The 144,179-nt window shown below is 37.1% G+C and overlaps 4 protein-coding genes across 16 annotated transcripts; 3 read left to right on the top strand and 1 right to left on the bottom strand.

The window, feature by feature from the left end:
• The first annotated feature begins 12,895 nt into the window (after nt 1–12,895).
• LOC148873227 (Proline-rich extensin-like family protein) lies at nt 12,896–14,139 on the top strand. The gene is made up of 2 exons (XM_088964833.1): nt 12,896–14,064; nt 14,107–14,139. The coding sequence occupies exons 1-2, from the start codon at nt 13,075–13,077 to the stop codon at nt 14,137–14,139; spliced, it is 1,023 nt and encodes a 340-aa protein (XP_088820959.1). The 5' UTR covers nt 12,896–13,074.
• Nucleotides 14,140–39,658: 25,519 nt separating this feature from the next.
• LOC148873226 (INO80 complex subunit D-like protein) lies at nt 39,659–65,335 on the top strand. 5 transcript variants are annotated; one of them, XM_088966092.1, is made up of 4 exons: nt 39,683–41,143; nt 51,300–51,579; nt 51,664–51,722; nt 64,921–65,335. In XM_088966092.1, the coding sequence occupies exons 1-2, from the start codon at nt 40,506–40,508 to the stop codon at nt 51,562–51,564; spliced, it is 903 nt and encodes a 300-aa protein (XP_088822218.1). In that variant the 5' UTR covers nt 39,683–40,505; the 3' UTR covers nt 51,565–51,579; nt 51,664–51,722; nt 64,921–65,335. The 5 variants fall into 5 exon arrangements, with proteins under 5 accessions (XP_088822215.1, XP_088822218.1, XP_088822219.1 ...); XM_088966093.1 differs by lacking the exon at nt 64,921–65,335 and adding an exon at nt 55,045–55,156 and having other exon boundaries at nt 40,394–41,143; XM_088966089.1 differs by having other exon boundaries at nt 39,659–41,143; nt 51,300–51,722.
• A 3,228-nt stretch (nt 65,336–68,563) lies between these two features.
• LOC148873225 (cytidine/deoxycytidylate deaminase family protein) lies at nt 68,564–112,430 on the top strand. 7 transcript variants are annotated; one of them, XM_088963554.1, is made up of 11 exons: nt 68,564–69,360; nt 69,992–70,438; nt 71,876–72,010; nt 85,026–85,125; nt 85,326–85,451; nt 85,559–85,872; nt 89,801–89,920; nt 101,546–101,791; nt 101,880–102,005; nt 108,453–108,690; nt 108,795–108,882. In XM_088963554.1, the coding sequence occupies exons 2-11, from the start codon at nt 70,118–70,120 to the stop codon at nt 108,878–108,880; spliced, it is 1,812 nt and encodes a 603-aa protein (XP_088819680.1). In that variant the 5' UTR covers nt 68,564–69,360; nt 69,992–70,117; the 3' UTR covers nt 108,881–108,882. The 7 variants fall into 7 exon arrangements, with proteins under 7 accessions (XP_088819680.1, XP_088819682.1, XP_088819675.1 ...); XM_088963555.1 differs by having other exon boundaries at nt 68,706–68,944; XM_088963552.1 differs by having other exon boundaries at nt 68,706–69,360; nt 85,326–85,457.
• Nucleotides 112,431–113,157: 727 nt separating this feature from the next.
• Nucleotides 113,158–134,030, bottom strand: LOC148873224 (uncharacterized). Of its 3 annotated transcripts, XM_088963559.1 has the most exons (13): nt 133,700–133,986; nt 133,261–133,355; nt 132,979–133,036; nt 131,989–132,104; nt 123,685–123,879; nt 118,766–118,842; nt 115,925–116,007; nt 115,709–115,760; nt 115,329–115,397; nt 114,195–114,281; nt 114,028–114,089; nt 113,548–113,675; nt 113,158–113,424 (listed from the first exon to the last, which is right to left on the bottom strand). In XM_088963559.1, exons 4-13 carry the CDS (start codon nt 132,071–132,073, stop codon nt 113,345–113,347), a joined length of 918 nt encoding a protein of 305 aa, XP_088819685.1. In that variant the 5' UTR covers nt 132,074–132,104; nt 132,979–133,036; nt 133,261–133,355; nt 133,700–133,986; the 3' UTR covers nt 113,158–113,344. The 3 variants fall into 3 exon arrangements, with proteins under 3 accessions (XP_088819685.1, XP_088819683.1, XP_088819684.1); XM_088963557.1 differs by lacking the exon at nt 131,989–132,104 and having other exon boundaries at nt 133,700–134,030; XM_088963558.1 differs by lacking the exon at nt 131,989–132,104 and having other exon boundaries at nt 113,158–113,421; nt 133,700–134,027.
• Between the last annotated feature and the right edge of the window lie 10,149 nt (nt 134,031–144,179).

The following is a 144,179-nucleotide window of genomic DNA, read 5'->3' as shown; positions in this document are numbered from 1 at the left end:
ATGTTACACGTATTTTCAGACAGGTGTCTCGGAAAAAGATATTGAATTCCATTCTAGAGTTGTTCATGGGTTGGGTTGGATTGGTTTAATATATTTTTTCAATCGATTTGATCTGATTGGATTACTTAAAAAGTAAATCAAAAATAACTTACCATTAAGCAAAATGAATCCAAATATGAAGGATCAGTTTGATTGGTTTGGCATTATTTGTGAACAACCCTAAATTTGATGTAAAATTTTCTACTCAAAAAAGAAGAAAACAATCCTAAAGACAAAAGTAATTCTCATTTAGTTAATGTTAAAAATAAGTAACTAATTAAAATGAAGAAATTATGATAGGATTACCTAGTTAGGAAAAGACTACAAAATCATAAACTAACTAACTTGGTTCGGTTCTCATACATGAAAATCGAAATCAAACCGAATTTTCAGTTTATCCCTCTTTTGCAACCCAAAACCGACGGATGGTGAAGTAAAACGGCCAAATTGCTGGGTTGGATTAGGCCGATTTGGTCGGTTTGGCATTATTTATGAACAGCCCTATAGTCCACTCCCAATCTGTTATTCACAAATTGTTCCCACATCTCTATGTAGAGAACAAGAACCTTGTATGCATTGGAAACATCTTAGATACTTGTGGTTGGAAGATGTTTGCAGTAGGTACAATGTTGGGATGTGCTGTATGGTGTTAACGAGAATTCATATTAGGAATATCTCCCCATGAGTGACAAGAGAAACGTTCCTAATACGCAATTGTAATGTCCTATGTATTAGAAATATCTCTGGTTTTCACTTTTAACACGAGATGGAAGGGTTCGCATATGTCCCACAAAACCGGAATACGATGCGTGTCATGACATACGTCGGGTTCCCACTCCGGCGGGTTCAGATCCTTGAATGTTAGAAATGGCATCAGGGGGCCCCCACTCCAGCTAGTTCAGATCTTTGAATGTTAGAAATAAATGAAAAAAAAAAAAGAAAAAAACTTATAGAGTACTTACCTCCTGCCGGTATGGCCGTCGGCATCGGCGGGTGGAAATCAACCGGATTAATCTCCGGTGAGTGGGTCACGAAAGGTATCCGACACTAAGAGTTTCAGTTCGAAGTAGAATGAAGGAGTATCGGAGAAGAAACGCTTTTGGGCAAAAGAGGAATTAATGGAGGTGCATTTCACGGTGTGAAATGGGTTCCACACATGTCTCGCTTAATGCATGTGTGTCGTGACACGCGTCACATTCCGGTTTTGTGAGACGTTTTTGGGGGGCAAGTATGTGTGGGGGGCAGATGCGAACCCGAGATGGAATAGGCTCTCCAAAGAGTGCACCCCACAACGGATACCTTAGGTGAACTAAAAACATTTCCCAATAGTTCTATGCGGAGCCTATTAGATCTTTTAACACATAGATAATATAGTAAATACTTCTGAATTTATTTAAAATTTTCTTTATTCAAAAAGCAGGAATTAATGAGACTCGAGATTAATAAATTATGATTGCCACATGTTTGGTGAATATTGAGCCGAATTTTATTTATTAATTATTAAGTGGAATTGTTGGAGTTTTGGATGAAACACGTGAAGCCGTTCTTATGTCCACTGCATAAGATGAAGATGGCGTAAATTCAAAGGAATGAAGAAACAGATAGGAAGAAAGAAAAAGACATTGTACCAATAACAACGGGGCTGTAGGATTTTACATTTCCTCGTAGGGGGTTGGGCCGTCAGGCTCTATTTTCTTAACAACAGCTAGCATTTCTATGGTGTACATGATTTATAACTATAATTAATTACTTGAAGACGTATAGAAAGGATCAAATTTAAAAACTCCGATTTCCTTTTTCTAGCTAAAAACTGAATTTTGATAGGTCCTGGAATGCCAAAAGCAGCCTAAACACACAATTTTTCGTACAAAAAACAGAGAAGGTTGAGAAAAGAAGCCCCTAAGATCTCGTCTTTCTTGTAAACATTACGATTGAATTTGGTTGCAATACAAATTTATTTATACTAATACAAATGTATGGGAGTGTAAATGTAAAAAATGTACATTCTTATTTAATTTTGTTTCAGATTTTATTTTATTCTGCCTCATGTCTTAATGTACTTCATTTGTACTGCAATCAAACAAAATAAGCTAAAACTTAAAAGAAAAATAGATCAGAATTTACACTCAAATCATTTGCACTGCTATGATTTTGCATCAATGCAAATAAAAATTTGTATTACAACCATACAAAGACTACATTGAAAACCCAAAAACAATCCATTTTAATTTTCTTAATTTACTCAGCCTTGTATAACCTCGAAATAGAGGAGAAGAAAAAAATAAAGGGGATGTTTGGAAGCGTGGCCGTTGTTCTAAAAAATGGTGCTATGTATTCACATAGGTGATTCCACAAACACCCACATACATGATTATTTGGTTCAAGCGTTTTTTTAAAAAATGCTGAAAAACATATATGCCTCATAAATTGGGATCTGACCGTAAATCATAAATTTGGCATTTCTTATTTGATGAACCATTAACCCCAACAGTTGATTGATTGGCAATTACGTGTATCCTATGTGCAACTTATCTGTCGACACGTACATAAAAAATGAGGATGGAAATCAATTTATCAAAACATATATTGTTGCTAACTACCTACATGGCAGAATAGGTAAATTCATGTTAACTTAGAGGGTAATTTGATAACTTCACTGAACAACCTGAGCACAATATGAACAGCTGTCAATAGGTGTCCAGTACACGTGGGCCAAGCTTAATGTAGTACTAATGTCTGCGCACTTATTACAAGCTACTAGGCAACCCTGTTGACTTAATTCAAAACGGCCCATCTGATTGCATATATATATATATACATGTAAGGGCCGTCAAACTCTACGCTACAACTCTAATCATGCTACTCATTTAATTTTCTCTATATAGAATATAGTTGCTTTTTTTGCAAATAAAATAAAAAATTCAAAGGAAAAACTTTGGATGTTTGTAAAATACAGCCTGGGCTCTAGGTGTAAATCGAGCCCTAATGGGTCGTCTTGGCACGGCCCGCTGCACAGGCTATGCCATGCCGGCATGCAGGCCGAGCTAGGTCGTGCTTTCTTTTCTTGGGATAAGTTGGCTTGTTCAGTATAGCCCATAGGCCAAGCCTATATAGGTAGGCCTGCTGTAAATGATATTCAAAAATCTGAATTTAAATTTGAGATTTGGTATAATTGAATCAAATTCGGATAGTTCGAATCGGATATTCGGTCGAATTTGAATATTAATTTCTCATCGATTAAATTATTTGATCAAATTCGGATAGGCATTGAATGTGAAGGAAACATGAAACATTTGAACCTCTGTATCTCTCTCCAGCCTCCATCTCCTTTCAAACCCTAACCCTAACCCTCCCTTCGTCGCCATCGCCACCTGAGCAACCACACTAGCCACATTAGCGACTCGACGGTCGAGTACTAATCACTAGCCATCACCCCTCATCCTCTGCCTCTCCTCAGATCTCTCTCGTCTCTCATCTAATCATCTTCTGCTCTATCTCTTCTCTTTCAAATCTCGATTCAACATTGTAACTACCTGAGCAACCACCATCGCTGACGACAACCATCATCTTCTCCTATATCTCTTCTTCGTTGCACTGCCATCGTCAGTGACAATATTCTCGTCTCTAAGACTACAACCCAAGCTAATATTTGCAAGAGTGCCAATAGTCCAGCATCACCACCTCACTGCCATCACTATCATCAGTCGATTCGAATCGAAATTGAATTCGAACTGAAATATTTGATATCCGTCGGATATCGAATCGAATTCGAATATTAGTTTTCATAATCGATTTCGAATTCGAATCTAGCTTGATTCGATTTGAATTTGATCCGTTTATAGGCCTATGTATAGGCCTGTATTGTGTCGTATCGGGTTGTGGGCCTATGCCGAGTAGGTTCTTTCTTATGGAAGACCAAATGTTTGGCCAAGTGGCTAGTACCACCCTTTCTACTAAAGCTAAAGCTAATCCTACACTTTTGGCAAGTGGCTCTTTTTCCCTTCCCCTCAACCTCCTATATTTTAAATATTTTCCAAATCGGGCTAGTGAACTTACTGTTGGGGAATTGGCTTCAAGAGTAGGAGTCGACCATTTTTGTAATGTAAAAAAAATAAAAATTAATTTAATTGTGCTTACTCGGATGGTCAAACTACCGATTCAGAATGTCAACTTGATTTCAACGATTGAAGCCAGAGCCTTCTAAATGGTTAAATTGCTAAGTGCCTAACTACCTAAGTGTATGATAGTATGACAGTATGAGGCTACATGAGAATTGAGATGAGAGACAGAGAGTACAAGAATTGAGAAGAGAATTGCTGAATTGGTGTGATGAGAATGGTGAACTGGTGTGGATGATAGGGTTATTTATAGGAATTGAAAAAAATTCAATTTCTAAAATACCTTAAAAACTAGCCATTTTTTAGTTGTTGGGAGGGGTATTTTGATCATTGTAAAGTCATTTATCACTTTACCCAAATGCCCTCAAAAAAATAGATATTATATAGGATATAGGCATATAATTGTTGGAAGACCGTTATTGTCTTTTTCTTCCCCCAAAACCAAAATACATAAATACCCCCTATATAGCTATTTATAGGCTTTATATTGTTAATTAAAGGGGGTATTTCTATAAAAACCCATAAAAAAGCTAAAACTTCCCATTTGGGTGGTCCCCCATGGGCCCCAACGACTAATTTTTTTGAGCAGGCTGCAATCGGCCCGTTGCTGGCCCACAGGCCATGCTGTGCCGCGTGGTGGATTGGGCCAACATGCACAGCGCGAGCAACAGAGTACGCATAAACCAACAAGGCCCGCATGATCGTGTCGTGCTTGGCAGAACTTGCATGGCATGCTGGGCCGATCCAAAATCATGCTAGGCCGTGGGCGGTACGACTCGTTTTACATCTCCACTAGTCTATTTTGGAAGGCACCATGAATAACATCTCATAATTAGTGTGGGTAAAGTATTATTTATCAATGTTTTAATAACCAAACCGAAGGCCAAACTATTTTTGCCTCTGGGTCATGGGTCACCAGTTCAACCATCTAGGTCGAACGGTTTAGACACAAGCACATACATGTATTATATATATATATATGTATATATATATGCATTATATGTGTGTATATAAATATATCTAATTTAGCAATAAATCATGTATAAATATGTTTTAGATATGTTATATGTATGATTTTATATTTAATTTATGTTTTTTTAATTTAGTTTTTAATTTTTTAGATATAAAAATATTAAAAATTGCAAATTGAGGCCAAAAAACAGTTTTTTCGCATAAATAGTGGGACAGGCGCCTATGGTCCCTTGGGACGTTGAAAAGTTACCCAAAATAAAAAAAAGTCACACCAATTGGACATTGGAGTACAAAGTTATGGCCTCCGAAAATTTGAATGTGTTGAGTGTGTAACCCACAACCCGACCACGGGGTCGAATGAGTTAATAATCAAACCAACCGGATTGAGCGGTTCTTGACCAAGTAATTGGTTTTTGATCATCTAACGAGTCTTGATTAAGCCAAACCCATAATCCTAATCGAGTGATGGTTCGATCGACTCGGTCAACGACGGACTGAAAACATTTTATTTATACCCAATACTTTTTAGTTGAAAAGACAAATGAGGACCTGAATTTAGCGGCTGTTTGGCATCATCGTCATTTCCTAGAGCAACAGTGCACCATCAGAAAAAAAAAATGGTGCTCTAGGAAGCGAGCATTTGTTTGGAACTGTTTTTTCATAAAAAAACGGTGCTCCAAGCCACACCTCAGTAATAAGGAAGCCATGGCTTGGAGCAATGCCTAATTTGGTGTTTCCCGGAGCTAAAGCTCATTGCTACCAACATGGTAGTGATGTGACACAAGATAATGGGTAATAGTGCTGAAAACACTTTTGGAAGAATGGTACCAAATAGAAAAAATTATTATTACTCCAGAAATTAAGTTACCTGGCGGCAATGATTCCAAACAAAAATAAATAGATCATTTCCTAACAACACATCATCAGTACCGTTTTCTGCTGCATATGCAGCATCGATGCCATACATATAAGGGTTCATCCCAAAACAGACTAAGTCTCTTTTTTATCGAAAGACACACACAGTCTCTTTCTCTCTCTCACACCTCAGCCTCCTAGCCTGACCGTTAGAGTCTTTACGTCTCTACCCTCCAGAGGAGTCAATTGGCTCTCGGATTCTATACTTCTTGCGGGGTGTTTTCAAGCACCTCGTAAGTGTGTTGCATATAATCTCCTAACTTTGTGGTGTGAGGGTGTTTTAAGGGGTAAATTAAGTATAAATTGTTGCCAAGGTGCCAACCAGCTGGTTGGAAAGTTCATCAAATCCAGCTTGCACCTGGGTTATGGGATGACTCTCGTGGTTGTATAACCCTTCAAAAGATATAAAAAATAAATAAATTGTTAGAATTTAATTTAATTTAATTAATATAAATTCAATTGGCATTTATTCAAATTCAAAAAGGTTTGTGATTCATAATTAAAAAATTTTTCAAATTCACTTTTACTATAATATGGTTTTCGTGCGAGATTAAATCCGCGAATCATAATGACATTTGACGTAATGGTATAGCCCCGTTACGATGTCACTTCATCTAATTTTAAATGGGGTCAAGACATTGCACAATAGAGATCAAATCAACTCCCCATAAGAATGTGCCCCACAATGCACTGCAATACATTTCCGCCAGGTATTGAAAACATCTCTCTATGATAGTAACAGAAATGAAACAGAAATGAGAATGTCATGAAAATGTTCCTATTACACAGCAGGAATGTACTGTATGACATTGTGGGACACAGTCTTGTGCGGGCTGATTTGAACTCTGTACATTATGTTTTTAATGTTGTATGAAACTCGATGTATTACTCTGACCCATCACGAGTAAAAGCTTGAATTGGCCTTCAATGTATTGCTATGACCCCGTCAAAATGTCATTTTATAGTGGGACCACAACATTGTACAGTTTGATTTTAGTGCAAGACGAAAACCGTGAATATCATGGCCTTAGTTGTTATGACTTCATCACGAGTAAGACCATGTCATTTCATGCAATTCAAAGTGAGATTACATCAAGTAATTTTGGCTGTTGGCCCTATGTTATTTATGCCCATGTCTTTGATTTTTTGTCAAAATAAATTAGGTGGCAATTATTAATTTATCTACTTGCATGATAGCGTGGCATTCCCAAAAACCCTCTCAACAGTATAGGCTGTTGGTTCCCAATAGCCAAAGTTTTTTCGACTATGATATTAAGCAATATGATTTTAATGCAAAATTGAAATTGTGAATTGTGAATGGTTTAAAGTATTGATATGTCCGATACCAATGAACAGATGTATTAGGTGTTTTGGCCAAATACCAAAACGCCTATAATACAATTAGGTGTGCAAATGGATTGGATCATGGTCCAATCCGAGATCCGATTCTATTTGATCAAATTTGGATCACCTCTGGTCAGCTCTTCAGGTCGGATTTGCATCACCCCTATCCGATTCTAGAAGGTCTAATCCGATGTATTATATATTTATATATTATATGCTATTTATTTATAAATTTATTATATTATTTATTTTTTATAAATAAATATATATATGATGAAAATAATTAAAAAAATATTTGTATTTTTTTGTTTTTTCTTTATTTAAATCAAATCCAATATAATTCAAATATATCCCGATTCGATTCTAATAAGATCCTATCCGTTTTCATCCCTAAATACGACGTACAAGACCTATATCATTGAACATTTGAACCTTCTAAAAAACTCCTTGATGGATTACTATGGACCCATCACGATGTCACTCAAAGTGGGGCCATAGCATTTGATCGAAGGCTTTTTGAATTTGTGATTTTAGCGGTGCCAAAAGCATTATTGTACGTAGCAAAAGTGGTTTTTGGTAGATAAATAAATTTTATTTTTTACTGAAAGAAATTCAAAATGGCAGGTCATTTGCTTTGTTGTTTAAATGGCCAGCTTATTAATGGTGCTCTGCCAGTGGAATTATATGATGTGACCTGGTCACACTTTTCAAATTTCCTCTCATAATCTGTCCTTCAGATCAGCGAGAACCCGATTTTACTTTTCATTCATCTCAAACAAACAAGGCAAAAGTAAATTCTAAGGCTATACAAAAGAAAAATGTAAGATTATTTATTTTTTTAGAGTTTATGTTTCTTTATTTATTTATCTATTGATTTTTTTTTTTTTTTATGGATTAAAGGCTACTGTTGAAACCGGTAAGGCCAAAGCAGCTATTGAAAAGTCAATAAAGGAGGCCATGAGCCCATGATGTACTAAACCAAATTATTGGCACAAGGTCGACAACACACAACACATGGCATTATTCTCAACTGCTCCCTGAAGTCAGTAGTTGTACAATTTAACAATAAAAAATATGAAGGCATCTTTATTCTTCCGATTATCCTTTTACCCTCACTTTGGAACGAGTAAAAATTAAAATATCTACAGTATAAACATATATAATATAAAATTTTGGACTCTTTCTTATTTGCATTTTTACTCCTTCCGAATTTATAATCAATTGTATTATATTTTTACGGGGTTTATGTAAATTATTTTTGAAACGTACAATAACAATAAAAAATAAAGGGGTTAAATTTCATTGTCGTGGTGTAATCATTGGCATCCGTACATAACATGTGGTATTAAGTAAAGTGGTGTCTATTGCTGCCCAAGATTACCCACGGAGAGGAAGTATCTGAGTAAGCGCTTTTTAGTTTCTTATTAATTCTTGTCTATTTTAAGATGAATCTTTCAATTTTTTGAAGAAAATTGGTGTTTGTTTCTTCTTATTTAATATTTTTTAAATATAATGATACAATCTTTTATTTTGAACGATACTTTCAAAAAAATAAACAAAAAATTATATATATATATATATATATATATTAAAATAAATATTTAATAATTTTTATAATTTATAATTTATAATAATATTTTTTATATTCAAAATTCAGAAGAAAGAAAAATTTTTATATATATATATATTAAAATAAATATTTAATAATTTTTATAATTTATAATTTATAATAATATTTTTTATATTCAAAATTCAGAAGAAAGAAAAATTTTTCACTACCAATATATCACATAATATAAAGGTCAGAATTCAGTGCAAATGAAAAACTTTCAATGTATGACGAAATAACAAGTCAGTTACATGGAGAGGATTCCAAGCGCAATATAAGCTGAGATGTGAGGGATAACAACAGTAAACGCAATTTGAGCGCTGATGAATCGGGGATCCGAAATGCATAATTGGTGCATCATATAATAAGGCACCAGATGCAAATCAATAGACATTTCTGCTTGAGTCGATATGCCGCCTGTCAGCACTCTGCAGCTAATTCCCAATGTAACCGACCAGGCGACCATGTAGCGGATATCTGGTTGAGCCCTATAACGCCTAAATTACCCTCACTTAACATTGACGGTTATAGACCCCATTTTGAGTTCCCGACAATGTCTTCGTACCAACTATTTGTTTTGTTCAGTTATTTCGGGATACTAGTTGGGCGCCAAAATTATGTTCTTTTTCTCTTTTGGTATTATATAAGTCCCGCCAAACTTTATATTAGACAATTCTTTTTGATTAGTTTGAAATCAAGTTTTGAGTTTCCCCTTTGGTTTTAAGGTTGATTTTTCTTCTTCTTTTTTTTTTTTTCAATTGGACTTGTTTTAGAGACAACCAGATAAAACTTTCAACTATCTACTTCAGTAAAGGTTGAGGCCATTTGCAAAATTAGGTAGGTGTTTGGCATTGGTGCTTGGTACTAGTGTTGGCAGCAACATTTATAACATGGTCTTATATTATCTAATGTTTAAGATGATGCCACACCATTGCACCACTGGTAGTAATGCATCATTTTTTCAGAAAATATTGAATTTGATGTTGCTCGAGACCAAACTTTCCTGATTTCTAAAGGATAATTTGAAACAATATTTTTTCTTTTTTGAAAAAATGATACCAAATAAGAGTATATTGTTTGAAACACTACTTTTTTTTTTTTTTCTGATGAATCACTTATGCGGTGCCATTTTTTGAGAAAATGACATCAATGCCAGCACTCACTATAGGGTTAGCATTGTTGTCGCTGGCCATCTCTGCGAATTTTTCCTCTTTTAAAGGGCATCGGTCGCACCAGTGCCTGTCTTATGCTTTGTTTGAATACTTGCTAACTGTATTTGAATATTTCAGCCCTTTCACGTTCTGCAGTAGAAAACTAATGTATGTCCCACAAATTACAAAAGTACACTTAAGTGCCAATCACAAATAAAAGTATAATTTTAACCCATGGTAGGATAAATTAAACTTCAGTTGTACATCCTAACTAGGCCTGGCAATTGGGTTGGGTGGATCAGGTTCGAGATGGGTCAAGACACTTTATGTTGATTTCGGGTTAGGTTATCAAATGCTAGGCCCTAACCCTAAATGTTCAAGTTAGGGTTGACCCATGGGTCAATTCGGGTCATCCTAAAAAATAGCTGAAATTTAAAAAAAAATGAAAAATTATATGAGAAATGCCAAAATTAGAAGTGTTAACCTTAAAATTCCAAATATAAAAAAAAAACTTGATCATTTAACAATTTAAAGAGTAAAGATTAAATAGAAAAAATTAAAAAGTGAAAATTTCTAACAATGCATAAATAGTCCCAATTAGACTTGACAATCGGATTAACGGGTTAACCCATGATCCAAACCAACCCAACCCAGCTTTTTCCTGATTGGGTCGGGTCGGGTCAAGTCATTTTTACATTCAAATAACTAGATATAAAACACTAACCCTATTTTTTTTAGATTGGGTTGGGTCAACTTTTTGGCAGGTCTAATCCTAACTAGGACTGTATAACTTGTGTCTTTTACACTAATGAGCCCTAAGAAATTGGTATGAAAGTCACGAAAAGATGATTAAAATTTTGTTTTAACTTTTTGAATGCAATTACAATGCATTTATGAATTTTTGTTGTGTATTAAATTAAGATTTCAATCAATCGCTTTAATGTCACATGGTATGATTACCTTTTATTGCTTCATTTTTTAATGTTTTACAAGGTGCGTTTATCATAAAAAATTTTAACCATGTCAAATGTATTAACTGTGACATATCACATTATTATTATAATCAAATAAGCAAATAATAAAAAAAAAAAAACAGTTTTTTCTTCATGTTTTGATTTATTTTTGCTTGATGAGGATATACCAAGTCTTTTCGCAAGTCAATGCTTTATTAGGTGGCCATAATTTTTTGCCACAATAAATAGTGACAGGAGAAAGCCAACTCTATATCCAACAATTCTAAAGAGGCAAGCTTCACATGCTTAATCACCAATTTTGAATATTGAAATAGAGAAGCCTACCATTCAATCCATATAAAGTTATTAGTGGCCCTAATGGGAATCTTAGAAATAAAATGAAATAAAGCAGAAATATGAGGGTATAAATGGTAACAACCTATTAAAATTACCTTAATTTTGTAAGAAAACTTAATTAACAACAAAGAGTATAAATGGTAATATAAAGAAAAGACAACATAAATAGTCTAATTTTTTTTGGTACATTAATAACTTCTCCTTACCCCTTTTTTCCCAAAGTCTAAATTGATTGTTACTAATCACTACCAATCAATTAAAATTGTTTTCTCTCTCTATATCTCTCTTTCCCTATAGGTTGGGATCTGCTATACATGAATTATTCACACATCTCTCTCCCTCTCTCTCTCTCTCTCTTTTATAAGGGGCATTCCCATGCTTGAGAACCAGAAAAAATGCAATTCTACCGATTTAGGTGGTAGGATTTATGTTTCGTCCAAATACAAACTTAAAATCAAATCCCACTATCATTTAAAAAAATGAGGATGGACAATCCCATTGTGTAGACCATGAAGTAAAAAAATAAAGAAATAAGTAGGTTTGTATTAATTTAAACAAGGTGATGAGTATCTAATGGATGAAAATGTTTATGATAATCCCAGTTGAGGGATGAATAGAACCATATCTGATTAATAATTTAGTGGAGACTCTTTCATAGTCAAAGTTTATGGAAAAAATCTATTTTTAACCAGTAATATTCAATTGAAAAAAGTTAATAAATTTCATGGCCCAAATCGTTTTAACTCGGTTACTTATAAAAAAAAAAGTCGTCTTACTCGGTCTATTTTGCGACTTAACCTCTGTGTCCGTGTTGTCTATTCATCATGGGCACTGAACAACCTGGATTCCACTTTCAATGTCAGATTTTGTCTTGAGGAGAGAAAGAAAGATTAATAAATAACAAATCCGTTTAAAAATTAGTGTAAGATTGGGTCTGGTGGGTCATTCTCCTAACAGTGCCATGTCACTAAAATGAAAATAGACATCATCCCCAAAACTATCTCTTCGTAATCATATAAATCAGACCCAGAAAAAATAACAAGGAAAGGAAAAGAATACTCGATCAAAGAGAAAGTATTACTTTCTTTGCTTACTATTATGATTAGTTTTCACTTTTACTTTTTTGACATATTGAGTAAGTGAGAGAGAAAGCACTTTCCAGCACAACTTGAACCACTGGAAAACGGAAATGAAAAAAATTCAAACAACAAATTATTGTACGTACATGTAGCGGGAAAAAAAAATAGTACGTATGTCCATTAAATATGAATTTGAACCATCTACAGTTGTATGGAGTATGGAGTAGGTGACTAGTGACTCGTTCTTAGCTGAAAGGATGGCGGGATCCAAACGATTCTAAAAAAGCACCAAAAGTCTACGAAAATAAAAGAATATAGTAATTGTAATAATTCATTTTAAAGAGTAGTCCATCAAACGCCGGCAATGACAGCTCGCCCTTAGGAAGGCTTCCTATAAATAGTTGCTCATGCAAGCCCAGATGATCCAATCACAACCACAACCAAAACTCTCCCCTCCTACCGGCCGGCATCTGATCTTTCCGGGGGAAAATAAAAGTCCAACGCATTGGGTGGGGGCAAGAGAATTATCAGAAATCCATGGGGAAACGCAGCGGCGACCCTTCATGGGTTCGCGCATGGCCACCACTTCTTGTGGGCTTGGCGGTTCTCCTTGTATCTTGCAATGTAGGATCGGTTGCCGGTAATCCATATCTGTACGAGTCACCGCCTCCGCCCTCACCATCTCCACCACCACCCTACTACTACAAATCGCCACCTCCACCATCACCTTCTCCTCCTCCACCTTACTATTATAAGTCTCCCCCCCCACCCTCTCCATCTCCCCCACCACCTTATCACTACAAGTCGCCACCACCTCCATCACCATCCCCACCTCCTCCCTATTACTACAAGTCTCCACCACCACCTTCTCCATCTCCACCACCTCCTTACTACTACAAGTCGCCACCACCTCCATCACCATCCCCACCTCCTCCATACTACTATAAGTCTCCACCACCACCTTCTCCTTCCCCACCACCTCCTTACTACTACAAGTCACCACCTCCTCCATCCCCATCCCCACCTCCTCCCTATTACTACAAGTCCCCACCACCACCTTCTCCATCTCCACCACCTCCTTACTATTACAAGTCACCACCACCTCCATCCCCATCCCCACCTCCTCCCTATTACTACAAGTCCCCACCACCACCTTCTCCATCCCCACCCCCTCCCTACTACTACAAGTCCCCACCACCACCATCCCCATCACCACACCCTCCTTATTACTACAAGTCTCCTCCTCCACCTTCTCCATCCCCACCACCTCCTTACTACTATAAGTCTCCACCACCGCCTTCTCCCTCACCTCCCCCACCTTATTATTACAAATCTCCTCCACCACCTGTTAAATCACCTCCACCACCTTATTATTACAAGTCTCCACCTCCACCTCCACCTTCTCCATCTCCACCTCCACCTTACTACTACAAATCTCCACCTCCACCTGTAAAGTCACCACCACCACCTTACTATTACAAGTCTCCCCCACCACCTTCACCCTCCCCACCACCACCATACTACTACCTCCACCAGCTCCCCACCATCCTCCTTACTCCTATAATTCACAAGTCCCCACCCCCACCTTCATTAAATTTCTAATTTGCTAGACTGAATTCTTTATACTTTAAGGGAAGACAGTAATGTTTTTCTATTTCTTCATTGTGTTAAGAAAATTTGAATCTAAATCTCACTGAAGTATGTCTTGAAGGATTTTCTTTTTTAAGTGAAGATTCCAACAACTTTGTTTCTCAGCTCTCAATTATTTACTTCATGTCGGGTGTTCCGTCGAAACTGTTTACGATTTATAAATAATAAATAGACTGTCCTTACGTTATATGAAGGGTGTGATGACTTTTCAATTTTGTCTATTGCAAATTCAAGTCTAAGAATACAACTGTTTTGTATTACATGTATTTAGGCCAAAGAATGCTTCAACAAAATTATTTATTTGGATGGCTATGACTCTTTTCGCTATTCAATTAAACGAAGTCGGATCACCTGCCAATAAAATATGTTTCAACACCTTAACAACGTCATCTGACACCGTACATCTCATACATCACTCCATTTCAATTGCAATGTCTGATCAAATTGGTAGGGTGTTGAAATTGAGATTGGCTTTCGTCAGGGTAAATTTGTGCTTTTATGTTTCAACCACTTTTTGGAATATCTCCCTATAAAATAAAGTATATAAGGAGATTTTCTCCTGTAAAGACAGTAAAGACTGCTTAAACGAAAACTGAACATATATCTCATGCATGACCCGTTCCACTTTTATGATCTGGTTCAGAGTTTCATAATAAGATGTGTGATGTCAAATCAAATTGGTAGGGTGTTGGAACATGTCTTATTGGCAGGAGATCCATCCCAACTCTAATTAAACATATCAGACATGATTGGAAATCTTATTTTATTACATGTATGCGAAGCAGGTGCGGTCGTGGAAGTGACTTGCAAGGCTGGTGACAAGGAAATTGTTGCCTACGGGAAGACCAAGATCAATGGCAAATACAGCATTTCTGTTGAAGGTTTTGATTATGGGAAATATGGAGCCGAGGCTTGCAAGGCCAAACTCCACGTGGCTCCCAAGGGTTCACCCTGCAACATTCCAACTAATTGGCATGATGGAAAGAAAGGCGCTGGTCTCAAGGTCAAGTCCAAGACACATTACGAGGTTGTGCTGAAAGCCAAGCCGTTTGCTTATGCTCCCAAGAAACCCTATAAGGAATGTGAGAAGCCCAAGCCCAAGCCACCTCCTTATTACTACCACTCCCCACCACCACCAACACCCACTTATTACTACAAATCACCACCTCCTCCGCCACCCACTTATTTGTACAAGTCTCCTCCACCACCAGTGTACTATTACAAGTCACCACCTCCTCCACCACCATATTTGTACAAATCACCTCCTCCACCCCCACCAGTCTATTATTACAAATCACCACCTCCACCACCACCTTATTTATACAAATCGCCTCCTCCACCACCACCAGTCTACTATTACAAATCCCCACCTCCACCACCCTATTACTACAAATCCCCGCCACCCCCATCACCATCTCCTCCACCCCCATATTACTACAAATCACCCCCACCACCATCGCCATCTCCTCCCCCTCCATACTATTACAAATCACCCCCACCACCATCACCATCTCCTCCTCCTCCCTACTACTACAAATCCCCACCACCCCCATCACCATCTCCCCCTCCACCATATTACTACAAATCACCCCCACCACCATCCCCATCTCCTCCTCCTCCCTACTACTACAAATCCCCACCACCCCCATCACCATCTCCCCCTCCACCATACTACTACAAATCACCCCCACCACCATCGCCATCTCCTCATCCTCCCTACTACTACAAATCCCCACCACCCCCATCACCATCTCCCCCTCCACCATATTACTACAAGTCACCTCCACCACCATCCCCATCTCCTCCTCCTCCCTACTACTACAAATCCCCGCCACCGCCATCACCATCTCCCCCTCCACCATACTACTACAAATCACCTCCACCACCATCGCCATCTCCTCCTCCTCCCTACTACTACAAATCCCCACCACCCCCATCACCATCTCCCCATCCACCATATTACTACAAGTCACCTCCACCACCATCCCCATCTCCTCCTCCTCCCTACTACTACAAATCCCCACCACCCCCATCACCATCTCCCCCTCCACCATACTACTACAAGTCACCCCCACCACCATCGCCATCTCCTCCTCATCCCTACTACTACAAATCCCCACCACCCCCATCACCCTTTCCCCCTCCACCATACTACTACAAATCACCCCCACCACCATCGCCATCTCCTCCTCCTCCACCACTCAAGCTTCTATCGCTAGTTTACCTAATAAAGGTCTGAAGAATGCTAACAAGGACTATAATTTTTACAATTCAGGCCAAATTGTTGCTTCTACTTTGGTGGCTATTATAAGATTAGGAGTGGCCTTCCCAAGAAGTACCATGAAGAGAGAATGGAGTGGTTTCTAGGTGTTGGTTGTTTGATCTTCATTAGGGTATTTTTCATCACCATTTGTTGTTTGTATAGATCGCAGTTGTATTTGTTTAAGCTCTATATGCATCGGTTTTGAGCTTCTTGTGCTTCATGCACTAAATTATTGGTAATAAAAAGAATTTTCTGTAAACAATTCCATGGGTCTATTTCTTCTTGTGTAGGAGCATGCAAATACTATGATCAATAGATCAATTTCTCACGAATCATCAATGGCTATAGACCAATCTTGCTACCACCCATAACATGGACCCTCAAATGATATAACCGATAGTAGATTCTCTTAGTGTTTGAAATCTAAAACAGACAACATTGTGTTCTATTTTATTGGAGGTCATAAGTCTAATGCAATCATAGGAGCAATAGAGTTGAGCCTTTTCTCAAAGGACCCTAAAATCAATTCCATTCATCAATAAAATCTTGTCACTGAAATCCCTCCTAATGACATTCTTAATGAACGAGGTATGGTATGACCAAGTTACAACTTGAGAATGGAAAATAGCAGGTTGATTGCAATGAGTTGCTTTGTTATAGTTCCATCTACAAAATTGAGCAACTGCTTCATAGAACTCCTACAACTGGAAATTACATTGCAAATACACTAAGGTCAATTAGAAGACCCCACCAACAAGGAATTATAAGATTCTAGGTTAAGGGGTTAGAGTTCCAAAGTATTAGTGCTTTTGAATTCTAAGATTCTAGATTACTAAAGGGGTTGGAGTTTCAAAGTAATAAGGCTTTTGAATTCTAAGATTAGGTTACTAATGTCCTAAAAATCTATACAAAAAGAGTTTTTATGAATTTTTATAGATATTCCTCTTCTTTAGGATGTCACCGGGCGAGTATGTCAAAATTTGACACGAGAAAGTTTCTTATCAAAGAAATATCCTAGTTAGTTATGCTAACTCAACATGGATCATTATTGGAAAAAAGCATGGAAAGGAATTGGTATTAGACTAAGTGTCCTTGTTAGCAGCATATGTTTATCCCACAACCACAACCATTTTATATCTATAACATATGACATTCTTATCAACGTTTAAAGTATCGATACATATCATACTAGGAGATTCCCGATACGTCCCTATAGGGGTGGCATCAGGTCAGACCATGGTTCAGAGGGCAGTTGGGACTTAAATCAAAACATAAAAAAGCACCAACACATGCCGATACACCCTACCGGAAAACTAGAAATATACTCATGCTCAGGCCTAAGCCTAACCAGAAAACTAAAAAAAGATTTTTTTCCTTTTTTATTCAATAGAAAACTATTTTATTTATATTAAAAGACCTCAAAACCTAAAAATAATGAAAAATTATCACTATTACCTAAAAAAAGAGAAGAATAATAAAGAAAAAGTATTATATATATAATATATAAAATATATTTTTGTTATATAATACATTATCAAGTCAAGCTCAATCTTAAGTTGGGATTTTTTGAGATAGCTCGAGCCCAACCCATGGTCAGGCCCGATGTGCTAGGTCCTTGAATTGGTCTGTACACAGCCTCTTGTTTGGGTTTGAGCCACTTGGCACATTTAAAATCTCTCAGGTTTCAGTGTTGGTCTGTTTCGATTTGCTGAATAAACAACCAACAGACCAAGTTAGGTCGGTTGAACAAATTACCAGAAATTGACCCAACCCGACCTATGAGCATCTCTATTAGACACACATTCAATACCAGCCCCATGAGAGATCCTTACCCATTTGTGCTATCAACTCTTTTTCAACCTTTAGTAAAGCTCCCACAAAACTTCCAACAACACTACCTTCTTACCTCCTTCTTCCTAAATCTCTGGTTGTATTGCAAATCATGGAGATGGCACCAACCTCGCCCTTCATTCTTGAAAAATCCATAGAAAATGAAGAGAAATTCCAACCTAACAAAAATGGGACTTGGGAAGGATATGGAAGTGGTAGCAATCTAGAAACCCTATGCCATAAGGTCCACAGTCACATCGACCGTGTTGTCAGAATTGAAAAAAGATGGACATTTGTAAGCCAGCCTCCAGAAGGTAGATTGTATCAATACTCTCAACACCAAAGAGATGCTAATGGAGGCCCTCAACCATCCCCGAACTCCACTTCTTCCATTTCTCCACCATTGACTTAGTTTTCTACCCAGATCCCTCTACCATGGTGCACCAATAAAAGCCAGTGCCACATGGTGTTACAACTTCCTTCTTGGATCTAGCTTATCAAACTCCAATTCCCCATGAACCTCTGTTTGTTAAAGAGCCACCATGTACAACCATCCTACATGGCCGAGAAAGTAGGAGACCCCTCTAAATCTCTAGTTAGACAAGCCAAGATTCATGAGTGCTTTAAAAGCCTTATCAAAGCTAATCAAACCCGAGCCAAGACCTTTGTCCTTCTCTAAAAGCCTTACTCCAACCGTATCTTGAATAAAACCTACCCGGTTAGCTATACCCTTCACCAACAATGGACCCTATACGATGGACAACGTGGCAAGCCCTATGAAAACATCAATAAGTTTGAAGATTCCATGGAGGCTTTTGCTTTAGATGGTGACCTTAAAGTTAGAGAGTTCTTTAAATCATTGATAAGTTTGGCCTACACCTAGTTTGTAAGCCTACCACTATGGGGAATCAATTCCTAGAATGACTTGATAAAGAAATTGGTCACTAATTAGTACATTCTAGGCCAAACAGTGATCCCATCGAGTACAACTATTGAAAACACCTAGCCTAAAGCCATCAAATGCCAAGCAATAGCAAACCTCTTCATAGCCTTCCCAACCGAAGACTCCTTAGAAATTTCAGAGGAGATATCAGGAGAAATCATAGGTCAAGCTAGGTCGGGCACGGACTGAGAGTATATCACTAATGATAAGTGCTTTATTCTAGGTCCAGGCCCAACCCAAACCGCACCCCAGACCTAATTTGCAAGCCAAACCCGAGCCAGGCTTACAGGCTTTCCGGGTCTATTACATCCAATAATAAAAATTCTCATTTAAATTTTAAATTAAATTAAATTACATATAATATATGCAAAAAAATTGGCACAAGCCCAAGGTAAATCGGTCATGGCTAAAATTTGGAATTATTCAGAAAAAAAAAAAAGCATGAGCCTAATTTAACGCTTAGAGTTGGTTTGGCTTGACTTACCTATCCTTTTATAGATGAAGGTAAGGCCTCTATTCTCATTGTTGAGCAATGTGGGACTTGGAATAACACTAAATATTGAGTATTTTTCCAAGTCCCACATTGCTTAGGCAATGAGAATGAAGATCTTTCCTTCATTTATATAAGGCCCATCACCCAACCAACATTGAAATCACACCAAGAATCGCTACATAGATGCCTTAGCCATCTCAATCTCCAAGATTTAACCATGAGAAGAGAAGGCTATGATTTGTGTCCAGATGCAAGGGAAAACATCTATAGAAAAACTATTCCACTAGGTAGAGATACAAGATAGGATTAGGGTAGAGGATTGGAGGTATCCCATAATTTTGAAGCTCAAAAACCTTACCTCCTCACCACAAGACAATAAGGTATTGAGAGAAACTCACAAAGTATGTTGCGGGAATATAACTATGACATTGTTTAGGAAATTATAGCACATGGGATATTACTGACCAAATATGAAAATGGATGCAGTGAAAGTACAAAATGACTGCAGGAAATGTATAGTGGAGATTAACAAATTTGGGTGCTTGGTAGTTAGGGAGGCTGACTGGAGGGGCCCCAACATTGCATACTTAACAACAAGTGCCCTACCAGCAGACAATATTAGCTAGGAAAGGTTTTACATGCAAGACGAATTGCTTTATCGTAGATCCTTTAGGGATAAACGCTTGAGTTGCATAGAAGGGGATCAAATCCACAAATCTTAGAAGTAGCCTACAGTAGGGAGCCAACAACAAACCAAGATCAAAATGCCTTGTACGGCCACATACTACATCTAGGGCTCTACTGGCCAACGGTGTTGGATGACGCAGCCAAACCTGTGAGAAAGTGCCACATCTGTCAATTACATGGACGAAGAATCCATCAACTAGCCCATGAATTCCAACAAGTGATCGCACCTTGGCCTTTACATACTCAGTGAATAGATCTAATTGGCAAAATAAACCCACACTCTAGAGGTTACTGCTTCATTATAGTTGGTATTGACTATTTCACAAAGCGGTCCAAGTGATCTCCCTGAAAAGAACAGCAACATCAAACATAGCCAACTTTTTATTCCATTATATTACCCATAAATTTAGGGTATCCATTAGAGTCCCGAAAGACAATTGACTATCTATCGAAAGCCAAGAAGTTGGGGACATCCCAGGATAGTACGACACATGTATAGGCATCTATCGAATAGTTTTGATAGCATATGAAATGGGAAAGTATTGTGGCAAGGATCAAAAGGATTGTAGTAGACTAGACACCCTAGATGATATAAGGGAGAGGAGCTTATAATGCCAAGTAAAGTATAGAAAGATAACGACCTCCAACTTCAACAAAATGGTGAGACCGCTAATACTTAAGGAGGGAGATAAACTACTCAAGATGGTGTTGCTCGCTCGTAAGACAAGGCGAGTTTACTATGAAGTTTACTCCAAACTGGGTTGGCCTTGTTATAAAGAAAGCACACTCATCAGGCTCTTACGTTTTATGGAACCCTGAAGCGAATGATGATGGCAAGACCATCAACGGCCACTAGCTAAAACAATATTATGAATAGACATTCTACCAAATAGTTTGCTTGTAACAACTATTTCTTATTAATGAAATGTATACTTCTTGTTATCTTCAAATATTTACCATCTTTGTGCAATTACAATATATTACAACACCAACTTCATTATTAAGCGCATTAAATTACTTATGGCAATGCAACCGAGCAATAAAATCTCTAGTCACAAGAATAGCTCATCCACTACATGCTTAGGAAACTAGTCTTGGGCATCGCCTCCGAGCTTACCCCTGGTTGTATGAGCCCTATGCGGTCAGAGGTCACACATGGTACAGAAATCTATAATGACCCAGAGTCACCATAGTAGCAGATCCTATACTTAGAACCCTAATGTGAAGAAATCTATAGAGACCCAGAGACATCATAGAAATAGATCTTATACTATGAGCCCTAAGCTTATTTACAAAACAAGCAAAGATGCAACAAGAACCGAGCCCGCGAGGTCTATCAAGTGTAGTTCACTAATCGCCTCATGAGCTCTTGTTATTTTAACCTTGCGAGGCCACATTAATGTAACCTTGCAAGATAAGTTCACTACGCAAGGCTAAACTTACTATTGCCTCGCAAGGCTATATTAATCCTGCCTCGTGAGAGTGAACTACTTCATCTCATGGAACCACATCAAGCTGGCCCCATGAGGCACTCAAAACCAAGATATATTTATTTTGTTAGGCAAGTTATGTACCGAATGATCAAATGTTATGGGGCTAGAATAGTGGCATGGTGAGAGTCAGAGGGTGTCAAACGTGTGGCTAATACCTCAGAAAAACCATGGTTGCTCGTTCCCTAAAATTAAATTGACACACATCATTCCCTAAGAAGGCTTAAGATTGTGCTCTAAGAACCTTTTGGTCATGTGGGACACAAGTCCCTCACGAGAAATTGACAGGATCTGCAGCCAATAACTATCTAAGCTGTGGAATATTCAAGACTTTTGGCTTCACACAATGTAGTTTGTCTCTCCAGTTCTATAAATAGGGAGACCACACTCTTTAAAGGGGATCATATTTTTAATCCACTGAGAACTAAACCCTATTCCTTTTTTCCCTTCACTGATCCCGCTTCTAAAACTCTAAGTCCATTCTTATCCCTGTTGGCTAACACTATTGAAAGAGTTCATGTATTGGCCCCGTGAGATAAAAGAGAGAAAATCCTTGTACGTCAAGGTAGAAGAAAGCCCCATTTGAGCCTAGAGTGCTTATAGCGTTATCTTGTACTTTGGGTAGTTTTGGTTGTATTTGTTGTATCTACCTATTTGAGAGGTGTTTGATTTGTATCTAAGCTATTATTGTGATATTAGCTGTAAAAGGTGATCAAGAGTGAGAAGTCCTACCAATTTAGGTTGGGTAGGTATCTATAAGTTATGTCAAGTTAAGATAGCACTTAGAATTCTATGTAAGGTCCTATAGGCACTTGAGAAGTGGACCAATTTTGGATTGGATCCCATCTGATCCGAAACTTATTAAATTGGATTTGGATAGTCCGTAATAATTATTGGGTCAGTTCAATCCATAATAAATTGGTCTATATTCAATTGGACCAAAGCCAAACTCCTAATAATCCGATTAAAGATAAGATCGAAACCTTGTTGGCTGGTTTGAAGCTTGAAACCAATGAAAACTAAAGCCAAAACCCTAGAAGTCTTAAAACCCTATTTGTGGAATCAAACCTTGGCTGAAATCCTTGTTTGAATGCTTGAAGCAAAAGCAGGGGTTTCAGGGATGCATTCAGTAAGCTCATGGCATTTCTGTACAACTCTGAATTCTAGAAATTTTGTGTATGCAAAGAGAATCTTCTGTTACTTTCAATAGCCATGCCTCATCATCTTCAATTTAATGATGAAGACATTTGCAAAGAAGGGTAGCTTTAGATAAGTTCTTTTGTTTCAATAGGTTGAGGGAAAGTGATTTATCCCCTGACGATTTCACTTATCCCTTTGTTCTCAATGTAGTTGGGTGTTTGTAGGCAGTTTCTTAAGGGAGAAACGTCCATGGATTTTTTGTGAAATGTGGGTTTGAATTTGATTCTTATGTGAGGAACTCACTTATGGACATGTATGCAAAAATGGGTAATGTAATTTCTAGGACAAGCATGGCTAGCTTCTAGGGTACTTGAATCGTGGTTAGCTAGATGAGGCTACAGAGCTCTTTGATAGGACTCTTGCAAGGGATGTTGTTCTTTGGACGGCTACGATTAATGGCTATGTGTAGTATAACCAATTTGATGGAGCCTTGTCTCTATTTTAGGAGATGTAAACGAAAAGAGTAAAATCGGATAAGTTCAGTCTTGTTGTACTCCTTTCATGTTGTGCTAAGTTGGGAGCTCTAGAGAATGGGAAATGGATCCATGGATACATTGATGAAAATACGATTAGAATGGATGTCATTATTGGTACTTCTCTCATAGCCATGTATGCCAAATGTGCGTGCATAGAAAGTCCATAGATATTTTTAGGATAATTGGGGAAAATGACATGACTTCATGAATTGCTATTGTTTGTGGGTTTGTTATGACTGGCCAAACAACTAAAGCTCTTTTCAAAGATGAACTTGGTTGGTGCTAAGCCAGATGGCATCACTTTCATTGGTGTTTTGAGTGCTTGTAGTAATGGATGATTGGTGGATGAAGGGCGTAGACACTTTGATTCCATGAGAAAGATATAATGCATTGAACCTAAATTAGAACATTGTGGGTATCTTGTAGATTTGCTTGGGTGTGTGTATTCTCTACTACATCAGATATATAGAGCCTAAATTCTCAATTATTGGATTGGATTGCAGCAGATGTTTTTGTATTCTTTTAATATTTCTTTGGGTTTTTTTATGTAACTTTGGTGTTTCATTCACTTTGGATTGGATTGGATTGCAGTAGATGTTTTTGTATTCTTTTTATACCTTTTGGGCTTTTCATGTAACTTTAGTGTTTCATTCACTTTGGATTGGATTGGACCCAATCCAGTCCATTTGCATTTTAATTGGATTAGATTGGATTATAGCATATGTTTTTGTATTTTAATATTTTCAGGGTTTTTTCATTCATTATGGATCGGATTGGACCTGATATAGTCCATTTGAATTTTAATTGGATTGGATTGGATTGCAATAGGTGATGTGTTTTTTTTTATATATATTTTTCTGGATTTCACAATTAATTTTGGAGATTCATTCAATGTGGATTGGATACCCAATCTGGTCCATTTACATTTTAATTGGACCAGATTGGATCCAATCAAATCCATTTGCATTATAATTGGATTGGATTGGATTGGATTGTAGTAGGTCTTGTAGTTTTTTTATATATTTTTTCTGGATTTCTCATGTAATTTTGGTGATTCGTTCACTTTGGATTGGATTGGACCCAATCCAATACATTTACCTTGTAAGTGATCCAATTTGGATCCAATCCGGTCCATTTACATTATAATTAATCCAGTTCGGATCCAATCTAGTCCATTTTCATTTTAATTGGATTGGATTAGATTGCAGTATGTGTTGTAGTTTTTATATATTTTTCTGGATTTCTCATGTAATTTTTGTGAATCATTCACTTTGGAGTGGATTAGACACAATCTGATCCATTTGCATATTAATTGGATTGGATTGGACTGCAATAGGTGTTGTAGTTTTTTATATATTTGTTTTTGGATTTTTCATGTTATTTTGATGTTTGATTCAATTTGGATTGGATTAAAACCAATATGGTCCATTTGCATTTTAATTGAACTAACTTGAATTGTGGGAGGTGTTGTAGTTTTTTATATATTTTTCTAGACTTCTTATGTTATTTTGGAGTTTAATTCAATTTGGATTGGACCCAATCCGATCCATTTGCATTTTAATTGGATTGGACTGGACTTGGTTTGTTTGGGTTTGGACTGGATTAGGTCCAACCCATTTATAAATGGACCAATATCGGATTGGATTGGACCAAATCCAATCCAGTTGACAGCCCTAGCTGGCTCTTGGAAAGTCTACAAGTGTTTAGTGGAATGCTTAGACAGTGCACCTAGGGAGAGGATGTAGGTCGGGTTTGGCCAACCCTCTATAAAAATCTTGTGTTTTTTTTTTTTTCTTCTTTCTTCTTTTTTTTTTTTCTAAGAACCCAAGTCATTTAGTTCTCTACCTCTACACTTCTCTACAACATCAAGTTTGTATCTAATGTTTCAAAATGAGTGAAATTGGCATAGGAACAACATGAGAAGGCAACAACATGAACCCAAGAAAAGGATAGGCTCATAGTCTTGTTGCTCCATTGGTTTAACCACTTGCTTTACTTTCTTGCTTACGCATAATGTTAGGTTGTTAGTTGCTTACCTTTGCAATATTCTAAATAACATGCTCATGCATCACTTAGGTTATTAGTTTGTTTCTTAATTGTTCTCATTACTTGCATTATAACACGATATGTAGTACTGCATTTAGGAATATAGCCTATGGATTTAGTCTTTTTTAGCAACCAGCGAGGAACATGATGCTCTATTTCCTTAGATTAGGATTTTGAGCAATGACTAAGATATCCCTTACTTTATTTCATAAGTTCATAGTTTATAATGGATTTTTATATCTAAAATTGTCATTGTTTTATTTACATGGGAAATTAAAGAACATAGGTAAGTAATTTCTTGAAAAGCAAATAGGGCATTAGGGTATGGATCTCTAGGAGGTACTATTGGGTACTTGTTCTAACAAATTACTTTTTCAATTGGGTAAAGGCCATCCCATTAAAAAAATATTTTCAACATTTCTAACTTTTATATGGCAGAACATACCAATAAGAACATGAAACAATAATGTACTTTATTCATTCACTAATAATTGTTTATGTACATCAATTTAATTGGAACTAAGGGCATACACTATCTATCAACTCCCACTTTTACTTAGGTCTAATCGGGTATTAGCCTTAGTCCCAAACTTTCCATGTATTCTTCGAGCATTTTCTGTGTTAGTAACTTATTTAATGAGTCTGTCACATTTTCCACTGATACTATTTTCTGAATTTACACGTCTCCTCTACTAACAATCTCCCATAGACTGTTATATTTCCTCTTAGTGTTCTTTTAGTCAGAGTGGACTCTTGGCTCTTTGGCTTGAACGATGGCTCTAGTATTGTCACACAACTATGGAATGGGTGATGTGTTGGATGGTATGACTCCTAATTCCTGGATGAATTTTTTTATCCATAATGTTTCCTTGACAACCTTACTTATGACAATATATGTGGCTATAGTAAACTATTGTGGATTCTTATTTGCTACTTCTTCAACTAACTGCATAGGATCACAATATAAAGATGTATCCCAATGTAGGCTTTCTATCATCTAGGTCAAATTGGAAGTCAATATTTGCATAACCAATCATCTATAGTGACTACCATAAAAAACAAGACAATTGTCTTTAGTTCTTTATATGTATTTTAGAATGTTTTCATAGTTGTCTAGTGCTCTTGTCCTGTATTGGATTGATATCTACTCACAACACAAACAACTTGAGCAATGTTAAATCGAGTTCATAACATAGCGCATACATGATGCTCCCTACGATAGAGGCATAGAGAACATTTCTTATATCCTCTATATCTCAGGGGTCTTAGGTGACATTCCTTTGGAGAAAGTGACTCCATGTCAGAAATGAATGAATCCCTTTTTGAAATCTTGTATGCTGAATTTTTTGACAATCTTGTCAATATAAGTGGATTGACGCAGTCCAATTAACCTCTTTGATCTTGCAATCATTGCACTTATCTTGTTTACACTACAAGAAAATAAACCTATAGCTATAGACAAAATCATAGATATAAATAACTTAAAAAACGTAGCTATAGGTCTATAGTTTCAAATTATCTATGATAAAAAATAGTAGTTGTTGCCACGATGGCTATAGGCAATAATTATAGATGATAGAATTCATAGCTAAAATTAACCTATATCTATAGTCTATACCTATAACGAAATCTTGAACTAATAATGATGTGTGCATTTTTAGCTACGGTTTTTAAGTTATTTATAGCTAAAAAAATTGACTTTATAGCTATGATTTGTTTCACAACCATATCTCATTATCACTCTATAGCTACAAAATGGGGATCTATACCTATGTTTTTTATTGCACGTAACTAAAAATATGAATGTATAGCTATGGTTTAATTTCACCATAGCTAAAAAATATAAATCTATAGCTATGAATTTAGGTTATTCGTATCTAAAAATGGAAACATATAACTACAATTTAAGCAATTTATAGAAAAATAGTTTTTAACTATTTGTAACTAAAATTATTAATGTATGGTTGATGGCTAGGTCCTATAATTTTTCATTACTTTTTTGAAGCTTTTTTTCCTATATCAAATATTAGCACAACTTATTTCATTTATAATATAAGATGGAACTTGAACACAAGATTCCAATAAATGATTATATAATGAAAAAATGAATTGCATCTCTAAGTGCTTTAATACACTTATGTGTTTAAAATCTACTACAAACTCAACGCTCTTGAATAAAATAAAAGGAGCAAAAATTCCCAATTAATATGGTCTCCTAACTTTAAAATGTGGCAATTCAATACTCGAACTTTCAAAACATGCCAATCCAATACTTAGTGGTATTTAAAAATGATACAAATACCCTTTAATTTTCATCTAATTTTCTTTATTAACCATCCAAACATTGACAAAAAATGCATAGTCCCAAATCCTTTTCTCTGAAGAAAGTTGGGGTCACGTCTCTATGGGCATTCTAGTGACCCCAACTTTCTTGAATAGAAGAGGCAAGGATTTTGGACTATTCATCTTTTGCCAATGTTTAGATGGTTGATAAAGAAAATTAGATGACATCCGAAGGGAATTTATGTCTCTTTAAGTGCCATTTAACGATTTGTTAACGATAGGTATTAAACTAGCATGTTTTGAAAGTTCAGGTACTAAATTGTTGCATTTTAAAGTTCGGGGATTAAAGTGGCACTAGGTTTAAAGTATATGGCACTAATCGAGAATTTTCCTTAAAATAAACTCAATAAAAAAAGTTGACATGTGAAGTTTGATCAAATATGTCTTCATTTGCAAGTGTAAAGTATCTCCTTTAATAGGTTCAACCTATAAGAAAATAATAAAAAATAAGTTAGAAATTACATTTTCATAAATATAAAGACATGTATAGAAATCTAATTATTAATTGTGCAATATAGACTTGCCTATTTCATTCCATGCCTAATGTTAAACAAATCAAATGTGCAAGGACTAAGATAAAAGAAGTTTAGTATTGTTGATTACAACTATGCATATGTAGCTATCAAACTATAAAAATACCTTGGGGTGAGTGTTCCAAAATAACTTACCCTCCAAACTAAAGTTTGTTAGGATTATCTCAAGAATCTTTGATACTACATTGGAAAAAAAATTCTTATTAATTATTATAGTATTCCATTTCTTCCAATCTCTAAAATCAAGTCACTGACTTCATTAATTCTTAGCTAAGTAAGTTTTAGTCCATAAATTCTACGACCCTTTAAACCTAGAACTCATGGACTTCGCCAAATATCAACTTTTCTTATTGAGCCTATACCCCAACAAAGGAGGCAAGGAGCCCTTTTTAGTGAATGACCCCCATTTTTTCTCTTTATAGGCTTATATAGTGTCATGTGTATAATGCCTTTGTTGATATTTTAGGGATATTTCACTAGCGAATGTATAGTTCAACTACTTGACAATTGAACAAAGTTTATAGTCTAAGGGAATTGTACCACTATTCCCAAAGGCATGACCTAAGTATGAAAAGTGTCTCAATCCCATTCATGTACATCGAGCAAACCTCTAAACATTCATTTACAACATTTATTTCTGCAATACACCATCAGGAAATGTTATATTATGCATGTTCCTTTTGAGTGTAACTAGGTATCTATAACTTTTAAAAAAGCCTTAAGTTAAATAATTTGTTGTCAAATAGTTGATTTTTTATTAAAATTAATGTTAAAATTACTTGCATTTGTATATAAATTCCTTTCAATGGGATGAATCAAAGTATATTGTACTAGTCCTGCTATCCTAGCCTCAATTGCCAAATGGTGTTGTAAATTTCTTATAATATCAAATAATGAAGGAGGAAAAATTGTTTTCAATTGGGACACTATCACAACAATTCTCATTTCTAGATGCAAAAAATCCCCTCATTTATCCCTTTTAGAGTACTAGTAAAAGTGTACGTGCATTGCACGTGGCAATATCAAATGATGATGATGATAATTGTCAGCAACCAAATGAACGTACTAGTTGAACCATTAACCTATTTAACCAAGAAAATGGACTATGATTAAGACATTAATTCATTTTTTTCTTTGTATTTTATCCATTTTTATCTTTACAAACAATAATTCTTATTTTTTCAAATATATTTTTGTTTAATATGAAGAATATATAATATTAATACATATTCAATTTTTTCTATAAAACTTATAAAAATTATATATTTTTATTTATTATTGTTTAATTTATGAGATAATAAAAATTACTAATTACCAAGAGGAAATGCAATTCTAATATATTGTTTGAATATTGGTTTTTAATATTATGGTCAAATCAATTATTTATATATATATATATATATATATATATATATATATATATATATCATTTATATATAATATATATGCTATTTATATTGCATTTTTGTAAACTTCTTATATGATGAAAATAGTTTAAAAAATACTTATATTTTTATTTTTCCTTATTTCAACTATATTTTTTTTTCTTTTAATAATTTATTATTATTTTTAAAATTAAGGCCTTGTTTGAGAACACTTAAAAGAAATACTTCTTTTAACAAGTAGTTCTTTTAAGACATGGGACCACACATTAAGTGGTTTTTAAGTACTTATGGGTGTTTGGTAAAAAAGTGGGGGTACTTCTTTGAAAAAGTGACTTCAAGTTGACTTTTTTTAAGTACTTTTGAAGAAGTACTTCTCCAAAAAAATAGGATGAACCAGTCCCTGATAAATTTTTATAATGCCTAAAATACCCCCGCACCCAAAAAGCATTGTTCATCATCTTCTTCCCCTCGACATCAACACGGCGTTTACTTTCATTCTTCCTCTCTCATTCTCTCTTACCCATCCTAATAATCCCCCTCTCTATCCTAATGAGGTAAAAGGAGATTTTCACCCTTGTTCATCATCTTCTTGACGAGAATAGGGGAGTTGCAGCGGCGACAACCTCCCCCCTCTGATCTATTCTTCCAACGACGAATAAGGGAGTTGTAGAGAAAAGCAGACACCTTTCACGCTTGATGAGAGGCTCCCAAAGGCGGAGCTGACGAGCTCTAATCATTTTCTTCCTATGTCGTTGTTTCTCCCACCAAGAACCCAACCATTGACGCTTTAGAAGAAGAATACACTGCTCATTTCAACTACCAACGCCAAAGAAAATTCTGGTAATACACATTGTTGAATGTGTTGCAGGGTTGTCGGATCCATGTTAACTGTTGGAAGGGAGAAAGCTTTTTGTTTCCTTTTAATTATAATTATAATAATTATTTTTATTATGATGATGATTATTATTATTATAATTATTATTAATTGGATTCACATGGTAGCCCACGTGGGCTCTCAGTTGAAATGTATAGTATAACATGTGAAAAGCATTGTATATATGTATAAGTGAAGTGAGGGTTAAAATTGTCATTTGTGTCAATATAAGTACTTATGGGGAAAGTAGCTTACCAAACATTCCCATCCCAATAAGTGCTTAAAAACATAATAAGTGATTTGAAAAGTGAGTTATCAAACAACCTTATGTGGTTGTTAAAATAAGTACTTTTAAAAAGTACTTGTGAAACAAGTACTTAATCACCAAACAGAGCTTAAATCGAATCATATCAGATTCAGATATCCAACATCTTGATCATATTCAAATTTGAATGTCGAATATACCTTGATTTAAATATGATCCGATCAATTTGCATCGCTACCAAACCACTTGCCTACAGTGACGTGGCTAATTAAATCATTAAACCGTTTGACATGGTTAATGGGGTCATATGTTAAAAATTAGCCATTTGACATGGTTAATGGGGTCATGTGTTAAACATTAATGCTCTTTAGTTTTTAGCCTAAGTTTTATCCCATTTCTATCATTAATGAAAATAATTCTCATTAATCACACTTTTTATATGATGACTATATTATATTATAGAATGTATAAAAAATTATCTACAAATTTCTACATTTTCTAAAATTTTATTATTTAATAATAACACAATGTGTTAATCCATTTGACATGGATAGTTGAACCACTAACCTACCACTTGGATGGAAAAACTATTTTTTATTTTTTGGTTGATTTTAAATCATGCATTACATTTTCATCATCAATAAAAGTAAATATTATTTTTATACGTGACAATATCAGATGATGGTGATGATAATAATTAGTAACCAAAGGACCTTATTGGTTGAACCGTTAACTTATTTAACCATGAAAATGGACTGTTATTAAGACATTAATTCACCTCTTCTTTATATTTTAGTCATTTCTATCTTTACTAATAATAGTTCTCATTTTTTCAAACATATTTTGTTTAATATGAAGACTATATAAGACTAATGTATGTTCAATTTTTTATAAAATTTATATAAAAATTCTATATTTTTATTTTTAGTTATTTAATTTATGAGATAATAAAAATTACTTATTTACCAAGAGGAAATGGAATTCCAATATATAGTTTGAACATTGGTTTTTAATATTGTGGTCAAATCAATTATTTATATATATAGTATATATTATTTATATAATATATATGTTATTTATTATTTATTTATAAATATGTTATTTATATTGCATTTTTTAACTTTTTATATGATGGAAATAGTTGAAAAAATACTTATATTTTTTGTTTTTTTTTTTGTTTCAATTGTTATATTTTTCTGTTTCTTTTAATAATTTATTACTTTTTTTAAATTAAATCGGATCATATCATATTTGAATACTTGACATCTTGATCGGATTTAGATTCAAATCAATATTTATAAGATTCGGTCGAATCTTTGGATCAGATCAAATTTGAATATACCCTAATTCAAATTTGATCTTATATGTTTGCATCCCTTCCAAATCACTTGTTTACGATGGCCTTGTTAATTAAATTATCGAACCGTTTGACATGGTTAGTTGGGTCATGTATTACATTAATGCTCTTTATTTTTTGTCATAATTTTTATCCCATTTCTATCATTAATGAAAATAATTCTCATTAATCACACTTTTTTATATGATGAATATATAATATTATACATGTATCCTAAATTATTGACAAATTTCTACATTTTATACAATTTTATATGATGAATATATAACATCCATTTGACATGGATAGTTTAACCACTAACCCACCACTTGGATTGAAAAGCCATTTTGCTTTTTCAGTTGGTTTTAAATCATGTATTCTATTTTCATCATCGATAAAAGTAATTCCTATTTTCACATTTATTTTTGTTTAATGTGGTGAATATATAACAATAGAATTGTATCAAAACGCTTTATACAAATCTTATATATATATATTTTTGTTGAGTTTACATATGTACGTATGCATGTATGTATGTATGTATGTATGTATGTATTTAATATTAGTTACTTACTTATGACATCATAGATTGACCCATTTGACCCAAAATGTTAGATCATTAACCCACCTACCATCTAGATATGGAAATGGTTTCATTTTCAAAGCGGTTTTAAATTTTGCATTTCATTTATATTATTGATAAAATAATTATTATTTATCATACTTATTTTTGTTTATATTGTTAGTATATAATATTATAAATGTGCTTCAAATTATTTCAATTTTTTTTGTACTATTATATTTTAAAAAATTATTTTTAATTATACATCATAAGTTAACCTATTTGACCTGAAAGGTTGAACCACTAATCCACCCCCTAGATGGGAAGATGTTTTAATTTCCCATCGGTTTTAAGTTGTATAGTTGATGCCCATCATTAATAAAATTATGCCTATTTTATCATAGTTATTTTTTAATATAAAAATATATAATAATAGAAACGTGTCCAATTTTTTCAAATTTTCTTTTCGTTTTTTATATTTCTAAATTTGTATTATTTATTTATGACATCATGAAATTATTCATTTGACCCGAATGGTTGAAGTACTCACCCACGACCTAGATGGAAAATCTGATTTCATTTCTGGGTTTTTTTTTTTTTTTAAATATAAAATTTCATTCTATTAATAGTTAGGGTAAAATACAAAAACTCCCTTGAAGTTTCTAACAATCATAAAATCCTCCCCTATAGTTTCACTTTAGCAAAAACCTCTCCTCTATTTTCGAAAAAATCAACAAATACCTCCCTTCCGTCAATGACCATGACAGAAAACGTTTAACCAATCATCTTTTTTTTTCAAAATACCTATTTTACCCATTTACAAATTGTTGTACACATTTTTTTACTAAAATACCCATGTCTATATTGTATACTCTGTGCCCTCTCTTCTTATCCCCATTTCACCTTTTTCTATTTGAAGAGAACCAAAGATGAATGAACCCAGGAAGAACGACCAACCCAGGAAGAACGAACTTAGTTTCCCCTTCTCCACTACCTCCAAATATCACAAAATTGTTATCATATGACTCTCACAACGGGAAGGTGGGGTTCCTTCACATTTGGGTTGGTCTATTCTTTTATTCTAAGATCCAATATATGAAGGTCATTTAACTTCTTGGAGCCATTGGTACTCCTAAAACTATCATCCTATGCCCCACGATTACTGCACTGTGGCTGTCTTTTGTACCAGGTTGTTGACGAGTAGTAACAAGGGTGCTCCATGCCATTGTTTCAAGATTAAGCATGAGAACATCACTAAAATGCAGCCCTCAACAACAACCCTGAAATTGAAATAGGAAGAAGGAAAAAACAATAGAAGAAATAAGATTGTAGAATGCACATGGAAGGTGGACTTTTAGTTCTTGGTAAGGAAATCCAGGTATTCTCTGTTCCGGAACGATCCTAATTGGGTAATTTGCTTGAAAAAAAATAGACCACAGTTGTCGTCCGATGAGTGGGAGATGACTAGGCATCAAGGATGCGGTCATACTTTTCTACAAAGGTTTCCAGAATGTGGTCATATTGGCCATGTAGAGAGCGTTCAGGAGTGGTGGTGGGTGGTGGGGTTGGCGAGTGTTGATGGGTGAGGGTTGTCCGAGGGCAGGAGACGTAGCTGCTGTTGGGTTTCCTATCGTTATTGTTGTTGCAGCTTGAGTTGTTTCTCCTTGAAGACTTCCCACCACTTGCCAAGGCGCTTGGTGGTGCGACTAGGGACTTTGGAGGCAATTTTATTCCACTTGTTGTCATACTTGGCTTAGAGAGAAATGACGATGTTTTGTTCTTCTAGGGTCAAGGAGCCTTTCTTGATACTAGGTTAGAGACAGTTCTTCCATCGCTCAAGATAGGATTTGGCGTCTCGATCCAGGGGTTTGCCCTTGCGTTGAGAGGTGAGGTGTCATTCCTTTGGTCCATATTGCTTAACGTAGGCACGGAGGAGTCGGTCTTCTTCGGGTTGCCAATGTTGTCGGTCCTTCATCTCCTAATCAACATATCTCCTGTTGTTGCAGCTTCTTCTCTTTTGAAGAAGATGAAAATAACAGTTCATCTAAACCCACATTTTTTTTCTTTCTTTTTTCAATTCCTTTTATCTGATGTAGAATTGGAAGCATGGGCTTTAAACTTTGGAGTTAAATCAAGAGGGTTGAGACATGAGAGAGAAAGAGAGAAGTGATGAGATAGTAGCCAAGGCAACAAAGTGAGATGGGGCAGAGGAGGCGTCAGAAGGGACGAGAAAGACGAGAAGAGAGATGATCAGGTATGGTAAATAAAAGTATTTTTATATTTATAAATTTGTATTATTTATTTATGACATCATGAAATTATCCATTTAACCCAAATGGTTAACTATTTACCCACCACTTAGATGAAAATATGATTTCATTTCTATACTTATTTTAAAAATATAAAATTTCATTCTATTAATAATTATTGTGTATGGATTTATTAATGGAATTTAATGATGATAAACAAAAGTATAAATGTTGGATTCAATGATAGATAATGTGATTTATTTAATGACTTAAATGTGAGGTTTAATGAGAGGTAATTGAATGTACTTGATGATATTCTTTTAATTACATTTATGCCATTTCAATGGAGATTAACTAAATTCAAGAGGAAGGGTATTTTAGTAAAAAAATTCCATAAGCCAATACCTCCTCATTCGCACTTTTATGAATAGTATAGATTAATCTCTAAAGAAATTGCAAAAAATCAATTATAATTGAATTAACTTAATGAGACAAAGCACGAAGCACAACTAATGGAAATAGTTGTTGCATTAAGATGTGATAATCATGGCTTTTTAGTTAAAAAGTTTTACGTGTTTGAAGATTGATATGTCGTGAAATATTAAATACATACCTATTAGGAACCTTAATATCCTTCAACATTTTGCAAAAAATTTCCTTCTGTTTTTTATTCATTGTGAAACAAGCTGCTCAAAATAAAACTTATGAATTACAGTTTCTTGTGGGTGAAGTGATGGCCTAATGTCTATTTCTTGCAATGCACAACGAGTTTGTAAATGATTTTTTTTGTCTTTTTTTTTTTTTTTTATGTGAAAGAATGCTTATAATACCTTCACATACATTTTTCTCAATGTGCATGATACCTAAATTATGACGCAATTCTAAGGATTCTCAATATGGAAAATCAAAGAATATGTTTTTCTTCCTCCAATTTGTTGTTTTGTTTTTCTTTTATGCCTCATCACTATTATCCTCCATATTTTTGCTCTACTTCATGCCCATGTAATCATGTATCTGATTCAACACTTTAAACCCAAATAGAAGTCTAGCCCTTCCAATTATAATTCATTTAATTCCTTAATCTACAGTTTTAAGTATATATCAATATTCATTCAGGGTCCAAATGGACCAAGAATAAGTAGTAACATAATTATAAATGACTTCTTCGTACATCAACATTCAATCCACAATGCTTCGTTCATCAAAATGTTAAGCCGTGTCAATAGTTTGTTTACACTTATCTATATCTGATGAAATATAGATCTCACCATTGAATTGAACTTAGGTAAATTATCATTCCATAGCCTAGTCAACGCATGGGTCCTTATTGGTGAAAAAACTCCACATCTTGATGGTTTAGGATTAGCCATTTGGGTTGGTTTTGGGTAATAGATATAAAGTGGATGACTTATTTGATCTTGCTTGCTATGAACGTCTTCTTGTATACATCTTGGCAAATCTCTTTAACAATCAAAGAAAACACAAAGGGTTTGCAAAGATTGGAGATAACATGCATCTTCCAACATAATTCCATTGAAAGCATAGTTGAAGAAAAGAAAAACTATGCTGCCAAAAAGATGTGATACCAAAATGGCTTTGATAAATACTCCCGCATAATTTTGAAAAATAATCACCTGATTAATTGCCACTTTTTGTGATATCAATTGATTGGTTACAAGGTTTTTTTTTTGGTATCATGTCTTTTAGGTACCATAGTGGAATCCATAGTTGAAACCAATTAGTTGAAATTTCATTCTTTTTGCATGGAGATACAATGAGTTTTGTGAAATTGTCAAGTTTGTAAAAAAAGGAGAGGAAATTTTAAGATTTCTAAATGTTGGATTCCCTTTAAAGGGTTAAAATGAGGATACAAAGGGAATTTTGATGTTTTTAGGGCAAGTATTTTGAAAATGTAACATCTATTTACAATATCATAAAGCATATCCTTGTCTTGGTTTTGGTGCAAGCCATAAAACTGAAATTTGGTAACTTTTATACAACTTATATCTTTACCCTTATCCTTTACATTAGTATTATTATGAAGTGGATATTTGCCTTGGTCTCACTGCAAGTTATAAAAGTTAAATTTGATTTTATATTGTTAAGATTATTCTTTACCTTGTGTTAGATAAAAATTTATACTTTACCTTTTATTTATACATGCACATTATACTAATGTAGGCAAAATATTATAGATTTTAATGCAAAGTATTTTTGTATACACTGCAAGAGAAGAAACACAAGAAAGAGAGGAAAAAGAAAAAGACAAGAGAAACACGTTGAAACCAGCTAAGCACTACGACCCACGAGAATAAGCTATTCCAATGGCAACAAGGAGTATAAGGTACTGAAAACCCTACGTCCCATGATGGAGGAAGCAAGCACCACATTCTTGTCCTTTTCGACCCAACCAATCATCAACAGGATTTCCTTCTCAGAGGGTGTGTTTGTACGTAATCCTAGCTGCTATGCTTTGAGGAATTAGCTTGCAATCTTCTAGGAGATAAAGACATGATCATGAAACCTTGCTAATCCTTGCAGAATATTTATTACCATTAGCGAGTCAGAGCATTTCATTTGCATGGCAAGCTTGTAAGCTTCATAGGCAGCTAGGTGTGATCATGAAAAACTGAAAAAACGAGCTGAACTAGTGAGACCAAACCAAAAATTCTGCTTAACTGAATTCGCCGGTTTGGTATTTTCAAAAAATAAAGGTATTGGTTTGATTTTGGTTAAGTAATATAAAAACTGGCAGTTAATTGAATCAAGCGATATACATATATTTATATTATATATATATATATATATATATATATTTTGTATTATCTTATATATTATAAATGGATATATACTCATTATATATAGATATATTTATAATATATAATATATTAGTTATTATTTGTAACATAGTATTATATATATATTTCTAGTTTTTATTATATATTTATATATTTATCTATAACATCTATCTATTATAAAAATTAGAAAACCAAAAAACAAACAAAGCGAACTGATATTTAATTGAACCAATGAATCAGTTAACCGACCTGTTTGAAACCAATACTATTGATTTGATTTGAAAAATAGGCCACGGTTTGGTTAACTGAAGTGTAAGCACCCATAGGCAACCCACATTTCCATCACATTGAGGCCCCATTTGGGTCGCTGGAATAGGGATTTGGAATTGGAATGAGAATGGGCTATTCTAAATCCAAATGGTTCGTTAGGCGGAATCAAAATCCCGTTCCCATTACTGTTAAAATGGCATTCTCTCATTTGAGGGAATGACCATTCCCTACCCCTCCATTAGGAATGAAATTTCATTCCAACGTATTCCCATTCCCATTCTTATTTTAACCAAACATACTATGGGAATGGACCATTCCGATTCCAATTCTGAAAGATTTCAGTTTTGACTCCGACTGTGAATCAAACCGACCCTTATTAGTGTGGTAATACCCATCCATAGCATTTCCCTTCTATCATTCTCATCATTTCTTAAAACATGCTCATTTACAAGGGCATTTAAGTTATTTAATAAAGGGTAAATTTCTTAAACTACCCTTATGGTTTAGTTAATTTACTAAGTGTGCCCTTACTGTTGAAAATTGACTAACACTACCCTTACTGTTTTTGAGAATTGACTAATATTTCCCTTACCGTTAATGTCTGTTAACATAAAGACAAAAAAAACTATTTTACCCCCTATTCTTCTTTAAAATTTTAAAATAAACCAGGAAAAAAAGAAAGAAATGCTGTATCTCAGCACTTATATCCCTATCATTTTTGCACTTGAAAACCCCTTTGATAACAACAACAACAATGATGAAACGGCAACAATGAAAACAAAGGATGAAACGGCAACAATGAAAACCCCTTGATCCATACGGATTTGATGGCGAATAAAGCAAAGGGAGGCCTTTGCGCGAGCTGAATGCTATGAACCATGGGTGTGGATCTGATAAACGCCAAGCTAATAACGAGAGTAAACTTACCTGATGTAGCCTGATACGGAGAATTAATGCCAACACGGGATGATAGAGGAGCAGGGGAGAGATTTCGATCATTTTCAGTTGTGGCAATGACGACCGGGGATATAACAGAGTTTTGTGAGAGGAAGTTAATTTGTTCTGCCTGCTGGAGAATCTTCCATTTGCCGCCACTGTGACGTCTAGCTCGAGTTCGGGAGTTTGAAGACGATGGTGAACAATGATCCAAAATGCAAAAATAAATGAGTGAAGGGGTGGGAAAAAAGATCGGGAAGATGAGGGAGAGAGGGGAAGAAAGAGAGAGAGAGAGAGGGAGAGAGGTCGGTATTGAAAGAGAGAGCGAGAAGGCAATAATATGCCGTGTTCAGATCCGCCGCTGCAATGACCCCCCTTCAAACGAAAATAAAGGAGCGCTGCTGTAATGAGTTACAGTAGCTTTCATCGTCGCTCAAACCAGAAGCAACGACGAAAATTTAACCTTTGATCTCTCTTCTTCTCTCACACTTTCTCTCTTTTTTTTTTTTTTTTTTTTTCCTTCTCCTTCTTCTCTGGCCGATGGAACCGGCACAGCCAAAACCAGTTGGCAGGCAGTTATCGGCAAAGGTGAAGAGGTGGAATGAGATAAAGCAAAGACGGTGCTACTGCAACTTCCGGCTGAAAATTGGTTTCATGCCCCTGCTGTATAATTGACCTGTAACTTCCACTCTGTTGGAACTTCCTCCGCCGTTGTGTACCTGATCAGGAATTGTTGTTCAACTTGCAACTTCCGGTTTCATGTAGTTGGTAGTTTGAGCTGTGGATTTGAGAGAGAGAAGAGATCGGAGACTCTTTGTTCTCCAATGCTCGGACTTGTACTGTAGTTGCTCCCCTGTTCTCGTTGAAAGATTAAAGAGATGAATAGTGCAGACTTGTACTGTAGCTGCTCAACAGCCACCGCCCTGTCTTTGGTCTCTGTGCCGGACTTAAAACCGCTCTTTTCATTCTCATGCGCATGCTCATCGACTCGGGCTTCCGTCTCCATAAAAAAGGGAAAAAAACCAGAGACAGAGGCGGAGGTCTGAAAATGGAGAGAGTGGAGTTTAGGCCTTAGGAGATAAGGGTAATATTGGGTTTTGAAAAAATTTTATATGTGACGTGGGGTCTCATGTGTACAAATTGTGAAGGAGAGGGTAAAGTAATCAATTGTCACAAAGGGTTTTACCCTTTAATAACTATATAGGGGCTCATTTTAAATAAGGGGTATTAACCCCGGTTGGCACCTTGCAAAAAGCTGTTGAATATTAAACCCTTATTATTTGGAAAAGCCGAAGCCGTAGAGTATTTCTAATTTACCCAATCATTGTTCTTCAATCCCATGGGTTCTGCAAACAAACACCATCATCGCCCACAACCTTCTTCCACCGCCATAACCGTAAAAGATCAGAACAAAGTTTCTCACCTCACTCGTTATCAACAGCTCGACAGTTTTGGGCAACCCACTACGAGCAGCGATACCGAGGAGAGAAACCCTAACCCTAATACTCTCGCATTTAGAGATTCTGATATGGAGAAGCGTCCTCTCGCCGACGATAGCGACGCAGATGCTTTTCTCTGTAACTCCAACTTCCTGACTCGTCAAGAAGTGATTCGACGTCGTTCTCGTCGAGTGAAGCAACTTGCCAAGTGCTACAAGGACCATTATTGGGCGTTAATGGAGGAATTGAAGGTTAAGTACAGGGAGTACTATTGGAAGTATGGAAAGAGTCCTTTTAAGGAGGAGGACGAAAATGATAATGGAGGAATGGGAATAAATGGTGTAAAAGGAAGCGGGGAGAATAACAGGGCAGGGTTGGGATTAGGGCCTGGGGAGAACAATATTGATGGAAGGAACAACCGGTGTGCTTTTCCAGGATGTAAGGCAAAGGCGATGGCACTGACGAACTATTGCCAACCACATATTCTCTCGGATAGCAAGCAGAAGCTCTATAAAGCTTGTACCTATGTCATCAAGAGGTTCATTTTCTCCTTTTCCCTATTTTTTTCTGCTTATTTTTTTTTATCAATTTCTTACGTTGGGATCTTCCTTTATTAGTCAATTAAGGGTTTATTGTTTTATTTGGTCTTTTGATACATTGGCTTTGCTTTTCTTATTTTCTCTTGGGTTTTGGTTGATTACTAGAGAATGACCCCGTACTAAATACTGGACAACTACACGTATATATCATTTTGTGTTTGAGATTTAGAATTTATATGATATATTTAATTTCATTTCCTTATTAAATTAGGTTTAATTTGCAATCGGCAACTTATTTAATCTAGAATAATAAGCCCCACATCTTTTGAAGTGGGTAATTTTCTGATAGGTAGACACACGTACCAAGAAGTTAACGCTTTGAGAGTGGGTAGACTTTTGTTTCAAGAAAGAGCATCTAAGAAAGCTTCAACTTGAGAGTGGGTAGACTTTTGTTTCAAGAAAGAGCATCTAAGAAAGCTTCAACTTGAGAGTGGGAGTAATCCACTTCTTACATGTTCTTTCTTGAAAAAAATAAAATGCCACTTGTTGTAAGGAGAAGCTCTCTGGCGTGAGGGCTTTGTTTTAATATATACTAGAAAAAGAACTTTGTGATACAGGGGTTGGTGTTAAAAAGATGCCCATTTATATTCAGTTTCTTAACTGAAGTGGTTGTGGGTGATCTTAAATAGTCCCATGTTTAATTTTTAAGTTTTAAAATAAAAAAAAAACCACAAAATTCTAAAGGGGATGGGAAGCAATATTAGGACTCTGACATGGACAATTGCGTTTTAGAATATAGTGTATATATCGATTAGATTTGTGTGTTCTATTATTTTCTATTTCTTTAGGATTCAAACTGTTTGAGTTCCTTCATCCTAGTAGAAATTGCTTCAACTTTCTCCCTATATTAATATAACTTATTGTTGGCATAACATTTTTTTGATGAATGAAGAAATTTATTAATTCAGAAAAAACAGTACAGGAAACACCGAAGAGGCACGAGCTGTTACCTCTTCAGAAAACTATTACATCAAAGTAAAACAGAATTAACCATAAATAAAATTACAAAGCAGCCCAAAATAACTGCTCCCTTGGAGCCCCCTGCTTAGCTAACCCATCCGCTAAGGTGCTGAATCTGGGTCTTTCAACCATCCCACAACAATTTGATTCTCTCCTTCAACTACCAAGTGCTGAACTCCTAATTGTTCTGCAATCTGAATACCTTGTACCGCCACTAAAATCTCAGCTCTATTAGAGTCTCCTATTCCCACGGGGCCTGAAAACAAGGCTAATATGTTGCCACCCCTCCTATCCCTGATGGGCCTGGGTTTCCTTGGATGCTGCCATCAAAGTTCAGCTTTACCCATCCTTCAGGCAGAGGGGTCCACACTATAGATTCCCTATCCTTCCTTGTATGGTTGTTAGCCACCGCTAACCAGTTTCTCCAAATATCATCAAAGGAAAAGGTATGAAAGAAGTCCAAAGTTCTCAACTAGTGGATGGCCCTAGTTAAGATACAATCCTCAACAGCCTGAATGCTTCTTTCATTTTCCTTGAATATCCTTGCATTCCTTTCTTCCCAAATTATCCACAATGCGGCTGCTCTAATACATCTCCACATCAATTTTCCTTTTTTTGTAGGCCACACAAAAAAGGAAGGATCGAACAGTTGGCTTAAGTCTGTGAACAGATTCCACCTACACCCAAACAAAGAAAAAATCCAATTCTAAATAGCTTTAGAAAAGGAACAAGATACAAGTAGATGGGAGCAATCCTCACCACTAGCCCTGCAAAGTAAACACCAGTTAGGGGATAAACACATGAAAGGATTTTTCCTCTACAAGCAATCCAAGGTATTAATCTTTCTATAAAACACCTCCCAGCAGAAAATAACAATTTTGGGTGGAACTGGTTTAGACCAAATCTCCTTAGTTGGAAAACCCATTGACTCAAGGAAGAGCAAAGAGCTTTAAAAAAAGAAGCACAAGAGAAGTAACCTTTTGGATGAGGGGACCATAATCTCACATCCACACTAAGAGGGTCCAAGAAGACATTGCCAAGCAGAGACAACAGATCTGAAACACTATTAAGTTCATCATCCCTTAACCCTCTCCAAAAGCCAAAGTCCCAACTTAAGGACGAGGGTGAAAAAGGAGAAGGGAGAATATGAGAGATAGCTTTTTCCTTGTAAAGGGAAATAGAATAAAGGGACGGAAATTGGCCCTTTAGAGCATCAGAACCCACCCAAGTGTCTTCCCATAATAAAATAGAGTTACTAGAGTTGACATCATACTTGACAAGGTTGAGAAATTGAGGGAGGATACTCTGGATTGCTTTCCAAGGAGATGCCAATTTGCTTTCCGTGATACACCCGCATCCCATCCATTTTCCAGTCTGCCATGTATACTCGCTATCACTTCATGCCACAACCTCTCTCTTTCTCTAGGCCATCTCCACAATCATTTTCCTAAGAGGGCTTTATTCTTGAAGTTAACCTTCCTAACCCCAGTCCACCTTCCTCTTTGCTCCTATGTTCTATTTCCCAATTAATTAAATGATCTTTCTTTTCCTCCTCTGGCTCCCAAAGAAAAATTCTCATTAATCTCTCCAACTTCTTAGCCTCCCTATTAGGAATCCTAAAAACAGATAAGAAATAGTTTGGTAGGTTCGCTAGGGTGGCTCTCAATAAAGTCACTCTACCCCCTATGGAGATATAGTTTCTTTTCCAAGCAGCTAATCTTTTCTCAAATTTTTTTGATGAATAAATCTTTTCTCAAATTTTTCCAAAACTGGGTTACAAAAACTACTCTCTTTTGGGTTAGCCCCTAGAGGGAGACCTAGGTACTACAAGGGCCATGAAGAGATAGGACAACCTAGACAATCTGGCACAGACTGAATAATCTCCTCATTCATATTGACTCCTACCACACAACTCTTATCCATGTTTATCTTCAAATTGGAGGCCTTCTCAAACTGTTGTAACAATGCTCTAAGGTTCCTCACTTTTTGCCTGTCACCCCCTTCACAAAATATTATGATATCATCAACAAACTGTAGATGGGTTACCCGAACATTGTTCCTTCCTTTCCTCCAACTGCTCACTTCCTCTTCCCTATCTGCCTTAGAGATTAATTTACTGAAAACATCTACAATTAAGGTGAAAATAAACGGGTAGAGTGGGTCACCTTGTCTAAGGTTGAGAATGTGGTATCCTTATCGGCTTCTGAGGATTCTACTTCTTTTGGGGGCACCATATCATAGGGAACAACCAGTGTAGGGGCTAATAATATTATGTTTCCAGAACTCTATTATTTTTTGGACTGTGGAGTAGAGAACCCTAATTGGTTGATCAGATATGTGTCTCTTCCTATTCTTTTGTGTTCTCCCTTCATAACACCATGGAGAATAGGTAGTAACAACCTGATGCAGTAAAGGTGACATGGTTGATATGTTTTCTGCATGCCTATGTGCAGGGGTCCTGTAACTGCTGCTGTAGGTGTATCCAGATTATTTTTCACTTCTGCATGGTGTAGGTGGATTGTATGTGGACTGAAACCTTGTGAAACCTGGAACCCTAGTGTTGTGGAGCTGTAGTTGGTAATTTTCAGCACTCCGTATTGATTTCTGGACAGTTAAATCAGTGTCTCTGCCTTCTTTAAGGTTGTGGGTGTTGAGAATGTGGTATCCTTATCGGCTTCTGAGGATTCTACTTCTTTTGGGGGCACCATATCATAGGGAACAACCAGTGTAGGGGCTAATAATATTATGTTTCCTATGCCAATTACTCCCTTGAATGGTCTAAATTATCTGGACTGGTCTAAGGGTGTGAAACTCTATGTAACTTTAAGAGGGAAAACAGGTTATATCAGTGGGAAGATAGAGGAGCCTAAGAATGGGACTGCTAAACATGATAGGTGGGACCAAGAGATTAGTTTGGTGATGTCTTGGCTTCTTGTAGCCTTGGAACCGGATGTAAGGAAGAACTTTATTTGGGTAGGAACTGCTGGTGAATTTTGGGAACAAGCTAGAACAACATATTTTGAGCAAAGACATTATGCAAAGATTTATTAGTTACAAGCTAAATCCACGACTTGTAAACAAGGTGATTGTAGTTTGTCAACATACTATGCTGCTCTCACCTCAGTATGGAAGTAGTTAGATTATTATCAGAGTATAGAGTGGAAGCATGATGATGATGCCAAGGCTTATAAGAAGCTAGTCTCTCAGTAGTGGGTCTTTGCCTTCTTGTTAGGGCTAAATCCTGTGTATGAACCCTTTAGTGTTCAGATTTAGGTAGTAGTGAATTGCTTTCAATCCAAGAGGTGTATGCCTTGATCCAGTTCAAGGAAAGTAGATGAAGTGTGATGGTTATCACTAAGGGGGAGCAATAGATGGCTTTGGCTGTAAAAGGCAGTAGTAACGTGATATAGAAGAGTGAGTTTAAGAAGAATGATGATAAGGACAAGTTATGGCGTACCCACTGCCAACACTCTAGATATACATGTGAGACTTGTTGGGATCTTATAGGGAAGCCAAAGTGGGCAAAAAAAAAACCAAGACAAGGGCCAAAAGAAGTATAGTATAGCTAATGTGGCAACTCAATATACTCAGTGTGGTATTTATCAAAAAAAAGATATACTCAGTGTGGTAGTGTGTTTACTGGTACTAAAAATTATTTCACTTGTTTTGACCCCAAGGAGGATATCATTAATTCCATTCACGATCATCTAGAATCTTATGGTAAGGCTTTTCATCAAATGGACAACACAACTATTGGTACTCGTATTTCATTTGTGTTTTGCATCAGGTGATGTTGCCTCTGCCTTTTGTGTCTCTATTGCCCTTGATTCTCCATAGATCATTGACTCAGGGGCCTTCGACCACACCATTGGTAAGCCTAATTTTTTCTAGTCTTATAACCATTTGTCTAGAAAGAGTAAAGGGCTTGCAGATGGATCATTCTCCTCCATTGCAGGCCAGGGTTTAATGTTCCTTCCCCATGGCTTTAACCTTAATAATGTAGTGCATGTACCTAAACTCCTTGCTAATTTACTTCCGTTAGTAGTATCACAAACTCCTTAAATTGTAGTGTAACTGTAACCCTTTTTCCTGGTTTATGTGTTTTTTTGGATCTAACTTCTGAGAGTACGATTGGTAGAGGAAGCTTAGTAGATGGTTTCTACACTCTTGACAACAAGGCTGGTTTCTCGGTGTCAACTTCAGAGCCACATAGTTAGTTGAGTCAACAAATAAGAGTCAAGTACTTTTATGGCATAATTGGTTTTAAATATTGAAGTCTTTGTTTCCTTTTTCTTTTAAGTCATGTTTAGTGTTAGATTTCTAGTGTCAAACGTGTCAGTTAAGCAAACAATATAGAACAACGTTTCACTCAAGCAATAAAAGATCGAATTTTCCTTTTCATATTGTGTATTATAATGTTTGGGGATTTGTGACCTACCACCATAACATTATAGGGTGGTTATAAATATTGTATCACATTGATTGATGACTTGTCCCGCTATATATGGGTATTTCCCATGCATACTAGAGTAGTGATTTAAAAGGCATGCCTAGGTGCACAGGTGAGGCACATTTTGGGGTATGCGCCTCGCCCAGGTCCTAGGCGCACATCTTTCAAAAGGCACGTGCTTAGTGCGCCTCGCGCCTCAGCCCAGGCGTGCGCCTTTTTAAAATTTTGCGCTTTTTGCTTTTTTTGATTCTAACGGCTGGGTCGGGGGCTCCTGTTGTTTATTCATTCATTGCAATAAAATATCTTCTTAAAAGGCAATGAAAGTTGAAAAATCATTATTTTTTATGTGACAAATAAGAATTTCTGACCCTAACATAGACTTGTTCGGACTTGCCTCGAGGGGTGTGCTACAAAGGCGACTCATAGAATCAAGAATGCAATATGTTTTACATCACATTAACTACTTGAAGCAGTGCAATTAAGGAAAAAAGAGATTGTGAGTTTTACATGCTTTAAAATGCTTCATATGCTTGCTTTTATTTTTAAAATTTCATTTGAATACACTTTACATGTTATGTTTATGTATTTTAATTTTAGATAATAGGTTTTTTAAATAATTTATTTTAAAATTTAAGTTTATATTTCTATTAACGTTATGTTTAATATTTTTTGGAATTTTCTGATTTTTTTTATTTTTAGCTTCTTTTTTTGTAATTTTGCACCTTTCTTAAAAAGGCGCGCGCCTCACCTTGTGCTTAGCACCTTAGGCACAAATTGGCCCTTGCACTCTTTTTGCTTGTTGCGCTTTTAAAACATTGTACTAGAGATGATGTTCTAAAAATTATAAGGGACTTCCAATGGATGGTGTTCACGTAGTTTCATGTTGAGATCCAGATGTTTCAATTAGATAATGCAAAATAATATTTCCATGGTGATCTAAATGAATTTTTTGCTTCCCAAGAATCACTTCATTAGAGTTAATGCATAAAAACACCAGAACAAAACAATGTTGCAGAAAGAAGAACAACCACCTTCTTGAAGTAGCATGAGAGATGATGTTACATATGAATGTACCTAAATGGTTTTGGATAGATGCTATATTTACTGTTGCTTATGTCATCAATTGTATACCCCTCATTAGTTATTGTTCCCTCAATCCCCTTTATTTTCCATTCTTATGAGAGTGCTTGGTTGTCGTGCCTTTGTTCATGATTTGTCTCTTTCCTGTAGTAAGGTGGATTTGGACCCTCGGTCCATTCCATTTATTCTTTGGGTACCCCTATTCTCAAAAGGGTTATCGGTGCTTTGATCCCATTGCTTGTAAGTACTTTGTCTCTATGGATGTTTTCTTTTTTGAGTTTAAACCATTCTACCCTGTTTCTCCTTAGGGGGAGAGTTTGAGAGTAGTATGGAGGAAGAAAAGCATGTTCATCAGGTCTATCTTCCTTCTATTTTGGATCCTAGTCTTTTTCGTGTCTTCCTGCGTAAGAGTTTTAGAAATCAATAGTGTTCTCAAGATGTGGAGCTGCTGGATACCGAACGACCAACACTGCCAGACTATTGGGAGGTAAGTCCAACTGAGCCATATACCTTTGTTCTTATTGATTCCCCTACTCTCATTTCAGTTGTGGATGATCTTGACATTCTTATTGCCCAAAGAAAAGGGGTCAGGTCATGCACTACCAAACACCCCATTACCCATTATGTCCTACGATCATATTTCTCCCTCATATAGTGCCTTCTTATCTATCGTTGATTGTATTCCTATACTCAAAAGTGTGACAAAGGCTTTGACTTGCCCTGAATGGAATGATGCTATTGGTGGAAATTAATGCCTTTCATTAGAATCATACTTGAGACTTGGTGGATCTTCCAAAAGGGAAAGACCCATTGGGGGGGTGTAAATGGGTGTTCACAGTGAAACACAAGGTAGATGGAACATTAGAAAGGTACAAAACAAGGCTGGTATAAGGGTATACTCAGGTCTATGGTGCTGATTATGACGAGACATTTGCTCTAGTGGCAAAGATGAATTCAATTTGAGCTTCTATCATTGGCTAAAATTTTGATTGAGTGTTGCACCAACTTGATGTAAAAAAATGCCTTCCTGAATGGTGATTTGAGAAATGAGGTGCACATGGTTCAAAAACTGAGTTTTTGTGCTTAAGGAAGTGAAAATAAGGTGTGCAAGTTGAGAAAGTCTTTCTATGGCTTAAACAATCTCCTAGAGCATGGTTTGATAGGTTTCATACGACAATTCAACAAGTAGGTCTCAAACAATGCTAGTCTGATCACACTCTCTTTTGTTAAGAGATGTTAGGGGTAAATTGTAGTGTTGATAGTATATGTGGATGACATCATCATTATAGGGAATTGGGGCTTTGAGTTACAAAAGTTGAAGGAGTTCTTAGCTTCCCAATTTGAAGCGAAAGATCTAGGACCCCTAAAGTATTTTCTTAGGATTATGGTTGCCCACTCACAAATGGGTATCTTCATTTCTCAGAGTAAATGCATCTTGGATCTTTTACAAGACTCAGGCAAACTAGGTGCAAAGCCAATTGATGCCCCTATAGATGTTAATCATAAACTGGGTGTGGGTGATTGTGATGGTGAGCCTCTAAAGGATGTGAAACAGTTACAAAGATTAGTGGGAAGATTACTTCATTTGTCTATGACACACCTTGACATTGCTTATGTTGTTGGGGTTTTAAGCCAGTTCATGCATGCAACTAAGGTCCCACACTTGGAGGTTGCTAAGAGGATCCTTAGGTATTTAAAGAAGTATCTTGGAACAGCAAACACAACCATTTAAAGGTGGAAGTTTATACAGATGCCTATTGGACTGGTGCTGTGGATGGCATAAAATCCATAAGTGGGTATTGTACTTTTGTGGGAGGAATTTTGGTGACATGGAGAAGTAAATAGCAAAGTGTGGTTGCAAGGTCAAGTGTTGAAGTTGAGTGTAGAGCTATGGCACATAGGGTGTTTGAGGTGCTTTGGTTGAAGAATCTGGTACGAGAGCTTGGGTTTAATGTTGACAGTCCCATGCCTCTTTATTGTGATAACAGAGCAGCCATAAACATTACATCTAATCCTGCCCTTCGCGATAGGACAAAGCACATTGAGGTAGATAAGCATTTCATAAGAGAGAAGCTTGTCAAGGGTGAAATCTGTGTTTCCTATGTTAACTCTAAAGAGAAACTGGGTGGTGTTCTCACAAAAGGATTTCTTTTGCAGTACAATGAATTGTGTGAGAAGTTGGGCATGATTGACATATACAGCCCAACTTGAGGGGGAGTGTTGTCAGCCTGTTATTAGAGTAAAAGTGCTGTTAGATTGTTCCTCTCTTAAGGTTTTTATGTCCTTTTAATAGTATGGGCCACTGGATCAATTCTGTAATTACAGTTCTTAAATTTTTTACATCATAGTATAAATAAAGATTCGGGCACTGCCAGCCCAGGTTTTTGGCACCCAAAGAACTTTCCTCTCTTCTTCTCTCTTCCTTTTCTCTTCTTTGCTTCTTCCTTTCACTGTTCGATCATTTTTTGAATGAAAACAGGTCATATGCACTTTATGGCTGGTGTTCGGCATTATGATTGGTCCCACAGCCCAACAAATAGCTATCAAGTTCAGCTAATTTGTTCTCTCTCTTAACACCTAGTCAGTTGCATACTTGCATCATCAATGTCTAAGATGGAGGTGCTAGGAGGAATCTAGGATTTCATGTTTTAGATCTCTCTATTACAAGAAATCTTTATTTTAGGGTAGGTTGTTCATTAATATTGTGAGTTCATATTTTGTAGTCATAGTAGCCAAATTATTAGAATTATGTAGTAATAATTATTCATATTCTGTGATTTCTCATTCCATTATTCTCGGAGATCTAATAGAAATCATCCATGTCCAGAAATCTTGAAGGATTTGGTCATATGGTGGGTTTGCTCAAGACATTCCTGAGTCAACTCTCTGGGTTTCTCTACCATGGTACAAGTAGTGGCTGCTACATGCTTGAACTAGAGTTCTATAACATCATTAACTGAGTAGGAAGTTGGGAGCCCAACGGCCGAGTCCTTGTCTGGATTCATGTGCATTGATGGATTGTGCCCAACCCAGAATTCATTAAAAAGTTGCATATCTTAGATTCTTTAATTTAAGAAAATGGTAGTATCTGGATTCAGTTGTGTACAGTACACCTTTTTTTGCAAATCAGTTATGGTAACGCTTCCTCTTTCTCCTGTTGGGAGCAACAATTTGAAATATCCGCTGTTAGGATAACATTTATTCTCACTATCATGGGGAACAGATGATAGTAATCATTTAAATGATTGATATTGTGGGCAATGAGGGTTTTAGCCTAAAAAATCATTAAAAACCAATAAAGCATTTTTTCTTTAAGGAGAGGTTAAGTATTGGTTCATCAAGAAAAAGGTAAAAAGACCCATGTACAACCAATATACAATGGGGAATACATTGTATTAAAGCCAATAAAGCCATTGACAGCTAGGTCAAATGATTATTGCAATTTTTTGGCATATGAGACTTAGGAGTTTGATCCTCGGTTAGGAGTGATTAGATTAATTTTCCTGAGGTCAGACTGTTGCACATGTTGGGTCAGTATCTATTAAGTTGATTTGTTTTTTCTGATTCTTGATTACTTGGTTAATTAAATGCATTTGTCTTAACAGTGCACAGACTGGACCTATTCTTTGTGGGAAGCCAATACTGAGATCTACTGTTCCTTCTCTATGTATGGTCCACTTCCAAAAAGCTCAGAAACATGTTACACGGGCACTTAAGAAGGCAGGTCTTAATATTTCTTCATCAACTAAGCTGGCTCCCAAGTTCCATGTCATTGTTGCAGAAGCTGTGCACCAGATCCAGACTAAAAGAAGAGCAGCACGAAGGGCAACTTTAGATAACCGTGTGGTTAAGGAGTCAAATGCTGGTTGAGCCCCCTATGCCAATGTACTTGATCTTTTCCCTATTTGAGTTAGTGAAGTACATTAAGACCAAACTACACAGGTGAAATATCTTTAACAATTGGAGCAGGATGAAATCTTGAATTGGATGGGGATATGTGCATTAGGGGGCAAACCTTTTCGCCAAAGGTAATTTTGTGCATGCCTATTATCTCCAGTAAAAGTATAGTATTTCTGTTTTAATGCTCAGCCTGTTATTAAAATTATCATGTGATGAGGATTAACATACCAGTATCTGTAATAGAAATAGAAAGTTGATGATGCAAACTTGGATGGTTATGCTTTAACAATGGATATCCTGATAGAGTGGAATGGTGAAATAGGTCTAGCCAATCTCATATAGTTGCAATAAGGTTTTTTAACATCAAAAGGAGAAAGCATATCATAACAGTTTACTATGTAAATAACTTAATCAACTAGCCTGCATGGCATGCTGAGATGTGTGATGTATCTGTAAAGCCATGTTGCAGTATTACTTAATGTAAGTCCCTCTAATCATGTCAGGAATATCAGATGCCTTTTGACATAAGAGGTTCTTCATTTTAGTGTCCTCCTTATTATCATCTAAACCTTGTCCTAATCATATGAGGTTGGTTATATGAATCTTATTCTTCAATTTTGTTTTATTCAGTGCCATATTCATTGTTAAACCACAGGCTCTTAAATCATTAGTTGCTACTTCAACCCATGTCCTTTTTGGTTTACCCTGAGCCCTTGTCATCCATCCAACTTTGTAATAAGATCACTTCTAAATACTGCTGCTGTAGATGGTCTCTGCACATTCCTATACCAACTTAGTCTACTTTCCCTCATTTTTTCACCTATTAGAATAATCTCAGTTATGGTCCTTTGAATAAGCTTCACCTATATTCATTTTTTGGACATGTCATTTCTTTATTGCCCAACGCTTTGTTCTATACAAAAATATCTTGCCTTGTAACCATTTTTAAAATTTCCTTTTAGCCTAAGCAGTATTCTCCTATTGCATAAGGCTCCAGATGCACCCCTCTGTTTTGCTCATCTTGCACTAATTCTATTGGTGACATAAAAGAACTAAGGCTTTTGAAAAGATAGAAAAAAGAAGGATAAAAGAAGTTGTTTCTTTTATTTTTGCTGTACTTTCTATCTCTCTCTTTTCACAATAAATAGAACTGGAGCTCTGGCCTGTGATTTCCTCCTTTTGTTTCTGTCTTAAATCTTTTACAATACAAAATTATGTCATTCCTTAGTTTCTCATAACTTCTTAGTCTTCTAATTCTTTTATTAACAAGTATATTATAGTGTTCTGTTTGGAGTATCAAAACTAATATATTTAAAATGTTATTTTCTTAGATTGGCCTAAGCTCCCTGATGAGTTGAGGTTGTGGCTGGAAAGAGAGTTTGACTTAGAAGAAATTAGGGATACCATTTTCTCCATGGATAGATCTAAAGCCCCGGGCCCTAATGGTTTTAGATGACCTTCTATCAAGATTGCTGGGAGATAATTAAGGCTGATATTCAAGTAGTGTTCTCGGAATTCTTTGGAAGAGATGTGATAAATCCAGGCCTGAATTCTACTTTTATTGCTTTAATTCCGAAGAAGGTTGGGGCTTGTCACCCTAAAGAGTTCATACCCATCAATCTAGTTAACATCTCTACAAGATCATTGCTAAGGTGTTATCCAGAAGAATTAGAGTGGTGCTCCCCTCAATTATCTCCCATAATCAAGGTGCCTCTGTGATGAGTAGGCAAATTGTGGACCAAATCTTAATTGCAAATGAGAGTGTGGAGGATTGCAGAAGTAGAGGGGAGAAAGGGTTGGTGTGTAAGTTGGATTTGGAGAAGACATGATCTGGTTGATTGGTCTCTGTTGATGGAAGTTTTAGAGTCTTTTGGGTTTGGGCAAAGGTGGTGCAAGTGGATAAAAGGGTGCATTAGAACTTTCCATTATTTTGTGTTTATAAACGACAAAGTGGTGGATCACTTTCCAACTATCAGGGGTATTAGACCAGGGGACCCTCTCTCCTCATTCCTCTTTACCCTATTTGCTGAAGTGTTAGGGAGGCTTATTGAGAGGGCAAACTCCAGAAATCTGATTAGTGGTTGGAGAGTGGGGAGGGATAGGGTTCCGGTTACTCACCTACAATTTGCAGATGACAATTCTTTTTTGTGATGGCAAGGAGATTAGTGGGGTGAGGAATCTAAGGATGGTGATTAAAGTGTTTGAACTAATGACTAACCTCAAAGTAAACCTTGATAAGAGTTGTGTGATTGGTATTAATATGAGTGAAGGAGAGGTGGAGGAAAGGGCCCGAGTGATAGGTTGTGAGATAGCTCATTGGCCACTGAAGTATTTAGGGCTTCCTTTAGGCGATAATCCTAGAAAAAGGAGTTTTTGGAATCCGATGATTGACAAGTTCACTAAAAGGCTAGATTCTTGGAAGAAGAATTACTTGTCTTTGGGGGGTAGGATAACCCTGATTAAGTCAACATTGGCAAACCTTCCAGTCTATTACTTGTCGGTGTTCAGAATCGTTGAAGGAGTTTGTAGGGAGTTGGAAAAACTAATGAGAGACTTTTTATGGGACCCCGGGGAGGAGAAAAGGGACCATAGAGTTAGGTGGGAGCTAGTTACAAGAGCTAAAAGTGAAGGGGGACTGGGACTGGGGAACTTGAAGAAGAAGAATGAAGCTCTGTTAGGGAAATGGTTATGGAGATGGTCCAAAGAAAAGGAGAATATGTGGGCTAAAATAATCCTAAGTATTCATGGGCAAGAGGCAACTAGCTGGGATCCAGGATTATCATCTTGGGCTTCAAGAGCCTCTCCTTGGAATTCTATTCATGCCATCCTTTAGTGTTTTCTTCCCTTCATCAGGTATGATCTTGGTTCTAGTTTGTCGGTAAATTTTTGGGAACACACTTGGGTGGGTGATTTTCCTTTGAAAGAGCAGTTCCCCTCCTTGTATGCTCTGTCTGGGTTTAAAAATGAACCAGTAGAAACCTTTGCTACCCTATCTAATTCTGCTATTGGTTGGAACTTGGGTCTTGGAAGGGCTCTCAGAGATTCTGAGTTGGAACCCATTTCGAATTTGCTTAAAATCTTGGATGAGGTAGCTCTTGAACCTTCCCGTGTGGACTCTAGGGTTAGGTCTCTTATCCGTTCGGGTATCTTCTCTTGCTCCTCTTTTTTCAAAGCATTGACACAGCCTAGTCTGGTACCTGGGTCTTCTTTTCCAGTCCGGGAAGTTTGGGGTAGCCCTATCCCTCCTAGGGTAGGTGCTTTTTGCTGGGAAGCAATCCTAGAAAATTGTAACACTTGTGACATACTTCAAAAGAAAAGGCCTAATTGGTGTTTATCTTCGCATTGGTGCATCTTATGTAAGAAGAATGGTGAAAGCTGTTATCACTTGCTTGCTTCTTGACCTTTTGTTTCAAAGATTTGGTGTTGGTTCTTTTCTTTATTTGGTTGCAGGTGTCCCTCCCTTTCAAACGTGCAAAGCTTGTTCAGTTCCACTCCAGTGAGGGGCTTAAAGAAGAGAGGTAAAATTTTGTGGAGATGTGCTAGAGCTGCTATTTGTTGGATGGTTTGGGAAGAAAGAAATCAAAGATTATTTCATGACAGAGAAAAAAGCAAGGAAACCCTCATAGAAATTGTTTATGTTAGGGTGGCACACTGGGTTAAGTCTTTGAAGCTTTTTGAAGCCTATTCAGTAGGAGACATCATTAGAAATTGAAAGGAAGTTGCTCGGTCAGCTCCTATGTCTGGTGCTATTAGACCTGTTTGGACTCCACCAGATTTGGGTTTCATCAAATTGAACTTCGATGGTAGCAGTGAAGGTAATCCAGGCCCTTCAGGCATAGGTGGTATTTTCAGGGATGAAGAGGGTCGAATTATTGCTATTGTTCTCAGAATCTATAGGCTGGGGGGATTCTCTGAAAGCTGAAATCCTGGCAGTTCTAGAAGGATTAAAAAGAGCTATGCAGTTGAATATTAGTAAGCTGCTGGAGGAAGGAGACTCTCAATTGACTGTTAGTTGGTTGCAGAAGGAGGAGTCTAGCCTGTGGAAGTTCTCAAATGAAAGAAAGAAAATCAAGCAGCTAACTCAGAATATGATTGTAAGGGTTCAATGGGCTAAGAGGAGCACTAATTCCATGGCTGACACCTTGGCTAAACAGGGGGTGGGAAGATCTAATTTCTTTTGGGCTATATTGTAGTAGGTGTTTTCAGTTCTGTAAGTGAGGATTAAGGTGTCTTAGCCCTCCAATCTGGTTGTAATTTCTGTATTTTTTTAATAAAATTACTGTTATTGATAAAAAAAATGTTATTTTCTTTTAGATATGATGATTTGCCACTATTTTGAGATGAAATTCAGTTTATGTGGATGCTGTTTAATATATAAATCTAGGGAATCAACCTAGAATTGAATTTTTTTCCCTTTTCAACTTCTATAGCCAAGAGCTCTACTGTTACCTAGAATCCTTTTTTTGACCAATAACAGGATCATTTTGTTAAAAGATTAAATAAATAGGAAGGTACAAGATAAGAGGGGAGGGATAATCTCTCTTAACCCTTCCCATCAGAATTACACAAACTTACAAGTTACAATAAGTCCCAAAACAAGTTTCTCATTTCCACCCCTTGTTTAGCAAGTACAGCATCAAACGAGTTAGCACTTATCTTTACCTGTTGAGATCTCACGTCCATTATTTTGGGGCAGCCATCTAAACCTCCTTTTTCCATTTACATAATTCTAGAAACCAGTTTCCTCTTTTTGTATCCAATTAATCACCAATTTTGAATCTCCTTCAACAACCAATCTTCTAATATGCTAGCTCCTTTTTCCTTTTAACTCCTCCTAGTATAGCCATAATCTCAGCTCTAAGCGAGTCACCTGTACCTTTTGACCCTGAATGCAACAACCTTCCTTCATCCCCAAAAACACCTCCAATACCTGAAGGACTCGGGTTACTTTCATTACTCCCATCGAAGTTCAGATTAATGAACCCTTCAACTGGAGGAGATCAAAGAGGCCTGATTGCAACTTTAGATGGAGCTGAATGAGCCACTTCCTTCCAATTTCTAAGCAAAGCATATGTAGAAAATTAGAAATATCCTTGAAAAATCTCCAAAAATTTTACACACTACACTACTCTGATGGTAATGACTTCAATTAAAGCTTCCTTGCTTCTCTCTTTTTTAGAGAATATCTTTAGATTTCTTTCTTCCTAGATTGTCCAGTAGACAATCACTCTACTGCATCTCCATAGTATCCACCCCTCCTCTTTGGCCACCTGACAGAAGAGGAAGCAAACAAGCTTTGTATTATCTGGCGGACCAGTCCACCTACAACCAAACAAAGAGAGAAATCAATCCCAAATAGACAAAACAAAGGGCTAGGAGATGATTAAATGATAGCAAGTTTCACCATTAGCCATACATAGAACACACTAGTATGGAGATAAACACTAAATAGGTATTTTTCTTTAAAGTAGTTGGCAGGTGTTGAACCTTTCTAGGAAGGTTCATAAAAAAAAAGTGTTGAACCTTTCTAGGAAGGCTTCCCAACAAAAAGCTACAATCCTAGGCGATATAGGTTCACCCCAAACTTCTTTGGCAGGAAAAGGTTGCCTAAGTATGTCAGAGGGTTGAACCAGACTTAAAAAACAAAACACAAGTAAAGGAGCTCGAGAAAGACAAGGCCCAAAGATGACTATCCAGTTTCGCTTGATCCAAGAATACCCCTTCCAAGACTTGTAGAAGGTCCAATACATTGTTTAATACAAAGTGTTTGACTCCCCTCCTTAAACCCAAATCCCAATCAAAGCTAGTCCTCAAGTTAGAAGGAACCACAAAATTGGACATAGGTTCAACTTTAATATTTGAGATAGCAAACAAGGAAGGAAATTGTTCTTGCAATGCCAAGTCCTCCACCCAAATCTGTTCCCAAAATTTAACAAGATTGCTAGAGCACAAGTTATACCTGATAAAAGGTAGGATGGAAGAATGCCATGTATGGATTTACAAGGTGAAGCTCTTGTAGCCCTAGCCAATACTCCCACATCCCTTCCATTAGTTTCTAACTCATGCATGCATGCTCAAAATCACCTTTACCCACATCTTGTCTCTACCTATTGGAAGACTTAACAGCCACTTTCCCGATAATGCCAAACTCCTCATTTGAACGTTTCATATCCCTAAGCCACTGAAATTCTCACCTGTACTAACCACCTCCCAGCTAACTTGGTAGTCCCTCTTTTTTTTTTTTTTTTTGAATTGAGGTAAGGTAAAATCTATTTATGAGAAAAAAGATAATCATACAAGAATGGGAGGAACCACAAGCCAGTTCACCCCCAAAGGATATGATCATAGCTCCCACAAACTAACTGAGCTAAGCATCACAAACAAGTTCTGATTACAAAACTCAGGGATGATAGAAAGCCAAGAAGCAAGTCTGGCCACAATACACTGGATTAACACCTCAGGTTCTTTCTTCTCTTTTCTGAAAACTCTGTCATTCCTCTCAGAGCATACAGTACTTTTTACTGCTGCTGGTATGGCTCTCCAAATGTATTTGCCTTTATTTGAGAGGCCCGGAAGGTACCAGCTATGAAACAGATCCTTCACTGTTCCTAGCATTATCCAACAAACACCTACAGCATCAAAGAAATGAGACCAGATAGTCCAGGCAAGCTTGCAATGAATATAGAGATGTTCAATGGATTCCTCTTCAAGACCACAGATCCCACAGCTAAGGTCATCTAGGTTGAAACCTCTTTCCATCAGTAGTCCAATTCCAGATCCATTGGTCTTCTGAATGGGGCTGAAAAGAAAATGTATCTAAGCTACTTAGCAAGTTCACAACTTCATCCACCTCAGTCTTGGAAACCTCTTCGGAATTTAGGCTTTACACCACTTTACCTCAGACTAACTCGAAAGAGTCAGCAACCATTGCCTCTTTATCCTCAGGCACTGAGAAGAGCATAGGAAATCTCTTCCACAGGTACATCATCAAGCCATTTGTCCTTCCAGAAGCGGATTCTTCTCCCATCTCCTAACTTGAAGCTCACCCTTTTAGGACACTAGGAAGAGTTTTCAAAATAGGTTTCCTTATCGAGCATCCATATGAAGGCAAGTTGATAGCAGTTATCCATCCCCCCAGTTGAAGACCATATTAGGATGCAATGAGATTCCTCCACCAGCTGTTTTCTTTCACGCCAAATCTCCCGATCCACTTACCGAATAAGGCTGTATTCAATGTTTTGATTCTTCTCAGTCCCAAACCACCTGAATTCTGTGGAGTATAGATCTGATCCAATGCAATCATGTGTATCTTTTTTTCATCTTCCCACCCTTTCCATGAAAAGCCTCCTTGTAATTTTTCAATTCTCTTTGCTATTGTGCTAGGGATGGGGAAGGGAGATAGAAAATAAGTTGGCAGGTTTGCAAGAGTTCTTTTAATCAGGGTAACTCTTCCCCTTTTGAAAGGTAATTTGCCTTCCAGGAAGTGAGTTTCCTCTCAAGTCTTTCCAACACTGGCTCCCATATTGCTGTAGAAGAACACTTTGCACCCAACGGCAGGCCAAGATAGGTAGTTGGGAGCTTGATTACTTTACAACCCAGAAAAAAATCCCACTAGTGTTTCTAATTGAGCAAAAGAAGCATCAATGAAACAGTGTCATCAGCAAAGTGGAGCACATCGACCCTTTCACCCCTGGCTGAATTTCAAAGCCCTCCCAAAGACCAGCCTGTCCTGCCCGATTGATGAATTGGGTCAGGACTTCCATCACACAAAGGGAAAGAAGAGGTGACAAAGGGGTCTCCTCAGCAAATGCCTCTTAAACTTTTGAAGAAACCAAATGAATTTCCATTAATTAAAACAGAAAATTTTGGTGAAGAAAAACATATCTTCATCCAGTTTCTCCATTTCTAGCTGGAAGTTCATTTTCTCAAGAATGTAGTTTAGGCATCTACAATTAATGTGATCATTGGCTTTTTCAAGATCCACTTTGCATAGAATTCCTGGTTTCCCCAGTGTTTTAAAAGCGCAAGGCGCTGAGGCCAATTTGCACTCGAGGTGCAAGGCGCTGAGGCCAATTTGTACCCGAGGCGCAAGGCAAGGTGCACGCCTTTCTGAAGCAAGGCACAAAAATACAAAAAAAAGTCAGAAAATTCAAAGAAAGGCCAAAAATGATAAAATATTAAACATAATATTAGTAAAAAATATGAACTTAAATTTTAAAATAAATGTTTTAAAAAACCTATTATCCAAAATTAACACACATAAACATAACATGCATAGTTTTCAAGGCGCCAAGGCAAGGCTAGGCGCCTAGGCGTCAGAATTTGAAAATGTTAGTTTTCTTGAGTTTGTACTTTATCTATTGCTTTTCTAAGTTACTTTATTGGTTTTGTGTGCTAACAAGCATGCAGACTAACTATTAACGCTATAAATCATTCAAATGAGTATAAATTTCATTGGTTTTGTGTACTAGAAAGCATGCACACTAGCTATTAATGCTATTAATCATTCAAATGTGTATAAATTTTATATAACTAGCAAGCATGTACACTAACTATTAGCTGAAAAAAATATGTGCAGGAACTAGGAATGGGGGAGAGTATAGGGGCGGAAGAAGAAGAGGAAGAATTATAGGGGATTAGGGGCAGGGAGGAGTATAGGCCCTTGTTTTTTTGATAAAACTATCGACTGAGAACAGTCAGGGTCAGCAGAAGAAGAAGAAGAAGAAGAAGGGGCTTTTGAAAAAGAAGCAAAAAATTACTGAAGTTGGGCTGGAAGTTGTCCTATAAGGCTTGTTCTAAATCATTATTGTCTTGTTCTAAATCATTAAACAAAGCTAAGAAGAAGAAGAAGAAGAAGAAGAAGTTTTGCTATAAGGCTTGTTCTAAATCATTAAACAAAGCCAAGAAACTAAGGTTGTAGGCAAAAGAGTACCTTCTGAAGTTGTCCTATAAGGCTTAAGATTCAAATCTTCATGATAGAATGAGTTAAAGCAAAATTTAAATAAGTTTTAAAAGGCGTGGGAGGCGTGCCTCCGGTTGAGGCACCCCAAAAATGCCCCGATGTCACGGTCTGGCACAGGCTTAGCCTTGTCTACGCTTGGCGGGCTTACGTTAAGGGACACTACCATAATTTTTGCCTGTAAGATTTTTGGGCGAATTGATGTCATCTTCAGGCAGATCACCAAAAGCTTAATGTACTCTTTGAGGAGGGGTGGTTGACCTCCTTGGGTGCCTAACCTTGGCACTCCTAGACCAACATCCCTTGCGGGGCGGCTCTGGTTAATGGCTAGCATGGCTACCAGGGTTCCTCATGAGCGCACACATGCTCATTGGGATAGCGCATGGACCGGCATTGCGCCACTGACACTTAAGGGAGGCTTGGCATGCGGGCCTGGCCTAAGCATGACCCTTCACCACGCCAACCCCTTGCCTAAGCTAAATGAGCTATTCCGTTTACCCTAGCGCATGGGTGTGTTCTGGCCCAGCGGTTGCCTATCATCAGTGGTACATTAGGTGCCTACATCATCGGCATACAGGAGTCCCTTCACATCGGCGCCAAGTCGCCTCTCATCATGCCCATCCCCCTTTAGCACGTAAGTGGCACCTCCCATGAACCGGTAAGAGTCAGCAGAGTGCCCCGGCCATGAGCCTTGAGGTCATGATTTAGTGCTACTGACCTTGGTGGAGCCATCTTATCGAGCAACTCCTAGCCCTAAGCACACATAAGGCTTGTCTTGGTCTGCTTTGGCTTGGACGCCGCATGGGTTTTTTCCGCTGCAGATCTACCCCTACGACACTAAGGCATATGCCAGAGGCACTGACAGCTCTGAGGCGTACGTCTCATGTGCAAGAGGCGTACACCTCATACACTTTTTTCATGAGGCGTGCTAGAGGTGTCTACCTCATGCGCCTCATGCACACCTCATGTAAAAAGATAGAAAAAAAGAAAAAAGAAAGAAAAAAAAAAGAAAAAAAAGGAAAGGAAAAGAAAGAAAGAAAAAAAATAAAGAAAAGGGAAGGGAAGGGAAGAAAAGATAAGGAGATCCTTCTTCCTCCTCATCCCCCTCCTCTTAAGGAGGCGCCTCCTTGTGTTTGGGAGGCTTACGCCTCTTATGTTCTGAACTATGCCTCACGCCTCTAAGTAGTGGAATGCCTCGCATCATGCCTCTATGTTTTAAAACATTAATTTAAACTCAGAAAATGTAAATGGTTGTAATTGATCTCCCAAATAATCTATTACACAAAAAAGTAATATTTAACTTCATGTTTGAACTAAATATTGAGCTAGCTCGAGGTAGTAATCATGTAAGTTAGGCAGGCAATAACATTGTTACTCCACATATCTACAATATTGTAACCAACTTATTTTATAATACTATCATTTTTATCAGCAACATGGAAAAGATTTCATTAAAATTAGATAAAAGAGGTATAACAAGAAGTTGTGACTAGATATAACAGACTCAAGAGGACAAATTTAACCCAGAAAACTACAAATGAGCCCACTACATAGACTGTCTCTGAACCCCTTGCTTAGCTAGCCCATCTTCAAAATGGTTTGTAGATCTTCTGATCCAATTGACTTGAATCATCATTTCGTTAGATACCTTCTATAATCGTCTCATAAATTCCAAGTTACTCCTCCATTCTTCAGCCAACTCACAATTGTTCTCGAGTCCCCTTCTATAATTAGTCTTTTAATACCCAACTCTTTTGCTTTCTCCACCCCATAAATTGTTGCCAAAAAATTCTCATCTGAGTATATATCACCTTGCCCAATTCAATTGGACCTGAGTAGAATGAGAGGATAATTCCTTTCTCATCCCTAATTATTCTACCAGCGCCTGATCCATATTTCATCCAAATTGATCCCTATTTCCTCCAGTTCTTCAATCCTAGACATTAAGTTCACCTTTCTTCTATTCTTCCAAAATGATCCCTATTTCATCCAATTCTTCAATCCTAGACATTAAGTTCACCTTTCACTCTAGGTAATGCTCTTACAACAATAATTTATCAAAAAAAAAAGCTCTTACAACCATAGCCTCCCAAGGTTTTTCCTAGTCCACATTAAAGAGGAATTTATCCAATTTTGAGCACAATGGGCTTTCTTGAAAATTGGACTATGTAAACCCAGCTTGTGGTAGAGGTTCCTTCAACTCATGTGAATTTATAACATCATTAAACTTCCTCATGCTAGTTGAATTCTATTCGTGGGAGTTACTAGTTTAATCAGAAAACCTAATCACATCAAAGTCTCTTCCCAACTGTCGAGCACCATATCACAAACCTCTTATTTCAAACAATTCCTCCCACATCTTATTCCTCTCTCTATAAAATAATGGGTTTGTACACATTGGTTAATACCCAATGAAATGTTACTCAGAGTGCCAAACGCATGATTGGTGCCTCAGGGGAACCAGGAGTGGCTGTATCTGAGTATCATACTGACACGTGTTGCTCTCTAAGAAGACCCTTAATCGTGCTCTAACTACCTTGTGGCCCTCAAAGACACATTTTCCAAAATTACCTAGACTAATGAATATTCTGGAATTCATGCTCCATTCCCATAACCTTGTTTCCTCATTTCTATAAATAGGGAAACCTTAATCTGTGAAGGGAATTTGGATCCTAGCCCATTTGAGTCCTATCTCCCAGAACATCTTCCTTCCCCGCTTCCAAAGTTTTAAGTCCATCCTTATCCCTGTTGGCATACAGGAGGAAGGTGTAATTAATTCTCTCCAAAGTTTTCTTATTTCTAAAAATTTTAGACATTCCAAAAATACCCCCCCCATTTCATCCCAAAATATACAAAAACTAAAAATATATCAGATCTTGGAGCTTTAAGTCTACCCATCGAATTCAACACTGATTTCTTGTCCTCAATTACTGCAGGTTCAAACAAATGAGAAATAGGATTAAACCTACCATTTCTTTCAGAACTAAATAGGTCAATAATTAACATGATTATTGTCAACATTGTTATGTTCACGATCTAATCACCATCCAAATTATTTATCCAAACAATATTATTCCTTTTCCTTCTGATCTATGTAGATTAAGTAAAATACTTAGTATTCATGTTTCCTTGTTGCAACCATAGCTGCTTAGATTTGTCTCCAGAATTGTTCTTGCTGTTGATCATTCCACTTTTGCCATGAATACCTTCAACAATCATTTGGTTAATCCTATCCACTTTCCTAATATCCCCAAACTGAGTAATTCCCCAATTTAAGCATTTTATAAGAGTCTAATTTAACTTCAATTCTATACTCCACATACCCACTAATATTCAACTTCCATCCTTGTTTGATGATGTTAGTATGCTCCTCATCCATAAAAATAATTAAAAAAAAGAAAAAGATTTTAATACACTCCTCAGGCCACAAAAAAAAAAAAGAACTAAATGGTTTTGGTGAAAAACTGTCCTAGGATCTAAATTTAATAAAACAAGCTTATGATCCAATCCCCATTTAGGACAAGCAAAATCAACCATGTTTGGAAATATCTCCAAAATTTCCATAAAATCAGAAACTCTATTTAATTTTTTTTACATACAAAGTTAAAATCTTTCATACCATTTGACCAAGTAAAATTACCACTAACCATATCATTTTCAAACAAGTTAAACTGATTAAAAAAATTAGAAATTGAAATTTCATACCATTTGACCAAGTAAAATTACCACCTAACCATATCAATTTCAATCAGGTTAAACTGATTAAGAAAATTAGAAAATGCAAAATTAATATTTTTGCTATCCAACTTCATTTTATCAACAAGCATACCATCATCATCATCATCATTAGGAAAGAGAAAATTAGACAAATTAAATCGCCCAAAAAAAGACAGCAAATTCAAGAAAGCAAATTTATTAATAAAATAAGGCCATTACTAAATGTTAGTCCCAGGCATCTAGGGTCTTGGTTGGGGTGGTGGTGCAGAGCATCAAGAAAAACTGTTGAAGTGTGTTTTGGTTTATCATTTTTTCAATGATTCCTGAGTGTTCTGGTGGTTCAGGCAACATCAACTATCGGAGTATGTTTTCTTATGTTTATATACCTTATTTGTAGTCATGTAAGACACAGATTTAGCGTTTAGGATTCATATGAGTTTCTCTAGCATATTCAAAGCATATCCTGATTCCTCTCTTAGAATTGTGTTACCCTGCAAAGAATTGAAGCTTGGAGGCATTTCAATCTCAACTTTATTCTATACATACATAAGAAGGTACTTGTATGTATGTACTTGTCAAAAAGAAAAAAGGGAACTTGTATGTATGCAAGTTTATTTACCCTTCCCTTTGATTGCTTTTCTATTTTTCAGGTGGTGGAAATAGGAATAAGAGGCCGAGTTGTATATTTTCTCAGTGGTGATGGAAAATGGTCATCAAATTAATCGAGTTCATTAGTGGTGGAGATTTACCATTCAAACAATCCTTTAGGCTAAATAGATGAATTCAGTTTCATGCAGGTATGTTCAGTTTACAAACAAATAAACTGGAGGTTCAGTTTATAATGAAGAATATTTATCAGATCAAAACAAGGAGGTTCTGATAATGAAGATAGTAGTTTTTCAACTGTATAGTGCTGATTCTTGGGAAAATCCATATTGTAAATGAAACCTCATGAAGTGATTGTTTTCCATTTTGATCGGATTTTGACATTTTAACTGAACCAAGTGATCCTTTGACTGGATTTTACATCCGTTTACAAGTTTAAAGAAGGTGAGATGTGGAATATTTTCAAGGACTTGAAAATCACTTGTCTCCATAACCATCCAGTTAGCCATCTTGTGGATTCTGGCGGACTGGAAGGTGTGGGGGGGGGGAGGTATAACATCTTAATATCCACATATTTTCAAGCAAATTGCCCATAGCCAATGATTAGGGCTGTCAATGGGTCAGGTCTGCTTGGCATGTTTTGTTGGTTTTGGCTCTGAGGTTTTGTCCCAATTAGTAATTGGGTTGGGACTGGTTCTTGTTGCGATTCTGACCTGAACCAATTATATAGTTAATCATATGCAAAGGCCTCTGGTTTTATTGTAAGTTTTATTATTATTTGTTCAAAAAGGGTAACTTTCATTTTTATTAAATTTATATTATCAAAGATAAAATTTTAAATTTTTATTATCATAGGTAACTACAGAATGACCACCCCATACTAATTATGGTGCCAGTATTTTGTTCAATTTTGTTTGACATCCATCAATTTAGGTTAGGTTTTTATTTGATATTTTCTTGATTTATGGATTTGCTATTAATTTAAGAGATTAAATCAGATTTTATTTGTGTACAATAACCCACTATAGAAAATACATCATTTGAAATGTTTTTTTCTTTTTAATTTTTTTATTTAAATCAGATTTTATTTGAGACTTGAGAGTGGAAAAGAACCACTCTTGTGATACTCTTTTCTTTGAAAAAAAAATATGCCATTTGTCTAAAGGAGAGGCCTTGTAGTCAGAAGTTACTACACACACTAGACAATGACCACCCCGTACTAAGGATGGTGCCAATATTTTGATAAATTTTGCGACACCCATTATTTATGTTGTAAAGTTTGGTGTTAGTACAAAATCTATTATAATGGAGTTAAATTGTAATGGGTCGGGTTGACCCTCGTTTTGACTACCAATGGGTTAGAAAGCCCACCTTGTTCTCGTATGGTAAAATAACCACAAGAATTGGCACCATCAAGTCATCAACACCAAACATAAACACGGTGCTACAGTTGTGTTGTGATTGTTGGTATCGTTGACTAAACTCAAGGCATGGTAAAAATTGGCAACAAGTTTTAAAATTAATACAGCCGGAAATAACATCTAGTTGCAGATATGTGGTCCGTTTGGTTCGTGGTTGGAATTGGAATCGGAATTGAAATCCTTAATTGGAATGCTATATTCTCATAGTCAGTTTGGTTCATAAGGTTTTAAAAATCAGCTTGGAACCAACCTTTCTGGCCATTGGTTTTTGTGTTGATGGTTCAACCATCTGGTTTGAATGGCCTGTTCTAATGAAAAATAAAAAATAAAAATAAAGACGGCCAAAACAGTTGAACAAGTCGAATGGGTCGACAGTTTGATTGCCTAGGTCAGCAGGTCGTTGACCATTTCAACGGGATTTTTTTTCTTAGGGACCGGGTTTTGGGTAAAGTAGAACTGGTTGCTTAGACGGTTCTCTGGCTGAATGGTCCGACCGTTGGGATTAATGGCTGTTCAAAAACATTGTTGGTTCAGACAAGAATGGGAATTGGAATCAGTAGGAATGAGATTTCATTCCCAAGCTAGGGGCAGGAAATGACTATTCTCTCAAGTGGGGGAATGCCATACTAACAGGAATGAGAATGAGATTCCGATTCTACTCAACTAAACAGTTGGAATCAGAATAGCCCATTCCGATTTTAGACCCCTATTCCCGTGAATCAGATGGGGTCTTAGTGTTATTTTTTTGGCACTCCGGAGAATGACATCTAAATTGAGATTAAACAAAATTTGTCTTAATAAATTTCCAGAGGATTAGGAATAAACTATTAAATTGCGCATGTTTCCAATCCAAAAATTGATTTAAATGCCCAAACATCTGATTTTAACAAACGTAATGGCAAATCGATCTTTCAAAGTAAATATTGATTATTGACAAATAGTCTTTGAGCAACAATGGCCTCTAGTCCTTAAAAGCAAATATGGGATTTGGTAGTTGGTACAAATCATTGTTGGTAGCCAACATAATATGTTTTACACTTTTTTCTATTTTTTTGTATTCGGTGCCATGTAAGGATTAAAATATTGGTATCGGATAATTTAGATATGGATACAGATACGAATATATTTAGAAAGCGCATGGATAGATTGAGAAAATGCACACAAATTTCATAAATATATTAATAATATTAAGTTTAATGTCAAAACAACTATAGATAATATATAAATACATAGGAATTGTATATTTAAATTATATATATATATATATATATATATATATATATATATACATATGAAGAAATATGTTATAATTAATATAGCAGGACATGTAGATATTATACAATTTTATTAATAATTTATCATTCAAGAGTTCAAGGCAAATATTATATAGATTTTTAGAAATTAATATATGTAAAAAAGTCAATATTGTTTTATTATCTATTAAAGTGTAAAACATAAAGCATATGCAACTATTGTATTTGAATCATTATATAATTTTTTCTATTTTTCCTTTTTTTTTATTTTTAATGTTAACGAAAAAAATCATCTAAAATATAAATTTTTAAATGTTTTATAAGTAATATTTATATTTTTGTAAATAATAAATATGTTATTATAAAATGTAAATTAAAATATCAATTAATAACTTATAAAAATATATAATCTTAACTTAAAATATATCAAATCTAATAAAATTTTGAAAATGCATACCATATGAAAATTCATAAATTTTAATTACTAAAATAATTATTCCATTATTAATATTTTATTTTTATAAAATTTTGAATTAAAAAATTATTTTTATTTAAAATGTAGATTAATGGAGTTGATATATTCAATTTATATCATGTTTTCAAATACCCTATTAATAATACTTTTATTTTTGTAAATAATAAGTACATTGTTATTTAATGTAAATTAAAATATTAATTAATAATTAAAAAATTTAAAGACATATACCATATGCAAATTTATAAAACTTAAGTATTAAAACAATTATTCTATTATGATAATTTTATTTATATAATTTTTTGAAATTAAAATTCATTTTTGATATATATATATATATGTGGATTTTATAAATTATTTATTTCATTGATTTATAAAATACTAATTTTGAATATTATTCTTTTTAGTTTATCGTTAAGGTTTTTGAAAATAAATCTATATTATTTTTATTTGTATATAAATATTAAGTTTAATAAAAATTATTTTATCACACTTATTAACATAAAATAATAAATAGCTTTAACATAAAATAGTAAATGGCTTTCTGGTTAATGTATATGCGTGTCTGGGCTTGATCAACTTGGGATCATGGGCTATCGATATTTTAATCGTTGATGGCATGAGCGACTTAAAACTTTAATATGTCAAAATAAAATCGATGGAGGATACCATGGGATTGTAGTGCGGTCGTCGGTGCTGCAGGAGGAATCGTAGTTCTTCCTGCTGAGAATCCCACAGATGATAGCAGATGAGAGTGGCTACGGAGAGAGGGATACAGATAGAAACAAAGTCGCACAGGGAGGTAGACAGGAAAGAGAAGAAAGGAGAGCTAGCTGGCTCGCTTAGAGATAGAGAGGAGCCGAGGACAAATGAGCTTTTTTCACGCCTTTGCTTTACTGTTTGTTCCATGCAATGTGAGGTACAATTAATTGGTTTTCTTGATTTCTGGTAAACTATTAAAAGAGTTGTCAAGCGAGTGTTGTAATTGCAAGCGTAACGGTGGAATAAGCTCGCCGGAAGAAATCATTTTGTGACGGACATGAAATAATATTAGGGATATCCCTGCAAATGCCAAACCACCGTTGGTGACCACAATCGAGATTTCTATTTTTAATTTATTACTCTTCAAAGCCATGCTGTGACGCTGGTCTTACTCTCTAGCCTAAGCACTGCGCAAAGTTCTGGAAACGATGCATATCAGCATAAACCCCTCCATCCCAATTCCTAGCGGCCAACTTCTCACCCATGCGCAGCGCCGCCTCCAGATCTTCTAGTGATGTTTGACGCCGATGAGTTACAGGCTTGCTGCCGATTGATCAGGCTACACTACTTCGGGTTCGGGCCTTTGTCCCATGCTACTATGCTGCTTACTTCGAAACGTTTGATGTTTCTGTTTCCTATTTCCTGCACTCTCATTTCTGCACATTTCCTGATTTTCTGATCAGACCATGGGAATTCATAGATAAAACTACATATTTCTGTTTGACGCCAGGTGTCTCAATGAACTAGGATCACTCATCCATTCAATATCAGCTATCCATAATTGAGTAACTTGATAATAAAGAGGATGAAAATCAGAAGAGACGTCAAGATACCTCAAGCTAGAGAGATTACCCAATCTAGGAATTTTACCTCCAAACCCTGTATTTGAAGGCAATCCTACAAACCCAATCTGTTCAAAATTACCAAGTGTCGCCAGAATATTAAGGATAAGTGAGTTGTAGGCCTAGTTTATGATGTTGAGAGAAGCACAGGTTTCTTTACCATTACCTATGATGTTGAGAGAAGCACAGGTTTTCAAAGCTTCATTGAATAATATTTCAAGTTTTCATCTACCAAAATTACATTTATGTTTTTTCACATTTCATTCAACTGTTGGTATTAAATTAGTACGTTTTAGAAGTTTAGCACTAAATTAATATATTTTAAAGTTCGGGGACCAAAATGATACTAATTATAAATACAGGTACTGTTTTAGATTTTTTCCAAGAACAATCCCTATCTTCAACCGCAACAACTCATCAACAGTAAACTGACTGTGCACAAGAGAGCTGAAGTCTTGGGACTGACAGTAGTAGAGTCAAAATTCAACATGGCGTTCTCCTTGGGAGCGTTCTCGGCTACAATCGTCTGCAAGAGCAATTACTCACTTGAAGCCGGGCACATCCGTCGGGCGGCAGAGATCGCCGATAGATCTGCTGGATTCACGTCGCCGCATCCGAACTTCGGGTGCGTGATCGCCGTTGGCAGCAAGGTCGTGGGCGAGGGTTTTCTGTACGCGCAAGGGACTAAGTGTGCTGAGTTGAAGGCGGTGGAGTCGGCTGGGGAACTGTGTAGAGGTGCCACTGCTTATCTCAATATGGAGCCTGGGGACTGCCACGGTGACCACATTTCGGTTTCTTCTCTAATTCAGGTTCTCTTCGACGCCATTTCCATTTCTTTCTTGTTCTTGTTGTTATTAATAGTTCATTTTCAGTCGAATTTGTGAGATGGGGATATTGAAATGTATTGACAAAAACATAAAGTCCTTCTGGTATCATGCCTTTCCGGCAGCATGGATTTTTCCAAAGATAAAACTTTCTTTGAATTGACTGCAAATATGTCAACTTGATGCTTTTAATTGACAACTGGAAGTTTATTTTATTTTATCTTTTGCTGCTATTGTCGTTATTTTCTTTCTGGAGTTCCAAGCTCGCTCCTTTACCAGGCCAGGATTCCCAGGCTTTTGACATTTTCATGCTGTGAATGCGTTTTCTTGAGCTGGTTGTCATTGTTGCTTTACGCCTATTTTCAGGAAGTAACAATCTTAGCTTGAACATCAACTTAGGATGACGCTAATGTGCTTGAGATCTGCACAAGCAGAAGAATGTATCGGAAAAATTTGGAAATGTGACCAGTGGATTGGCTGACCACTGTGTGCAAGTATAGTCTCCAAAATCCCAAGGGTCCACAGACTCGGGAAATTGGAATTGCACTCTAGTTTGTATTCCCTTTGCACGAAGCATGCAAGCCTAACAAACCATTTCTTTCTTTCTTCTTCTTCTTTTTCTTTATTTTTTCATTTTTTTTTTAAGTCTTGTTTTTGAATCAGGTGTTTTTAGACCATATTGTATCTTCATATGTTTCCTTATGCTCTATGTTAAGCCTTTCTAAGTATGTAGACAGTAGGCCAATGCTGCTGTTTTGGTTTCTTTAAATCTGCAGCAAGTTATTATTGAAAAACAACAATGATTACTCTTCTCCTTACAGGATTAAACTGTGAACTTTATTGGTCTGAAAAATGTCTTTTTGAGTTTTTTTTTTTCTCCTCTTCTGGAAGAATGTTTCCAGGGTTTGAATGTATTAGTCTGTTCCTATCGTTCAAAAAAGATGTGTTAACCTGTTCCTTCTTCCACTACATCTTTTAATCATGCTAATTGCTGTTGAATTTCAAAGCTTCTTTTCTATAGTTTCTCAACTTTCAGTTTCATTTTGAGCTGTGATTTTCTGGATTGGACTGCAGGAAATTTTAGTTGTTGTTCCTAATCTTCCTCCATATTTTTAGTTAACTTGATCAGTTTGCATCTTATATGATCCTTCTGATAAAAGGAATTAAAGGAATTTGGGCTTGTCAACAGAATTGCAGTAATTATGGGACATTTTGTTCAGTTTGCATATTCCTCCACATTCTTCTCTCTCTCTCTCTCTCTCTCCCCCCCCCCCCTCCCTTCCTTTCTTTCTCTAAACTCCTTTAATCTCTTTATTATTTTGGTTGGAGGTAACAAGATGGGTCATAACTAATTTTCAGTAAGGTTTATATTCTTATGTTATGGTTTCAGATATCATAGGCCACTTATGTTCTGTAAATTAGGCAGGAATATCAAGAGTTGTTGTCGGTATCAAACATCCTTTGCAACATTTTCGGGGCAGAGCAGTACGTTCATTAAGAAGTGAAAGGGTGCAAGTTGATGTTCTTGGAGAGGATTTGCAAAGTAAATTAATTGAGGTGGTAGAATTTCTATGTTGCATATCTTAAACACTCTTATAATTCTGCCAGGTTATTTGTATCTTTTTGCATGATTCATTTTTGAATCTCTCTCTGTCTCTCTCCTTTTTGGTCTCTTTTTCACTGTAAGTTTCAATTTTATAACTCAAGTTGGCACCATATGACACATTTAATGATCACAGAAAAGGGCACCATATGATAGTGAAGAGGATTACTTTGTTATGCACCATATTATATCTTTCAATTATTGTACTGGAATTTGTATTAATCTTCTCAATTTGGAACAGTGATAAGTGATCAGCCATAGGCTGGATATTCAAAGTTGTGATATTTCATTTGTCACGATTCTTTGAGGACTGAGATATCTAAACTTGGGAAAGATTATTTTATAAGTCATTGAACATTTTGGTAAGATATTGAACTTGAAATGAATAATTAGGACAATTTTTGGTTTTAAACCAAGTTGAAACATGGTCCAAAATTGATACTAATTAATATGGATTGAAAGAAGCAACTGCACTTTCAATCTAGTTTTGAACCAAGAGGATTTGGTGCTGAGGAGGTTGATGAGCATGGTGACCAGGAAAGGAAGGGGATGAAAGCGGAAAGGCAGTGGAAGTGGTGAACCAGATCCAGATAATAACTGGTTTTCATACAATGACAAACTGAAAATTCTGTTACTATGCTGAAATAGTTCATGTGGATGTGGAGAAACATTTACTCAGTGTACAGATTTACATGGAGATTGGACCAATGTGTTTCAGACCCAAAACTTAGTAAGATAAGTGTCTTACATGATGGAGAATCCCATCACAATCATAGTAGGTCATTACAATGTTCACACCCAAACTTCCACTTCTCTCATGAACCCAGCAAGCAGTTGCAAGTGGTGCAACCTTGTATCCTTATTTGGTTTTAGTTCTCTAAATTTTTGGGTCAGTTGAGCAACTCTCCAACAAGGATTCTGGAAACTTTTACTGAAGATCAAATCTCCTCAATGCAGGAAATAGGCTGGTTCAAGAAAGCTTCAAACAATTTGAGCAGTGAATAATGGAGCACTGAATTCAATTCAATCTAATTGAAACACTTTATGGCTCAACTGTTGTGGGTATGATGCCATGTCAGAACCATCGTGATTAGGGTTGAATTAGGGCTACTTCTAGTAGTCTTTCAACTCTAATTCAGTCCTAATATAAGTGGGAGAGGGTTGGAGGCAACCCCGTCCTAGTTCATCTAGGATTCTTCTGCATGCAGAAGAGTCCTACTTGAACTAGGACCCTCCTAATGTAATTCGAACTAGCAATGAATTCCTAATTATATCAAAGAACTGAGTATAGGAGTATGTAAGGTGTGGGATCCATTGAAATCCAGATTGAACCAATAAGTGGGGCCTGCTTTCTCTTGGATCACTGTCCTAGTGGAGGTAGGAAACTGCTAATTTGAATTGGGCTCCTTCTCAAGGAGAATTCAGCCTAGTAGTTGGGCCTACAATAAGCCCAACCCAAATGGCTTTAAGTTATTGACCTTTTCCACCCTAAACTTTTCCAGTTGGTCAGTTGGTCCAACTTGAAATGTATCCGTCAGTTTATTGGGCCTAAACATATACTTGCAATGGAATTTGGGAAAGACTTATACCTCTTAGAGACAACACCGATGTCATATCCTCTGCCATGATGGAACCCTGGGAAATACATTTTGCAAACCCATTCTAAAAACGAACTATTTATTTAATATAATATTAATTTGTAAAAACTAATTCCAAAACCATTTTGAAATCCACTGTTGATAGTTTTAGGAATCCATTAGAGAAGACATTACCAGGGTATGTATTCTCTCTGTCTGGTAGAGTGAAAGATCCTATCACAATGATCACTTAACCTAATCTCATTTTGATCTGCTGCAACATACTTAGGTATCAACCCTAGATAGGGCATCACTGGTTTGCACATCAAAAGCAGGCAAGTCCAACAAGGGCCTACAGCTTTCAGAAACGGTGGGCTGAGCTGGGCTTAGATCTGAAATAAGTGAAAAAGGAAATTGACTTCAGATGCAAGAAAGGTTGAGTGATGGTTGAAGAAGGAATTTAGGGTGTGAAATGATTTAGATCTGAGAATAGAGATAAAAATAAGAAAAGGAACAAGTTTTAGACACATGAATAAGAGAAATAAGAGACATAGAAGAGTCAAGAAGAAGAAAGAATACTCTTACCTGCAAGTAAGCTTCAAACAAACTTTTTTCTATTATTTCTCTTTAAAATCCAATTATATTGAGTCACTTATCATCATCTTCATCTAAGTCTTGTTCCAACTATGTGTAGTTGGCTACATAAATCCTGTTTTGCCGTTCCATTCTGTTCAATACCTTTTCCACTGTTAAATTATGGGCGCTTAAATCATTGCATACTACTTCAACCTGTGTCCTTTTTGCTCTGCCCCTAGCTCTTACAGGTGCTGTAGATGGTCTTCTCTACTGACCATCTATAAACTCAGTATAAGGGGCTTGGGTCATCCTTTACAAACTCCAATATATACTTGACAACTACGTAGAGATGACTTCTAATTTTGCATTAGAAATTTAGAACTAATGCAAGCTTATATATAACTCATAAGGACACTCAAAATAATTCCGAATATCGATCACTGGTTGTACTAAAATTAAACATTCCAAAGACAATTCTAAGATAGACACAAAAATAGACAGACTCAATACCTTCACAAGCTCAAACTCTATAAATAAACAGCCATAACTTTCCTGTACATATTGGATTCAATAAGATCTAGGTAACTGAGGAAAATTGATTCAGTTGAAAAAGTTTTGACCCATTAAACTTGGGCTGCAAGAAAAGGGGTGAATCTTCAACTACAAGTTATAAAAAAATTCTATGATATGACTATTGAAACTTTTTTTATCAAACTATTTTGATCCTTTAAGATGACTATTTCTTAGCAAGGAGTTTGAAGTTAATGACCTAAGAAAGTTGAGATATTTCTTGGGCATAGAAGTGGCTGTGGCCAGGTCAAGGCATGACACTTTTAATCATTAGAGGAAGTGCATTTTAGATCTTTTGAAGGAGATTGTGAAGTTGGGAGTTAACCTGGTTGATACCCCTATTGATCCCAGTCACAGACTAATCAGTTACAGATGGGAAACCTGTTGAGAATTAGTGTAATGTTTTAGCGCCTTGTTGGTAGATTGCTATATTTATGTATGATCCACCCAAGTATCTCCTATGCAGTTAGTGTCAATAGCTAGTACATGTACTCACCTATTCATTTAGCAGCTACCAAAAAGAGTTCTTGCTTGCTTGAAGTATCATCTAGGCAGAGACATTCTTTTTAAGTTATGTGATGATGTGGCAATTCTGTTTTATTCTTTTTAGTTCACCTGTCCCATACTTAAGTAGGGGTATATTTGACCTTGTACCCTAATTATAATATAATAGAGGTTATGGCCACTAGGAGGGTTAATCTCTCTAGTTCGACAGCTTCTTCTTCTTCTTCTTCTCTCTCTCTCTTTCTCTCTCTCTCAGAAAAGGACTTGTCTGAACCACTAAAGCATGGTACCAGAGACTAGCCATGTTATGGTCACACCATCAGGCAGCGCACTGCAGCGCAGTCATAGGCAGCAGCACGCACAGCAGGCCGCACAGCAGCAGGCACCGCCTGGCAGCGCCGCACAGCAGCACGCACCGCCTGTCCAAGAGACCACCCGAACTCTCCTCACTCTTTTCTTGACTGGAAAACTCAATCCTTTATTTCAATTCGTGGCTCCTTAAATAGGAGATTATAGAAGGAAATTCCTAATTAAACTCAAACTCCAACTTGAACTCAAACTCCCAATTACCTACTCCTAATGGTAACACAACTCTTACTTAAGATAAGGATAAGGATAAGGATAAGATAAGGGATAAGGGATAAGATAGGGATAAGGGATAAGGTAAGTTGGCAGCGAGTTGGCGGGCAGAGCTGATGTGGTAAGATAAGTGTGGGCCCAGCCTGATGAGCTGTCATGTGGGCCCTGCCCTACTGCTGTTGCCGGGCGGTGCGCGCGTCTCGCGGTGCTACTGCCGTGCGGTGCGTGCTGCTGCCGTGAGGTGCGTGCTTCTGCCATGCGGTGCGAGCTGCTGCCTAGTGCTGCTGCCGTGCGGTGCGTGCTGCGTGCTGCCAGGCGGTGTGTGCTGCGCGCTATCGGCGGTGCGTGCTGCTGTGCGGCGCTGCCAGGCGGTGCCTGCTGCTGTGCGTGCTGCTGCCTATGACTGTGCCGCAATGCGCTGCTGGATGGTGTGACCATAACAAGCCACCCCTTACACTAAGGCAATATAGAATGTGTTAGCCTTATCAGAATAAACTGCCCCCAATTTATTCACTGGCTAAGATTAGCTTACATAGTTTATTGATCATGATAGTCATTGCAATATCATAATTCTAAAATATTTATCTGGGTAAATTTCATACAAACATACCCAACCAACACATGTAACTGAACCAAAACTGAATTCTTTTTCATAATAACTTGCAGTTTACAACATGCATTGGATCCTAAGGGCATACACTATCTAATACTATGATAATAGGTGGCTATTACCATTGCTCATAATCCAGTTCAACGTGATAGAACCAAGACTATTGAGGTGGATAGACACTTCATTAGAGAAAGGGTGACTTGAGGAGGAATATGTTCCTTATGTGAGCACTAATGAATGACTTGCAGATATCTTCACCAAAGGTGTTAACCGATTGAAGCTGAATCATTGTATAAGCAAGTTTGGCATAATTAATCTATATGCTCAGCTTGAGGGTGAGTGCTGACAGGCTGGCCATCCCTTATTGGGCCTTTTCTTTTCTTATTTTAAGTTGTGTTTATTGGGCTTTAGTTATACTGTTAAGTTATTTGGAAACAGCCTCTCTGTGTATCTGTAGGGGTGAGGTTGCGTACATCTATCCCTCCCCAAACCCCACATTGGCAGGAGCCTTGTGCAGTAGGCTGCCCTTTGAGGGTGGGCCTTGGCGCAACAGTTGGGTTGCTCCATTGTAACTTGGATGATCAGGGTCCAAATCTTCTAAATGGCCTCTCTGTATGTGTGGGGGTAAGGCTGCATACATCTGTCCCTCCCTAAACCCTGCATTGGTGGGACTCTTGTGCACTGGACTCCCTTTTTTAGTTATATTGTTAAGTTAGTGGGTTATGGTCTTGATACAGGCCTTTATTTTTCTTTTATTTTACTGCCACTTAAAAAGGGGAAAATCTTACCTCTAAATTTGTTGGTCGCTTTATATGAAGTAGGGGTCACTAAAACTCTTGCAATTGACAAATTTTCTCTCCACTCTCTCTTTTTTCTTCCCTATTCTACCTCTATATGAAGAGGTAGGGGTCGCTTTATATGAAGTAGGGGTCACTAAAACTCCTGGGCGACCAGGGTCCAAATCTCCTAAATGGCTTCTCTGAATGTGTGGGGGTAAGGCTGCGTATATCTGTCCCTCCCCAGACCCTGCATTGGCAGGACTCTTGTGCACTGGGCTCCCTTTTTTAGTTATATTGTTAAGTTAGTGGGTTATGGGCTTGATGCAGGCCTTTATTTTTCTTTTATTTTACTGCCACTTAAAAAGGGAAAACCTTATCTCTAAATTCATTGGTCGCTTTATATGAAGTAGGGTTCACTAAAACTCCTGCGATTGACAAATTCTCTCTCCACTCTTTCTCCCTTTTCTTCCTTCTTCTACCTCTTCTTCTTTTTTCTGCACTTCATTTTGTAGATTTAATAAAATATCATGCATTGATTAAATAGCAGTAAAAGCACTGTAGTTAGATGGCTAGGTGGTGACTACTTTTTACCTCCCTAGGGAATTGAACAAGTGGTGCCTGAGCAATGACTAGTTCTGCTAAATTTAAAGATGGTGAAAGATAGTGATGAAATCACACACAAACACACAAATAAAAGCTAAAAGAGTGTTATAAAACATATGATATAGAATATGAAACTTTATTACCACAAAAAAAAAAAAAAAACTTTGGTTGGCTTTGATGAAGTAATGACAGCTTAAAAGGCCTTGTTCATTAATTAATGTTTCATTAACTCTATGTGCATGAAGTGTCCATGTTAGATTCCAGCACTCCATGGATTTTGAGGGCCGCTTCTACATAAAATTTTGCTTCATATGCTTGTTTATTAGACATTAATGAACAACTAGTGCACATGATAAATGCTTTTTCCTATTATTTTTTTATCAGCAGAGGAGAATTATTTATTTATTAAGCTGAATAACAGTTTACAGTTTCTTTATCTGCTCTGCACTCCAGAGTATTACATTATACAAAGAGACCCAGATTACATAAATCAGCATCCCACTGTTGTAATACAGCCAGCTACTGTTTAGCCCAAAATAGAGTAAGTCTATCAACTCCCTTTTTTACTAGAGTATTTTCCAATCCATTTGCTGTCCTTTTAACCCATCCGAAAGTAGAGTTAAATCTCTTAGCAAGAATGTCAATTTCCCTGAATGCAAATCTGTACTTCCATGGTGCCGAGTTTACTTGCTTAGCCCAAGAAATGACCAAAAGTGAGTCCCCTTCCACTTCCAATTCTCTAGCTTCCAATTGTTCTGCTAACTTCAGGCCTTGTAAGAGTGCCATTGTCTTTGCCTGAACCGAGTCTCCATACCCAATTGGTCCTGGAACAAAGCCACAACTTCCCCATTATGAGTTCGAAATACTCCCCCTATTCCTGCTCTCTCAGGGTTTCCAAAGGAGCTACCATCAAAATTCAGCTTCAACTTATTTGGTTCTGGAGGTTTCCAATCCATCTTAGTAATTTCTCTGTGTTCCCATTTGTGCCACTTCCTTCCATTTCCTCATTATATCATTTGTTGAGGTATCTTTCATAGTTTTCAATGCGTCTAGGCGATTCTAGGTGACACTAGGGTGCCTAGTTGCCTAGGCGATAAAAAATTTATAATATTAAAAATTGACTTTTGGCTAGTTTCCTGGTTTTATATACCATTCAGCATGTATGTTAATTGAAAAAATAGTAATTCTCTTTATTAAGAACATTAAATTTCCTCTAAAAATGTGGCAAATCATCACCTCTAAAAGATAAAAATCTTTTACATATATTAATTTCATTATTTTAAAAAATAATACTACTATAATAAGTATTTAATAGAGCAAATTCATATTAATTAGCAGCTAAAGAAGGTTATTAGCTTTATATGATAAATATTCAAGATGCAAAGTAAAATAGAAAAAAAAAACAAGGATGGAGCTTCTGTTTTATTTAATTAGAAAAGAATTTTATTATTCTATTCTTTCTTTCCTCTTTCTTTTATTTCTTCCTTTCTTTCTTTCTTTCTTTTTCTCTTCTCAAAAACCTTTGGTCTTTTAAATTTCAATAGTAAAACATTAAAACAAAGTATAATTGATATATATAGCATATATAATAAAATGTATTAAGACATACATTAATAAGATATAGCAATATAAATGATATTATAAAAGGTGCCTGCCATAGTTGTCAAGGTGATGCCTAGGTGAAAAGGCGCCCTTAGAGTCTTGCCTCGCCTAATCGCCAAGCAGTTTTCTATAGTCTGTTATAACAAACTTTTATATTCTTAATTTTTCAAGGTTATAATTATAAAAGACATTTTTAAACTAAAATACTCATTTTGTGTGTTTATATACTAATTTCTTTTGTTATTTTCTTATTTGTTAGGGTTTAGTCAACACAAACATTGCTAAATGCTGTATTGTGTGAAGAAGCTCCCTGATGTACCCATTTTATTGTAGTCCTTATTGTATTGTTTTCTTATTTATTATTATTTTCACTTCAACCTTGCAAGGGCCTCTTTGTAAATACTCTAAATTGTGTTGCCCTACAAGGGCCTCTCTGTAATTTTTGTAATTTCACTTTCTATATAAAGGACCCTTGGGGTAGGGTCGAATCATCCATTTCTTCATCCCTAGAATTTTGTATTTTGCTCTGGGTCTGTTGACATGGTATTAGAGTAGGCTGCTCTATAATCTCTGCTCTTCCCTTGCTCATTCCTTGGGCATATTAGGGTTTTTGTTCTCAGGGTGTTTTTGGCTGGTGTTAGGGCTGTTCTCTTTAATCCTAACCCTTATTCCTCTTGAAAGCTTCTATTTGGAAGGATTTCTGACCAGCTGTGTCACCCAAAACCTTCTTCTTTCTCTCAGAAAATCAGTAGAAACTGACAAGTCTTGGAGGAGTTCTGGTCTTCTCTCCTGGGTAGCTGCAGATTTGTTTTCTTCCTCCGAAAGTGTACTGATTTCTCCAAGGCTGCAGCAGCTTTTCTCCTTTTGGTTCAGTTTTGAACCTCAACAGCAGCAGTTTTGAACCTGGTTTCTTTTTCTGATTGAGGAACTTCAACAGACATCAGGTCCTTTCTTCTAGTTGATCTGGAAAACTTCTCATTTCAAGTTGGTGCATCATACTATTGCTATAATCGACTTTTATCAGTCTTTGGAACCCTAGTTTGTGCTGCCCTAATTCTGTGGTGTTTATTGGAGGATTTTTTTCTTCTCTTAAAGTTTCCTGTTGAAGTTGCCTTGGATTTGTCTGTATTTCATGCTTCAGCCCTCATTTTACTTTTTTGAAGAATATTGTGTTTAGCTGAAGTAATTTTCTGCCTTGTTCATTGCTGATTTGAGTACTTTTCCAACATTAGTACTGCTATTCCGGGTTGTTCTTTTTGCTCATTTATGATGGCTGAAAAGGTTGATTTCTCCCTGTAAAATTTGATGGAACTAACTACAATATGTGGAAGTTCCATTTTGATTTCTATGTTGAGAGAAAGGGACTTGATGGTTACTTGGATGGGATTGTATGTAAACCTGATGAGGCTGGGGCTAATAGTAAAGCCTATACACAATGGAAGCTTGACAATGGAAAGTTAGTCTCCTGGATTTTGAGCTCCATTGTGCCTCACATTAGTGTTCTTATGAGAAGATTGAGGACTGCCTATGAGATGTATGCCTATTTGAAAAAGGTTTATCATCAGTCCAATATGTCACGACAATACCGGATTGAATCTGAAATCTTTGCTTATTGCCAAGGGGACAAAAAGATACAAGAATACTATTCAGGCTTTATTGATCTTTGGACTGAATATGAACTGGTTCATACTAAACCTTCTGATCCTGTTGAATGTGTCAAGTATTTGTAGAAACATTTTGAAAATAGGAAAGTTAACCAATTTCTCACGAGGCTGAGACTTGAGTATGAAATAATCAGGTCAAATATTTTGAGTAGAGGAATTCTTCTAAACTTAGACTCTGTGATGGGAGAGTTGTTGAGGGAAGAAACTAGACTCCTAACTGCTGCAAACATAGAAGGTAAACATCCTAATTCAGGGATTGATACAGTTTTTCTTGCACGAGGGAATAAGAAATCTGGTGGGAAAGACCCTTCTAAAACTCAATGCTATGAATGTAAAGGATATGGACATATAATTTCTCATTGCAAAAAGAAGAACGTTTGTACATATTGCAAACAACATGGGCATATCATTCCAAATTGCCCAATTCCTCCACCCAAGGGACCCATGAAGAAGAATCAGCTACGAGCTTATCAGGCATCTGAGGGATGAGTGTCTGATACTCCTATTGCCAAGGGAGAATCCTCTGCTTCCATGAATAAGGAAGAGATACAACAACTGGTATCCTTTGCCATCTCATCTGCCTTTTCTGTTATCGGCCTATCTGGTGAGTTTTCCAATTATTGCTCTTCTCTCTCTCATGTCTGAATAATTGATTATAGTGCTACAAATCATATGACTGGGGCCTATCCTAAACCTTCAAACAGATTGTCTGAGACCAACCATAGACACATTGTCACTATTAATGGTGAGAAACTTGACATAATTGGGAGTAATGACTTGTGTATCAAACTTTCCCCGTCAAAATTCCTTGTCTCTTGCTAAAACCTTCCTTGTTCCTAAACTTACTACCAACCTTATTTCAGTTGGTCAATTTGTTGATGAAGGTCATATTCTAACATTTTCTTTTGATGGTTGTTTGATCCAGGACCAGTGCACTGGGAAGGTAAAAGGGAAGGGGCGTAGGATGGGCCACTTGTTTGCATTGGAGTTTGAGAAATCTCCATCAGCATCATCCTCTACTTTTTTGAGCCTTTCTACATTGAGTCCTGATTTGAGTCAGAGAAACTATGTTTGGGATTTGTGGCATAAATGCTTGGGCCACCCAAATTCTAAAATACTTAAATACTTATTTGAGTTTGGCTTTATTAAAACCAAAATTCCTTCCATGAAATCCATTGATACATCTTATGTTTCTTATTGTTTGAATAAGAGTTATATTTTATCGTTCACTCATCGAGCTGAACATGCTATTTCGCCTTTTGAAATTATTCATAATGATATTTGGACTTATTTTGTTGTTTCTCGGATGGGATACAGGTATTTTGTGCTATTCATTGATGATTGTACCAAGTACACTTGAATCTACTTTCCCAAACACAAATTAGAAGTTTTTCCAACCTTTAGGTTGTTTCATAATATGGTTCGAGTTCGTTTCCAAGTGAATGTGCAAACCTTACGTTCAGACTTAGGGGGAGAATACAATGATGAAGAATTTTTGGCTTACTTGAAACATCATGGCATACAAGTCCAACGATGCTGCTCAGACACTCATCAGCAAAATGGTGTGGCAGAAAGAAAGAATGGCTGCATTCTCAGTGTTTTAAGGACTCTCCTACAAGAATCACATGCGCCTCCCACATTCTGGGTTAAAGCCGCTAGCACTGCAGTATATCTGATCAATTGTATCCCATCTTCTGTGCCTACTAACATTTCTCCTCATCAAAAGATGTTTGGATCCCCCCCCCCCCAGATCTTTCCCATCTTCATGTCTTTGGGTGTTTATGCTTTGTTCATCTTACTCCTCGTGAACGTTCAAAGCTTTCAGCTCAGTTTGTCATATGCACTTTTGTGGGGTATAGCCCGAACCACAAGGGATTCATTTGTTATGATCCCTCAGCACGTTGTATTTGTATTTCTCAAAATGTGATTTTTTTTTAGTATATCTCATTTTTTTAGGAATTGCCAAATTATCTGCACCCTCTGTTTCAATTTTGCATGATTTTGAACCACAAGATACTCCATCATCCATTGCCTACGATCCCTCTTCTCTCACAAGTGGGTTCATGGTCCAGCTCCTACACCTACGACTTCTCTTCCTCCTAGTCTGGATCCCTCGTCCATCATAAACAGCCCTGTAAATGATGCCCCGGTTTTAGATTCCTCAATTATTCCTCCTGTTCCTTTATGTCATTTTGTTCGTATCTCTAGACCATCTGATCGCTATGGTATTCCTTCAAACCATAGTTCATTCTCTTCTGTTTTGACCTCTACAGATATTCCCTGTTCTTACCAGCAGGTTAGTAGCATCCCTTAGTGGCAAGAATTTGTGGATGCAAAGATTCATGCTTTGATGAGAATGACACCTAGGACCTTGTCCCAACACCTTTAGATGGCTTTATTTTTGGGAGCAAATGGGTTTATTCCATCAAAATGAAATCTGATGGGTCTCTGAACCGTTACAAAGCCAGACTTGTGGCACAAGGATATAAGCAGGAGTATGGCATTGACTATGAAGAGACTTTTGCTCCAGTAGCCAAGATTATTACAGTTCGTGTTCTTTTAGCCCTCTCTGCTGTTCACTCTTGGACGATCTTTCAACTGGATGTGAAAAATACCTTTTTACATGGGCATCTAAAGGAAACAATATATATGAAACCTCCTCCAGGGTACTGTAGTGATCCCTCTCTCATCTATCGACTAAAGAAGTCCCTCCCTCTATGGGCTCAAGCAACCCCCTCAAGCTTGGTTTGAAAATTTCAAAAATGTCGTGCAAGTCGGGTATAGCCAAAGTGCATCGAACTACTCTCTCTTTGTTCGGAAAAGACCCCAGGGCCTTACCATTCTCTTACTATATGTGGATGACATATTGTTGACTGGAGATGATATAGAAGGAATCCAATACCTCAAGTCTATTCTCCATAGTTCCTTTCACATGAAGGATCTCGACCCTCTTAACTATTTCTCGGGACTTGAAATCCAACGGATCTCCCGAGGTTATTTTGTTTACCAACATAAGTATGCCTCTGATCTTGTTAAGTTGGCCAACTTCACTGATAATAAACAGGTTGATACTCCCTTGGAGCTGAATGTCAAATTATCCAAATAAGAGGGCTCCCTGGTTCCTGATGCTTCCCTCTATCGGCAACTTGTAGGGTTTCTCATCTATTTGATCATGACTCATCCTGACATCTCACATGCAGTTCAAGTTGTTAGTTGGTTTGTCTCTACACCTCGTCAACCTCATTTCATTGTGGTGCATCTAATCATCCGCTGTATTCGAGGCTCTTTATCACAGGGTCTTTTCTTCTCTTCATCTTCTCTCCAACTGAAGGCCTATGCTGATGTAGATAGGGATGGATACTCCGACACATGACGCTCCACTACCAGGTGGTGTGTCTTCATGGGTGACTCTAATATGGTGCTAAATGTGTGCTGGGGCTTGGGAAATTTGTATCATCTCTTTCAATTATATTGAAAGCCAAAAAATGGAAAGGGAGAGTATGTCAAAATTTCATCCTTTTGGGCCCAACTACCGCCCAAGACTGTATCTTGATTGGTTAATTTACCACATGTAACAAAAGGGGAAGGTGATGAGATGAGTTAAAAATAATATCAGGGTTCATCATTGAGTTCTGTAATCTACTTAACCAATTAAAAAACAGCAAAAGCTTAATGTTCACTTAAACCAAACCACTATATCACAATTACTTTCTTTCCTTTTTTTCCAACAAATATTTACATCCCTTTTCTCCTTTTTCTATTTATGCATATTTGATTCTTTTGGAGAGGATTTAAATTATTTCTTATGCTACATATGCTAACCTAGCTTCATTTTAGAGTATTCTATGTCGGCTATATTCTTCCTTTTCACATTTCCCTTACACTTGAAAAGATTGTTGTTATAGGAAGCTTTGAAATCGTGTCTCCTGGTAAATGCTCCTTTGATCTACCGAGCTGCTTGTCAAGTTCCGTTCTCTGTTCTCAAGTATGCTATGACTCTTGATGGTGAGCTATATGAATCTGATAACTTCAATATTTATTTCCAATTTTACTACTTAGCTGGGCATATATTTTTTTAATGTATTTTTGGTAAAAGTTCATATTTTGGAAATATCCATAAATTTGGATAGGGTGTCAAATTCAGACCATTTCCTCAACCATGAGATATTTTATTATTGATGTCTGTTTTACTTGGTTGCTTTCAGGAAAAATTGCAGCAAGTAGTGGGCATGCATCATGGATTAGCAGCAAAGAATCTAGGAGTCGAGTATTTGAATTGCGTGGTAGAAGTAATGCTATCATTGTAGGAGGGAATACTGTGCGCCATGATAGTATGTGTATTTTCCAACAGATGCACTTCTTTTTCATCAATTGGATGTATACTTACTACGTTGTTTGTGAGATCTCATGTGATTCTCATTTACTATTCATATTTTAGATCCACGACTAACTGCAAGGCATGGGAGTGGACATTTGCCTATACGGATTGTTATGTCACAAACTCTTAATCTTCCTGAAGTAGCAAACCTTTGGGACACATCTGATGTACACACCATAGTTGCAACACAAAGAGGTGCAAGAAAGAGCTTTCAGAAATTGCTTGCATCTAAAGGTGTTGAAGTAGTGGAATTTGACATATTAAACCCTAGAGATGTCATGGAACATTGTTATGATCGAGGGTATCTTTCAATTTTGTGGGAATGTGGTGGATCCTTAGCAGCACCTGCTATATCATCTGGTGTCATACACAAGGTACTTTTCACTGGCTTTTCTCCTTTATGCATTTGGTATTTTGTAATCCTCTTTGACTATTAGGATGTGAGGGGTCTAAAGGAGATAGGAGAAGGCAAAAAATGAAATGAGTTGAAGTTGTTAGGACTAATTTGATGGCCCATAATTGAACAATGGATATGGCATCTAACAGTGGAATGACGAAAGAGGATTCATGTAGCCTACCCCTATAGTTGGGTTTCTTTCCTTGTTCTTTTTTTTTTCCGATCAATAACAATAAGCTTTATTAATGAATAAGATTTGTGAAACTTTAATTACAAAAAGTGGGAGTAAACCATCTTAACTCCCCAACAACAAAAGGACAAAGAAAAAATCTAAAAATTAGCCAAAAACAGAGATTCCTTAACTACCCCTTGCTTAGCTAACCCATCAGCCATTGAGTTAGCACTTTTGTTCACCCAGCTGTATTTCACCTCAACATCCTTACTCAGCCATTTAAATATTTTCTTTTCATTGTTGTAGCTCCACCAACCACTGTTGTCTCCTTTCAGCCACCTAATCACCACCTCCGAATCCCCTATAATAACTAAGCATATGATGTTTAATTCTCTTGCTCTTTGGATTCCTTCAACTGCTAGAATCTCAGCCCTAAGAGAGTCACCCTCTCCAATCGGGCCTGAGAACATGGCAATAATAATCCCATCCTCATTCCTGAACACCCCCCCAATCCCAGAAGGCCCTGGATTCCTTAAGCTACTTCCATCAAAATTCAATTTTATGAATCCAGCGAGAAGGGGGGACCAAGAGGGCCTAGAGGTCCTCTTACAATGGGCAGAGGTAGCTACCTCTTTCTACTTTCTCAATAAATCAGCCATGTTAAATTCAGAGAATAGCTCCATAGATTTCAGCCAGTGAGCTACCCTTAAGTGTATCAGTTCTAGTAAGTTTTCTGTGGTTCTTTCCTTGTCTGAAAATATTCGTGAGTTTCTCTCTTCCCATATTGACTAGCACATTGCTGCCCTAATGCTTCTCCACATAACTTTCCCTCTTTTCTTAGGCCATCTAAAGAACGAAGGAGAGAACAAGCTTTACACACTCATAGGGGGATTCCAAGTACACCCAAAAAGGGAGAACACCCACTCCCAAACAGTTTTAGTAACCGGACAAGCAACCATAATGTGGTAACTCGTTTCTCCATCATCTTTGCAAAGATTACACCTATTGGGAAGTAAACAATAATTGAGCCTCTTTCTCTGAAGCAAGCCATTTGTGTTAATTCTTTCTAGGAAAATTTCCCAACAAAAACTACCAACCTAAAGAGGAATGGATTTGCTCCAAATCTCTATAATAGGGAAGGACAACCCAAGAGGAATAGTAGACTGAACTAAAGTCTCAAAAAACAAAGTGGTACTCCAACCTTGTAGGGAACTTTCCTTCAAAGGAGGTGTGGGTAGCCCTGTATCCCCTAAAATTCAGGCCTTTTGTTGGGAAGTGGTACTCCAAAAATCAACACCTTGGATTTATTGCTGAAAAAGAGGCCAAATATGTGCCTCTTTGTTGCTTCTGTTTGGGTTCTGGTGAGACAATTTCACATTTACTAATCTCATATCCCTTTGTGTTCTTTATTTGGTCTTGGTTCTCTTCTCTCTTTGGCTGCGGGTGGACTCCCTCCTCAAGCGTGGTGAACCTCTTTGATCCAACTTTTTACAGGCAACCAACGGTTCTTGGAAGGACTATGTGGAGAGCCACTAGAGCTGTTGTATTGTGGTCAGTGTGAGAGGAAAGAAACAATAGGATCTTTAAAGGTAGATGTAGATCCAAGGAAGAGGTTGTGGAAGGAATAACTACTAAGGTTATCCATTGGTTGAAATCCTATGATCTTTTTAAGGATTTCTCAGTTGAAGACATTTATAGAAGTTGGGGTATTGTGGCATCTACTACTACTTCCAAAGCTATGATACAGGAAGTTTGGTCCCCATCGGCACAACAAAGGGTGAAATTGAACTTTCATGGAAGCTCTATAGGTAATCCAGGCCCATCTGGTATAGGTGTTTTCAAAGATAATGAAGGCAAGATAATGGCTTTGTTTTCAGGTCCAATAGGAGTTGGAGATTCCTTAAGAGCGGAAATCTTGGCACTACATCAAGGTGTAAAACTGGCCAAACAGTTAGGGCTATAGCAGATTGAGATAGAGGGAGACTCCAAGTTGGTAATTGGGTGGATGCAATCAGGGCAGCTGGGAATTTGGCAATATGGACAGCTGATAAGGGAAATTCTTAGCATAACAAGGGAGGTGGGTGTTTGGTTCAAGTGGGTAAGGAGATCAGCAAATGGTTTTGCTGACACCCTAGCAAAGCAAGGGACTGTAAGGGAGAGTCTTTTTTGGGTAGTGTTGTAATGTTTGTTTGATGTTTATTGGATCAACCTTTTCTAATAAGGGTTGAATTCTGTGTTTCAAGTTAGACTCTGGTGTCTCCCTTACTAGGATTTAAGAAAACATCTTCAAGGATGGCTAGCAGAGATGAAATACAACCCAAATATGCATCCCTAATTGCCCTTCTTGGGCCCAGGTTCCACCCAAAACCAAAAGAAGAATCAGAAGGAACCAAGAAAAGAGGAGATGGGTTCATTTTTCATACCTGACAAAGCATACAAAGAGGGAAATTGGTCTCTTAGGGGTAAGTCCCCAACCCAAAGTTGCTCCTAAAATTTTATTCGATTACTAGAGTTCAAACCATACCTGATCCAAAGGGAGAAAATTGGAAGCAGATCAAGAATGGCTTTCCAAGGGGAAGCAGCTATAGCCCTTGCCAAAATTCCCGGATCCCAATCGTTCTCATCCAACTCATGTATGTTAGCCACTATCCTCATCCACAATTTGTCCCTTTCTAGTGGAAACCTCCACAACCATTTCCCCAATAACGCCATGTTTCTTTTCCTAACATTCCCAATCCCGAGCCCCCTGGCTTCTTGCTCCTAGTTACCACCTCCCAACTCACCCTATGGTCTTTCTTCTCCACTCTTGGTTCCCATAAAAAATCCCTCATTAATTTTTCCACCTTGTTAGAGACCTTTGTGGGAGTCTTAAACACTGAAGTAAACGGGAAGATTAGCTAGGGTAGACCTAATCAAAGTGATTCTCCCCCCTAAAGAGATGATTTTTCCTCCAAGAAGCAAGCCTTTTCTCAAATCTCTCTAATATCGGGTTCCAAAAGCTTTCATTCCTGGGGTTATCTCCTAGGGGGAGGCCCAAGTAAGTGATAGGCCAATCCGAGATTACACAACCTAACAAACCTGCACATTCACTTACTTCCCTCTCCTCCAAATTCACTCCCACCAAGCAACTCTTATCAAAGTTCACTTTAAGATTAGACATCTGCTCAAAAAGTTGTATTGTTAATTTTAAATTATCGATCCAATTTAGGTCCCCACCTTCACAGAATAGGATTGTGTCATCTGCAAACTACAAGTGTGTAAGTGGTACTTCCCCCCTTCCAACTCTCCATCTTAGGCTTTTCGAGTTAGCTCTATGGATTAGTCTCCCCATGGCATCTGCAATCAGAGTGAATAGAAAGGGGGATAGCGGATCTCCTTGTCTTATTCCGCTATCCCCCTTTTCTATTCACTCCTTGTCTTATTCCGCTATCCCCCTTTCTTTCCTTGTTCTTATTTGTATGTCTCATGATGACACGATGTACTTTACAAAGTTCTCAACTTGAGACTAGAATCGTATTGGTTACAATTCTTGATGGAGACCTGGAATTAAGGTGCTCCAACAAAAATAATACTGAACATGCCACTAACCTGATTTTGAAAATTTTATAAATTTGTCAAGTGAAATTTTCTATAGGTCTCTTACCAAGAGTTTTGTGCCCTAAAACATGTATTATTTGTTACTTTTGAAAACCTAGTTATGGTTATACATTTGAAAATTGATTTGTTTATGCAGGTTTATGCATTTGTTGCTCCTAAAATTATTGGGGGTGAGAGAGCTCCATCGCCAGTTGGCGAACTTGGAATGGTTGAGATGTCACAGGCACTAAAGTTGATAGATGTTTCTTATGAGAAGGTTGGTTGTTTGGGTTTGTGGTTTTTTCTTTTCTATGAGTCATCAAGGAACTGCAATTGATTTTGCAATGTTATAATGAAACAAAAATTGAAATGATTTGTGAGGTTTTATATTCTCTGATAGTATTGTTTCTTTCATTTTGTCTTACATTGTCATTATGTTATTGGCATTTTTATAATTATTATTTCAGGTTCTGTTAGTTTTTTGAAAATCGTAATTGTATCATAAATCGTAGAGAAAGTTGAATCGAATCGAATCGTGAATCATATCGTAAATCATAAGATTATTTCTACTTTTTACAAACTTGTCAAAAAATTAAATATACATATATTAAAAGGCTAAATATATATAGGAAAATGACTTTACCCTATTTTTAATCTATATCTACCATGTATGTACTTCAAACAATATAATTTACCACTTATACAATAGAAGCCTAAGATGATAAATCAAGTTTGACTTGAAAATCAAACAAATCTACATAAAATGGCTCTTTAGCCTACATATGATGGAAAATAAACTCAATTTCTAGTCTTAAATAATGTATATCAACCATTTTCTAGTAAGGGCTTTAAAAAGTCTCCTTTGGAAAAACTAAATATAAACAAAAATTAACAAATTAGAGAACTAATTCTTAGTTGAATTTATTTGAATCATAGTGAATTGTAGAAGTTATAAGATTTATGAATCAAATCGTGGGATTCAAACAAAAATTGTAAGATTTTTGCAGAAAAGGATTCAGACATAAGATTTGAGTCGAAAGCATTGGGATTCATGATTCAAATCGTGAATCGTATCATAAATCGTAAGATTTTGACAACATTGGGTTCTGTTGTTTACTGGGCAAATTGAGTCAGTTTAAGGGTGTTAGGTGTGAGTTAATTGGGTTTTTTGAGGGGTTTGTGGGAGGCTTTTTGTCTTTGTTGAAGGTTTAGTTTGGAGCTTGGAATTATATTTCAAATGTTCGTAGGATGGTGTTGAGCACTTGAGCTTTTTTTTGTCTGGGTGAAAACTTATCACCTCTTTAATAAAGTTTCTTTTTATTTATTACGCTGTCAAGGCAACGCCTAGGTGACAAGGCACCCTTGGAGGCTCTTCTTGCCTAATCGCCAAGCAGTTTGCTAACTTACCCATCTTTTTCCTGTCGGTGTTTAAAATCCTAGTGAAGATTGCTAACAGATTAGAGAAACTAATGAGAGATTTCCTGTGGGAGCTGGGAGAGAAGAGGGATCATAGAGTTAGCCGGGAGATAGTGTGTAGGAGTAAGTCTTGTGGTGGTTTGGGGCCTGGGAGTATTAGGAGAAGGAATATGACTCTGTTGGGGAAGTGGTTGTGGAGGTTCCCTATGGAGAAAGAGAAGCTATGGGCTAGAATAGTGGCAAGTATACATGGGCTATAGCACAATGGATGGGACGCTGGAATCAGAGCTAGGACCACAAGCAATTCTCCTTGGAAAGCCATTCATGACATGCTACCAGTTTTCTCCTCTAATATCAGGTATGACTTGAATTCCGATAACTCCATAAAATTTTGGGAACAAACCTAGGTGGGGAGCGCCCCTCTAAAGGATCAGTTCCTACCTTTGTATGCTCTTTCTGATTTGAAAAATGAGTCGATCTCGTCTTTCACCACCCCATCCTCTTTCACTTCTGAGATTAGGTGGAACTTGGGTCTAAGAAGGGATTTGAGGGACTCAGACTTCGACAATATTTTGAGCCTTATTGCACTTCTTGATAACGTTGTCTTAGACCCCACTAGGGTGGATTCTAGAATTTGGACACCTACCCCCTATGGCATTTTCTCTTGTGCTTCGTTCTTCAAAGTCTTAAGTCAGTCCACCAGTCCTACCTTCCCCCCTTTCCCTGTTGGTGAGGTTTGGTGCAGAGCAATACCTCCTAGAGTTGGTAGTTTTTGTTGGAAAGCCTATCTGGAAAGAATCAACACTGGTGATTTACTCCAAAAGAAGAGACCCAATACTTGCTTGTCACCTCAATGGTGTGTTCTGTGTAAAGCGGATTGGGAGACTGGTTCTCACCTACTGGTGTCTTGCCACTTTGCGAGGTCAATTTGGGATTGGGCTTTCTCCTTATTTGGGTGCAGCTGGAATCCCCCATCAGACTTGCAGGGCCTTTTCTCCCCTTCCTTTTTCATGTGACAAATAAAAAGGGGAAGGACAATGTGGAGAGGACTAAGGGCTGCAGTATGTTGGACATTGTGGGAAGAAACTCCAGGATATTCTCAGAAACTTAGAGAGGAGCAGCAGATCTAAGGGCTATCATATATATTAGGGCGGTACAGTGGATGAAATCTTTGGAACTATTCATAGATTATACTGTGGATGACATGTTAAGGAAGTGGGGTGAAATTGCAAATTGCACACAGACTAAGTCAGTAATGAGTGTGGCTTGGACCCCCCCCCCTAGTGGATTCTTAAAATTAAACTTTGATGGATGTAGTAGGGGAAATCCGGGACAATTGGGGATTGGGGGGTGTTTTTAGGGATGAAAATGGGGTCATCTCTAGCATGTTCTCAGGCCCAATTGGAGTGGGTGACTCCCTTAGAGCTGAGATATTTGTAGTTATGGAAGGAGTCCGGAAAGCTAAGGAGTTGAACATCAAGAAACTCATAATTGAAGGGGATTTAGAGGTGGTGATAGGGTGGCTAACTAAAGATCAAAATGGTTTATGGAAGTACAATAATGAGAGGAGGAAATTCAAGTGGCTGGTGCGGGAGATGGAAGTTAAGACGGATTAAAAGATCGGCTAATTCCCTAGCTGACGGTTTAGCTAAACAAGGGGCAAAAAGGGATTCACTGTTTTGGGCTAAGCTGTAACTTTAGTGTCTTTTTTTTTCTTTTTTCCTTTCTTGAGGCTCTTTGTGGCTCTTGGAAGATAAGTGTGTTTGTCTTCCACTTGTAAATTTTCTACTGATGATTTAATGAAAGTTTTATTGATAAAAAAAAAGATTATAATTATTAAACTAAAATATTCATTTTTTGTTTATTTACTAATCTCTTTTTATTATTTTCTTATTTGTTATGGTTTAATCAATCAACACAGACATTGCTAAATGCTGTATTCCATTTTGGTTAATGGGGTTGCCAGAGATTTCTTTCCAGCTAAAAGGGGTCTTTGACAAGGTGACCCCCTTTCCCCCTTCCTCTTCACTCTAATAGAAAATGTGTTTAGCGATTTGATTCCAAGGGTTGATACCAATAATCTGATACGAGGTTGGAGAATTGGGGGGAATAATGTGGTGGTTACCCATTACAAAGGATCTCCAATTTCAAAGTAAACCGGAGCAAAAGTTGTGAGTAGAAACCACTATCTGCTAATTCGGTCAAGCTTCTTGTGAAAGGAAGAGGAGAAAGTTGTAGATTTCAGCAATAGAAAGAGAAAAGGGAAGGAAGGAGAAGGTCAAATAGGATTGTGTATGATTACCCTAGCCACCAGCCCCTCATTCTATTTATATTTAACTTAAATATGAGATATTACAAAGATGCCCTTAGTAGGGCGGCAACTCAAACTAAATAGTTACAACCCTTTTAAAAATAAAAACTAATGGGCCCAAGGCTCAACAACTTCTTAATTTAAAAGAAAATAAACTAAACACAAATCGGCCCACTCAACAACACAAATCGGTGGCCCCACTCAACACTCCCCCCCAAGTTGGGAGTAGATGTCACACATTCCCAACTTGCGTAGATCATGCTCCAGCTTATTCTTTGCAACGCCTTTTGTGAGAACATCAACAAGCTGCAGATCAAAAGAAATGTATGGAAGACAAACTTCTCCAAAAGTTACCATTTCTCTGATAAAATGTCTATCTACTTCAATGTGCTTAGTTCGGTCATGTTGGATTGGATTATGGGCAATATTAATTGCTGCCTGGTTATTGTATTATAGCATCATAGGTTCTTCTGCCTGTACACCGATTTTTTCTAACAGAGAATAGATCCAGAGAAGTTCTGAAACTCCATGTGCCATGGCCCTATATTCGGCTTCTACACTTGATCTTACCACAATTGTTTGTTTTTTACTCTTCCATGAGACTAGGTTACCCCCAACTAGGGTGCACACTCCTGAAGTTGATCTTCTATCATCAAGGCATCCTGCCCAATCCGCTTTTGTATAAGTCTCTAGCTTCAACTGTCCGTGATCAGTAAACAATATGTCTTTGCCTGGATGTCCCTTCAAATAAGCAAGGATCCTGTCAACTGCCTTCTAGTGCTGTTCTCGTGGAGCATGCATGTATTGACTCACTACACTTACTGCATAGGAGATGTCTGGTCTTGTCATACACAAGTATAGTAGTCGACCCACAAGTCTTTGGTATCTCCCAAGGTCTTTTACCGTTCACCTCCTGATGCACTGATTCTATGGTTCTGATCAATGGGGGTGCTAGCTGCCTTTGTTCCAAGTTTCCCTGTCACTTGGAAAAGGTCCAAGACATACTTCCTTTGAGAGATAAAAATTCCATGTTTCGATCTTGCAACTTCAATGCCTAAGAAGTATCTCAGTTCTCCAAGCTGCCTTTGTTCCAAGTTTCCCTGTCACTTGGAAAAGGTCCAAGACATACTTCCTTTGAGAGATAAAAATTCAATGTTTCGATCTTGCAACTTCAATGCCTAAGAAGTATCTCAGTTCTCCAAGATCCTTAATCTCAAATTCCTTATGCAGGTTCCTCTTCAGACTATCAATCTCACTCAGATCATTCCCAGTGACAACAATATCATCCACATAAACAATTAGGATTGACACCAAAGATCCCATGCGCTTCACAAACAAGGTGTGATCAGATTGAGTTTGAGTGTAGCCAAAAACAATCAGGGCCTTTCTGAATTTATCAAACCATGCTCTGGGAGATTGTTTCAAGCCATATTAGTGACTTCTTCAGCTTGCATACCTTTCCCTTTTCAGCATTATCATAAAAACCACCTGGAAGATCCATATACACATTTTCTTGCAGATCCCCATTTAGGAAAGCATTCTTCACATCTAGTTGAAACAAGGGCCAAGAGTACGAGGCAGCAAGAGAAAGGAGTATCCGAACAGAGGTCATCTTTGCAATTGGCGCAAATGTCTCTAAATAATCAATGCCATAGGTCTGTGTGTACCCTTTTGCAACAATTCTTGCCTTGTACTTCTCTATACTTCCATCTGCCTTATACTTTACTGTGTAAACCCATCTGCATCCAACTATCTCCTTGCCTTTTGGTAGGTCCACAATCTCCCATGTCTGATTCTTAATCAAAGCTTCCATCTCTTCCTGCATAGTTGTCTTCCACTCAGGTTTGGAGAGAGCCTCACTAACACCCTTGGGTATAGACACTGAATCAAGAGAAGAGACAAAAGTACGGTAGGAAGGAGAAAGTCCACTATAGGATAAGTACTGTGAAATACAATGAGCAGTGCACTTTCTCTTCCATTTTCTAAGAGCAATAGGGAGATCAAGGTTATCTGTAATAGTGTTAGTAGGAAATGGGAACTGAAATAGTAGTGGGATCAAGAGGAATACCTGAATCCGTATAAGCCGAATCTGGAGTCTCCAAGGGATCGACATGAGGTGCGAGTTCTGTTGTAGTGGAATCAACCGCCTTATGAAGTCTCTGCCATGAGTAATGTTGTGAGACGGAACGCAAAGGAGGTGGCAAGGTAGGTGACATCGGGTGGTGGTCAAGCACAGGAGTAGACACAGGGAATGGAACTGGGAGAGGGATAGACTATTGACTTACTTCCCCAAAACACTCCCCCTGAGAAGGATTCCTTGAGAAGTACGTAAATTCAAAAAAGGTAATGTCCATAGTAACAAACTGGTTCCCAGAGACTGGATCATAGCAGCGGTACCTGTAGAGAAGATGGCCGAATGGCCCATAGGCTGTTACTGTATATTATCTTTATGTTTCTTTTTTTGTAATTTCTTGTCCAACTAAGGACCTCTCTTGTAATTACTAAAAGATTAACTTAATAAAAGAGTATTAGAGTGTTAGAGGGAGGTTAAGTTCGAATTCCTCATCCTCTAACTCTCCTTGCCGCAGCTCTCTCTCTCCTTCTCTCTAACTCCTCATCCACTGAAGATGACACAACTGAGGATGAGGCAGGATTAGTAAAGCAATTCTTCAGCAAGAATTGCAATCCTTCAGCAAGGATCACGCAAGGGATGTGAGCACAACTTCAGATCTGATTCTTCAAGCAAGAATTAGAATCAAGAACTATTCTTGACCAGTCCAAGAATGTGGAGATCGAACTGGGTAGGGCGTCAAGAACAGAGAGAAGATTTGAATTCAGCAAAAGTGTTTAATAGAAGGATTTCTCCCTCTATTTATAATCCTTTTGGATTAGCTTCCTAATCCTATTAGGAAAGGGTTATTTGATCCAAATCTTTATTTGGATCTAAACTCTTAAGTGGATAAGACATCTTATCCTCTTGCTGATCTAGAAGCAGATTTAAACTCAAATCACCCATTATTAATTAATCTAATTAACCCACTTTGAATTGGGCTTTAGGCCCATTAAGTTATTAGGCTCACTTCCCCTTTAATTTGCTGGCTAGCTTGGCTTTCTTTGTATGGCGTGGGACCCTAACATTGATCTCCACAAAAGCCATATGGGTTCAGCCTAGCCTCTGTTACAAGGCCTGGTCGAATTCACTGCTGAAGGCAATGAACCCCTGAGCCCATCAGTATGGGCTCTTAACAGGCCCAACATTTAAATTAAATGGTCCCTGGGTCCAGCCACCTATGAAGGCCCAAGGACTCTGGACTTAAGTGAGATTAGCCCATAAGGTCTATAAGCCCTAAATGGTCTTACACTTAACCTCTCAGCTCATAATGATCAAACACTACTCGACAAGAGAGGACCTCTCCCTCGGTTGCAAGGTGCAGTGTTGCACTCTCTGCTCACCTGGATCCCGGGAATTAAAACCTTTTGCAAACATTTTGTGAAATCATAATATATATGTATATCTCTATATAAATATATTTTGCAAAACAAATCTCAACAAGTTTGAAATCAACTGTCGACAATTTAGGTTTCCATCAAAGAGAGTGCATTCTCCAATCATTCACTTTGTCCGACAAAGGGGCTGATTCTGTCATTATGATCACTCACTCAAGTGAATTCTTAGACTGCCCCAACATACCCAGGTTTTGACCCCTGCTAAGGATCTCACTGATTGGCATATCAAAGACAGCCCAATCCAACACCTAGTCCACACTATATGTGCTTCAGGTCTCACCCAGGTAGTTGAGACAAGCCACCCCAACCAACTTGGTAGCACATTAGTATCAGCCTTGGCAGGATAAACCTCCCTAGGTTTATCCAACGGCCGTGAAGATTCTAAACTAACACAAGTCTCATAAGTGTCCAGTTTATGGGTATTACACAGAAACACACCATAATAACATGAATCAATTATGTACTTTATTCATTTACAATAAATGCCAAAAAGTACATCAACCTGATTGGAGCTAAGGGCATACATTGTCTAACAATTACCTCTCAACCTTTAAGATCCCCATAAAAGTGGCCAATAAGCTGGAGAAATTGATGAGAGGCTTCTTGTGAGAGCCAGGGGATACAAAAAAGGATCATTTGGTAAAGTGGGAGGTGGTTTCAAGGAGTAGGGATAGTGGAGGCCTAGGGTAAGGACACATCAAGCTTAGAAACATGGCTTTACTGGGTAAATGGCTGTGGAGGTTTCCTTTGGAACAAGAGAACCTATGGCATAATGTAATTGTAAGAATTCATGGCATAGCAAACAACGGATGGGACGCTGGTCTTGATCCTAGGGCAACAAGGGCTTCTCCATGGAAAGAAATTCACAGTTTACTACCTTATTTCCTTCCGCTGATCAGGTACGATGCTTGTTTGGGTAATAAAATTCGTTTCTGGGAGGATATCTGGCTTGGGGACATTCCTCTCAAAGACAGATTTCCACCTATTTATTCTTTGTCCCTCAACAAAGGGAAAGTGATTTCTTCAGTGCTTGTTAATAAAAATTCTTGGGATCTAGGTTTAAGAAGAGGGTTGAGGGATCATGAAATGGACTTAGTAGATGAACTAATCTCACTTCTTAATACTGTTTTCCTGGACCTATTTTGTCATGACAACAGGATCTGGTTAAAGTCTCCCTCTGGCTCCTATACTTGTGCCTCCTTCTTCTCCGCCCTCCATTCCTCACACCTAGGAGGTTCCTTTCCCACAAAGGAAGTCTGGTGTAATCTTGTACCCCCAAAAGTAAGAGCCTTTTGTTGGGAGGTGGTGCTTCAGAAGATTAATACTCTAGATAATTTACAAAAAAGAAGGCCGAATCAGTGCCTCTCCCTTCATGTTTGTTGCCTTTGTATGGGAAATGGTGAGACAGTAACACATCTTTTACTTTCTTGTCCCTTGGCTTCTTGTGTATGGGATTGGTTTTCTTCCTTATTTGGCTGCAGGTGGACTACTCCCCCGGATGTGACAAGTCTTTTCAACCCAAGTTTCTTTCGACTTTCAAAGAAAAGGGGAAGAGTGATGTAGAGGGCAACAAGAGCAGTCATTCTTTGGTCTTTATGGGAAGAAAGGAACAACAGAATATTCCAAGGGGCACAAAGATCAACAAAACAAATCATTGACTGTGTAGCCATTAAAGTCATACATTGGCTGAAAATAAGTGATTTATTTAAAGATTTTTCAATGGATGATATACAAAGGGGCTTGTTAACAGTGGCAAACTCCTCAACCAGACAATCTGTCTTTCAGCCCTCTTGGACACCAGCAGCACAACAAAGGGTAAAATTGAATTTTGATGGAAGCTCCATGGGTAATTTAGCACCCTCAGGAGCTGGGGGAGTTTTTAGGGATGGGGAGGGCAGAATGGTGGCACTATACTCTGGTCCCATAGGAGTGGGAGACTCTTTGAGAGCTGAAATTTTGGCTCTCCTACAAGGCCTGAGATTTGCCAAGCAATGGGAGTTTCAGAACTTGGAGGTGGAAGGAGACTCTAAATTGTTAATAGGGTGGCTGCAAACAAAGAAGTTGGGTGTATGGAAGTTTAGACAGCAAATTAGGGAAATAATCTGCTTGGCAAGGGAAGTTGGAGTAACATTCAAATGGGTAAGGAGATTGGCAAACTCTATGGCAGATAGCTTGGCAAAACAGGGACCTTCAGGGAAAACTTATTTTGGGCTGTACTGTAATTCTTGATGTTATTTTGGGGTCAACACTCTTTGTCTGAGTGGTTGACAGTGTAAGATGTTTATTTAATATTCTTAATGAAAGTTACCGTTTTCAATAAAAAATGCTGTATTCAACACATTTTCTTCTTCTTCCACTCTTTGGATCTTCTCTTTTCATTAACAATCCTATCATTCCTCTCCTCGTAAACAGACCATAAAGTAGCTACCCTTATACATCTCCACATATTTTCTCCTTTTCTTGTCTTAGGATCAAAGAGCTCCTTTTTAAATAAGGTCTCTACATTCCTTGGGGCACTCCACCTGTTACCAAATAGAGAAAAAAGTTTATTCCATAGACTAACAGCATAGTGTAGGAGGTTAATAGATGTGCAGATTCCTCACTTGCTTCACATAGAATACAAATGTGAGGTGATAAACAACAATTTGGCCTCCTTTTTTTTTTTGTAAAATGTCACAAGTTTTTATTTTCAAGAGGCTTTTTTTTTTTTTTTTTGATCAATATATTTTCAAGAGGCTATTGGGAATGCCCTTTTTGTAAAAATGTAACAAGTTTTTATTTCTAAGTGGCCCTTGAAGGTTTGGAGTAAATTCGGCCTTCTTTTTAAGAAATTTGGAAGGGTTGTGTCTAGAACTTGGTAAGAGGAATAGGAGAATATGGACCTCGTCACCCTCAGGTATCTTTTCTTGTGGCTCCCTTGTTTCAACCCTTATTCAATCTAGTGAAAGCCAAGGGTCTTCCTTCTAAAGAGATTTGGAGTAATCCTATTCCGCTCAGGGTGGGTGGGTTGTGCTGAGAACTGTATAAAGAATAAATACTTGTGATCTATTGCAAATAAAATGACCTAGTTGGTGCCTTTCCCCTCATTGGTGCTCCCTCTGCAAAGTTAATGGTGATAATTGCTATCACTTATTAATCTCCTGCCCTTTTTCTTCTTCAATTTGGCAATGGTTCTTTTCTTTGTTTGGGTTCAGGTGGAACCCTCCCCCTAATGTGCAAATCCTATTTTCTTTTACTTTCCTAAGCTGGTAAAAGAAGAGGGGAAGACTACTATGGAGATGCACAAGGGCAGCGGTGTGTTGGACAATTTGGGAGGAGAGGAACCAAAGACTATTCCTTGACAAAGCAAGAAGCAAAGAAGCTGTCATCGAAGCTATTCAAGGTGGTTCACTGGATTAAGTCATTGGATATCTTTAAAGATTTACCTGACATTGAGGTGATGAGAAAGTGGAGAGAGGTAGCTGATTCTGCTCTCAATAAGGAGGTGGTTAGGCCTGTTTGGTCCCTATCCTCTAGTGGCTTCATTAGACTCAACTTTGATGGTAGTAGTGAAGGCAATCCAGGTCCATCTGGCATAGGAGGAATTTTCAATAATAAGGGAATATCATTGCACTCTGCTCAAGTCCAATTGGAGTTGGGGAATCATTAAGAGCTGAAATTATGGCTGTTATGGAAGATTCAACAGGCTAAAGAACTGAATATTAGGAAGTTGTTAATTGAAGGTGATTCAAAGTTGGTAATTAGCTCTCCCAAGAGAGGAGGAAGATGGATGGTGGTGCTACATTTATGAGAAGAGGAAAGCTGTTAAATTGCTACAAGGGGTAGACGTGACTTGTAATTGAGTCAGAAGAGATGCAAATGCTTTTTCTGATACACTTGCTAAACTACAGGTGGGAAGGAATAATTTATTTTGGGCTGCATTGTAATTTTTCTGTTGGGTAGGGTTGAGAGTGTTTATCCCTTCCCTTTATTATTGTACTAAACTTCCTCTTTTTAATGAACTTGATTCTGTTATTGATAAAAAAAATTCTAATATACATAAGCAAATTGATGGGTAAACCTTACACCCAACCAACAGCAGGCATTACAGGACACTCCACAACCTTCAGAACTTCACCAATGAGATGTACACCACTTGTGGCACATGAAACTGTGAGTCTGTGACTAATTCCAAAAAAGGAATCTGTTCACATCATCTACCACAATACAGGTCTGAGAAAAAACCAACCTTGATTTTACAACCAAAAACAAAGAAGAAGAAAAGGAGAAAAGAAAGTAGTTTTGATTGATTAGTGCTGTCTTCTTCCCTCAGTTCCACTAGTGAAAGAAAGTCAAAACAGGAAAAGAAATGTATAGGAAAGTTGTCTTGTTCATATGTATTGTTCTTACCATCTTGTCAGCCTTGAAATTCTTAGAAAAGAGGAGAATGATTGGAGTAGAAAATGTGAGTGGGTGGCAGCCCTCTTCTTATTTATATTAGGACAACAATAAAATAATGTAAAAGGACAATAATGCCCTTGACACTAACCCGTACATAGTACAATACACAACTACTGAATAAACAACAATTAAACATCATTGAAGAATTCTGTTGACACTAATGTGATATTTTATGTTTACACTGATTGTTTCTGTGTGATTGCCTTACCTGTGGTTCATGTTTTACAGGTTGGACCTGACATACTTATTAGTGGATTTCTTCAGCCCATTCCAGACTTAACACCTATAATTCCATCAGTAAATGAAACTTCAGCAATTGATCCAACCGTTACTCCTGATGATGCAAGAATCTTATTCTTTTATAAAGCATGGGATCCTTATGGTGCTTTCTCAAACTTCTCTCCATATCCATTGCATATGACCGATGAAAATGGAGTTTATCTTACATGGCCAAGTGTGGAACACTATTATCAGGTTAATTTGCTGCTAATTTCTTATATGTGATTTAGTTTTTTTTTGCAACTTATGTTGGGAAGTGTTGTAAGAATCCTTCCGTTTTCAGGCACACAAGTTTATTGGGGTCAATGATCCTCTAGCAAGAGATTGTATTGAGAAAATAAAATCATCAAAGAGTCCAGAGGAAGCAGCACGTGAAGGAAGGAAAATACAGAAGCAATGCCCTGATCTGGTATGGCTCTATCAGCTAAACAATTGGTGCAAAGATAAAAAGTATTGATATGCTCATGTTACAATGATAATGCCCAATCTAATATCTTATCTTTTTCTTCTAAAGTACTGAAAACAGAAGTTCAATTCTAGAAATATGCTTCAGGTTCCAGACAAATGCAAAATCTTCTCCCCTGGGGTTTAATATATCCCCATGGGTTCTCCTAATTGAGCTCAGCAGTTCTTTGGCTTACGGAAATGCATTTTATCATTATAATGTATGAAATTTAGTGATGATAGGTGATGGTAATCATAATAATGTTACTATGACGACCATTTTCTTTGTTTCCTCAAATGCAAACTTAGCTAAACTATCTCTAATTCTTGTTCATCACATTGAAATTTTCAGTGAAATATCCATCTGGAAATAAGTCTGTAGATCACTTGTAAATCTTCAACAATAAGTGATTATTAAGAAAAAGTGAAGAAGAATGAAATCCTTCAAGAAGAAGGAATGCTCTGGAGAGCTAGAGATAGAGTTTTTGGAGAGCTGATGATCAGAGACTATTGCTAAGTCAGTTTTGTATGTGTTACACTATGCTAAGATGGAAAAGACTATTTTACCCATCTTCTTTAAATTTTCAAAGTGAAACATCTGAATAACACAAACACCTTGTTGGTCTTCTCCAACCCAGATGAAACAGAAACCGAAAGGACCTTACCTTGCTGGTCTTCTCCAACCCAGCCGAAGCAGAAATCGTAAGGACCATAATATATAACATTTGAAATGTTTGGACAGATTCCTACACCAGGTAAGAGAATCTTCATTATATGATGACATAGCAGCCAATTCGTTTTCCATGTCACCCTCCCTCATTTTTCTTGAAAAAATCCCAAAATATATCCGAGCCTAAAAATACCTAAATAATATCTCTTTTGAAAGTGGAGAGAGACTGTTGAGCTTCAGTGCTGAAGCACGGAGGCAAGAACAACAATGGCACTCAAGCATGGAGTCCAGAAAACATGACTTTTTGGTTCTTTCCATCTTTATTGGTTCTCCAAAAGCTCTCTTGGAAGTCTATTTGGTAAGGGTGGAAGGTCCACTAATTCTTAGAGGATACCTTGATAGGTCTTTGTTGTTTCTCTTTTCTTTACACAAGTTTCTTATAGGTGGAAGATCCAAAAGCTCTGTTTTCTCCTACATAGGATTCTTAACAGAGTAAGATCTACAAGTTCTCATATCCTCCTCTTGGAAATCAAAGGGAACTTCATTCATCAATCACTCTATAATGATTTGTAACTGGGGAAACAAGAAAGAAAATCAAGAATGATTTTCAGGGAGGAAATAACTGATGAATCAAATCCAAATGGCAATACGAATAAACACCCAAAGTAAGATCTGCATCTTCTAAGGGCATTTTATTTACCTCAACCTGCAACTCTAGAAACTGAAAAAATATAGAAGAAACCTAGATGCTGAGGAATTTCAATGATCAAATCTAAAACCACCCAAGTGGAAAAGAAGGAATTAAACATCTATCAATTTCTTTGATTGCATAAAACCCCCAGCTGCAAATAACCCTTTTCTAAGAGGTAAAGTAGAAGAGTACAATGAAATGGGTAGTAAGACACCACTCATTTCCGTCACAGATCTCCCTTCTATGTTCTTGACCTTTAGCTGAGTAAAGGTTGAAGGTTGTATTCTTGTTTGCAAGGTGGATGTTGAGTTTTATTTTGAAAATTTGAAAAATATTGGAGGGCAAAATCGACCACAAAAGGGTAGTATTGGGTTTTAAAAAAAATTATACGTCATGTTGTCTCACATGTGAACGGATTGTGATGGAATGCTACTGAACTCTAATGGCAGGGAAGGTTTAGTCAATTGTCAACAAACTTAAGGATACTTTAATACAATATGTAAACAGTAGAGGTAGAGTTGGTTAATTTCCCAAAATTTAGGGGTACTTTAAGAAATTTGCCCATATTGTTATTGGTTGGGTATCCTGCAACCATTTATAGGCATTTTTCTTGCAAATCTCACCTAATGCCAAAATATTCTTTTGTCAGAAAAGGTGTATGATAATACATGATTGTACCGAAATGCCACTGATTAATAATGACTAAAGAAAGCCAATAACATGACTAAATAAGGTCCAATAACTTAAGGCCCACTAACACCCTTAACTTAAAACATAAATATCCCAATGGGACCACACGTGTGATCACCTATCACAACACTCCCCCTCAAGCTAAGCATAGATATCCATCATGCCTAGCTTGCCAAGAAGACCATGGAACTTCATTGAAGGTAATCCTTTGGTAAGTACATCAACTAGTTGCATTTTTTATGGCATGCAGGGAATACGAAGTTCGCTAGAGACAGTCCTCTCTTGTATGGAGTGTTTGTCCACCTCTATTTGTTTAGTTCTGTCATGTACTGGATTATTTGCAATATTGATTGCAACCTTGTTGTCACAATTTAATTGGAGAGGCTCGGTTATTTTTATGTCCAATTCAGTTAGGAGTCTTTTGAGCCACAACAACTCTACAACACAATGAGCCATTGCCCTATATTTTGCTTCTGCACTTGGTCTTGCAACAACAGTTTGTTTCTTGCTTCTCCATGTAACTAAGTTTCTTCCAACAAAGGTACAATACCCTGATATAGACTTTTTGTCTCCTATAGAACCTGCCCAATCAACATCGGTAAATGCCTTAGTCTCAAGTCTACCATGCTTCTTGAATAATTCCTGATGAGGCACAAATCCGCTCACTCCCTTGTGTCTCAGTGATGTGGCTCGACCTGGGTTCCAACTTGGCGATGCCGAGCTGTGAATCTGTATGTTTGAGCTGAGAGATGCTGTGAAGGAACAAGGGTCAGAGTGCCTGGGTAGGTTTTACCTAGGGGAACACTCCGATGCTTAAGTCAGTAAGGAGATTTAGTGAGAATCTTTGAGAGAGTTCAAGAGCTTCAATGTGTGTACCTTTCAGAGCGTCCCTAGGTTCTTTTTATAGTTACTAGGCATTCAGGTGTCATTGATCGTCTACGGAGCTGTTTCCGCAGTTTGAGGGAATGGTGGTCCGTTAGTTGCTAAATTCGCGTGGTGGTTACAGGTCGCCCGTGGGTCTTGTGGTGCATGGTTCAGCAAGCTGTTCATGTAGTCTCGGTAACGGTACTAGATCGGATATGGTGTGCGGGACGGTTTTGGGCGAGCTGTTTGTTGTCGATGGGCCGAGCTCGGCCACACACCTGTTATAAACTGCCACGTGTTGAGCTGGCGAGCTGTCTTACTGAGTTGGACACTATGTTGCTGACAGCGTCCACGTGTTCACCATCAAGTGGTTTGACCAAAATGCCCCTCATCAATTCCCTTTCCAGGACATGTCTTCAAATATCTGAGGATCCTCTTAATAGCTTTCATATTAGGCACCTTGGGAGCATGCATGAACTAACTCACAACATGTACTACATAGGTAATATCCAGATTGGCAAGAGATAAGTATATCAAATTTCCCACAAGCCTTGGATACCTTTCCTTGTCTAGGTAGTCTTCACCATCCAACTCTTGCAACCCATGGTTTATCTCCATTGGTGTATCAGTAGGTTACTCCCTGTCATACCTATCTCCTTTAATAGGTCTAGGATATACTTTCTTTGGCAAATGTATATTCCTACTTTTGACCTTACAACCTCAATCCCTAGAAAGTACCTAAGGTGTCCCAAATCCTTGACCTCAAATTCAGAAGATAAAAATTTTTCCAGTCTCATTTTCTCTTTTGAATCATTCCCAATGATAACATATCATCAGTATATACTATGAGACCTGTAAGCTTTTCACTTTGTCTTCTTATGAATAGAGTATGGTCAGCACCACTCTAAGTGTACCCAACATTCTTCATGACTCCACATAGCCTCTCAAGCGATGCACAAGGAGATTGCTTCAGACCATACAAAGCCTTCTTTAACCAGGAGGAGGATTGATAAACACCTCTTCATGCAAGTCCCCATTTAGAAAAGCATTCTTTACATCTAACTGGTGTAGTTCCCATGAATAATTAGCTACTAAGGGTAGTAAAACATGAATTGTGTTGTTCTTGGAAACTGGGGAAAATGTCTCCTTGTAATCTATCCCTTCCCTTTAAATAAACCCTTTTGTTACAATTTACAAGTCGTGCCTTGTACCTTTCCACTAAATCATTTGCCCTATGCTTTACAGTAAACACCCACTTACGTCCAATGTACTCTTCCCCTCTAGTAGATCCATTAGCTCCCACGTTTTGGTTTTCAACAAAGCCCTCATCTCCTCATTCATTGCCTCCCTTCATATAGGATCTGTTCCAGCTTCAAAGTACCTGGAAGGAATATGGATAGAAGAAAGAGTAGAAACAAAGGAATGGTAGCCAGGGGACAAATTAGAATAAGACAAATTTAGCAATAGGATGGTGAGTGGTACATGAATGAACGAGTTTCCAGGACATTTCTTCAAGCATCCAAGGATATTTCAGCAAAAGCTAGGTGGGAGTCATGAACTAATTGAAAACCTCAACTACAAAAGCAATGTTAGGCTGGGATGCTGGATCATGTATAAATACAACCTTCCAATCTGGTATTGTAACTTGATAAGATCTAGAATAACACCACCATCATCCTCCCCAAGCGTATGATTTTCTTGGTAGCAGAATTGGGTATGATTGAAGGTCCCAAAGTGGGTGGGGATGGAGTCTCCATTATGCATCTTCAGTTTGCAAGTGATACATTGAGTTTCTTGGGAGGTTCAGTTGATCAGATGCTGAAGTTGAGGGTTTAAGTAGCTTTGAGGTGTTATATGGGCAAAAGATTAATTTGAAGAAAAGTGTGATGATTGGAGTGGGCAACATTTCTCAAACTTATTTTGAGGAGTGTGCATCAAATTTTGGTTGTATGGTAGGGGAATTCCCATTCACATATCTGGGATTACCAATAGGTGCAAAGGCTTCAGTCTTTTCAACTTGGCAGCTTGTTCTGGACAGGATTGATCAAATGTTGGTGGGCTGGAAAGAGAAGTACTTGGGGGAAGAAATTCTTTAATTAAAAGTGTATTATCCAATTTGCCAATGTATTACTTATCTTTGCTTAAAATTTATTCTTCAGTGGCAAACTCAATTGAGAAAATGCAGGAAGAGATTTGAGATAGAGTTAATGCCACTTATACTCTAGCCTGAAATACTACTTAGATCTATCATCTTAGAAATGAGGCCAGCAATATGAGACGGGGAGAGGTTGGTTGCAATGTACTTCTCATTACAGGCTGTTTTCTGGGAGAACAACCACCTAGGGCCATTTGAATGGAGGGATCCACTGGGTGCAAATCAGTATAGAAAGTTTATTGAGAAGATCTGGGTGTCTGAATTTTTGGTAGGCTTAAATCATGAGTTTGATTTTACCAGATAGCATATCTTGAGTGTTGATATTATTGGCTTTCCTTGCAGCATATCCCTTGTGAGAGGAACTGGAGGGCATCCATGATTCAATTATCAAGGAATCTCCAATCCCCGGGGACATGTCTAATAGTCTTTTACATTCATTATAGGCTGTTTTGCAGCACATTCCTAGTTCATGAATGTAGCAGGGAATACAAGTCTGGCACATGGTCTATTAGAGATGTCCCTAGGGATTGGCTGAGCTTTTTTGACTGTGGTCTGCAGCTCTAAGATGTCTCCTGAAAACCTTAAATCTCATTCACAAAATTTATTTTTGCGTGTAGGACTTCTTTGCTTCTCAAATGCTCTCCATTTTCTATATGGGTAAGTGGGTAATTTCAGTGTTGGAATTTCCCTTTCGGCTTGAAAATGTGAAATGTTTTGAAAAATTTATACAACAGTATTTAATTTTAGGTCATAACGGATTCACCAAAAAATATTTACATCGTAACAGTATCCATTTTGTGAGAAAAAAAAAATTTGAGTAAAAAACATACCATTTCCACTATCAGATAGTATCAAGGAAACTATCACCTAAACCTTGGATACTCGTAGTTTTATCCTGGTGACAACATTCTAAACCATTATTAAGCTTAAACTTAGTTTCTCAAATGTTAGATATATTTATTAACTCTTAGTCACATATTCTCAAATTTTGGGCTGGCAAGTGGATTTGAGTCAAAAAGTAGTCACTTTGTGCAAAAAATGCAAATAGCTAGGACTCCCAAGACCCCAGATAGCTGGAACCAACATTAGGTTATGACGTTCATTTTCATTTCTACCTTCTTACCCAATTAAGTTCTTGTCTAATTTGCACTTCAGCCAACATACTTAAAGATATTCATGACATGAATAACTGTAAATTTTGCATGGTAGGTAGTTAAAGATTTGAGACCCGTATTATATGTGCCTATGTAACGTAGATTGTTGGTATTATCTTGCTATTAATTGTTTATTAGTTATTAATTTCCTTTGATTTTGTGATTTTTTTATCTTTACCAACATATAGGTAAGACCTGATTGGGAAACTGCAAAGATTGATGTTATGTATAAAGCTCTGAAGTGCAAGTTTTCCATCTACCCTCATTTGAATTCTCTGCTACTGTCAACGGCTGGATCAGTCCTTGTTGAAGCCTCACCATATGATCTCTTCTGGGGTGGAGGCCGAGAAGGAGAAGGATTAAATTACTTGGGTCGGCTGCTGATGCAACTAAGATCGGAGTTCCTGGGAGAGTCATTGACATCAAGTGAGAGCTCGTCTAAGCATTGTAATTTATGAAGTCAAAAGCAATGAATAATTATTTTCTGATAGATGTTTCTTTTTTTTTTTTTTTTTTTGCTAAAACGGAAGGGGTTACACAAGACAGCGGTAGCACATCCCAAAACATCACAAAAACAAATGAAATACAAGTCTCATGGAAGCTCATTAACAGATAAAATCGATCACTATCTGGTGAGTTGAGTGTCTGTTTGGCATTGATGCCATTGCTCCAGATAACGGTGGCACATCAGTGCCATGTCGGAAAAAATGGTGCTCCAGAAAATGCCAATATGTTTGGAACCGTTTTCCTCCAAGCCATGCCTTAGAAATCGAGAAGGTGTGGTTTGAAGCACCGCTGAATTTGACGTATCAGTGCTGAAAACAGATATGGAGCACTAGTACCAAACTGAAAGTGTCATTGACTTGTTGCTCCAAGAAATGTTCTACCTGACAACAACATTTTCAAACAGAAAAAAATGACATCATTTTCTGAGAAAACCATATTGTATCTGTAGCATCGGTGCCAACCATATACTTAATCAATCTAATTAGTTTTGCAATAGATATGATGGTACTTGATATTATGAATCAGGATGTCACTCCTCAATAATGTTCCTTAATCTCTATGGAGGTTACACTTTTTGAAGTAGACAATCGATGATAAGTTTGGAATCACCCTCTCAATTATAACAGGCATATTACGATTCACAAATCATGAGATCAGCATTGGGCTTTCCGAGTAACTCAAGCTTTGGCAAAACTAATAGAAGTTTTGCCAATTGAATACACTTCCACATTCAAGACCCTACCAAAATGGTTCTTAGCAATGTATGCCACTATATTAATGAGGGAGTTCTTGTGGAAATCAGGAGAGGAGAAGAAAGACCATAAAGTGAGTTGGGAGGTGGTAACTAAAAGCAAGCAGTTAGGAGGGCTTGGGATTGGAAATATTGGGAAAAGAAACATGCCATTGTTGAGGAAATGGTTATGGAGGTTTCTAATGGAAATGGTCAAACTCTGGACGAAGATTGTGGCTAGTATACATGGGTTGGAAGACAATGATTGGGATCCAGGAATCTTGGCAAAGATTACAGATGTTTCTCTTTAGAAAGCCATTCATGATTTGCTTCCGGTTTTCTCCCATTGGATAAGGTATGATCTGAACTCTGGTAATCTCGTAAGATTCTAGGAGCAGCCTTGGGTTGGAGACTCATCTCTGATAGACCAATTTCCCTCCTTGTATGTGTTGCCAGACCTGAAGAATGAATCCATTTTTTCTTTCTTAGTTCCTTCTGATTCTAATTCTGGTTTTGGATGGAATCTAGGGTTGAGGAGAACAATAAGGAATATGGATTTGGGTTGTCTATCGTCTCTACTAGCCACCTTTGAAAATGTTTTCTTGGACCCGAGTAAGGATGACTCTAGAATTTGGACCCCATCCCCCAATGGTTCATTCTCCTGTGCGTCGTTTTTTGAGACTTTGGTCCATCCTCCTATTTCCTCTGGCCTTTCCTTGTTAATGAGATTTGGAGTAAACCCATTCTTCATCGGGTTTGTAGTTTTTGTTAGGAAACTTTCCTAGAAAGAATAAATACAATTGGCTTGCTTCAAAGAAAGAGACCTAATTATTGCTTATTTCCCAATAGATGTGTTCTTTGTAAAGCTAATGGGGAAACGACTTACCACCTTATGGTTACTTGTCTAGTTACTAAGACTATTTGGGAATGGGCTTCATCCTTGTTTGGATGCACTTGGAATCCCCCTATGAGTTTGCAAAGCTTGTTCTTTCTCTCGTTCTCTAGATGGCCTAAGAAAAGAGGGAAGATCATGTGGAGAAGCATTGGAGCAGCTGTGTGCTGGTCCATATGGGAAGAGAGAAACTCTAAACTTTTTTCAAACAAGGAAAGATTTATGGAGAATTTAACTGAATTGATACACTTAAGGGTCAATCATTGGCTGAAATCTTTGGAGCTTTTTTCAGAGTTCTCCATGTCTAATCTTTTGAGAAAGTGAAAAGAAGTTGCTACCTCGGCTCAGTGCAAAAGGACCTCTAGACCTTCTTGGTCCCCCCCCCCCCCCATTCAGGATTCATGAAACTGAATTTTGATGGTTGTAGTTTAAGGAATCTTAGGCCTTTTGGGATTGGGGGAGTTTTCAGAAATGAGGTTGGAATTATTTTTGCTATGTTCTCTAGCCCTATTGGTGAGGGTGACTCTCTTAGGGCAGAGATTTTAACAGCTTTGGTAGGAATCAAAAGAGCAAGAGAATTAAACATTTGGTGTTTGATCATTGAAGGGGACTCGGAAGTGGTAATTAGGTGGTTGAAGGAAGACAACAATGGTTTGTGGAGCTACAGAAATGAATAGAAAAAAAATTAAATGGTTGAATAGGGATATTGAGGTGAAGTACAGCTGGGTGAAGAGAAGTGCTAATTCCGTGGCTTATGGGTTAACCAAGCAAGGGGCGCTTAAGGATTCTTTGTTTTGTGTTACTTTTTAGCTTTCTTTCTTGTTCTCTATTGTGAGGGAGTTAAGATATTTTACCTCCCCTCTCTTGTACTCAAAGTTTCACAATTTTTATAATCTAATAAAACATTCTGTTATTGATAAAAAAAAAAAAAAATGTATGCCACTATGTTATAGAGCAAAATCCATTTAGCCCGTAGGAGGCATCAAAGTTAATCTTACTACTACCCTCATGAAGATTTTTCCACCGAAATAAACATTCTTTTTCATGATTATTCATAAAAATATGACCATTTTTAGTCATGACTAAAAAATTGTCTTTTGAGGTATCTATTTGATATCACCCTCACCTACAAATTTTCTTAATTAGTCATAATACACCAACTCAATTTTACTTGACAAGCATTGTTCATCTTGGAATGGCTATATCCGTTTCAATGGATCCTAGAATCCAAGATACTATTTTAGTATTATCAATCTTCCATTGTTTCAACCCTTTATTATCAAATTCATCAGGATTGGCAACTGATCCATCAATATAACCCCATAAAATTTTCCTTCAACATAAAACTAGAAGTGGAACTTCCACAAGGCATAGTTGACTTAACTGACTTTGAGTTGTCTGAAGCCATTTCAGCGATGAAACACCCCAGACAGTGTTGCAACAAGTAAAAGTGATGTAAACAGACCTTAATCCGCTCAATATCAATCTGATATAAGTGAAGTAACCAAAGATAATATACCAGCAACTTAGAAATTAGTAACAGTCCAGAAAATCACCCAAAATATACAGCAGATCGAGTATGAGTCCAAAAAAAGCTAAGTCCAGGATCGAAACCTGGAAGAAGTCAAAAACCCTATCAGGAATGATCCAAACACCAAAAGTGTAGAGAGAGAAGAGATCGACACCAGATCTAGGGTTCAACAACAGTCTGAAAGAATAGGAGTGATATTTTAAATACAGTTTTGGTACAAGTCCTTGCGCAGCAAACAGCAGCAAAAGGACTGATCAGAACAATTCCTAAAGAAAACTGATATCTCCAAAAGAAGGACAAGGCCTAGTTAAGGCTTAGACCAGAGCATATCTAAACCGAGGCCAAATTGACCGGGGCCAACCTAAGCAATGCCTAGTAAGGATCTGAAGTCTGAACCGTTCTGTCCAGACTTTGTTTTGATTTTTTTTTATTTATGGTTGTACTAACTTTGGCTCAACTTTGCTGGTGCAGATAATCAAATGGCTTCATAAGACAGGGTCAGCCTTTCATCAATCATGAAGATGAAGGTTTCGGGGTCTGGCAATACTTTAGAGGCCCGAGCAGCGGACATGACATCGGCATCGTTGAGACCTAAGTGACGACCTGAGGGCAACGTCGTTTTATCTCTGATGATGACCGAGTCATCGTGATTCGTGATCAGGACAGCAATACGACCAAAGGGACACAGGAAGAAGTCTTCCATGACTGGCAGATCTTCACCCTCCAGTGGTGAGTCATAGTTGGGGACGGAGTTTGGGACTTTCAAGTGGCCAAGGCGCTGGTGTGTTCCTTTCCACTAACCGGTTTGAGGCCATGGCAGATTGCACAACCTTCTAAACTCCTTCAAAGTCATGCATACCACAAGGCCAAGGAAGTCGATATTCTTCGCTTTCTCCTTTTCTCTTGTATGTTGTAAGAAAACTGATTCTTAAACTTCTTTCACGCTCATGTCACATCGAGGTACTACAGAAGAAAAAACTGCCAAATCCGATCCAATTTATCGTAATCGATTAATTAACATGTTATGAAATACGGAAAAAAATCATTGGCTTATCAAATTATCTATCGAGCCGTAAAAAAGATTCAACAAAAGACAGAAACAAATCCACTATATGTTTTACGTCAAGCAACTCCCGATATAGCAAACTGTCTTGTATCTCACCACCATGCACTTCATGAGACGAGCAACAAGTGTTCAATTTTTACTGCAAATATATACATCATGATCACACATGGAGTAACGTCTAATATTTTATTTCGATTAATGAATAAAAAAAGTAGAACCAGCATTCTGACTTGGTGGAGGAAAACAAAATAGCCTAGAGTATGAACATACATTTTACCAATGAAAATAACTACATTTCTTGCTTAGAAGAAACGTTTGTGTGGTGTATATCATCACCCCTGCCATAAATATGGACTAAACCTGCACCTCCACTCGTGACAGCAACAGTACTTCATACTCGCTGCCAATGGGCTTGTAGTAAGGACGTTTCCCTACTGCCACAAAAAAAATAAATTCTGTCAATGTCTCTTTACTTATTCATCCTTTCTGAAGTTCTTGTTGCTGCTATCTGTTGCCAACCACTTCTGCAGGAGCAGTGGGTGCATAATCTTGTTTACCATCTGATTTGGAGCTCTCTACTGTAGACCCATGACAATGTTCTATACCGGCCTCCTCATCCCTCTCCGTTCTTTGATTTGCGGGATCCTCAGTCGCCTCAGCTCCAGTACCATCCTCTTTTACACCACTGAAGAAAACCACCAGAACCAAGGTCACGATTATGTTAATGAAAATCAAATAACATAGACCATTGCTAAAGGCCTAGGGAGATTCTCAGTATCCTATTTCGTTCTTTGTACTTGACTCCAAAAGTCTAACCATTTAATTATGACAATACAAACTACAATAGTTTTCTAGACAAGGAAGACAGTAGTACTGAGAGACATGAGATTCGATATCAAGGAGTTGACATAATTTGGTGAGACATGTTTCAAAGGCCACGAAAAATAGTTTAATGGATCAACACGGTAGCCAAGCTTTGATCACAATAAATTAACAAACAAAAGTAAATAAAGATGTGATGCCCCGGTAGAAGATACCCAGAATAAATAACAAGTCCAACAGCAACAGCAGCAAAGGCTATGAAGTACATCCAGTCGACCTGAAGACGCAAAACCATAATTTAGAAACTCATTTCAGTAAGCCTTCAGCATTTACTTAAATCTGATGATAAGAGGACTAATATTGTATGTTTTAACAGTCAAACCTTCTCATGGTATGCAAAGATGCGGATAAGGACAGCCCACATATCTGAAGTAAGCAGAGAGAGGTTCAGCATAGTGGAACCACTGAGCTGCAAGGAGTGAAAGAGAGCTTAGGAACTAATGATTCTAGTAATTGCAGAAAATAAGGCAGGTCATAAGATTATATTGCTAATTTACATACTACTGCTACATTCCTGTAAACAGTATTACCATGTTAAGGAGGCTCGATTAATTAAAGACAAATAAGAAACCTTTTATATTACCAAGAACACAATAGTTTGAGGGGATTAATTTCCTTCAGCATAAGAGATGGAGTTCAAAGACAAGGAACATGCTAAAAGAAATCCACTTAGTAATAGTAAATTTCGTAATTTTATCTTGCAATTTTTGGCAAAGTGAAAATATGTACTTTTTACATTATCTCAAAATATTTAAATTTTTGCAAATTGATTTTATATTTTTTAGTTTCATTCTCCAACTTAAAAGTTCCAAATCCCATTCTATCTTGATGCGGTGATGCCTAGTATCATAGCTGATGCAATCATCTTTCATTATATCTAAGCATTCTGTGAGAAAAGGGATCATTGCTTGGTGTAATGGTAAAACCTTGGGCTGGCAAGTATGAGAACACAGGTTCAAGTCTGAGAGTGACCACTTTGTGCAAAAAATATGACAAAGGTTAGGACGGTATCCAGTCCACCCCTCCCAAGATACCAGATAGTTGGGACAGACATTGGGTAATGGCCTTGTTATCCATGTTGGGCATGTGCCAGAGTATTACATTCCATGGATTCTTGAGGACACTTCAACATAACCTATCTTTTTTATCACGTAGTTTGTTTGACGTAAATGAATGGCTAATGTATGAGAAAATGATATTTTTCGTAACGTTTGGAATGTTTAAAATGTTTGAATTCAAAAAGTATGCATTATTTTAATGGTATAGATGTGTCTGTGAGTCCATGTTTTCTCATCTTGCTGGCTTGGACTCTTGAACATGCACTGGATTATGACTCCCATGTCCAAGTCCATGCAATATTGACTTAAAATCATTGGATAAGCCATAAAACCAAGTATTTAATGCAAAAATTAACTATAACGCATATACAGTATAGAAAATCAGCTATTGCACATACCTTCAATAAGATTGGCACTGATGAGTAAAAAAGAAACATTGCAATGGCATACCCAATAAAAGGAAGCACCTGAACCAAATAAACAAGAGAAGAATCGTTAAGTCAAAATCTTGATCTGCCTAGATATCTTTCCCACTCTTGACATGGAAAAGTTGCATGCATGGTTATCACCATGAAATTACTTTGCAAGTGACAGGTATTGAATCCAGGACATATGTTTGTTGCTCTGCAATTTTCTGTTTTTTTTTTTTTGTATTTTATTACATTGTAGAAAATTAGGAGTTGTTAAATTGACAAGAATTGCATCATCTGTTGTGCACCATGCTTGTGTGTCTATGTCATCATCTATTGTTCATGTATGAGAGAGAGAGAGAGCATACCGCCCCAGAAGACCAGTGGATAGAACGGAGCTCCTGACGCTCAAGAATGCTTCTAAAATAAACTTATTAAGGGCACACCCTGTGATTACATATCTTATTGGAGTACAACATCAAAAGGTGCAACTTTGCGAATATCGAATGCCATGTCGTTTAGTTTATGATGATTTGAAAAGACCATATGATGATATCACTAATTCGATGTTAAGTTTAGGATACATTTGGCAAGCACTGACAACAGCTCCAAAAAGTCCTAACATTGCCATAAGCTCTATTCTATCAGCATTTGTCACTAGAAATTCCTGCACAAAAAGGAATTTTTAACTCGTTGAAAAAAAAAACATCATCTATAAGAATCCATTTGGTCAAAGGAAATGATTTAATCATGGTAATATTCAAATATGGATATTGTTTTGATAAGTAATGGAGATTTTATGAAAAAACAATCAAAAGACACAGAAAGTACTCCCCACAAGAAGGCAGTGTAGAGATAGAGTTAGCCGAGGAGGCTATTTTTGTATTTTTACCTCTTGCTTTATTTTATTTTATCTTGTACACTATTTGTTCTCTTGTACACTAAGGACAATTTGGTCCTTTTACAGTTTAATATAAATATCTTTCTTAGGGTGTCAATCTCTCAGTTGGACACACCCACAAATCTGCTGCTGTCTCTCCTTTTTCCTGGGTTTACAGACTAAGATCAGACTCTGACATGGTATCAGAGCAGGTCATAATCTGATCTACTGAGTTTACTTCTTTGTCCTTTGAATCTTTTGGCATCTAGGGGTCTTCCTAACAATACTTGGGAACCCTTTAGTGCCCTAGAATATTCTCTCCCAAGGCTTTTTCGATCAGACCTTGACAGATCTGAAATCTGGAAGTCTGTACCACCAGATTTACTTCTTTTCTTCGATCTGCACTTGGAGATATCAGATCTGCTTGAAACTCAAGATCTAGTGTTGCCCAGAGGAGTTCTTGTGATCCTCTTCAGCCTGGTTGAAATCGGTTTGGTTTAAGAAGGGTTTTATTCTTTACTTAGTTCAGCATACTGTGACAATTTCCTTTTTCGGACATCTGAGTGAAAGGTACTTTCCCATCATCATCTCTTATTCGATTTCTGATATCAGTCTTGGAAATCAGTATTTTTTTTTATGCTAATGGCTTCAGAAAGAATGGATGTCCTTCTTGTTAAATTTAATGGATTGAATTATGCATTGTGGAAGTTTAACTTCCAATTTCATGTTGAGGCAAAGGGTCTTTGGGGCTATTTAGATGGAACCATGGTTCAAAGTATCGATACGATATGCCCGATCGTATCTTTTGAAAAAGATACGGTCCAAAACGCCTGTTTCTAGGAGTTTCGGACCCCAATTATTTTTAATAAGAAAAAGCATGCTAAAAGCTTCCCAAAAAACCAAAATTTGAAAAAAAAAGACAAAAAAATAGAGTTTCGGCCGTTCTAAGTGCCGATACGATACGATCGAAACTCGTATCTTATCGATACTTTGAACCTTGGGTGGAACTACACCTAAACCTGATGACTCAAGCATTAAGGCTTTAAATCAGTTGAAAATTGATAATACAAAGATTGCATCATGGATTCTTGGATTGGTTGAGGTTGACATTGCCACTCCTATGAGACGTTATAGAACAGCTTACGAGATGTATGAGTATCTCGAGAAGGTATATCAGCAATCAAACACCTCTAGACAATACCAAATAGAGGTTGATATCTTCTCATACTATCAGGGAGAGAGAAAAGTCCATGAACACTATGCAGGGTTTATTAACCTCTAGACAGAATATGAGTTAGTACACATGGGAAAGGATCTGTCGGATTGTTGCGTGAAGTATATAAAGGAACACTTTGATAAAAGGAAGGTTATGCATTTGCTAATGCATCTTAGACCTGAATTTGAAGTTGTCAAGTCTAAAATCCTGAGCCGATGAACACTTCCTGATTTAGATACTATTCTAAGGGAAATTTGAGAGCTGAAACCAGATTTGCTACACAGACCACACTTGATGGGAGGAAAGACTCCAACATTGATGCTGTTTTTCTAGCAACTAAATCAAAAGGGAAGGATTTCTCCCAAATTCAGTGTTATGAATGCAAAGAGTTGGAGGCTGCTTGATTGGTTGTATTCTAATGATAGATAGGTATGTATTTGGAGTGGGAATGTTGCTTTGTGGGAAGCGGTGATGCCTTGACACCTGAGACTATACCCCTTCTTTTATCTTATTTTTTAATTAGTTTTCTTTATATGTGTATGTAATTACGCATTTAATTTTTTAATCAAAAAAAAAAAAATCCTACTTTATCTACACAAAATTCCATCATATGATTCAGTGGATTGACCAATTTAACAGGCTTTTCCTCATCCATTTTCAAATCAGTGCTGATGCCTGATGGTCAACTCAACTCAATTCAGCCTTAAATCCAGCTATTTTAGGATGGCTACACAAATAGTTTCCTGCCAAAGAACCATGTAAAATGATTCAGGATTCGTATTCATATTGGATAGGCTAAAGGTTTCTTCTGCTGGCTGCCAAACTGACAGAACCCTCCTTTCACTGTTCTTCAAACCAATTCTGAAGCAAACTTAAATGTCAGATGTAAAGAGCACCATATATTCTAGTATTCTACTACATTAACCAATGTAATTTTGGACCACATCATTTACCAGTTCTGACCTAACTGATATAAATATAAATTAAATTCAGAGACCTTAATATGATCCACCACAAAAAAAATTATCTAGGTGACTTGAAATAAAAAGGGTATCACATTTTAGTCCTTAAAATTAGCATATCACAAGAAAATCAGGTATCATTTTTTAAAGAAGGCCACTTCTCAATGTTGGTGTTGGGTATCCAGTGTCTTCACACGGGTGGAATGGATTCGGATCTAACCTTCAGAATTTTTAGCATGAAGTGGCCATGAACCCATATTTTCGTCCTCAGCTCAAGATTTTGCCATCAGACTAAACAATGGCCCCATAAACCTCTATGAACTATGTTATTTTCCAACATAAATGAAATAGTAGTAAAGTAGCAAACCTCGCTAACATTACTGACTGCATAAAGCATGGATCCAGCAATCACAAGCAAATCTCCTTTAACAGGATTGCTCCCACCTAGAATATATTCAACATAGCTTTAAGATCAGTAGATAAATAATTTATTGTACACAAATTAGTATGAGGAAAACTTGTCAAATAGGGATCAAAATCAGATTAATCAAATATGAAACATCAAATTTACGGAAGCATGGCATTCCATCATGAATATTGAGAATTGCAACTGATCATTTGGAATTCTACCTATTTTTACAAATTTACAACTAGTTGAAGATAGGGCCCTAGTTAGAGGAACAGAAAAACAAGATTTTTGCATATAATCAATATAGTTGGGAAAGGTTGCTACAATGAATCATTTTCCAGAAATTTAAATGAATTTTCACAAGCTTCCTATTTGGAGGGAAGCATATTCTAGAAAACAGAGTTTAGAACCACATATGTTTCTTGATGTTATACAGTGTTTTAAAAGCACAAGGTGCAAAAAAAGCACAAGGGCCAATTTGTGCCTGAGGCGCAAGGCAATGCACACACCTTTTTAAGAAAGGCACAAAGTTACAAAAAATAAAAAATAAAAACTAAAAAATAAAAAAAAATCAGAAATTTAAAAAAAAAATGCCAAAAATGCAAAAAAAAATTAAAAAAATATTAAGCATAATGTTAATAAAAAAGTATACTTAAATTTTGGAATAAATGTTTCAAAAAACCTATTATCTAAAATTAAAATACATAAACATAACATGTAAAGCAAATGAAAATTTAAAAATAAAAGCAAACATATAAAGCATTTTCAAGCATGTAAAACCCACAATCTCTCTTTTTCTTAATTGCATTGCTTCAAGTAGCTATTGTGATGTAAAACATATTGCATTATTGATTCTATGAGTCGCCTTTGTTCCACACCCCTCGAGGCAAGCCCAAACAAGTCTATGTTAGGGTCTGAAATTCTTATTTCTCACATAAAAAATAATGATTTTTTAACTTTCATTGCCTTTTAAGAAGATGTTTTGTTGCAATGAATGAATGAACAACATTAGCAAATAGGGGGTCCTCTCTTGAATTTGTGTGTATACCCAGGAGTGTTAGTGAGGCTCTCTCCAAACTTGAGTGAAAGACAACATTGCAAGAGGAAATGGAAGCATTGATTAAAAATCAGAGATGGGAGTTAGTGGATTTACCTGATGGCAACGAGGCAATTGGGTGTAGATGGGTTTATACAGTGAAGTACAAGGCTGATCAAAATATAGAAAGGTACAAGGCAGGGCTGGTTGCAAAAGGGTACACTCAGACTTATGGGATAGACTACATGGAGACCTTTGTACCGGTGGCCAAGATGAATTCAGTTCAGATCCTCTTATCTTTGGCAGCTACCTACTGTTGGCCCCTCTTCCAACTTGATGTGAAGAATGCCTTTCTTAATGGAGATTTGTAGGAGGTGTACATGGACCTTCAGCTGGATTTTATAGTGATGTGACCAAAGGAAAGGTATGTAGGTTAAAGAAGTCTTTATGTGGTTTGAAGCAATCACCTAGAGCAATTTGACAGGTTTAGGAAAGCATTGACTGTATTTGGCTATACTCAAACTCAATCTGATCATAGTTTGTTTATGAAGAGAAGGAGATCACTGGTGCCTGTGATGATAGTGTACGTGGATGATATTGTAGTAACAAGAAATGATCTGAAAGAAATTGATGCCTTGAAAAAGAACCTACACAAGGAGTTTGAGATTAAGGACCTTGGGGAGCTGAAGCATTTTTGGGCATTGTAGTGGCGAGGTCCAAGCACGGAATCTTCATTTCACAGAGGAAGTATGTTTTGGACCTATAGGAGACAAGAAAAATTGGAGCAAAACCAACAAATACACCTATTGATCAGAATCACAGAATGAATGCTTTAGATGGTGAGCTAATGAAGGATGTTGGAAGATATCAGAGATTGGTGAGCTAGTTGCTATACTTGTGTATGACATCACTAGATATCTCCTATGTAGTTAGTGTGGTAAGTCAATACACGCATGCCCCACGGGTTCAACACTAGGAGGCTATTGACAGGATACTTGCCTATTTGAAAGGACACCCAAGCAGAGGCATATTGTTTGTTGGCCAAGGACATTTGAAGTTAGAAGCTTACACAGATGCTAATTGAGCAGGATGCCTATACGACAAGATAACTACATCATGAGTTTGCACTCTTGTTGAAGGTAGTCTAATTTCATGGAAGAGTAAGAAACAATCAATTGTAACAAAGTCAAGTGCAAAAGCTAAATACAAAGCTATGGCACATGGTGTTTCAGAGCTCCTTTAGGTCCAATCCATGTTATGAGAGATTGGAACAGAGGCAAAAGAACCTATGATGTTGCATTGTGATAATCAAGCAGCAATTAGCATTGCCCTTAACCCAGTTCAGCATGATAGGTTGAAGCATATATAAGTGGATAGACACTTTATAAGGGAAAGGGTGACATCCGGAGAAGTGTGCCTACCATATGTTGCATTTGACCTACAGCTAACTGATGTTCTCACAAAAGGTGTTACAATAAACAAGCTTGAACATGATATATGCAAGTTGGGAATGCGTAACATCTATTACCAACTTGAGGAGGAGTGTTGAGAGTGGGCTGATAACACTTGTTTTTATTCTAATGCTTAGTTAGAGTTATTGGGCCCAAGGCCCATTAGTTTATGTTTTATTAAGAGTGTCTTTTATGTGCACTGATAAAAAAAAAAAAAAAGTGTCTTTTATGTGCTTTTAGTAGTAACCAACTTACTAAGGGTATACGTGTCATTGTAGTCTTTTTTTTTTTGGATGAATATACAAGTTAATGAAAGGGGCAGCCAAATTAGTTTTTTTGGCTTTCTCCCATTCCTTTCTATTTCTCTCCTCTACTATTCTCTGCAGAATTCTCTTTTCTCTTCCTTTTCTTTAACAGGTTACAAATCAGACTGGAGCTTTGCAGTTTCTACTACTCCAGCCCAATTGGGGTAAGAGATTCTTAAGGACAGAAGTGAATGCCCTAGCCCAAGGTCTCAGACCGGCAAAACAATGGGGACTGCAATAGTTAGAAGTGGAAGGAGACTCTAAACAAGAAACCTACGCAGTCCTTCAAACAACCTCTAAGAGAAATTATATGCTTAGCAAGGGAGCTTAGGGTGCAGTTTAGATGGACTAGAAGACTAGCAAATTGAATGGTTGAAGCTTTAGCTAAGCAAAGAATCAATAATGAGGCCTTATTTTGGGCTTGTTTGTAAGACTACTTGTTTTTGAGGGTTCATCATCCATTCTCTTTGGGTGGTGACAGTTGTACTCTTTATTTAATCTAATCAATGAAAGTAACCGTTCCTTATCGAAAAAAAAAAAAAAAAAGAAAGTTGGTGCTTAAGAAATTTGTCTTCCTTTTCAAAAAATCAATTAGTCATATGAGGAAGGACAAGGAATCTGCAGTGTGGAAGCCTCTGCCTGAAGGTTGGGCAAATCTAACTTTGATGGTAGCAGCCAAGGAAACCCAGGCCCTTCTGGGATAGGAGGGGTGCTGAGAGATAAGGAGAGCAACATTTTAGCTTTGTTTTCAGGCCCTGTGGGAACAGGAGACTCAAATAGAGCAGAGATTTTAGCGTCTGTACAAGGATTTCAGATTGCAGAACAATTAAGAGTTCAATACTTGGTAGTTGAAGGAAACTCCAAAATTGTTGTGGGATGGCTGACAGAGCTAGCTTCAGCTATGTGGTGATAATAGAGACTTATTGAGGAAAGTTAACTGGCTCACAAGAAATATGACAGTTACCTCTCTTTGGGTGGAAAGATCAGCAAATACCTTAGCGGATGGGCTAGCTAAGCAAGGGACTTCAAGGGATCATTTATTTTCGGCTACAATGTAATTTTATTTCTGTTTATTCCTGTTTTTAATTTGATGAAATACTTTGTTAGAAGAGGTAACAGCTCGTACCTCTTCATGGGTTTCCTGTATTGCCTTAATTCCTGAATTAATAAATCATTTTCATTCATCAAAAAAGAAAAAGGTAAAGGTGGTCAACATACTTGGCAAGTTGAATGTGAGACATATATGTTCCACTTGAGGGAGTGTGTGGACATACAGTGGATGTATAACATTATGTGTAAGGCAAGGATTAAAATATCAATACAATACACCCATATCGAGGTGTATCATACCCATACCAATGCACCCAAATACAGGTGGGTACACTGATACAAAAAGTTCTTGAAAACTTTAAAACATAAGGTGGGACCCTCTAATAACTATATAATTAAAAAGTAAAAAGAACTTAAAAAAAAAAACTGTGTATCATCCATATCAATACGCACCAATACCCAGTTTGTGTATTGTGTGTATCGATATTCTAATCCTTGGTATAAGGGTATTCTTGTCTTTTTACTAATTATAACCTCGCATATATAATAAAATAGAGTTGGGCAGACTCAACCAACTTATTCTGTTCTCTCAAAAACTCTCCACTTTTTTCTCTCTTCTCTCTTTTACTCTCTTTATCTCTTTCTGTTTGCCCCATTATTTTTCATTAGACATATTCCCAATAACGTAAATAAAACCACAATAAGGGTAACATTTAGCTATTAGCCACCCTAAAAGAAACCACTCCACAAATGAAATAAAATATATGAACTGAAAAACAGATCCAACCACTTGAAGGGCAACTAACTTAAACCACAAGTAATAGAAAAACATAACACTTTTGTAACCACAATCAAATTGAGAAATAATACAATTTAATAACTTGCAACCACATTATGATAAATATCCAAAAACAAAATATGTTAGCCAAGACAATGGTGAAGTGAGAAAAAGGAAACAGCATATAAACATACAAGCACACAAGAAACAAGCCGAAATAATGAAGTGATGGTACTAGAACAAAACAAGAAATTTACCTGCCCGGTCACTTGCATGGACATCTGAAAAAATAACCAACACAAGACCAGCAACACAAACTGCTACACCTACAAATTTCCTGAATCTGTATTTTGTCTTCAAGAAAAACCAGGTAAGAAAAATGACACATGGGATTGTCCAACAATCCAGTAGCATGACACTCGTTAGTGATGTGTACTGATAAGCCTTCACCACTGCATAAAAGTGGAAGATCTAATCAACTTCTGGAAGTACAAAATAGTTAGGTGAAGGAGAATCTCATCAATATGCTAAGCCTAGGATGATGCACACACAAATTCTTCTTATAATTCCATAGAGAGCCAGGAAAGTGCCACATTGTCAAGACCCCAAAACACAACTAAAAGCTCGTCTTCCACCTCTATTTACCAGTATAAGCATTCTAAAAGATAGTGCAATTGTATTATCCTCCTTGCATATGTAGCTATGCAACTTAAACATGTACATGTGATTTACATGTGATATAAGAGTAAGGAAGGAATTTAAGGATAGATCCATCAAGTGTCTGACTCTGGTCCAAATTACCACATTGTAAATTATGGTTTATAGGGGCCATTGTTTGGTTTAATGATTTAGGCTCACAAGCATGAGAACACAGGTACAAGTCCGAGTGCTACCACTTTGTGCAAATAAAAAAAAAAATGCCAAAGGTTAGGTGCATAACTGCATATCCAGTCCACGCCTCCATATCATGGTGTGGAAATAAGAGAAAGAGTAGATATATGCCTAATGAATGGGAAAAGAGCAGTATGGATATATTTAAGAACGAAGGTGGTATACAAAGTTGTAATGACCATCATGGTAATAAACTCATGAGCCACATCATGTAACTCTGGGATAGAATAATTTTGCAAAGATTACAACATGAAACAAATAATTCAAAGAATCAATTTGGGTTTATGCCAGGGAGTTAAACCATCGAAGCTATCTTTCTTTCCAAATAATTGATAGAGAAGTTTAGAGAAATCTTCATATGGTGATCATTGATCTAGAGAAAGCATATAATAGATTCCCTATAAAAAATAATATGATATGTCTTAGAAAATAAAAGGAGGTCCAAATAGGTATGTAGACCTAACTAAGGATATGTAAGAGGGTGCAACAGCCAATGTGAGAGAAACCTACAGGAGAGAGATCAAATTTTACAGTTACAACGGGTCTTCACTCTTCACCAAGGTTCAGCACTTAGCCCTTATTTATTCACATTGACCATAGATGAATTGACTAAACATATATTTAGGAGGTCCCATGTGCTCATTGTTTGTTGATGACAATGTTTTAATTGATGAAACAAATTAATGATTAAATGAAAAATTAAATTTATGGACAAATACCTTGAAAACAAGAGGTTTTAAAATATGTAGGACTAAAACAAAATTTATGCTATAATTCAATAATAACAGGAGTGCAAATCAAGATACCCTTCGGATGGAGAGAAAGAGATAACTCAATGTGACCCTTTCCAGTACCTCAGTTCAATAGTTCATAACAAGAAATAGATTGAGGAAGGTGTCGCCCGTAGAATTACAGTACAACGGACAAAATGGATGGGTGCATCCAGAGTCTATATGATAGGTGAATACCACTTAAAATTAAAAGGAAAATTCTATAGAACAATTGTAAGGCCAGGTATGATGTACAAAGCAAAGTGTGGGGCAGTCAAGAAACAATATGCCCAAAACAATGTGTGGGAAAATGTGAATGCTGAGATGGATGAGTGGAAAAACTAGTAAGGATAGGGCTAGAAATGAAGTCATTTGAATCCAATATGTGATAAAATGAGAGGAATTAGATTAAGTTGGTTGTCACATACATAAAGGACCACCTACAGCACCTGTAAGAAGAAGTGATCTGTTACAAGTGGAAGACGATAGAAGGACTATGGACAAAGCAAAAAGGACAAGGGGGAAAGTAGTACCAGTAAGAAATGATTGATTTAAGTGTTCATAAAAATGGAAATGGCATTAAACAAAATGGAATGGCAAAACAGGATTTGTGTAATTGACACCATTTCGTTGGGATAATGCTTTGATGATGATGAAATATAGGGGTTTGTTAGCCTATTTTCAATTCGCCTAATTCTTCTTTCTCTTCTTCTTCTTCTTCTTTATCAACCCCCGAACTTTGGCAGGTTAAATTTTGCTAGTGTGCAGAGTAAATGATGTGAATTGAATACATTTTGAAAGGGTCACCTACAAAACATTTAACATGCTTCTAAATTTATAGAGGCAAAGTTTGGAACTTTTCAGCTTCTTGTCATCAATCTATCTCTTAGAGGAAAAGAGCACCCAAATTCAAGGGTTAACTATACTTTGGTCCAATTACCCAAAAAAATATAGAAAAAACTGTACCGTGGTCCCACATGGAAAAACAAATGATATGAACCAAGATTCGCAATAGCGACAGTATTTTGCAAAATATTACTAATTTCTTGTCCCTTTGCTGCAGCTATTTGGGATTGGTTCTTTTATTTGTTTAGATGCAGGTGGAATTTGCCAGTGAAGGTAAAAATGCTATTTGACTCATAAACCTTTGTTTGGCCCAATAAAAGGGGAAGGGTAGTGTGGCAGTGTACAAGAGCAGCGGTGATTTGGACCCTTTGGGAAGAAAGAAATGCAAGAATATTCAAAGAGGAAAGAAACAAAGAAAAAGTTTGGGATTGTGTTGACAAGGGTAATACATTAGCTGAAGACTTTGGACACTTTTCACCAATTCTCCTTTGATAATATTTGGAGGAATTGGTCAGTGGTGGCAAGTAGCTCCTCTAAGGACAGTTTAAAATTGACTTTCAAATCCCCTTCCTGAAGGTTACTTGAAGCTAAACTTTGATGGGAGCAGTCAAGGCAATCCAGGCCCTCTGGAATTGGAGGGATTCTTAGAGATTATGACGGTATTGTTTTTTTTTATCAATAACAGAATTCCATTAATTAATTAAAAATAAAATTACACGAGAGGAGAGGTAACCTTCCTTAACTCTCCTCACCGAAAAAAAAAATACAGAATACAATTGTGCCCAAAACATTTGATTCCTTCCCACCCCTTGTTTTGCAAGAACATCAGCAAACACATTAGCAGTTCTTTTTAACCAACAAACCTTGACCTCCATATCTTTAGTTAGCCACATGAATTTCTTCTTTTCACTGTTGAATATCCAGAAGCCACTCCCCTACTTTTGTAGCCAATCCACTACCAGCTTTGAATCACCTTCTATAATCAGTTTTTTCACATTCATATCCTTTGCCTTCTGCACCCCCTCCATCACAGCCAGAATCACAGCTCTTAATGAGTCTCCTAAAGCAATTGGTCCTGAATAAGCCAATAATTTTGCTTTCCTTATTCCTAAACACCACAACAATACCGGAAGGACATGGGTTGCCTGCACTACTTCCATCAAAATTTAATTTAATAAAATCATTAAATTAAATTTGTGTGTGGAGGATTTGAGAAGGTCTAGCCACTAGGACCATGTCTGCAAGTTAGATTTAAGAAAGCTTAGGACTTGGTGGATTGGAGTTTTCTTGTAGAGGTACTCCAGAGATGTGGTTTTGGAAAGATATGTTGTAAGTCGATCTTGGGTTGCATAAACTCCTGCCATTACTCAATGTTGGTCAATGATGTGGTCAAGGACTTCTTTCCAGCTTGTAGAGGCTTGAGACAAGGTGGTCCTCTATCATTGTTCCATTTCACCCTTGTATCTGTCTAGCTGATGTGTAATGTGTTTAGTCGTCTACTCTCAAAAGCTGACAGGTAGGAGATGTTTAGGGGTTGGAGAATAGGTAGGAATAATATTTCAGTTACCCATCCCCAACTTGCTGATGATATAATAATCTTTTGTGAAGGGGTGATCTAAGGATGGTAAGAAACCTTAAAGATGTCGTAAGAAACCTTAAAGATGTCATCAAACGTTTTGACCTGAATGTCAATTGGGATAAGAGCTATGTGGTGGGCATTAACTTGGATGAGAGAATTGTTGGCAATAGTGCAGAATGCTTAGGATGTCCTATTTCTTCTTGGCCTATGCCCTACCTAGGTCTCCCTTTAGGTGAAAACCCAAAGGAGAGTTGGTTCTAGATTCCGGTGTTGGAAATTTTTGAAAAAGATTGGCAACGTGGAAAAGGAATTACATCTCTTTAGGAGGAAGAGTTACCTTTGTTAATGCCACACTAGCTACCTTAGCGGTTTGCTTCCTTTCTGCCTTTAGAATTCCTTCTAGGGAGGCTAAGAAGTTAGAGAAGTTGATGATGAATTTTATTTGGGAGTCTAGGGAGGAAAAAAGGGCCATTTAATCAGGTGGGAGATGGTTTGTCAATCTAAAGAGAAAGGTGGGTTAGGCTTAGGGAATTTATCTTACCAGAGTGTGGCCTTGTTGGGGAAATGGTTGTGTAGATGGCCATTGGAGAGAGGAAGGTTATGGCATGAGAGGTAATTGACAGTATTCATGCTTGTTTGCATAATGGCTGGGATGCTGGTGTGTCACATTAGGCTACTTCAGCTTCACCTTGGAAAGCAATTTCCAAGGTGTGCAACATTATGGCATGAGGTAATTGACAGTATTCATGCTTGTTTGCATAGTGGTTGGAATGCTGGTGTGTCACATTAGGCTACTTCAACTTCACCTTGGAAAGCAAATTCCGGTTTCCTTCCTCTGTTTCTCGATTTTATAAGGTATGATGTTTGCTCTACAAACTCAATACGCTTTTGGGAATATGTTTTGGTGGGTAATTCAGCTCTAAAGGACCTTTTTCCCTCCCTTTACTCTATTTCCTTGTACAAAAAAGAAATTGTCTACAGGTATGTCTTTTCCTATCAATCCCTTCGCTTTAAATTGGGACTTTGATTTCCAAAGGGGATTGAGGGATAATGAGCTTGATTATGTTTTAGAACATCCTCATTCTTGGTAATGTCTATCTAGACCCTACCAATTGAGACAAAAGAATTTGGTCTCCCTCTCCAAAAGGTTCTTTCTCTATTGCTTCTTTCTTCAAGGCACTTTGTTCTACCTCTACTTCTTTGGACTTTCCCATTAAGGAACTTTGGACTAAGCCTATTCCCCTAAGATTTCTGTGTTTTACTAGGAAGCTTTCCATGGGAAAATTAATATTTTGGAGTTTGGACAATCTACAGCAGAAGGGATCTTTTATGTGATTAACCCTGTATTGGTGCACTCTTTGCAAATCAAATGGTGAGGTCCGTGAGGATTGATATTACTTGCTAATTTCCCTTCTGCTCTTTTTGGGTGCAGGTGGGTTCTTCCAACAGAAGTAAGACTATTGTTTAAGTCCTCAGCTTTTGTATGGCCTACTAAAAGAGGGAAGGTAATATGGAAATGTTTTAGGACGGCTTCTTTGTGGACAACCTAGAAGGAAAGAAATGTCGGGATCTTCCAAGATAAGGAAAGGAGTTTGCTAGAAGTCAAGGATTGCATTTTGACAAGGGTAATACATTGGTTGAAGACTATCATCTTGTTCCAGTCTTTCACCTTTGATGACTTATGGAGGTGTTGGTTGGTAGTGGCTAGCAGTTCACCTGATGGAGTTGTAAAACTTAATTTTGATGGTAGTAGTGGAGGTAACCCCTAGACCATCTGGTATTGGAGGGGTGATGAGAGGCAAGGATAGCAATATTATAGCTCTTTTCTCGGGTCCAATGGGAAGTGGAGATTCTACCAAAGCTGAATTACTAGCAGATATACAAGGGATTCAGCTAGCAAGTCAACTTGGTTTGTAAAATCTAATAATTGAAGGTGACTCTAAGGTGGCTGTGGCTTGGTTGATGGACCGGACTCAGTTGTATGGTGCTTCAAAGAACTCATAAAGAAAGTCAAGTGGTTAACAAAAAACCTAAATGCAAGATGCAATTGGATTCGTAGATTGGAAAACAAAATGATTAATTCTCTTGCAAAACAAGGGGTTAATAGGGATAACTTATTTTGGGCTGTTTTATAATTGCTAAATTCTGTATTTTTTTTTCCTTTTTGGCTAGTTTTAGCCTCTATCAAGAGTGAGGCTGCACCTTGTGCCTCCCTTAGGGATGCTTGTAACAGTTCTTTTGATTAATGAATTAATATTTCAAGGGGTTTTTATTGCTCAGTCCACCCCTAGAAATCTTAGCTCCACCGTACAGGTGGGATGAATCTTGACCGTGGATCGATGCCAAATTAACAGGCAGGATGCGCTTTATAGGGGGTGGGGGCTACTAGTAGACTAGGAGGGGGTTGTAATTTCAGATTTCTGAGGTGGATTGCAGTCTTTTTATCCCATATTTCAATTATCAAAAAAAAAAAAGGTAGAAGTAAACAGGTTTTGCACATTAGGTGGGGGATTCCACTTAATCACAAACAGTGAGAAAAACCATTCCCAGATAGTTTTAACAAAGCGGCAGGAGATTAATAAGTGAAAGCGAGTTTCTTCACTAGCCTGAGAGAGTACACCAATTTGGGGATAAGCACCACTTAGGTCATTTTAATTGGAATTGATCGCAACTATTAACTCTTTCCAAGAACCTCTCCCAACAAAAGCCTCCAATCCTTAGAGGAATAGGTTTACACTAAACCTCCTTAACAGAAAAAGGACAACCCAGACCATTAGAAGGTTGGTTTAGAGCCTAGAAGAACAAGGCACAAGAAAAAAAAAAAAAAAAAAAAAGAACAACAAAGGAGGAGAAAGTCCAGATACAACCATCAGAGCAAGAAGGATCCACAAAAAACCCTTCAAGGATCTAAAGCAAGTCCAAGACATCATTTAACTCTAAATCTGTTACACCCCTTTGTAAACCCAAACCCCAACCAAAGCCACTTCTTGAACTTGAGGGAATCTTATTTTTCTGTCTGTTTTATTTTCCTATTTAGGAGAGGCCACAGCTTGCACCTTTCCAAGGGATGTTTGTAATGCATTAATTCTGTTGAGATTAATAAATTCCTACTTTATCTATCAAAACAATGGATTCATTATTTAAAAAACAATTAGGTACAAGATGTAGAAAGGGAGAGACAAACTCTTTATCTCTCCCTAACTAAGAAGCATGTTTACAACAAAGCCCAAAACAATCAGTTCCTTCCCACCCCTTGTTTAGCCAATGTATCAACAAAAGAATTGGAATCTCTTTTCACACAATGTAAAATCACCTCCATTCCTTGTAACAGCCACATGATTTTCCTTTTCTCATAAATGTAGTGCAACCACCCAACGTCCTCTTCCTTTTGTAGCCAACTTATAACTAGCTTTTGACAGCTTTTGGATGTTCAGCTCCTTAGCATTTTGAATCCATTATAGCCAATATTTCAGCCCTCAACAAGTCATCCACCTCAATCAGACCTAAGTAGAGAGCAATAAGTCTTCCTCCCTTGTTTCTGAACACTCCTCCAATGCATGAAAGACCCAGATTTCCTTAATTGCTACCACCAAAATTCAGCTTTATAAACCCACCCGAGGGTGGAGACCAAGATGGCCTAACAACATCCTTGAGAGGAGCAGAATCAGCTACCCCCCCCCCACTTCCTCATCAAGTGGAGGGAGGTAGTCGCTTAATTTTTTTCCTATTTGATTTGTACAATTCTTTGCTATGGTTTTTGAGCCTTAAATGTGAAAATAGTGCAATTATATTTCTTCTAACAATCTCTTTAAGGTTTATCATCTAATTCCATGTTTCTAGAAAACTTTCCTGATTTTTAGATTTTCCAAAAATATTGGAAAATTAGCAAAATATCTCTGAAATTTCTCCAACTCTACATGGAAAAATGTCCATTGGTATCAAAATTACGAACCATGATATGAACAAGTTTTATTGTTTAGGTTTAAGCTTTCCTTAACAACTCAAAAAGTATTGTTTGACTTTTTCTTTTGTTCCACTAGAAACTCAATGAAGAATATTTTGGGCTATTTTGTAACAAAAATATTGGATTACTTATTGATGGTATACAAGTAATGCCCTCATATGATTCATTAATAATTGAAAAATGAAATTCTAATTGGAGATTTAAGAAAAAAAATATGTTCATATTCAATTTTAGGAATTCTAAATCCTATGTTTGGTTGTTCCACCTGAAATGTAAAGAAAAAGAAGGAATTTTTCCCTTACAACCACAGAGAAGGTGATCCTCAATCCAAGCCAGATAACTGGGAAAGGGAACACTTCTTTCCAGTTAAGTTTGGCAAAATTTTGGCCTGTTTAATAACTTGGTTAAGTGCAGGTTTGTATCAAATCCGAAGTCAGTAAATATGAACAGACCTAACCCAATCATCCTTTTAGAAAAGAGTATAGTTAGTACTGGAAAAAAAAAAACTTACTGTATTCTCCCCACATCCCAGGCTCACTGATTATACCCAACAATAACAGAATAACTTTCAGACCAAGCAAAGGACCAAGTTGCATTTTCCATTCATTAGTTTGTGGAGGATCACAACTGAAATGGCATGAAGAAAATTTTAAACGGTGTCAATAATACCTCCAAACATTAAGACTGAATAGAAAACCTTTCCTTCTGAAAGTTTCTTAAAGGAAAACACTGAAATTATTTTGCATGAAAACATATAGAAGCTAAAGTAAAACCAGATAAAGATTAGTTAAAGTAATCAGTAATGTTCATTTGTTAGGGAAGAAAAGAAGATATTGGTATGAAAGCACCCAAATGGGTCCATTCTTTCTGCAAACTAACGGATTCGTTTACTAAAAACCAGTTTCCTTTAACAAGTACAGGTCAATTCTTCTCAAAATGGAAGAATATATAGGAAGAAAGGCACAGTTACTTCTATTATACATTTATTGAATGTGGATGCAAAACTAAAAGATGGTTTTGCTCAAAAGATAATCTGTAGTTAATATTTCTTAGTGACTTTCCTGGAAAAGCTAGTGCATATGATGGCAGTAATGAACAACAGCTCATCATTATAATTGCAAAGATAATTAGTTGAAGCCAACCCATACAATATATGTGCCATTACCCTGGGAAGGTGTGAACTGGATATGCACCTAACCTTGAGCATTTTCTTGCACAGAGTGGCTGCATGGAGAATGCAACCCATGTTCTCATGCTTGTCAGCATGAGATTTTACCATTGTACCAAGCAATGGCCCCTAATACAATGTGGTAGATAGTATACAATAAATTTAGTATATAACCAATAGTTTGATAAAATACTAGTCTCAATATTAATACAACTGGTACTGAAATCAAATAAAAAAATGGAAAGCACAGGTCATGGAAAACCATCCCATGTATAAGGTGAATTATAAGTTATATATGAGCATGTTTATTAATTATTACCATGTTAAACTCACCAAGAAAATTGGCCTCAACATCAACTACAGAAAGCAGTAAATAGTAATACCATTTTGCCTACACAAAATCAAAGAGGAAATTAGAAATAGCAAAATTCTACAATCCATGGTGAGTAACAATAGAAAAACCAAATTCCCAAAGGCAGTACAATTCTGTACTTCAAGGCAAGATAACAAAAGGGAGAGCCCACAAAAAAAAATGAATATCACAAACCATATGCACCTTCATTAATGTATAGTTTATAAAAGATTTGGAAAACATATAGAAAGATGAATAAGAACCTTGAGTCCTTTCTTTCGGTGGATCACCAAGCTTCCATAGAATATTGCCAAGAGCACATAGTTCAGAAAAGATTGCGAGGTCGGTGCATTGATTCCTAGAAAAAAACGAAAAAGAACAAATACGCAAAATCAAAAGGAAATCAACTGTACTAACAACACCTAATTTTTATTTACAAGCAAATAAATAAATTGGAGAAAGCAAAAAAACAAAAAGAAAAAAGGATGGAGAAAAAGAATTCCAAAACAACAGAAAAAAGCATTACTGTATCTAAAACAATTTAAAAAAAAATGTTAGAGAGAGAGTGAGAATTGAAAAGTCTGATAGATAAGCTAAAACCCATTGAGACAAACGATAAACTATAACAAGAAACGACAGGTTGGAACCATTAGAAATGAGAAATCAGAAAAAGAATCACAACTCAAGCCAGAGAAAGCAAACCTCTTCTGGCGAGCTCAGAAGAGGAAAAACCAGTCGAAGTGATCAGGAGCGAGAGAAACTGCCCCAACCCAAGACCTACCAGCGTCTTCCTCGTCCAAAACCTCTTAAAATCCACCATTTCCTCTCTGTGCCACTCTCAGTCTCTCACGGAGGAGTTCAAAGTTCAGACGCAAGTCCGAGTCACAACTTACAACTAAACTCTGTATCCAGGCGACGAAAGAAAAACCAAATTCTGTTACTTCCCGTCGCTCCCGATGTTCCACTAAGACAAGGGAAGCGGGAAGCCTATAAACGGCGACATTTTTTATTATTTTATAAATGATATATAGTCGAACGGTCGAACCCTTTGCAGAAGACTGATAAAGGAGTATATGGGCCCACCAAAGGAGTTGGAATAGATTATTTTGAGCCGTTGAATTTTTATCAGTGACTTTTTTAATTTATAGTATTATTATTACGTTATGTTTATACCTTTCTTTTCTTTTCTTGCTTCTTGATTTTATTTTGAGCCGTTGAATTTTTTATGACTTTTTTTAATTTATGGTATTATTTTAATATTAATATGTTTATAATTATAACTTCCTTTTTTTGTTTTGGCTTCGTGATATAACTTTATAAGTTGATATTACTAAATTCAGATTCCCGTCATAAAAAACTTTGGCTGCCTAGTGCCTACGCTCCCCGGGATGGGATCTCCCCACATTAAAATCCGTCCCAATGTAGTCCGTCTCCACATCTCACATTTCACCCTGAGGGGTAGGAGTAGGCACCGGGCAATGTTATCAATAAAATGCTTCAAAACATGAATTTGGCATTGAAAGTCTGATCTTGCATTCCTTTTATATCTTTAGGGATGGATTCCCATTTGTTCTAAAACTAGGGATGACAACGGGGTGGTTTGTGGAGGGTTTTGTAAATTTGAGATTCTATTCGTCTTCTTAAATCTCCCAATCTATATCTGCCCCAAAATTCATAGCGGTGGTTGAATTTTGAGAATCCAAACCTTATACGTACATATAAATGCAAAACCCTCCTCACATTCAAGGATATGGCGGATTGGATTTAAAACATGTATCTAATTTCTTATTATTTCTTGTCATCTATAAATAATAAATAATAAAATAACACAAATAAATAATAAATTTTCTAATTATTTGATTAAAACATGTAGAAAATGCATGAACAATCAATTATCTTTTACATAAAATTCAAAAATATTATTAAATTCAACACTTGGTAGTTGGTACATAAAGTTTATATGTTTTTTAACAATATGTCAATTGGGTTTAGCTTAATAGTAACACTATACCCTACCTACCCGTACCTATACGGGTTATAGAATCTTAAAACTCGTCCCCGCCCCAAAACCCGTCCTTCAAGTAAAAAAAAAAAAAAAAAAAAAACACCCCATCAGATAGAATAGGAGCAAATACCCACCAGGTAGGGTAGAAATCGCCATCCCTATCTAAAACATATTGACCAAGTTTAGATGGTCTAATTAGATTCGCTTGGTCTCAAAGCCTTTAAATCTTGCTTTAATGTACAGTGGTCTGTTGTGTTGTAGGTCTTTAACTAATATATGTTGGGGAAGATGGGGCCATTGTAACTTAGGAGGAGAAGCTTCGAGGCGCGTCTGAAGACACTGTCTTTATAATGTTATTTGCCCCCACTCAGTTTTACTGAGTTTGCTGTTGGGTTACAGGCAAATTCGTTCTCAGGATATAACAGAGCCTTGGGCGAGAATCTGCAACCAGCAAAGTTGAAGGGTCTCCAAAGAAACCTTCTGTGAGACTGTAGCAGACCGGACTGAGAGAGAGAGAGAGAGAGAGATAGTGAATTTTGAAATTGTGTTTTTGGAGTCTGATTCATGCTCCTTAAATAACTTGTGAAGAGGTATGAGGAAAAGGTAGGTGCTGGTTTAGAGAAGGCACCTTGAACAGTCACAATTTCAACCATTGTGACTGTTTAAAAAGTTGTTAACAGTTGGTGACTGTTAACTGTTAACTTTGAATTGTGCCTCTTGATCACACCCGATCGAATCGTGACCGTTGATCTCATCAATGGTGATCAACGGTCATCAACGTACCAAAACCAAAGCCGCCCATCGCAAGCCACGCGAAGTGCGAGCAAAGTGCGCCTCTAAAGCGCCTCATTGCGCCACACACACGCGCGCACACGTGTGCGCGCGCGTTGCGCGGTATCGAATCCCTATACTCTCCTCTACTTATTCTAAGGAGTGTAAATCAGCTTCTATTGAAATATTGAAAACAAAACTTATAATTTTCCAATGTGGGACAAGTTCAAAACTGGGTTTTTGTAAGAGAAAAACTGATTTTTTCAAACAAGTGTATAGGTGCAATTTCTCATGTAATTGACCAATCAAACCCATTGGATTTAATCTCTTATGAGATTAAAATCCAACAATCCCCCACATTGATTGATCAATTACATAGTTCTCTCTCAATCCAAACTATTATGACACAGTTATGCATACAAAATGTGTTTATCAACTTAATTAGTTATCTCAGAGCCTTGTCAAAGTTATTGGTGGTAAGACATTAAACCAACTACTCTCAAGACAGACCGGAGACTCCTATACACATAAAAATGTTCAGTCTCTGCAAGAGTTTCAAATTTTGCTTAGCACTGTTATGGCCATGTGCTTCTTTCCTAGTTTCATGAACAATCCCGAGAGCAAACCCAAACCCTCATGAGAAGCGGCACCACTTCTATGTTCACATAGGTGAAGTTCCACTATGTGCTCCGTTATTTGACACATTTCAGAACTTCATTAAGAGTTTATCTCAACCTCTCATCATAACGGACAACACTATTTATGTTGTGATGGGAAATTTCTCAATGTCAGTGCTAACAGTCACATTGCTGTAACTTGTTGTTACCCATTAAACCCAATACTGATGGCTTTTCAGTTCAGGTTGGGTTACCATTACAGGTGACTAAGTAAAGGGTTTTAATCTCATATCTTTGGTTGTCATTCTTACCAATTCTCTGGCTAAACCCTTGGTAAGAGGATCAACCAAGTTTTTACTTGACCTCACATAGGTTATAGTGATGACTACATCTTGAATCAGTTGCCTAACAAATTCATGTCTTAGACTTATATGTCTGGACTTACCATTGTAGGTACCACTGTAGGCCCTTGACAGAGTTGCCTCACTATCACAGTAAATGGAAATTGGAGGCATAGGACTAGGCCAAAGTTTTATATCCAATAATAAATTCCTAATCCATTCAACATCTTTTCCAGTAGCCGCTAAGGCTATGAATTCGGATTCTATGGTCGAGTGAGATATACAAGTTTGTCTCTTGGATGCCCAAGAGATCGCACCCCCACCAAGGACAAAAATCCATCCAGATGTGGACTTGCTATCTCTATTACCGGTAATCCAACTTGCATCAGTGTACCCTTCTAGTACAGTTGGATAATCACAATAAAACAAGCCAAGTTCCAGGGTTCTCTTGAGATACCCAAGAACTCTCCCAATTGCCTTCTAGTGCTCTACACCAGGATTACTTGTAAACCGACTGAATTTACTTACTGCAAATGCAATATCAGGTCTGGTACAAAGCATAGTATACATTAAGCTCCCTACTGCACTAGCATACTCAAGTTGTGCAATTGCTCTACCAGTATTTTCTACTAGTTTTATACTAGAATCATATGGGGTGCTATATTCTTTAAAACCTAAATGCTTAAATTTTCAAGTACTTTCTCAATATAATGTGATTGGCTTAGTGCATAGCCCCTACTATGCTTTTTAACTTTTATTCCCAAGATGGTATCTACTTCTTCTAAATCTTTCATCTTGAAAACAAAGGATAAGTAGTTTTTAGTTTCATTTATGTCAACCATTTTGTACCCACAATAAGCATATCATCCACATAAAGACACACAATTACTCCATAATTTTCAGTGAATTTTGAATAGATGCATTTATCAGCACTATTATGTTTAAAACCAAAAGTTAGAATGCAAGAATCAAATTACTCATGCCACTGTTTAAGTGCTTGTTTTAATCTATATAGTGATTTAACTAGTTTACAGACTTTCTTCTCGTTTCTAGGAAGAACAAATCCTTCTAGTTGTTCCATGTAAACCTCTTCATTTAAATCACCATTTAAAAAGCAGTTTTAACATCCATTTGGTGAACATGTAATCAATTATTTCCTTTTGACTAAATCCTTTGGCTACCAATCTAGCCTTAAAAGTTTGCACAGTTTCATCAATGTTGTATTTTTTTATAAACACCCATTTACATTTTATTGGTTTTGATCCTAGAGGCAGATCTACTAGTACCCATGTGTTATTTGACATTATTGAATCAATTTCATCATTTATAGCTTCCTTCCAAAAGGCAGCATCTCTAGAGGTCATGGCCTCATTATAGGTTTTTGGATCATTTTCAATGTTTATGACAATGGGTATTTTATTTAAAATCTTCTCTCTATCAGCCTCAACCAAAAATACAATTGATTTGGTAGAGATAAAATCTGAACCTAAGTGTTTCTTTGTTCTTTGTCTTTGACTTCTTTTAAGTCCTATTGTAGGTGTTATAGTTATGTCATTTCTTCTTTCAGTCTCATTATTATCAACAGGTATTGAGATCTGAGTTTCTCTGTCATTTTCTGTTGATTCATTTTCTACAGGTTCAGAACACAGTTTATTTTCAAAGAATTCAACATCTCTAGTTTCAATTATTATGTTGGACTCTAAGTCTAGAAGCCTATAGGCCTTGCTATGTTCTGCATATCCAACAAACATACTTTTCTTAGCTCTGAGTCCTAATTTGGTTCTTTTAGGATCTGGAACTCTATAATATGCTAAGCACCTCCACACTTTTAGATATGCTAAAGTAGGTTTTCTTCCTGTTCATAATTCATATGGGCATTTGTTATTAACTCTAGAAACAATTCTGTTATGTAAATGACAGGCTGTTTATGAGTGCTTCCCCCCACAGGTTTAAGGGTGCATTAGCTTTTAACAACATGCAGTTTATCATTTCTGTAAGTGTTCTATTTTTTTCTTTCAGCCAGGCCATTCTGCTAAGGGGTATAAGGAGCAGAACACTGATGTATTATTCCAAATTCTTTACAGAAAGAATTAAACTCATTTTTAAAATATTCAGCACCCCTATCACTTCTAAGAATTTTAATTTTCTTTTCTAGTTGATTTTCAACTTCAGTCTTATATAGTTTAAACATGTCAAAGGCTTCATCCTTAGTTCTCATAAGGTAGACATAGGTGTACCTAGAAAAGTCATCTATAAATGTTATGAAGTATCTCTTGCCTCCTCTAGTTAATACACCATTGAGTTCACAGATGTCAGAATGGATTAATTCTAGAAGTTGAGAATTTCTCTCAACACTAGGGAAATGTTTCTTAGCCATTTTAGATTTTACACATATTTCATATTTTCCAGTTGATTCATTACTGTAAGCAATTATACCTAGTTTGCTCATGTTCTTTATGGATTTAAAATTCAAGTGTGTTAATCTATCATGCCATAAAGAGAAAGAATCAACAATATAAGCAGAAACTTTTCCTTCATTAATACTTAATTTGAACATACCATTACAACAATATCCCTTTCCAACAAACATCCCATTCTTGGATATGATTAGTTTGTCGGATTCAAATACAACTTTGAATCCCCTCTTACAAATAAGATTTACTTAGACCAAGTTCTTTCTAATGTCAGGAACATGGAGAACATTCAGGAGAGTCAGTGTCTTTCCGGAGGTGAAGTTCAACTCTACGTTGCCTCTTCCAGCAACTTTGGCACATGTTTGATTTCCCATCTGTACCTCCTGGCCATCAGTCACTTCTTCATATGTCTTGAATAAGGACTTGTCCTTACAAACATGGACTGTGGCACCTGAATCAAACCACCATCCAAAAGACGATTCTGCCATGTTGACTTCAGTAATCATGGCCACGAGATTGTCTTCTACCATGTTTGCAGACTTGGTTCCGCCTTTCCGATATCGACAAACTCGAGCATAATGCCCCTTCTTTCCACAAACATAGCAGGATCCTTTCTTATTGTTGCTCTTTTTGAAGTTCTCATCCTTCTTCTTTACTTGTAATGCAGGGTTAGTCTTATTCGATCCGTTTTCCACAAAATTTACCTTAGAGTTCAGCATATCGGTCAGGGTCTTATCTCTACTGTATCTAATTCGAGACTCTTCTTCAATACGAAGGTGTTGCTGAATTTTCTCCAAGGTAAGTTCTTCAGCCTTGTGCAGAAGCTTCTTCCTGTAATCCTTCCAAGAGGGTGGAAGTTTGGCAATGATTGCTCCCACTTGGAAAGATTCAGGAAGGATGATGTTAAGGGATCGAATTTTATTGACTATCACATCTAGTTCATGAACTTGCTCCAGTATAGGTTTATGGTTGTTCATGGTGAAGTCAAAGTATTCTGCAATAAGATACTTATTCGTACCTGCTTCTTGCACCTTGTATTTGAATTCCGGGGCCTTCCAAATTTCTTTTGGAGATGCAAGTTCCTTATAGAAGTTGTAGAGCCAGTCTGATAAGACATTCAGTATGTGTCATCGGCACAGAAGTGAGTCATCTTCTCGTTTTGCTCTTTCATTCTTTAGTTTCTCAAAGTCTTTGTCAGTAGGTTCAGGAAGTGATTGCAGATTCAGGTCCAACAGATAGTATAACTTTAGTGTGGTCAGAAAGAAGATCATCTTGTCTTGCCATCGATTGAAATTTGCTCTATCGAACTGGTCTAGTCGAACAAGATCTTGGTTCATCATTTTGATCGAAGTCATGTTTGCTTCCGCCTCCATTGCAGAATAGCGTTCTAAAAATTGTTGGTGAAGATGGGGTCACTGTAACTTAGGAGGAGAAGCTCTGAGGCGCGTCTGAAGACACTGTCTTTAGAACGTTATTTGCCCCCACTCAGTTTTACTGAGTTTGCTGTTGGGTTACAGGCAAATTCGTTCCTAGGATACAACAAAGCCTTGGGCGAGAATCTGCAACCAGCAAAGTTGAAGAGTCTCCAAAGAAACCTTTTGTGAGACTGTAGCAGACCGGACTGAGAGAGAGAGAGAGAGATAGTGAATTTTGAAATTGTGTTTTTGGAGTCGGATTCATGCTCCTTAAATAACTTGTGAAGAGGTATGAGGAAAATGTAGGTGCTGGTTTAGAGAAGGCACCTTGAACAGTCACAATTTCAACCATTGTGACTGTTTAAAAAGTTGTTAACAGTTGGTGACTGTTAACTTTGAATTGTGCCTCTTGATCACACCCAATCGAATCGTGACCATTGATCTCATCAATGGTGATCAACGATCATCAATGTACCAAAACCAGAGCCCCCATCGCAAGCCACGCGAAATGCGAGCAAAGTGCGCCTCTAAAGCGCCTCATTGAGCCACACACACGCGCGCACACGTGTGCACGCGCGTTGCACGGTATCGATCCCCATACTCTACTCTACTAATTCTAATGAGTGTAAATGAGTTTCTATTGAAATATTGAAAACAAAACTTATAATTTTCCAATGTGGGATAAGTTCAAAACTGAGTTTTTGTAAGAGAAAAACTGATTTTTTCAAACAAGTGTACAGGTGCAATTTCTCATGTAATTGACCAATCAAACCCATTAGATTTAATCTCTTATGAGATTAAAATCCAACAGTATATCTTCCAAGGCCAAATGCCATCACTTCCTTGTCTCAATTTATGATCCTCCTTGCTCTTGCTATCAATCTTATCATTATTTGTGCTACTAATCAGTAACCACTATCACGCTTATAACATTTATGCTTCTTGTTGGTGGGTAAGGTGGGAGGGGATCACCTGACATACTACTATTGCTGCCTTGTCCTTGTTTTCGATCCTTAGAATGTGCCAAATCTTCAAATAGCGTTCTTAGTCCATAATAGTCCATCTGGTTATGTATAGTGGACTGGTGAAACGTACCATAAATAGGGTCTCGTTTTCTCTTATTTAGTGGGTGAGTGTGAGAGCTGGGGTTGCTTTTATCTCCATCGACAATCAATCTCCTTTGTAAACGATGGTCTTCCTATTTATAGAAGTAAGGGATCAGGCTACATGCATGAAGCTGATGTGTAGCTCATTGTGACACTAGCAAGTGCACTAGCCGTTCAAGTAATAAAGTAGTGAGTGAAGTATCGTTCCCACGAGGATTTAGGAAACAATTACCAATACTAAATTGAGCACTTCTTATCTGATCAACAAATAAATCAAAACTTTAATGAAAGCTAAAAAAATCCTAAATTAAAATCTATCTAAATCATTGGTCCAATTGCCTTCAAATCAGGTTAGAAGAGTAAGCAGTAAATGTCAATCTCAGAATTCAGCAATCTATCAATTTGGATCATTCGAATAAATCATGATTGAGCCTTGGTTTGGTGAAACCCCAAGGTCATGAACAGCCTCTCTCAAGCGCATGTTCATCCTATGCATGAGTGACGGTTCTTCTATCTCTAGCAAGAATCTAATCCCCATGCATGCATTTCTTCAAACACTTCTAAGGCATCAATTCAAATCTGAATTGATCACCAACTGAATTGTGCAAGTTATCTCTAACCTTGCACTCAATTCAGTTCTTGAATAGTAGATCTGAATTCCTAGAGTCTCTCTCAAGCACTCTAGGAATTCCAAGCTGTAGATTAATTCGGCCAATCTGAAAACTTCAGATCTGAATTCTCTTTCAAGCAATTCAGATCTTGCAATCTCAGATCTGAGAATTTAGATCTAAGTTTTGAAGGTTAGTTGGCCGAATTACTCTACAATAACACCCTTATTCAAGAAACTTCAAGTACAATTCATGACCATTTGAATGAATAAAAAAGAATTAGATTGCTGAACTGAAATTTTACAAGCTGAAATACATCAAGGAAGAATGGAAACAAGGAGAAAGAAGAAAGAAAATATAACAAAGAAACTGAATTCAAATCAAAAGAGAATGAAATTACAAATGATTTATTACAAAAGATCTTTGAATCACAAACCCTCAATTCGAACTCACCTTCTTCTTCTAGCTTGCTTGTCTTGAACTTCCTTCAGCCCTTCTTCTTCTTCTTCCTTGCGCCTAGCCTTCTTCTCTTCTCTTCTCTCAAGGTGGCCGAACCTCTAAGAGTGGGAGAGCCTTCCTCTCAAGCAATTGAACACCTCTCCCCCCTCCTAGAGGCCTCCTTATATAGTTTTTCAAGGGGGCTCTTGCCCCTTCTTGAAGTCTCTAGAATTGGGTGTATTACACCCCTCATGAACCTTCTAGAGTGCTCCCTCATTCTCTTCAAGAAACATGTAGGAGTTGCCGCCCCTAGCTCCCTTTGGGCTACTATTTGGGCTACAACTTAGCTTGCTTTTGAACTCATGTGGGCTACACTCTAGGCTGTTATTTGGGCTAAAAATGGGCTGGGCCGAAATTTCCTTCTTGCTAGGCTTCTTCCTTTGGGTTTTCCAAAGAGTTAGCTTGCACTTCTTGGGCCGAATGAAAACTCCCTTGCTCTCATGGCTGGGCCGGGCTGAACTTGATAAATTTTGGGCTTTCTTTTCTTGCTTTTGCCTTCTTTTTGTTGATTTGGCTCCCCCTGAAATCTTTCTTGCAATCAAGCTAAAATAGGGCAAAATCTAATCAAACCAGCATAAAATTTCATGCAAAAACCTCATAAAATATAGATAAATTGTAGGTTCATCAGAAGCCAAAATTTTAAAATATTTCTTAATTCGTATAATGTTTGGAGACAAATCCCGTATACTTCTCCCTCAGGGCACGTGTGGTTGTTAGAACACAACCTCCGGTTTTCTTAGGGGGTGATGCATGTAATTCGGGTAACCGAACTGTGGGATTTTTTTGAACCAAACTGATAGTACCGATTTTTGGAAAATTGGTAATTGGAACCGAATCAAAATCAGTCGATTGACCGGTTCAGTTAACTATCGGTTTGGTTAGTCAGTTTTTCAGTTTTTTAGTTTTTATAATATATATTATAGAAATATAAATAAATATATAATAAAAAATTATAAATATATATAACATTATATTTTAAATAATAAATAATATATTATAAATATATATTTATATATAATGCATATTTATTAATTTATAATATATAAAATATATATATAATATATATAATATACATAAATATATATAAAATATATAAGAAAACATGTATACCGGTCGATTCAATTAACCACCGATTTTTCATACTGATTAACCGAAACCGAATCGATACCTTCAATTTTTTTAAAACACCAAACTGAAATCGAATCGACTAGTTCAATTAACCGATTTTTCGATTCAATTTTGATGAATTGTTTCGGTCAATTCAGTTTTAAGGTTTTTTTTACTCACCCCTACTCGCAACACTCACGTTCTGACTTCATTAATGTTTGGCTTCAAAGAGGCAAGGTAGGACTGTTATGACATTGTGAGGCAGCTCACGAGTTGGAATACTATGGCCTAGTGAGGAAA

Source organism: Nelumbo lutea, chromosome 1, assembly GCF_056320005.1.
Source record: "Nelumbo lutea isolate HS-2025 chromosome 1, American lotus-T2T, whole genome shotgun sequence".
Classification (NCBI taxonomy): domain Eukaryota; kingdom Viridiplantae; phylum Streptophyta; class Magnoliopsida; order Proteales; family Nelumbonaceae; genus Nelumbo; species Nelumbo lutea.
The sequence above is the reverse complement of the archived record's forward strand: the minus strand, read 5'-3'. Positions and strand labels throughout refer to the sequence as shown.

Excerpts from the sequence above, each read along its gene's own strand:
- LOC148873227 (XM_088964833.1), top strand. The coding sequence starts at position 13,075 with ATGGGGAAACGCAGCGGCGACCCTTCATGGGTTCGCGCATGGCCACCA. Across the intron at positions 14,065-14,106 it reads CACCACCACCATACTACTAC|AAGTCCCCACCCCCACCTTC; the intron begins CTCCACCAGCTC and ends CCTATAATTCAC.
- LOC148873226 (XM_088966089.1), top strand. The coding sequence starts at position 40,506 with ATGGGTTCTGCAAACAAACACCATCATCGCCCACAACCTTCTTCCACC. Across the intron at positions 41,144-51,299 it reads TGTACCTATGTCATCAAGAG|TGCACAGACTGGACCTATTC; the intron begins GTTCATTTTCTC and ends TTGTCTTAACAG.
- LOC148873225 (XM_088963549.1), top strand. The coding sequence starts at position 68,774 with ATGAGAGTGGCTACGGAGAGAGGGATACAGATAGAAACAAAGTCGCAC. Across the intron at positions 70,439-71,875 it reads CGGTTTCTTCTCTAATTCAG|GCAGGAATATCAAGAGTTGT; the intron begins GTTCTCTTCGAC and ends TCTGTAAATTAG. Across the intron at positions 72,011-85,025 it reads TGCAAAGTAAATTAATTGAG|GAAGCTTTGAAATCGTGTCT; the intron begins GTGGTAGAATTT and ends TTGTTGTTATAG.
- LOC148873224 (XM_088963557.1), bottom strand. The coding sequence starts at position 133,817 with ATGGTGGATTTTAAGAGGTTTTGGACGAGGAAGACGCTGGTAGGTCTT. Across the intron at positions 116,008-118,765 it reads CAGTCAGTAATGTTAGCGAG|GAATTTCTAGTGACAAATGC; the intron begins GTTTGCTACTTT and ends CTTTTTGTGCAG. Across the intron at positions 115,398-115,708 it reads TCCACTGGTCTTCTGGGGCG|GTGCTTCCTTTTATTGGGTA; the intron begins GTATGCTCTCTC and ends TATTTGGTTCAG.